Source organism: Panthera leo, chromosome C1, assembly GCF_018350215.1.
Source record: "Panthera leo isolate Ple1 chromosome C1, P.leo_Ple1_pat1.1, whole genome shotgun sequence".
NCBI classification, from domain to species: domain Eukaryota; kingdom Metazoa; phylum Chordata; class Mammalia; order Carnivora; family Felidae; genus Panthera; species Panthera leo.
Window position 1 is genome coordinate 157,575,774 of NC_056686.1, and position 144,179 is coordinate 157,719,952.

The 144,179-nt window shown below is 37.5% G+C and overlaps 5 protein-coding genes across 12 annotated transcripts in view; 4 read left to right on the forward strand and 1 right to left on the reverse strand.

Moving 5' to 3' along the window:
• The first annotated feature begins 1,583 nt into the window (after positions 1 to 1,583).
• Positions 1,584 to 42,364, forward strand: PPIG (peptidylprolyl isomerase G). 5 transcript variants are annotated; one of them, XM_042949052.1, is made up of 14 exons: positions 1,584 to 1,715; positions 3,460 to 3,519; positions 16,395 to 16,472; positions 16,564 to 16,638; positions 17,208 to 17,315; positions 17,923 to 17,967; positions 19,256 to 19,343; positions 24,398 to 24,427; positions 24,518 to 24,657; positions 35,099 to 35,312; positions 36,330 to 36,497; positions 38,156 to 38,243; positions 40,703 to 40,839; positions 41,028 to 42,364. In XM_042949052.1, exons 3-14 carry the CDS (start codon positions 16,412 to 16,414, stop codon positions 42,136 to 42,138), a joined length of 2,265 nt encoding a protein of 754 aa, XP_042804986.1. In that variant the 5' UTR covers positions 1,584 to 1,715; positions 3,460 to 3,519; positions 16,395 to 16,411; the 3' UTR covers positions 42,139 to 42,364. The 5 variants fall into 5 exon arrangements, with proteins under 5 accessions (XP_042804986.1, XP_042804983.1, XP_042804987.1 ...); XM_042949053.1 differs by lacking the exon at positions 1,584 to 1,715 and adding an exon at positions 1,743 to 2,105; XM_042949049.1 differs by lacking the exon at positions 3,460 to 3,519.
• A 6,006-nt stretch (positions 42,365 to 48,370) lies between these two features.
• CCDC173 (coiled-coil domain containing 173) lies at positions 48,371 to 79,350 on the reverse strand. Its single transcript, XM_042949054.1, has 9 exons — positions 79,204 to 79,350; positions 73,589 to 73,815; positions 69,873 to 70,046; positions 69,569 to 69,762; positions 61,586 to 61,742; positions 57,869 to 58,008; positions 55,345 to 55,537; positions 54,475 to 54,639; positions 48,371 to 48,823 (listed from the first exon to the last, which is right to left on the reverse strand). Exons 1-9 carry the CDS (start codon positions 79,250 to 79,252, stop codon positions 48,482 to 48,484), a joined length of 1,641 nt encoding a protein of 546 aa, XP_042804988.1. The 5' UTR covers positions 79,253 to 79,350; the 3' UTR covers positions 48,371 to 48,481.
• Positions 79,351 to 79,472: 122 nt separating this feature from the next.
• PHOSPHO2 (phosphatase, orphan 2) lies at positions 79,473 to 86,421 on the forward strand. Of its 3 annotated transcripts, XM_042949058.1 has the most exons (4): positions 79,473 to 79,687; positions 80,218 to 80,251; positions 85,398 to 85,447; positions 85,659 to 86,421. In XM_042949058.1, the coding sequence occupies exon 4, from the start codon at positions 85,685 to 85,687 to the stop codon at positions 86,408 to 86,410; it is 726 nt and encodes a 241-aa protein (XP_042804992.1). In that variant the 5' UTR covers positions 79,473 to 79,687; positions 80,218 to 80,251; positions 85,398 to 85,447; positions 85,659 to 85,684; the 3' UTR covers positions 86,411 to 86,421. The 3 variants fall into 3 exon arrangements, with proteins under 3 accessions (XP_042804992.1, XP_042804991.1, XP_042804993.1); XM_042949057.1 differs by lacking the exon at positions 85,398 to 85,447; XM_042949059.1 differs by lacking the exons at positions 79,473 to 79,687; positions 80,218 to 80,251; positions 85,398 to 85,447 and adding an exon at positions 79,708 to 80,164.
• Positions 86,422 to 98,116: 11,695 nt separating this feature from the next.
• Positions 98,117 to 120,021, forward strand: KLHL23 (kelch like family member 23). 2 transcript variants are annotated; one of them, XM_042949061.1, is made up of 4 exons: positions 98,117 to 98,159; positions 102,222 to 103,436; positions 107,463 to 107,615; positions 117,906 to 120,021. In XM_042949061.1, the coding sequence occupies exons 2-4, from the start codon at positions 102,224 to 102,226 to the stop codon at positions 118,214 to 118,216; spliced, it is 1,677 nt and encodes a 558-aa protein (XP_042804995.1). In that variant the 5' UTR covers positions 98,117 to 98,159; positions 102,222 to 102,223; the 3' UTR covers positions 118,217 to 120,021. The 2 variants fall into 2 exon arrangements, with proteins under 2 accessions (XP_042804995.1, XP_042804994.1); XM_042949060.1 differs by lacking the exon at positions 98,117 to 98,159 and adding an exon at positions 101,179 to 101,318.
• Positions 120,022 to 142,335: 22,314 nt separating this feature from the next.
• SSB (small RNA binding exonuclease protection factor La) overlaps positions 142,336 to 144,179 on the forward strand; it is a 9,156-nt gene continuing 7,312 nt past the window's right edge. The window contains exons 1-2 of the mRNA XM_042949062.1: positions 142,336 to 142,418; positions 144,110 to 144,179. The exon at positions 144,110 to 144,179 is cut by the window's right edge and continues 5 nt beyond it. Coding sequence (XP_042804996.1) covers positions 144,119 to 144,179 — 61 coding nt within the window. The 5' untranslated portion in view covers positions 142,336 to 142,418; positions 144,110 to 144,118. The remainder of the gene's footprint in view (positions 142,419 to 144,109) is intronic.

The following is a 144,179-nucleotide window of genomic DNA, read 5'->3' on the forward strand; positions in this document are numbered from 1 at the left end:
CCCTGATCGTGTTTTTTTTCTCTCTCTCTCTCAAAAATAAACAAACATTAAAAAAATAATAATAAAATAAAATCTTAAATAAAAGAATATTGTACAACCATTTCAGAAAACTCTTTGGCAGTATCTTCCAAAACTTATCCTATCCATACCCTAAGATCTAGCAATTCCATTCCTGGGTATATTTCCAACATATATATGAAATATATATGCTCGATATACTAGATACAAGAAAGTTCATAGAAACTTTATTCATAATCGCTAAAACCTGAAAACACAAATACCCATCTAAAGTAGAAGACATAAATAAATTGTGCAGTACCCATTGGGATGGTTAATTTTGTGTCAACCTGATTGGGCCAAAGGCTACCTAGATTAAACATTTAGTTACAGGTGTTATCAGCTAGGATGTTTCTGGATGAGATTAGCATTTGAATTGGTGAACTGCTGCTCTCCTGCAATAAACGCAATGCCTTAAAACAGGGGCAGATGCAGAGGGAGGTCGTCCTCTCAGTTTCACAGCTATTAAAATTGGTCAAGACCCTTACATGTACCACTTGCCCAACTGTAGCTGATAATTTACCTAACCTAAATGAGTGAAAAATGTAAATGATCGTAACTTACCCTTCTTTCTATACATTAACAAAATCTAAGTCCCTTTAGCTAGCTCCTTTTAAAACTCACTCACCCCATGTTCCCACAGGGATTGCCACCAGCCCTTCCCCCCAAATACCAGAGGCATTGCTTTTCAACCTAATCTAGGGACGCTTGCCTCTGAAAATAATTTTTAAAACAATATATGTCCTATTTTCTTTTTTTTTTTTAATGTTTTTATTTATTTTTGAGACAGAGAGAGACAGAGCATGAGCAGGGGAGGGGCAAAGAGAGGGAGACACAGAATCTGAAGCAGGCTCCAGGCTCCGAGCTGTCAGCCCAGAGCCTGACGGGCGGGCTCGAACTCACAGAATGTGAGATCATGACCTGAGCCGAAGTCGGACGCTTAACCGACTGAGCCACCCAGGCGCCCCAATATATGTCCTATTTTCCTAGAAAGTCCTGGATTTGGAGTTAAAGATTTGCTTCGGCATTTAGGAACAGTGTGTTTGGGGAGGAAGCACTTATCCTCCCTGAGCCTCGATTTCCTTATCTGTAAAACAAGCATTAATAACCTATAACATGGTGTTGCTGTGAGAACTTAAAAAAAGAAAGAACATCAATGCCCTATGTAATTTCCTTTATTCCTCAACTAGAGCTTTGTTCGTTTCTGTTGTTTTTTTTTTTCAACTTGTGTCATAGTGTTAACTGGAAGCTGAAGTAGAATCTCCCTAAAGACTGGGCTTACTTCCCAATACTCTTGACAGAGGATGAATGTTTACTAGATGAAGCATTTCAATTCACGAAGCACATGGCAATCTGACGGTTGCAAACATTCCCAATCAACTCACACGACAAAGATTAAGTTACCTATGAACTAGGTATTTGACAGGAACCAACATCCTGGAATTACCAGGGAGGGCCTACGTGACGCAAGCAAAGAGAACACCAGGAGATGCGGCCAACCAACGGTGACGTACTTCCGGCGCGACGCTTTCTCTCCACGCCAGGACTGGATTGTGGGGGAGGGAGGCGGTTAGTGGGCTTTAGCGCCTTTTCTGGCGGCGGTAGATTTGAAGCGCTTTTAAAGGACCGGACCCGAGAAGTGAAGACTACTGGAGCAGGTAGGTGGCGCGAGGCCCGTATTTTTTCGGTGGCGTCCTTTGCAGCAGTCCCGGAGTACGAGAGCGGGAAGGGCCCGAGGAGAGGGGCGGAGCCGACGCGTTAGGCCCGGGCGAGTCAACTACCTTCCCCTCGAGGTATCTGGGCTATCTGGTTCCCGAACTAGTCCCCCAAGAACCGTGGCGCTGGCTCCGCAGCTGTTGCAGCTGGACCAGGCCTCCAGCCGTGCCTCCGGGGCCTGGGAAACGGTCCTCCCCCTGCCAGCCCCCGCCCTCTCCACTTGGGCGCACACCTCCCTCCCTGACGCATTTTGCCGCACAAGCTGTAATATGGCGGCAGCAACGGCGGCCTGAACTCTAGGGAGCGAGGGTGATTTTTGATGCTTCAAAATCGTAAGTCTGATCGCTAATGCGGGGTAGGTGGGAGGTTTGGTGGGGAAGGGGTAACCTGATGTCCTGTCAGGTTAGGATTGGAGAGTGGCGGGCGAGGAACCTGGATCACAGGGGTTAAGATTAGACTGAAAACAGGCTTTCCTCCACTCCGACCTTTTCGTCTTACGGACGGCGGCTGTCGTGCATACTTAAGTGATACAGGCCTCTTAGTTAAGCATTTTACTTAAACTGAAATCCAGGCTCTTCGCTTTTCATCCCAGGGCTGTCTAAAGTTCGCCCACGTTTCCAAGGACCTGTGAGCAGCGCAGGCATTTTAGGAGAAGATAATTACTCTTTAGGAGGAAGGCGATGCCTTCAGAGCTCCATATGCCTTGGAAGTGTGCGAATTTGGCTCATCTTTAGTCTTTTAAGGAGCTAAGTCGAGCTCTGCGGGAATGGAGAACTCTCAGTCATTTTGGAAATGTTGTAAAAGCACCATTTTGTACATTAATCTAATTTATTCTCACAGCAGTACTTTCTGTTCAGAACCAAGCTTTTGCAGTAGTGATGACAAATACGTCCAAGAAACAAATGTTTTGGACGTTTGGGGGTCCGTTAACTTTTAGTGGCTAAAACCAGATGGAGCGGAAAGCATGTGTGCGTGTGTCCGTACGTAGTCCCATTTGGGAAAGAAGAAAAAAAAACGCCAGTAATTTGCGGATTCGTAAAGATGATGGGTGAGGGGGTGGGTGTGTGAACGTTTTTGAAATAGTGCTGTAAAATCCAGAAAAAGGCACAGATATCTAGAATGGCTGTTTTTCTCATAATATTTTTTTTTTGGTACCCGAAAAGTTACGGTTCTAGCATTTCCCCCCTTGTTATGTTAACCATTTTAGATGGGATTCTTTTATTATTATTATTTTTTTTAATTTTGTCTTTGTTTATTTTTGAAGGAGAGAGACAGTTTGAGTGGGGGAGGGGCAGAGAGAGAGAGAGAGAGAGAGAGAGGTAGGTAGAGGTAGAGGTAGACGTAGACGTAGACGTAGACACAGAATCTGAAGCAGGCTCCAGGCTCTGAGCCGTCAGCACAGAGCCCGAAGGGGGCTCGAACTCATAAATCTTGAGATCCTGACCTGAGCCTAAGTCGGTGCTCAACTGACTGAGCCACCCAGGCGCCCCTAGATGGGATTATTTCTGTCTTAATCAGTTCATTTTTACATCGTTTGACGTTTTCTTTTTTATTTAGGATTATAGGTGCCCTGAAATCCTAATGGGTCTTGTAGTAGGATTCTGTGGGGTTGTTTTGTTTTGTTTTGTTTTGGGGTTGTTGTTTTTTTAACTGTGTTTGCTTTTTAAGGTTTTTTTGTCTTTGCAGGCTGTTGTCAGGGTTGCCTCCCCCTGCTGTCAGGAGTGTACAAGTATGCAAGCTTCCTAGGTTAGAAAATTTGAATTTGTTTCTGGCTCAACCATCTTTCTGAACCTCAGTTTCTTCATCTGTAAAATACTTTGATTTCAGGCTTTCATCAGCTGTGGGCTTCAAAAATAAATAATCAGGTTTGTTAAAATTCTGTGTAAAATTGGCTTTCAGTAATAACTCAGTGGTTCTATGAGTGATACATTACATTTATTGTGACTTTTTAAAGATCTTTCATTTTTGGTACTTGTTATTGTGGTCTTGCAGTATCAGTGGTCTCTGGGTAAGGTTTTTGTCCTTTTGATACTTTGCGTATTTTATTTTTTGTTATTTTTTTTTTAATATTTATTTATTTTGAGGGATGGGACACAGCATGAGTTGGGGAGGGGCAGAGAGATAGGTGAGAGAGAATCCCAGGCAGGCTTCATGCCATCAGCACAGAGCCAGATGTGGGGCTTGAACTCACGAAATCGTGAGATCATTACCTGAGTCGAGAGCAAGACTTGGATGCTTAACCAACTGACCACCCAGGCGCCCCACATTTTGTGTATTTTAAATAAGATTTTCTGTCAGGCAACTTACATTCTACATGCAAAGAAAAATTGGTGGTGTGAACGAGCTCTAGTAGTTAACAGAACACCATCAACAATTAATTCTTCCAGTGTTGCTCTTTTAAGAAACAGACGTTGATGTTTTCCCCTTATTTTTTTTACTAATAGGATATTTCAATAGAATTATAATTTGTTACTTAGTTTTAGTGTTCTAAGGTATTAAGGTGTCTAACTTGTCATGTATTAGGAATCCATAGATAATTAATTCAAGTGATTTGAAAAGTTTGTTGCAGATCTGCTACAGTGTGTTATTGCACATTTTTGGCTTTAATATTAGCACCAAGCTTTAGTTTTTAGATTTAGGTGTCAGTGGTTTTGCCCTAGTTTAATTCATATGCTATCTCTGTAAAAACTCTTTTTTTTATTTCCGTGGGGCAAATCTTGCATCTTGAAGTTTACTGCAGGCAGTATTGTAAATACTCAGAAAACTTCTGTAACTGGGACTGTACTTTCAGTACCAGGCAGGAAATCTTTTGTGGTGGCTTAAAATGATCACCAACTTCTTTGTAAAATGTAACTACGTCATACTTACTTATAAATATAGGCATCAATTTTTTTAATATAAAATGTTATTTTTAAAACATGATTCCTTAAGTCATTGATTTTTTTTAAAATGAATGAAGCCTCTTTATGTATTAAGCTACTATTCATTGTATATAAACTTTAGTTTAAGATTTATTTGTAATTACGTCATTGCGTTATGGTCATAAGATAGAATTTAAAATTAAATAAGCTGTTATCTGGAATATCTGTGAATAAGCTAGTTTCTACAGTGAAGCTGTAAAGTACTTAACTAGAAAACTCTTGCTGTTTTCAACTTATGACCTTGAGCCAGTCACATCAGCTCTCTAGTCATGTCAAATCCATAAAATCAGATTGGACCAGAGTAAGGTTCCTTCAAACTTCTAAAGTCTGTAATTTATATAGGAATTACCAGATTGGCTAACATGTTGTTGTTATATGGTGTAGATATATTTCTGGAGGCAGTGGTATACATTTATCATTGTAAGAACTTAAATAATTGCAGGTACAGCATTAAGAATATTAGCAGAGATTTCCCAGTTAGTATATGCTTTTTTAGTTTGGTACTGACATAGCTGTACTATATTTTTATGCTCTCAGGTTGTATGTTTGGAAAGCGTATAATATCCTATTTAACACTGAACTTGGCAACATTACAGCTTTTCTCTTTTTATGTTTTCTAAAGAATTTCAGAAGTGCCTATACACTGTTAATCATATTTCTACCAGCACAGTGATTTGTGACTGTCAAAGACACTAAGGGAGGGGGCACTATGGAAGATCACAGGTGCCTTTCCTGATGCCTCAGAATATTAACTTGTTTGTACTTAGTTTGCTAGCACTATGGTACTCATAAATGTATTAAAATGTTTTTGAAGCAATCTATTTTCATTTCTCCTTTGATCTCTGAACTACACAGGGTAAAGAGGCTAGTCTGAATGTCAGATTGCCTTTTTTGAAAGTAATCTATGAGATCTGCTATACTTGTAATTAGTTTAATGCAATATGCTTTTAGAAGTGGAAATCTTGTGTGAAAATTGTTACCTGTGTTATTAAACTTAAGCAGGTAAGAACTTTCCATCTTTATTTCTTAGTTCTGAACTGAAGATGCTCCTTGTGGATTCTGTTTTTTAAAAAATAAAAGAAACATTTTATTAGTAAAATGCAGCTCTGTTAGGCAGATTGAGGGAATAAGTTCTGTTTCAGTATGGAATAGATTCAGGGGATGGTTACTGGTAAGCTCTGGGAGAATTTACTGACTACAGATAGATATTAGCTATACTCCATGTGAGAAGCAGTACATTTAGGGGGTACAGTACATTTGAAGCAGAACCTGGTTTTGCTCATGTCTTGATTAACTCATATTCTTTGCATTTGATAATGTAGTCCTGGGCCAGGCCCTATGCATGGTGTTGAAGATACAAGAGTTTTGAGTTCGAGGACTTTACAGACAAGTTTATGACAAGGAGAATAAGATTCAACAAAGGAGGATCATTTAAGTTTTAGAGAGTCAGGGTGAAGTTCCCAGGAAGGATACTCTGGGCTATTTGAATCTTGTAAGGACACAGGAATTAGCCAAGGGAATCAGAAAGGGCAAAGACCTGTTAATCTTATAGTTTTAAAAGATTTACTGTCTACCTTTTGAAGAGTTATTATTTTACTGACTCCCTTGTACTGTATGAAACTTACATTTTTTGAATGTCATAAAGTCACTGCATTATTTATTGCCTAATTGCAAATACCATGTCCTTTACCATATATATTTAGTGATTAGCTGCTTATGTCCTTGTCCTGCCCCTTTGCCCATCCTTCATGTTATGTTAAGATGGCTATCAAAATTGTTTTAGGTACGAAACTACAAGATTAAACTTTTTAACATATGAATTTGTAACTTCTCTGATATTTTTATGAACTATATTTGTTTCAGAAGTTTACACATCCTAGCATTTAATATTTTAAAATATTTACATGATATGTTATTGATATACAAAACTAAGATATTGTTGGTAAACACTTAAAACAACATTGTAATTCCCTCTGCTTAGAAAAAAGAATATACATAACATTTAAAAACTTATAGCTGCCAGGATTTTATCCATTTTTTATATGTTCTGATTTTTTTTCAGTAAGCCTGTCAACTTTATTGTTCAAAAGTATTTTCATTATGAAAAGAGTAGATGAGGTTTCTGAAGGAGTCAGGCAGGTGAAGTGACTTCAAGACGTCAAATAGATAATAAATGGTAACAGCTAATAGGCTATAGTTGGAGGCAGACCATGTTTATTGCTGTACAAGAATGGGACACGTTTTTGTTTTTCAAGAAAAATTAGTATCTGGATTTTATGGAAATAGCTGCAACTCTTTTGGGTTAAACAAATTTGCAACAAAGCAGGCTACTATTCTGAAAGCTTTCATTATATACTGTTAGGAAATTCATGAATTATTTTATTGAAAATTGCATAGACTTTGGGGCACCTGGGTGGCTCAGTCGGTTAAGCGTCTGACTTCAGCTCAGGTCACGATCTCACGGTCCACGAGTTCAAACCCCGCGTTGGGCTCTGGGCTGATGGCTCAGAGCCTGGAGCCTGCTTCCGATTCTGTGTCTCCCTCTCTCTCTGCCCCTCCCCCATTCATGCTCTGTCTCTCTCTGTCTCAAAAATAAATAAACGTTAAAAAAAAAAAAAATTAAAAAAAAAAAAAAAGAAAATTGCATAGACTTGATTTTTCCCTGAATTGTATTTTTGATACCTCTCAGCATTGTTTTCCCTTTATTTTTTCTTGAAAAAATGAAAAGTTAATCAGATGTTTGTCTCATGTTAGATTTTAAGTATTATTGAGTAACACCAGGAAATCATAATTCTAGAGGAAATACTATGTATTATATTTCTGATTAGGTAAAATCTGATTTCAGTAATATTAGAGATATAGTGTTTAGCCATCTTTTTTGTCATCATTGTTCTCATTAGGTATATTTGTTCTTCATTAGCTATAACAGAAGAGCATTTATGTACTCAATATCTGTAGTGCTTTTAATAGTTTGCTGGCTTTCATCTTTCTTGAATTTAAGGCATATTTGATTTGTTAGTTTAGGAAAACTAATTTTAATCTATTTCTAAGAATGAAAAGTATCCTTATATGATGTAACCTAAATATATAACCACTTACAGACATGTACATTATGACAACCTAATGTCCAACACAACTATTGAGTAAATTAAGAAATATTCATATGATAGACTATTACACTATGAAAATGCAATTTTTAAAAATATAACAGGGAACAAATGTTGAAGGAAAAAAGATACATGTACACACATTAACACATTTTCTTCATTCATTCATCAGTGGACACTTAGGTTGTTTCATGTCTTGGCTTTTGTAAATAATGCTGCATAATTTATAATCAGTGTCAATATTTTGGTGTAAATCTGATCTTCTTTCAGTTATGTTGAGATGTAATTGACATAGTATATAAGTTTAAAATGTACAGCATATGACTTACATATATTGGAAAATGATTACCACAGTAAGTTTTGTTAACATCTATCATCTGATATAGATGCAAGAAAAACCTTTTTTTTTCCTGTGATGAGAATTTTAAGGGTTAGTTCTCTTAGTAGCTTTCTAATATACCATATAGCAGTAAGTTAACTGTAGCCATCATGTTTTTCATTACATCCCCAGTATTACAACTGGAAGTTTGCATCTTTCTATCTTCATTCAGTTCCCCCACCCCCTTTCCCCCAGCTCTGGTAACTAGAAATCTGGTTTGTTTTTCCATGAGTTTGGGCAGGGTGTGTGTGTATGCATACATTTTTAAATTTACCTTTTTTTCCCTTAGAGTCTACATGTAAGTGAGATCCTACAGTGTTTGTCTTTCTCTGTCTGACTGACTTCATTTAGCTTAATGTATCTAGGTCCATCCACGTTGTTGCAAATTGCAAGATTTCCTTTTTTTTTTTTTAAATGGATGAATAGTATTCCATTGTATATGTACATTATATATATATATATATATATATATATATATTAATGTTTATTTTGAGAGAGAGAAAGAGAGTGCGCATGCACTGAGTGTGGAGGGACAGAGAGAGAGGGAGACACAGAATCTGATACCAACTCCAGGCTCTGAGCTGTCAGCACAGAGCCTGACGTGGAGCTTGAACTCACAGACTGCAAGATCATGACCTGAGCCAAAGTTGGATGCTTAACCAACTGAGCCACCTAGGCGCCCCTCATTTCCTTTTTTTGATGTACATCTGTTATGTGTAAAATTGGGATCTTTACTAACTTGCTTTTTTCACCTGATACATTATGTATATCCTCTCATTCATGAGTAGTCGTTGATAATTTTTCTCTTTCCACATACGTTCATGTGGTATAAAATTGGAAAGGTAGAGAAGGTTGGTTGAACAGTAAAAAAATCTTACCCATCTTCCCCAGCTACCTATTTCCTCTCCCACCAATAGCCTCTGTATTAGACAAGCAAACATATATATATTTTTTTACTTTTCTGAAAAATACACAAAGAAAGCATTCCAAACATATCTCTGTATTTTTTTTTTTTTTTAACGTTTATTTATTTTTGAGACAGAGAGAGACAGCGTGAACGGGGGAGGGTCAGAGAGAGGGAGACACAGAATCCGAAACAGGCTCCAGGCTCCAAGCTGTCAGCACAGAGCCCGACGCGGGGCTTGAACTCACGGACCGTGAGATCATGACCTGAGCCGAAGTCGGCCGCTCAACTGACTGAGCCACCCAGGCGCCCCTGTATTTTTTTTTTTTTAAGTCAACAAAATGTCTTGGAGAGAAAAGTACATAAACTGCTTCCTCATTCTTTTTTATAGCCTTGTACATTGTATGGATATAATATGATTTATGTAATCTACTCTCTGGACATTTAGATTTACAGCCTCTTAACTTCTGAAACAATGGCTGCCTTGAACAACTTTATATGAACTTTATTTTGCAAATGTGTGGGATATGTATAAAATAAATTTCTAAAGTGGGTTACTGAGTCAGAGTGTATTCAGTGCACTTGTAATATTGTATGTTGTCAAACTGGCAAAGGATTGTATCCATTTACCCCTTTACTATTGGCAACAAAGTACGAGAAGGTCAATATTGTTTATTTTTGTTAGTCTGGTAGGTGAAAGAAGTTATTTTAACCTGTAAGAAGATTTCCTATGGCTAGATGAATACCATTCATTTCATGAATCATTTATTTAACCAATTTTTTTTCTTTTCTATGTTTTATTTATTTTTGAGAGAGAGGGAAACACAGATTCTGAAGCAGGCTCCAGGCTCTGAGCTGTCAGCATAGAGCCCAACGAGGGGCTTGAACCCAGGAGTCCTGAGATCATGACCCGAGCCGAGGCTGAAGTTGGACGCTGAGCCACCCAGATGCCTCCCAATTTCTTTTTTTTTTAATGTTTATTTATTTAAAATTTTTTAATGTTTTTATTTATTTTTGAGACAGAGAGAGACAGAGCATGAGCAGGGGAGGGGCAGAGAGAGAGGGAGACACAGAATCCGAAGCAGGCTCCAGGCTCTGAGCTGTCAGCACAGAGCCTGATGTGAGGCTCGAACTCACGAACCAGGAGTGCATGACCTGAGTCAAAGTCAGACGCTTAACAGACTGAGCCACCCAGGCGCCCCAGTGTTTATTTATTTTAGAGAGTGCAGGAGTGTGCCTGAGTGTGGGAGGGGCAGAGAGAGAGAAGGATAGAGGATCCCAAGTGGGCTGTGTGCTGACAGCAGAGCACCTGACATGCCGGAACACACAAACCGTGAGATCATGACCTGAGCCAAAGTCGGACATCTAACCAACTGAGCCACTCAGGCGCCCCCTACCCATTTTGTATTACCGTACAACTTGTTTGTTTTTTATTTTACCATTGCAAAAAGCACTTCAATGACCACATATGAATTTTTTTTAAGGGAAAAGGTAGATTGGGGGGGGGGGGGGGTTTTGGTTTTTTTTTTAGTAAACATGGGCTTGAACTCACGACCCCAAGATCAAGAGTCGCGTGCACTTCTGACTGAGCCAGCCAGGTGCTCTGAATTTTTTTATACTTAGAATCCTTTTAACCATACAGTATTGGTATCTTTTTTCATTTAACATTTTTTCCATGTTATATTTTTAAAAATTGCATTTTCATAGGCAGTATAATAGTCTATCATATGAATATTTCTTAATTTATTCAACAGTTGTGCTGGACATTAGGTTGTTTTTAATTATTATTAAACCGAAATCAATAATATTTCATTTAAAATGGTTACCTTCACAGAGATGCCAAGATACTGATTACTAAAGTGTTAAAGGTTACAATGAATGTGAGTATATTCAAAGTTGTTGGTCTGTAATGCCAAGTTGCTTAGCAAAATCATTTGTGTAGTTTATATTTTTAATTTTACTTTTTTAAAATTATGTTTCCTTGTGTGGTTTTTGTGCTTTTAATTGTTTGCTGTGTGGACCCTGTGGTATTAGTTCCCAAAGGTGGGGGCAGAAGGACAGTGAGAGAGGTTTTTTGGTTGTCAGGTGTGCTGATACAAATAGGGCCACAGGTGATTAATATTCTTGCAGTGAGTTAGGATGGTCGTAGTCAGTGAAGAATTGTCCTAGTGCCCCCATTCCTAAGCACTGTTCTATAGTAAAAAGTTAACATGTTTGTTGAAAATATCTCCCCCTTTTTTAAAATTTTTTAAATTTTCTTCTGACAAATAGAAATAATAAATTTTTTTCATGAAGTCAAATCTATTTATCTTCATTATTTATTTCATTGTTCACGAACCTGAGAAATTATTTAATATCCAGCGTTTAGATAAATATTCACATGTATCATTCCTAGTTTCCATGGGGTGAGGGGCACACAGTTTTGTGAAAAAGAAAAGTAATTTCCCAAGATCTTCTAGAGTTAAATGCAAACAACAGTAATAATCATGGAAGTAAGACACTTAAAAAATACATGAATACTTTGAGTGGTCTTTTGAAGAGTTTCTTTTACAGGTCTCTATTGTAGAAAACTTGGAAAATGAAGAGGCTGAGAAAACCATATGTGACCCTTTCATTTAAGGATAGGCTGTTAGTATTATCGTGTATTTCCTACTGTTTTATTTTATTATACAGATATATTTTTTTATTTAAAAATTTTTTTATTTTAAATTGGGAAACTACATGAATATATTCTCACTGCAAAAATTCAAGTCTCACATTTAAAGCTAAAGACTACTGGGGTGCCTGGGTGGCTCAGTCGGTTGGGCGTCCGACTTCGGCTCAGGTCATGATCTCAGGGTTTGTGAGTTCGAGCCCCACGTCGGGCTCTGTGCTGACAGCTCAGAGCCTGGAGCCTGCTTCGGACTCTGTGTCTCCCTCTCTCTCTGCACCTCCCCCGCTCATGTTCTGTCTCTCCAGAAATAAACATTAAAAAAAGTAGTAAAGCTAAGGACTACCATTGACTTCCATTCCTACTCTTAGTCCCCTCTGATAGAGGACTGTCAATGTTGATATGTAACTCTTTATCTGTAGAAATAAGAGTATTATTTGAGGGTGTAGACAAAATACTTACATGCAACTTGCTTTCTTTTTCTTTTAAGCTAAGTAACAGGATTTTTGGATAGAGTATGTAGACTTTTTAAACTGCTAAGTAATATTTAATAGCGTTGTATACCAAAATTTATTTAGCTGTTCTCTCATTGTGGGACATTCTGGATGTTTCCTTTTGGGTGTTACAGTGTTGCAAGACAGCATTCTCACACATGCCTATCCTTTCATGTATATTCATTTATTTATTAAATACTGATTTCTTGCCATGGCCAAGCACTGTTTGAGGCAGTAGGAATTAAGAGAGCAAAATTGAAAAAGGTTTATCACATCACAGAGCTTATATTCTAGTAAGAAGAATAGGTATAAAAACTTGAATTTATCATAAAATATCAATTAGCAGTAAATACTTCGAAGAAAAATACGACAAGTAAGGGGATATAAAGTGTTGGAGGACAAGGGCTGCACCTTTGAATATACTGGTCAGTGATGGTTTCCATGTGGAGGGGATGCTTGAGCAGTGATTTAAGTGAAGTGAGGGAATGAACAAGGGGAAGATCTGGGGTAAGAGCATCCCACACAGAGGAAACAACAAGTGTGAAAGACCTGATGAAGGGCTAGGCCTTGGGATGTTTGAAGAACAGCTGGAACACATGTGTCTAAGGAGAAGAAGAATGTTAGATGAAGTCATGGAGGTCATTAGCTAAAATATTTACATCTGTGCTGTCTAGTGTAGCAGTAGCTATGAGCCACATGCAGTTATTGAGTTATTGAAACATGACTTTCTGAATTGATAAGCACTGGATTTCTAAGACTCACTACCCAAAAAAGAATGAAATAGCTCATTAATAACATTTTTATGTCAATTATATGTTGAAGTAGTATTTTGGACATAGTTGAATAAAATACATTATTTGACCTGTTTTTGTTTTTTTTTTTAATGTGGCTACTACAAATTTAAAACTTACGTATGTGACTCATGTTTCTATTGGACAGTGCTAGTTTAGGTTCTTGAAATGCATGGAAAGACATTTTGAATTTTTTTTTTTAAGTTTATTTTTAGAGGGACATAGCACGCGTCGGGAAGGGGCACAAAGAGAAGGAGGGGTAGAGAGAGAATCCCAAGCAAGCTCTGCATTGTCAGTGCAGTGCCCTATGCAGGGCTTGAACCCATGAAACTGTGAGATCATGACCTGAGCCAAAACCAGGAGTTGGACAGTTAACCCACTGAGCTACCCAAGCACCCCCATGGAAGGACATTTTTATTAAATGTGATAGATGTTAGAAAATATTAGGCAGGGGAATGAAGTGGTAAATGTACTTTTAAAGAATCATTCCACTTTGGTTATTCTAATGAGAATAGAAAATAGAGAACTAAGTAAAAGCAAGGAAAACCAATTAGGAGGCTATTGCAACATTCCAGATAAGAAATAATAATAATGGTAAAGATGGTGGGAGCATGTGGGATTTTTGGGGTTTTTTGGTTTTTTTTGGGTTTTTTTTAGAGGGCAAGTTGGGGAGAGGGGCAGAGAGAATCTTAAGGGCCTCAGCACGGAGCCCAACACAGGTCTCAATTCCACAATCCTGGGATCATGACTCGAGCTGAAATCAAGAGTCGATGCTCAATCCCCAGGTACTCCAGGATAATTTTTGAAGCTAAAATTCAGTCAGTGCCAAGCCGACTTCCTAATAGTTTGAATAATGGGCTGTGAAGGAAAGTGCAACCAAAGACGATGGACAGTAATAATATTTACTGAGTTCTGAGAGAACTGGGGATAAAGAAGTAAAGTTTTGTTCTAGATATATTATTTTTAATAAAGTAAACTTTTTATTGAAATGTAACATAGCATACCAAAAGCTACATAAAATGTAAGTGTAGCTCAATGTTTTCCCAAAGTGAATTCCCCTATGTAAACAGCCCTCAGAATAAACAAAACAAACACTATACTGGTAGCTCCCACTTGTGATCATAAAACTCCATAAATTAGTGGTGGTATTCATTGCAGTTTCGAGGTCCCAGAGCTATAGGATTTTTTACATTGTGCTCTAGAATTGAGAAACTTGGAAAATTATCAAAGGTGTGTCTAAAAGGTTAAGGGTGGGGCGTCTGGGTGGCTCAGTCGGTTAAGCATCAGACTTCAGGTCATGCATGATCTCATAGCTCGTGAGTTGGGGTCCCACATGCTTCTGATTCTGTGTCTCCCTTTCTCTGCCCCCAACCCCCAGCTCACATACACACACACACACACTCTCTCTCTCTCTCTCTCTCTCTTAAACATTTTAAAAAAAGTTAAAAAATAAAAGGCTAAGAGTAACTAGGGATTTTTCTGACCTGTCATAAATGATGCCTGGTTTTCCAACTGGGAGTTTGTTTTCAAGAATTCAGTACTGTATGTAGGAAATTAACTGTAATTATAAGCTATTTGGGGCAGTATTATCTATACCATAGTAATCATTTTGTAATAATAGAAATCTCCAACTGGGATATTGTGGTTAAACAAGTAGCTGTAGAAGTTTCTTTGGAGGAAAATAAATCATTAATATTTCTCTTCTCTTCCTCCACCCCCAAAAGTAGAGAAGAAGGCCTACAAAAATTATTTTGAAGATAAAGGATAATCAGGTACTAAGTAGTTTTTAAGATAAGATAGTTTCCTCAGATTTATGGATTCAACATACCCTCAATTTCAAGTGTGCAGGAATTGAAATTCTATACAAGTAAACACTTAATGCAACTAACTTGGCAAGATCCTAAAATTACTAAGTTTTTTTTGTTGTTTCATTGTTTTCAGGAAGTCTATGTAGCCTACTGGAGGATTGAAAGTTTAGATTTTTTGCTTTGTTTCATGTGAAACAAATTCTAATATCTATTTTACCTGTTAGAAATAAAATTGAGAAGTCATGAGAAAATGGTATTTTCCCCCTTTCCCATACAGTAATGCCAAAAGTGAATATGCAACACTTGGGTTGAATTTTAATGCAATATAATCTATCTTTTGTGTAATTTAATCCCCAATTTATGTGTTTGGGGTCCGTAAAATTGATAAGGGATGTTGGTAGATATATAAACCTACATATGTGATGAAATTTTGTAGAGCTAAATAACAGGCACAAAGATGAGTGCCAGTAAAACGGAAATGTGAATGGAATGAAGGATTATATCAACGTTGTTCTGCTTTTACGCTACAGTTGTGCTATTATACAACAGTTTTCTAAAATGTTATCATGGGAGGAAAATGGGTAAAGTACACACTGTATATTATTTCTTACAATCTACATTGAAGCTACCTAAAAATTGATAAAAGGAGGAATCTATTTAGGATGGAGGATATAGATTTTTCACAGCTTCACTGGACCTTTTGCAGAGCTACCAGCTTAGGATAATTTTCAGAAAAGCGTATACATTTCAATCTCTGTTCTGAGCCGATGAAACTGTCATTTTTATAGTCCATAATTTTGGATGCTGTTTAAACTAAGTACCTTTGTTTCTTCTGCTCTTCGCCTTAACCTGTCATTTCCCATCAGGAATCATGATTGAAACATCTAAGTCCTTCAGATAAATGCCTTAGCAAAAGAATGTTAAATAATAGCTATCTGCTATATAGATAAAAGTATTCACACAGAGTAGTATGTCACCTATTGGTGTTTTTTGTCTACACTAGTATATCACTATAGGCTCTTGCTCATGATCAGAAAATAGCCTCATATGTAATGTGCTTTTACTCAGGAAGGAAACCTACTATATATTTCTATCATTAAAATATCCCACTTTCTTCCTTGATAACTTATTTTTGGTATTTTTTAGGAATTTGAATGTTTTTCTTTTTTAAACACCATTGTAATCAAAACTTTTGTTTTTGTTTCCAAGGAGCAAAAGGGTTGGATCAGTCTGTCCTTGATTTTTCTCTATTTAATCTTGTGGAGTTCACTCATCATACAGACAATACAATTTTCTGTTTGAGTGGCAATGTATGTTCAGTTATTAAAATAAAAGTTTTATTATATTATGGCTAAGGCCTTTCTTTTATGTCTTTTCTATTTGCTTCACAAAATGCAATCTACTCCCCCCCCCCCCCAAGAAAGAATCTATATTTTCATGGAAGTAAATATCAAAATAAGTTCAACTAAATTTCCAGTTTATGCTCCAGAATTTTTTCCCCAGAAATTCATAAAAAATTTTTTTTGCTGTTTTGGTCTGTTTGCCTGAAACTGCATTTTATTCATAGATTGAAGTATTGGAGCCATGGGAATAAAGGTTCAGCGTCCTCGATGTTTTTTTGACATTGCCATTAATAATCAACCTGGTAAGAAAATTAGTATTCCTATATAACATTTATAAATGAATATTTAATATTTTAAATTGGTAAAGTATAAACCAGCTTCTTTCTTTTTCAGCTGGAAGAGTTGTCTTTGAATTATTTTCTGATGTGTGCCCCAAAACATGCGAGAACTTTCGTTGTCTTTGTACAGGTTTGTTGACATTTTCAGTTGCCCTGATGCTAGTCCCATTTGACTATGGTTTTAATTTTCTTATTTAACAGATTTTAGATTTCCCCATGCAGATTATGTACCATTGCCCAGGATGTGAAAGTAATTCTTAGAAATACTACTTAGTTGAGAGTGAGTGAGAGAGCACATAATTGGGGGAGAGGAGCAGAAGGAGAGGGAGAGGAAGAGAGAGAGAATCTTAAGCAGGCTCCATGCTCAGCACAGAGCTTGATGCAAGGCTCAATCCCATGACCCCCTGGGGTAATGACCTGAGCTGAAATCAAGTGTCGAATTCTCAACTGACTGAGTCACCTAGGTGCCCCTAGAAATACTACTTGCAATGGGCTTTTATCTGAGATTGATTTCTACATTTCTACACTCTCCAGAAAAACACTGGTGATTTTTAAATGAACTTAAAAAAAAATTCACAATCTACATAGTTCAAGAGAGGTATATTTTACAGGGAAAAGCTTTCCTCATTAATTTTTCTTTAATACTGCCTGCTTGATTTTTTTCCTACTAAATGGCTTACTAATTTTTCTTCTCTGTAGGTGAAAAGGGGACAGGGAAATCAACTCAGAAACCATTACATTATAAGAGTTGTCTCTTTCACAGAGTTGTCAAGGATTTTATGGTTCAAGGTGGTGACTTCAGTGAAGGTAAGACTTTGAATCCCACAAAAGAAAATCATAATACTTTGTTAGGTATCATAGACCTTAAAGTTAGACAAGTCTCTAGAAGTACTCACAGACAAAAAGAAGGAGGCACATAGGAGATTTTACTTTTGATGCATGAATTAATTTCATAAATGTGCTTCTGAATTAAAAAACACTATTCATCTCGTAGTAATTTGTCAGTGTGTGTGTTTGGTTTTGTCAAAACTAGTAATCCTTAACTATAATATAGTTTTTACCTATACTTTTAAATTGTAAAAACACTGAAATTGTATTTTTAAAGACATTTTGGGAAAAAATCTAATTTTTGTTCAAAGATCTACATAATCACTAGAATCTGAGTGTTCTTTTTTCCACAAATCTTAATAGAGACTTTGTCACATTCTTAACTCTTGTATCATAGAGAAAAGAAAGTAATTTGGGATCTTGTCAGTATTGACTTTAATATCTTTTATGATTTGCTGTGAACCTTTGAGTATTTTTAATTCAAAGTCATTTAAGCACCTACTTTGTAAGAAGCATTTTGTTTAGGTGGCGCCTTCAAAGAGATTACTGTCTTGGGAGTTCAAGAGTCCATGTTTCTCATTCTTAGGGAATGGACGAGGAGGGGAATCTATTTATGGAGGATTTTTTGAAGGTAAAGATGTTTACATTTAAATTGTATTTTTAATGTTTTCTGTATTTCCTTTTTCTCTATTGAATCAATAAGATTATTAAACAGTATACTAATATCCAACTGCAGTCAGTGAATCCAAAAGTTAATCTTTTTGTGAAAAAATTTATATGATAGACTTTTTATAGAGGTAGGATTTTTTGTGTGTTTAGAACATTAATACATCATATTATTTGAAGGGTTTCAATGATCTATAATAAAGTCTTAGAATTATAGTGCTAGATTGGGCACTTCCACAGCTTAACCTTAATCTTTATTAAAACAGATTTAGCAATATTTCATACTAACAGTACTCACATGTTTAGTGGGTCCATTTTTCTGTGCATTTTTTTTATTTGTTTATTTTTTAAGTTTATTTATTTTGAGAGAGAAAGAGAGTGAGCATGAGCAGGGGAAGGACAGGGAGAGAGTAAGAGAAAGAGAATCCCAAGCCAGCGTGGAGCCTGATGCAAGGGCTTGAACCCAGAAACCGTGAGATCATGACCTGAGCCGAAACCATAAGTCAGATGCTTAACCAACGGAGCCACCCAGGCTCCCCTTCTGTGCACTTAAAAAAAAAAAATCCCTTTGATATTTTAAACTTTGGATAATGTTTTTCTCAAATTAAAATTTTCTCTCTGGAATTTTTTATTAATGTGAAGATTATTTGAAAGACTATAAACATGAATGTGGAAATAATTTCGTATTTCATATTTTTCACTTCAGGAATTCAGTAAAATTTTATTTCACGTTCTACTTGGGTGGTTCTCATATTCGAATCCAAGATTGGAAAGCAAGCTACTCTTTGCAATAAATGATGCTGTGGCAGAGATTAAGTTAATGAGTGCCTCTCTGTGCTTAAAATAACCATATGTGCTTTTTTGTGCTCAGAAAAGAAACAGGAAGTGTAAAAGAATCCTATCTGGTTTCTTTCTCTTCCTTTTTTAGGAACGTTTTATTTTTTTGTTTGAATAAGCAAAGAAAATTGTGTTGTCTTTTCCAAAATGATATAAAAGACAAGTAAATGCAAATGGAAAGAAGGGGAGGGTGATAATAGTATTTGAATTTATAGCAAGGGATTGAAAATTAGATGTTTTAATCTAAAAAGGTGGAAGAAGGAATTGGTTAATATTTGATTCTTTCTTCTTTTAACCTTTTATCTAAATTTTGTCTGGTGCTACAGAGCACATATGAAAATAAGATATGAAGAGTGAAAATGAAATTTTTTGGAGTTTATGCCTATAATATAACTGAAAACTTCGCTTCTCTGTAGATGAGAGTTTTGCTGTTAAACACAACAAAGAATTTCTCTTGTCTATGGCCAACAGAGGGAAGGACACAAACGGTTCACAGTTCTTCATGTAAGTATTTATGCTGTGATCATTTAAAATATCCCTTTTTTGGTGTGTCATTTCTCATTGATTGCTAATAAATAGGAGAGGGATCCATAATGGGGAAAATTTTTGAAGGAAGGGGAACAGTGAATTGTTGGAGAGAGTAAAATTGTTAAAAGTGAAATTGAACTGTACTGCTTAAGTTTCCAAATGATGAAGACTTGTCAAAACGACACAGGAGCCAGACTGAAGGGGTAAGGTTCCCCCTGGCCAGATTAGGAAAATTTGAGCATCAAAATAAATAATGATAGTATCGGATTATTAAATAAAATAGAAATCCAGCAGCCCGTACAGGTATAAATAATAAATGAATAAATAACAAGGGAGAAGACAAAGCTGTTTCTTAGTAGAATGTCAGCTAATAAATTTAAAAGGAATGATAGAAAAGTCACCATTTTGTAGTCATCTCCATAATGACTGATTGAGGAAAGAATTATCTATTTAGAGCACAAATTTAATAATAAGAATATTTGCAGAGTATCTCTTTATAAATTACTTGTTTACAAAGAATGAAATGCAGTTGATTCTCATTATTCAAAGATTCTATATTTGTGAATTTGCGTACTTACTAAAAATTATTTATAGCTCCAAAGTGGGTACTGCTAATGCTTCCAATTCTGAACCCCAAAAAGTTTTGGGCAGGACTCTTCAACAGTGCATATTTTTTATCACGTCCTATCGGTACAGATTTGCTCTCCTCCTCAATAGACTCTCCTTGTCTCAGAAGAACTTAATCTGTAAGCACCATATGGCTTATTCCAGTGATTTACTATTCCATATTTGTAATTCCCGTCTTCAATAGTGAAAAACCTGGCTCCCATTATCTTCAGAATTTCTACCCATTTGCTGAATTCTATTTAAAAACTTGCTATTCTATTCTATGAAAAGTAACCTACTAACTAGAGTTGCTATTTACTTATAGTTATTTTTGTTTTTAGACCGAGGGTATGTAGTTAAAATACTGTGTTTAAAAGTGGCTCAGATTAGTGCCGTTTGGTGTGAATTTTGTGTGGTTTTGGTGTGAATTTTGTGTGGTTTTGTGGCTCAAAATATGTTAGGTTGATTTGTGTATGATTATATTTTGTTCTCTCACCATGATTAGTTTTTAGTTTTTTTTTTTTTTTTAAGTTTATAAAACGTGATTCAAAAAGAATACCTCTTAAGTATCGCTCCCACCTAACTTTTCACTCCATTGCCATTCCCCATTTTTTCATCCCATTCCCATCCATCCATATTAGTAACCAAACCTTATTAGTTTCTGGCTTATCTTCCTCTATTTCTTTTTACAAAAATAAGCACAGATACATATATATTTTTTTTATTTTCCTTTTTTTCTTACACAACAGATAGCATACTACATACAGTGTTTTTTGTTCTTTTCACTTAGCCATATATCCTGGAAATCACTCCATATCAGTTCATAGAGATCCTTTTCATTTATCTTGCAGCTGCATATTACTCTGGTGTGTGAATAGACTCTAGTTCATTCAACTAATTGCCTTTTTAAGGCAATTAATTGTCTTTCTGATTTTTTAAATGAAAACAATTTATATCATGTTGGTCGTAGAAAAATAAGAACACAGGTAAATAGAAGAAAAAATTCCTGTCCCCAGAATGTCTTTCTCTGCAATAAAAATGTAACCTAAATGTTGCATATACTCTATAAACAACTTTGGATACAATATAAATCTCTGCACATAGCTAAGTATTAATATTTTGATAGCTATACGTGAATCCATTGGTTGAATGTACTATGCTTTATTTGTCTAATTTTTTTTTAAGTTTATTTATTTATTCTGGGAGAGACCAAGAGAGTGAGCATGCAGGGGAGGGACAGAGAGAGGGAGAGAGAATCCCGAGCAGGCCTGCAGGATCAGTGCAGAGCCTGATGCAGGACTTGAACCTACAAAACCGTGAGATCATGACCTAAGCTGAAATCAAGAGTTGGATGCTTAACTGACTGAGCCACCGAGGACCCTCTTTATTTATCTAAATTTTGAACATTTGGCTTGCTTCCTGGTTTTCAAACTGCTGCAGTGAACATTGTTGTACCTATTGTTTGAAGCATTTTTAACTATTTTACATAAGTTGCTAGAAGTTTACTAGTGAAATGTTTACATATTTTTAAGTCTTTCTATATATATATATTGCTATATAATGTACTCTAGTATCAACAGTATAGTATGCAAGTTCCAGTGTCACCAGATCCTCAACAACACTGTTATCATTTGTTTGTTTTTAAATTAAAACCCTTCCCGTGCTATCCAAAACTTCTGTTAAGTTTATGTAATCCTTCACGTATATTCTCAGAATCTTCACTCTATGTGTTGATTTTCCCTTATCTCTCTTAATTTCTAGGTAACCCTTCTTTAACTTGTGTTTTGTTTTTATTGTTTTTAAAGGAGACAACTTCAGTTTTTTAATCTTAAACTTTTTTATTGTGGCAACATATGTGATATGAAATTTGCCATTTTAATCATTTTTAAATGTATAATTTAATGGTATTAATTATATTCACAATATTGTGCCACTGTCACCACTATTTCCAAAATGGTTTCATTGTCCCAGAAACCCATTTCTTTTTACCCTCAGCCCCTGGTAACCTCTATTCTGTTTTCTGTCTCCATGAATTTCCTATTCTAGATATACAAGCAGGGGCGCCCGGGTGGCTCAGTCGGTTGAGTGTCCAACTTCGGCTCAGGTCGTGATCTCACAGTTCGTGAGTTTGAGCCTCACGTTGGGCTCTGTGCTGACAGCTCAGAGCCTGCAGCCTGCTTCACATTCTGTGTCTCCCTCTCTGCCCCATCCCCACTCATGCTCAGTCTCTCTCTGTCTTAAAAATAAATAAAACATTAAAAAAATTTTTTTTAGATCCACAAGCAGAATCATGCAATATTTGTCTATGGTTAACTCTGTGAGGAACCATTAAACTGTTTTCCACAGTGGTTGCATCATTTTATATTCCTGTCAGCACTGTACAAGAGTGCTCGTTTTTCTGCTCCTCTTCAATACACTTTTTCACCAATTCGAGAATGACCATGAAAACGCAGAGTATTGGTTTAGGGGTTATAAATGAATTCTAGTGAGGAAGTGAATTTGTAAGTTACGGAATCTGTGAAGTGAGGTTTGACTAAATCTAGATACAAAATATATGTATACGTTGAATGTAACATGTAATACAAATACACATAGGGTATACACAATGGTTTTTACATCTCTAAATAGTTTAAGCAACTTCAGGTGAACATATCTGTTGTAGGAAGAAAACAGTAAGGGGTTAGTTTTACATGTAAGGTGAACTTATGAAAATACATGAACATGTTTGAATTTTTGTTAATTAGTATCATGTGGGCTTTAACTAAAGGTTAGCTTGGCTTGTGTTCCTTCTTCCAAATTTCTAGTGCCTTTTCAAAAACTTTTTTTAATGTTTATTTTTGAGAGAGACAGAGTGCAGGTGGGGGAGGGGCAGAGAGGGAGGGAGACACGGAGTCTGAAGCAGGCTCCAGGCTCTGAACTGTCAGCACAGAGCCCAGTGTGGGGCTCCCAACTGATGACTCAGGAGATCATGACCTGAGCTCAAGTCGGACGCTTAACCGACTGAGCCACCCAGGCACCCCATCTAATGCCTTGTTTGATAAGATTCTTTAACATAATAAATGATATACAGTGTCCATCTTCATTCTACACCAATACCAATCTTCTTAACTACAAAGATTTTAAGTTTGGTGTGGAGTAGAAAAAAAGATGTTACAAAATTACTTCATTTGCAGGACTTTTTGCTTATTTTGAATTTTGTCAAAAGTTTTAATCCAGATTTCTTCAATGTGAAGTTTGTTTGTATATCAGGGAAAATAAACTCGAAGGTCTTTGGATCTTCGGTAACATAAGCCAGTAAAGCCTGCTGGGACAAGAATCTAAACTGATAATCCATGTACTAAAAAGATAGGGATAGTCAGCCCGGCGTTCCAGAAGGTCTGAATTCTGGATTTTTGAGTGAAAGTATCCAAAACTTTTAATGTTGGCAACTAATTAAAATTTTTACAAACACTATATGGACCATTTCTGTTCTAGTCAACAGAACACATGTGAGGCCCATCTGAATATATACAGTAAGTCCCCTTTTATTCACGGGAAGTACGTTTCAAAGATTCCCCCCAGTGGATGCCTGAAACTTCATATAGTACTGAACTTTCTATATATTACATGTTTTCCTATATAGACATGCCTGTGATAAAGTTTAATTTACAATTTAGGGATAATAAGAGATTAACAACAATAGCAAAAAGAACAATACACTGTAACAAAAGTTATATGAATGTGGTCTCTATCGGAATCTCTTACTGTATTGTACTTACCCTTCTTATGATGTGAGATGATAAAATGCCTACCTGATGAGATGAAGTGAGGTGAATAACAGGCATTGTGGTGTAGTGTTAGGTTACTTTTGAACTGATAGTATGTCAGATGGAGGATCATCTGCTTCTAGACTGGACTGACCACAGGTTACCATAGGTGACTGAAAGTGTGGAAAACAAAACCACAGTTATGCAGTTGATCGGTGTTTTAACTGTTTAAAATGTTAAGGTTGAAAAAGCACTATTGTTAAACCCATAAACTAGTGGAATCTTTTGTTAAATTGTGGTCTGTTCATACAATAGAATTTATAAAAACCATAGAACATTCTACATGTTCAGTAAGAACCCAGGCACATGCAAGAAACGTGGATGAATGGAAATAACACCAAAATGTCAACTTTAGTTAACGTGTAAGTTCTCAACAATGAGTGGTATTACTTTCATGATCAGAATGAGTTTTTGAAAATACATTATGTAGAAGGCATCTTGAATTTTTTCTGTTCGACTTAAGGTTAATGTAATAAAATTCTATTATGTTAAAATAGCATGTGATTTCTTTGTATGCAGCTTTGTTTCCAATGCAGTTATTTTCTTTTCCTTTTTAGAGATGCTAACTTTGTTTTTCTCTGACTTTGTTTTTATTCTTCTGTCTGATGACTTCCAAAGAACAACGAAGCCAACTCCTCATTTAGATGGGTAAAGATTATTTTAATTTATTTTTTGACCACTTTAAATTAATGTTAAAATTAAAAGCTTTTATTTAATCATCTTTACTTTACTCTTTAGGCATCATGTTGTTTTTGGGCAAGTGATATCTGGCCAAGAAGTTGTAAGAGAGATAGAAAATCAGAAAACAGATGCAGCTAGCAAACCATTTGCTGAGGTGCGGATACTCAGTTGTGGAGAGCTAATTCCCAAATCTAAAGGTAAAAACAAGCACATATTTCTGATAATTCTTACGCATGCTAAACGATCAGAGACATTCTAAATTGTTGGTGTGAAATTCATACTAATGTGAATATATATATGAGGCATTTGTGTTTTCTGAGTGTCTTTTATCTTCACACTTTGTTCATTTACCACGGAGTCATCTAGTTTTCCCATTTAAAAAAAAAAATGAATGTTTATTTACCTTTGAGAGAGAGGGGGGGAGTCACAGTGTGAGCGGGGGAGGGGCGGAGAGAGAGGGAGACACAGATCCGAAGCAGGCTCCAGGCTCTGAGCTGTCAGTACAGAGCCCAACACAGGGCTTGAACTTACAAACCATAAGATCATGACCTGAGCCAAAGTCAGACGCTTAACCGACTGAGCCACCCAGGTGCCCCTCTAATTCTCCCTTCTTGTTAATTTGCTATAATTTATCCTTCTCCTTCCACTTTGTTTTGGGGTTTTGTTTTGTTTTGTTTTGTTTTTTAACTGTAGTTGTATAAATAGCATGGTAAATAAATACTCTTCTAGAGAAAGACACAGTGAGGGGACGATGACAATTGAAGAGAATAACATAAAGAAACTTCAGGGAATAATTATTTCCCTTTATGCACTACTGAGATTCAGAAGTATTTGGAATATTTGAGAAACTTCTTTACTTAGACCAGAACATTTGAAATTAACATGACCAATAGTTTGGTATGATATTATGGAACTTTGTTTACTTAATATTTTTTTGTTTGCTTAATGTTTTAAGTGTTTATATTATATATGTGAAATACGTAACTGCCATTATTTTTGACAAATATTGGGTCCTTCATTACCCTAAAATTAATGGGGTGAGATTACCTGTGTAGAAAACAATAAAATAATAAATGGACTGTATTCTTCCTATTCTTACTAGTCTAGGGAATAGTATCCATACTTAGTTTTTCACGTTTAACGAATGTGAGAGTCATCTATAATCTTTTCTTTTCTTTTTTTTTTTTTTTTTTTTTTAATTTATTTATTTTTGAGAGAGAGAGAGACAGACAATCCCAAGCAGGCTCCATACTGTCAAGCACAGATGCACGCGGAGCTCCATCGCACAACCAAACTGAGATCATGACCTGATCCAAAGTCACAAGTCTGACACTTAAGCAACTCAGCCACCTAGGTGCCCCTATAATCCATTCTGATCCTTACAATAACTCTGTACTAATTTCTCCCATTTTACAGATGAGGATAGTCAAGAAGATTAAGGTTTTTACCACAGCAGGGAACTAAGCTTCAAACCCAAGCTTGCTGGCTCCAGATTTAGAGCCTTTTCTGTTATGTATTGCTAACTCATTAAAGTCTTTAACATTCTTTTCAGAATTGCCCTAAGTAGAACATTCTGTTCTCAAGTTTTAGGTATACTGATTTCCTTTGTGTCATTTAGAAATAGGCACATTTGTTTTCTTTTAATTTAAAAACACCCAAACTAGTCATAGAAGCTTATTTTTAATTTTCTGTTTTCTGTATTCCACTTCGATTCTGATAATTTTCTTCTCTGTCATATTAAATATATATATACTTTGTAAACCATTGCAGGAATATGCTGCAGCTCATAATGGGACTGTTTATATAACTTGCTGGTATTCATAAGGCTGGCTGTCTATCTTTATGTACAAACAACATGTATAATATATGTTTTGTGTTTGTGAAGATCCAGTGAAGAATGAGATGTTACTGAGTATCTTACATTAAAAAAAACAAAAACAGTGTATTAATGTTTGCAAATTTTACACCCTGATACTAATACTTAATCCTTAAGACTGTTAGTATCATTGGAATATTTTCGTTTAAGGCATTATTTCTTCTCACATCATCTAGGAAATTTTTATCTTTTATTTTCTACTAAAAACTTGGGTTTTTTCTTGTACTTTATGTCTCTTGTGCCTCTTTAAGGTCTCTTGTGTTAGGATATATTCTCTGCTTATAAAAGTTAAGGATACTGTGGTATATATATTTAGAAAGAAATTGGGGTAATAAATGCACATTTTAAACCATAAGCATAGATTTTCTAATAAATTTGGTGTAAACATTCTTTTAGTAATAAAAGGTCAGTGTTTGAATTATTGCTGAAAGAATGAGAAAGTGAATGAGTGCACTCTTTGTATGTTATTATTTGTCTTCATAATGTATTTTCACATGTAGAAATAAATGCTAATTTTGCTGATGCCATTGTGACCAGACAGTTGTGCTGAAAGTTGATGTAGTGTCCTACTGTGTGTCCCTCAAACTCTTGCTAAGGAAGCATACCTTGCCCTTATCAGTTTTAGCAGGTGGGGAGGGAACATTTGGCCCTTTATTAGTGTCTGCCCAGGAGTTCATGTAAAGGTCAAGTGTGTTTTAAGCCATACTCCCATGCCTACCCTGTTCTGGTCTATACTGTGGAAATATGAAAAGATCTTTATATTTGAAGTCACAAAGTTTGGAACCTATTACCCTGCAGTCCTTTAATTACTATTCAGAACATTGGTCAGAATGGATTTTGTCATGCATCTATATAATCTTTTTTTAGGCAGAGCTGTGTCTCACATCCAATTTGTAAGTTTGATGGCCTCCTTACAGCTTTAAATTGGAAACAGTCAGAAAGCTTAATGCAACACTGTGGTGTTCATCATTATATTTAAAATCTTGTTTGAGAGATTTACACCCCAGTTTAAAAAGAAATAAATACAGAATCTTTTTTTTTCTTTTTCTAACTTCCTGAAAGAAAACAAAAAGACTTCTGAAGAATTCTGACTGTCTGGGCCCACCTGTATATGGTCTTGGTGAGTCTGGGCAATCTTCTTGGGCCTTTATCCCTTTTGCTGTTGCAGAATTGGAAATTCTGTTTTTTGTAGCTATTTGAATATACCTGAGAAGGTTCAGAGTTAAGAAAAAGAACCTTCCAACACATGTAGGAATGGAACACTGGAGGCTAATAAAAACTGCATTTCTGTAGAGGCTGTCAAGGGACAGAATGGAGGATGGAACATAGACCACCAAAGAATGAAACCACTACTTAAGTCAAGCTGCTTACTGATTTTTCAGGAGTTGGCATGACCTCAGGTTAAAAGAGAGGTCTGTACACACCTTGACCATGCAATAAGAGATGGGGCCATTGCTATATTACATAGAGTTTTATATTACAGAAACACAAGTGCTGAGTTACAGATGGATATACAATAGATAGTTGTATGAGTAGAAGTTTTGCCTGTATGTGGTAGGAAACATTGCCTGGCAATACACAAAAAAAACAGAATGGGGGAAACAGTCAGTGAATCTTGTACTCAGGAGATGGTAAAGAACACCAGAGATTCATTTATATAGTAAGAGGATCCCATTCATTGTTCTTAACCTGGAATTAGGAGCAGTGATGATGGAACTTGTGCTGGAAGATAGTGGGATGTTAAACTTAGAAACTATCTAGGAGATGAGACCAGTAATATGAAATGAAAATACCTAAAGGAGACCTATTTTAGGAATAGTTCTATTCTTTATCCTATTTGGTGATGCCCTAGAAATTGCCTTCAATATAAAGGTTTCATGTGAAATTCATTGATATAAAATCTGTAGATCTCAAATAAAATGAATAAGGCAGCATTTTTTTTTTTTTTTTTTTACCTGAAATCTTTACAAGTAAAATGTTCTGGAGTTTGTTTTACTTTATCATACTAGTAGAATCAGTACCTAATTAATAAGATTACACTGTGGGGCGCCTTGGTGGCTCAGTGGGTTAAGCGTCTGACTTCGGCTCGGGTCATGATCTTGCGGTTCGTTCGTGAGTTCAAGCCCCGCGTCAGGCTCTGTGCTGACAGCTCAGAGCCTGGAGCCTGTTTCAGATTCTGTGTCTCCCTCTCCCTCTCTCTCTCTCTCTCTCTCTCTCTCTCTCTCTGACCCTCCCCCGTTCATGCTCTGTCTCTATCTCAAAAATAAACGTTAAAAAAAAAAAAAAAAAAGATCACACTGTACCCTACCCCACCCTCCCAAAAGGTCAGTGAATAGGTTTAGGAAATTCTTTTACATAGTGATAAGCAAATCACATAATCTAAAAAACTATCCAGAAATGGCCCACAAGTTTAAAGTGTTATTCTTTGTTATTTGTTTTCATCCATTATGATTTTTAACTTGCATTGTGGTTTTGCTTTAGGTAGTGTTTCATTTTTACCTTAAGGATACTTAAATGTTTGTTACAGATACTTTGAAATAGATTTTGTGTGAGTGGTAAGGCAAGTAGTAGGGTTTTTTGTTTGTTTTTTTGGCAGTATCCCATTATTGTCATATTTGGAAGTTTTAAAATATCTACAGTTTTTAACATTTAATATATTAATTTGGTTGAAAATTTAGAGGCCAAAAAGGATAGTCAGTCAATGAAAAGTCTTCTTCCAATCTCTGCCCATCAATTTTCATTCCCACATTTTGTATATTGGTGTAAATGTATGTGAATTTTGGTCACATAGAATAAATTCTTAAAAGTGGAATTAATAGACTACAGGGGTCATGCATTTGTAATTTTGGTAGACACTGACAATGAATATAAGAAAATAAATTACCTTCTGGGGCACCTGGGTGGCTCATTCGGTTAATCGTCTGACTTTGGCTCAGGTCATGATCTCATGGTGTGTGAGTTTGAGCCCCATGTCAGGCTCTATGCAGACAACTCAGAATCTGGAGCCTGCTTTGGGTTCTGTGTCTCCCTCTCTCTCTCTGCCCTCTCCTGCTCATGCTATCTCTCTCTCTCTCTCTCTCTCTCTCTCAAAAAAAAAAATAAACATTAGAAAATAAATTACCCTTATATACTTTGCAAAGCCACGTATTGCCGAACTCTGTGTAATCTTTTTTTTTTTTTTTTTTTTTTTTTTAATGTTTGTTTATTTTTGAGTGAGGGAGACAGAGGGCAAGAAGGGGAGGGGCAGAGAGAGAGAGAGGGAGACACAGAATCCAAAGCAGACTCCAGGCTCTGAGCTGTCAGTACAGAGCCTGACATGGGACTTGACTCAATGAACCGTGAGATCATGACCTGAGCCGAAGTCAAGATGCTTAACCAACTAAGCCACCCAGGTGGCCCAACCAAACTTGTAATCTTTACCAGCCTTAATAGGTTAGGGTTTTGTTTTGTTTTGTTTTGTTTTTTTAAGTTTTATTTATCTTGAGAGAGAGAATAGGGCAGGGGCAGAGAGAGAAGTGGGGAAAGAGAATCCCAAGCAGGCTCTGTACTGTCAGTGCAGACCACAGTGTAGGGCTCAGTCTCACAAACTGAGATCATGACCTGAGCTGAAATTAAGAGTCAGTTGCTTAACCAGCTGAGCCACCCAGGCATCACTGATGTTAACGTCTTTTAATTTAAGAACCATTTATATGAACTGATTTCATTCCTTTATCCCTTATCTTTTACTCATTCTATTGTTTTTTCTTTTTGAAATTCCAAGTCACTTTCTGTTATTTCCTTTCTATTTGGAGAAATTCCTTTCGCCATTTGATTGATTGATATATTAGTTTTAGTGATTCAGCAACTCTGTACATTACTCAGTACTCATCGTGATAAGTGTACTCTTAATCCTTTTCACCTATTTCAGCCATCCTGTCCCACTCTGGTAACTATCAGTTTGTTCTCTATAGTCTTATAAGGGGTTTTTTGGTTTGTCTCTTTTTTCTTTGTTCGTTGTTTTGTTTCTTAAATTCCATGTGAGTGAAATTATATGGTATTTGTCTTTCACTGACTGTCTTACTTTACTTAGTATTAATATCCTCTAGATCCATCCATGTTGTTGCAGATGAAAAGTTTTCATTCTTTTTTTATGGCTGAGTAATATTCCATTGTGCATATACCACATCTTTATCCATTCATCTATCAGTGGGGGCAGCTTCCATAATTTCACTATGGTAAATAATGATGCAGTAAACAGGGGTGCATATATCTTTTTGAATTTGTGTTTTTATATTCTTTGGGTAAATACCCAGTAGTGGAATTACTGGATTATAGGGCAGTTCTATTTTTAGTTTTTTGAGGAACCTCCATACTGTTTTCCAGAGTGGCTGCACCAGTTTGCGTTCCCACATATTTATGTATTTCTTAACCATTTAACATGTGTAAAACTCTGCTGCTATTTTTATTAGTTTCTTATTCTTTTTTATGTATCATTGATGAAGTTTGAATTTTGCGCCCCTTTCCCCATTTTTCCCATAAGCCATGTGGTTTTTCTTGTGCAATTTTTCACATATAGCACAGTGATTTATAGGAATACATAGGTTGTATAACAGTGGAACTGACTGTAATTCTTCAAAGCCTTTCTACTTTACTCTTTTCCTTATTGACTATACTCTCTTCTAAATCCATATATATACAATTTATAGTCAGTTTCTTTTTTTTTATATATACATTTTTTAGTGTTTATTTTTGAGAGAGAGAAACAGAGTGCAAGCAGGAGATGGGCAGAGAGAGAGGGAGACAGAGAATCTGAAGTAGGCTCCAGGCTCTGAGCTGTTAGCACAGAGCCTGACATGGGGCTCAAACCCCCAAACTATGAGATCATGACCTCAGCCAAAATTGGACACTCAACCCAGGTGCCCCTATAGTCAGAGTTTTTAGAACACTTAGGACTTACATGTATATTTTCTGATGCTGTTTGCTATTGAGTTCACACTTCTTGGTCTTATTTTCTAAATAGATTGTAAACTCTGTGAGGGAAGGTGCATGTCTTATGAGTTTATTATGGAATTTCCCCATAAACTCTACTATTCTTTATCTTTGTATCCTGGCATCATGGTGGGTATAGATCTATATACTGTTCAGTTAAACATATGGTTGACCTGTGAACACACAGGTTTGAACTGCATGGTTCCACGTATCCATGGATTTTTTTTTTTAATATATAAATATAGTGCAGTACTGTAAATGTGTTTTCTTTCCTTACAGTTTTCTTAATATTTTTCTCTAGCTTATTTTAGGAATACAGTATATAATCCATTAACATACAAAATATGTTACTCGAACAGGCTGTTTGCAGTTAAGTTTTTGTGGAGTCAAAAATTACATGTGGATTTTTGACTGTACAGGGGTTTGGTCATCTGTACTTACTGATCTGAGAAGGATAAAGTTTCAGTCAGATTCTCAAAGTGCCTAAATCATATTTTTATTTTAGTTTTAACACAGATTTTGAGAATCCAGATACATTTTGTTAGAACTAATACTGATTTTGTCATGTCTCTATTTTTTGCCTTTTTACTCTTCTTTAACTTGCCATTTCTTTCTGTCATTTTCTCTCCTTTTCTGAGCAGATCATAGGAAAGGTACATGTAAACTAAATTTCACTTAAAAAGTAATATTGACAAACATCAGAAGAGGACACCTTTTTAACCTTAGAGCTTTCTAAGTTCTCTTCCAGGGCGTTTTTCCTAAAACACAGTTTATTTTCCTTGTATAGCAGATGTCATCTGGTATTCAGGCAGATTATATTACCATACAAATAGTTCCGGCATTTCGTATTGTTGTGATATCTTGCTTCGCTCAGATGTTTTCTTGAAAAGTCATATGTGAACTAAATAATGGTTATTTGAAATATATTCAGTACATTTGGTGGGGAGAATAGGCTTGTTTGTTAAATAAACCAACTGCAGTATATTTCTCATAGGAAAGAATCTCATTGCAAAATATAGGTTGGAGCTAGTAATCATGGTAATCAATTAAAGCATTACTGTATTTATATGGGATATTTTTATTTTGCTTGCCTATTATGTGCTCTTAAATTTTTATTTAGAGTTACTTATTATTAATTTATTCCTTCAGTTGTTTTAAGTTTGATTACCCGTGGCCACCCACCCATCTCTCAGGTTTGTAGTATATATAAGTAGATGTTTCAGTTTATACATGTTTAGATACCTATTCTGCCTCAACAGTAGTAGTCTTGGCTTCAGGTTAACAATTGAACTCATGAGACAAAACAGACTTCATTCAGCACTAAGTTTATTTTCCTTTAAGAAAGGATAATACCAAGGGCTCTTGGGTGGCTCAGTCAGTTTGGCAGCAAACTTTGGCTCATGTCATGATCTCACAGCTCATAGGTTTGGGCTCCACGTTGAGCAGTGTGCTGACAGCTCAGAGCCTGGAGCCTGCTTCAAAATCTGTGTCTCCCTCTTTCTTTGCCCCTCCCCTGCTTGCACTCTGTCTCTCAAACTTTTCAGACAATGAAAAGTTAAAAAGATACACCGGACAGGAAACAGAACAGTTTATACAGCAACAACATAGTGGAGATCTCATGATTTCCAGGCAGAGCTTGTGTATGTCCCAGGCATCTCACACTTGTTATTTTCATGATCCAGAGGAACATGGCTGTGTGATGAAACCATTACCTGGTGTCCCTTCACCTTTTATACCTTGTACCCATTCTCCAATGTGTTAGCATTCATTGGTACTGGAAAAATTATTTTGGCAGTGAACTGCAAGTGCTTGGTAAAGGACATAGTAATTTCAGACCAGTTGTCATTTATCTTGGAATTAGTACACTCCTATGAATTCTGAGTTAAGGGTTTCAAGAATGATATGGCACTTGTGCCTCAGGTGTTCCTGAGGCTAAAGGAAAAGTTATAAACCAGCAGTTAACCCTTTCAGTTAAGGTCTATAAACAACCAGTAGTCCAAAGATGTGTTTTCTTTGTCCTCTGATATTTTTTTATCATGGAAAATATTAACATATACAAAATGGTTGAAGTACTATAACCAAACAACAGTGTTCATTTACCCACCTTCAACAATTAAGTCATGGCCAACCTCATTTTACTTATATCCTGGTCATTTCTCCCTTTGTTATTTAAAAAAAAAATTTTTTTTTTAATGTTTGTTTATTTTTGAGAGAGAGCATGTGTGCACAAGCGAGCCGGTGAGGGGCAGAGAGAGAGGGAAACAGAATCCGAAGCAGGCTCCAGGCTGTGAGCTGTCAGCACAGAACTGACGCAGGGCTTGAACCCACAGACCGCGAGATCATGACCTGAGCTGAAGTTGTGTGCTTAACTGACTGAGCCGCCCACGAGCCCCTCCCTTTGGTACTTTAAAGCAAATTCTAGGCATAACATTTAATCAATAATTTTTTCATTATTTGATCCATAAAATTATTCTTTAAAAAAAATTGTGGTCATAGGTATACACATACACACGTACACCTATCTATATTTCTAAATATTCCTGACTGTTCAAATTTCTAATTATTTCATTAATGTTATTTTTTTTAATATTTGAATTTGAATCCAAGTAAGGTTCAGACATGGGGGTTGTAAGATTCTTTTAATTTTGTTTTTAATAGATTCCCTCTACCATCCCCTTTATGTTTCCTTGAGATTTTTTGTTGTACAAGCTAGGTCATTTATCCTGTAGTGTTTCCCATTATTGCACACAATGGATTATACTGATTGCATCTTTGTTATGTAATTTTTTTTATCCATTTCATATAACTTTGTAGTTAGAGGCAAATTCCTGCTTCATTTATTCTTTGGAAAACTTGTGATAAAGAGCATCTTCCTTTCATCTACTGTTTGTTTAGCCTGTGGCACAGTTTATATAAGGAAAAACAAGTAAATGCTTTATATTTTATTTACCAATATGAACTGATGGATTCTAATATGTTTGATGTGTTCCAGTTTATTATAGTTCTCCATATATTGAATATGTTGTCCCATCTTTGGCCTGATTTCACTTTAAGTCCACCGTGGTTTGAATTAGAATACCTTTAGAGGAGTCAAACTCTATTCGGTTTGTCTTATATTTACCCAGTTCTTGTTGTAGCACACCTGGTTAACCTCACTTATTTATGTTAAGGTGCCTAGTCCTTAAAGCATTGAGTTTGGGAATCCATTTCAATGAAAATAAAATTTCAATTTGAAATTACTTTTTGTAGAGACACCAAATCCTAGTTATTAACCATTGGTAAATGACTGCCCTCTATGCTGAGTCTGCTCTTCAACTAAGCTAAATTTCTTAATCATTAGAGGAATGCTCAGGCATTGAAACCAGCCAATGTCAGCGGAGTCATGTTTCTTATTTTCCACATTCGTGTGGAATATTTTTTTGTATGTGTTATTTCTCTTCTACAGTTCTATCTCTAATCTTGGTAATAAGATAAAAAGTAAAAAACCACAAGAAGATTAGAATCTTGGACTCTTAAATAATTCTATGCTTTTTAGAAACAATCCTTCAAATGTTTCCTAAGATTAGTGTTTTAGACCTGTTATTTTTCCAGTTCCTTAGTGTAGTAGATCAACTTTGATCTGTGAATCCAGAGACCTGTATTCTAACCCTAAATCTTGACTCCTTTCCTGTACCCCTCAGTTCAGATAGCTGGATGAGCTAAGTGTTAAGTACTGGACTTAGTGAGGATCTGCAGCAAATCTAAATTTCTGTCTAAAAAGTGTTGACCAAAAACCTTTTTGTTTTTTATTAAAGCTAAGAAAGAAGAAAAGAAAAGACATAAGTCATCATCATCATCATCCTCCTCATCTAGTGACTCAGATAGCTCAAGTGATTCTCAGTCCTCTTCCGATTCTTCTGATTCAGAAAGTGCTTCTGAAGAGAAATCAAAAAAAAGAAAAAAGAAACATAGGAAAAATTCCCGAAAACACAAGAAAGAAAAGAAGAAGCGAAAGAAAAGCAAGAAAAGGTTTTAACTTTACTTTTATAATACAGGCTTTCTATTCTTATTCCCTTCTGTTTGTAAGTAAATCTATTGGGATTTTGGATCGATTATATGGCAATATGAAAATAGTGAGAAATACTCCATACCATGAAGTAGAAGACCATTCTTTAAAAATATTTATTTATTACTTTTGAGAGAGACAGAGAGCAAGCAGGGGAGGGTCAGAGAGAGAGGGAGACAAGAATCCGAAGGAGGCTCTGAGCTGTCAGCACAGAGCCCAACGTAGAGCTTGAACCCATGAGCTGCAAGATCATGACCTGAGCTAAAGTTTGGATGCTTAGCCGACCGAGCCACGCACGTGCCCCAAGTGTAAGACCATTTTGATTCTATAGTCTATAGATTAAATTTAGGTACATTCATTTCCATTTTCAGTAAAACCATTCAATTCAGTTGTTTCTCTGAACTTAGTGAAATGATCTTTTGGGTTCATAGGTTTATGTTTTATAGGAGGAATAGAGGATTAGTGAGAATTGCAGGAAACCAGTGATTATTGTCTTTATTGTTTGTAACAATCTGTCTTGCTTTTTTAGTCCTTTCTTTTGTTGCTATGATAGCACAAGAGTAAAAGCAAATAATGTCAGTGCATTTACTTTCTTTTCTGTTTTGTCTGAAATAATCTATGTTTGTACTAAAACATGTCTTAATATGTCTTTTGCTTTTAAAGCAATTAATTTCTTTATCTACATTTTTAACTTTTAAATTTATCAGAGTACAGTGCCAATGGAGTTCCATATTTTAGAACCATTTTATTGGAAAATACTTTCTGAGAATGTGATAATGGAAACAGTTGGTTTGGGTTTTGGGTTGGTTTATCAGAGGAATGAAGGAGGATTTTTCCCTTTGTAATTGAATCTTTGCAGTTGGGGGCAGGATGGCATATGTATTGTGACTTCTTAAAAAGGAAAGAAATCCCAACAGTTGGAAATTTGGGACAAGTGCATAATAACCAAATGGAATTTGTTTTGTGTGTTTTCTGTTAAGCGCATCTAGCGAAAGTGAGACTGAAAATCTTGAAGCACAACCGCAGTCTACTGTCCGTCCAGAAGAGATCCCTCCTATACCTGAAAATCGATTCCTAATGAGAAAAAGTCCCCCTAAAGCGGATGAAAAAGAAAGGAAAAACAGAGAAAGGGAGAGAGAGAGAGAGTGGTACGTGAATGTGTATATCTTATAGAGTGCCCTGCACTCTTCATAATCGAACTTTTTTTTAAGTCTTACTTTAAACAGGATTTAATTGGTGACCTTGTCCCAACATTGAAATATTTTTAATAGGATAATGCTAACAAAGGTCCTTTTTGCTAATAACTACATAGCTGATAAGATAAACTGACTGAATAATTCAAACAGATTTTGAATAAAAAGTTACTTTTTAAAAAGTAAGCAGTGCAGATACCAAAAAGATGTGTACCAATTCCACTTCAATTCCATTTAAAACAAGCTTACTGTGTTATTTGAATATATTAAACTTTACTTTTAAAAAAGTAAGAACCTTTAATAGGGCAAAAAGGCTGTTTTCCATGTCTAATTTATAGTATTCTAGTAATGAAAATTGATATCATATAGAACTTCTTCGAAGATTTTTCTCCATAAATTCATGTAATTAGTATTAGTAGGCTTTTTGATTCTTTATAAATCATTTTAATAATTATGTGCAAAAACAGAAAAAAGATTGAGACCTTTTTCTTATTTATGACTAGAAATTTGTTGTTATAAAAGTAATAAAATTCAGAGTATCTCCCCTATACTTTCACACTACAGTAAAAATATAAAAATAAGTCTTAGTGTAAAAAAAAAAAGTTTTAGTTGTGTGAAACTTGAGATAATCTTGATGGATTGGATTGAGTTAATTTTTCCTCAAGTGTTAAGAAAGAATATTTTTAAGGAAACAAATATTGCTGAGAAAATGTTTGAACTACTTTACAGTCAACTTTTCAAAACATAACTTATATGTGTATTGTTTATGCTAATTAAATATTAACTCATTATTTTTTGAAAACAGTTTTCCCTTTTTGATGTAAACTGTGGTACTAAACCATGGTGTAAACGTTTTGTTAATTCACATCAGCTTGTGTCTGCTTACTTCTCATTAATTACTCTTCTCTGTAGTTCTTTTAACAGTGAACAAATGCTTAAGGGATTATAAGCTACTTTGGAATAAGATAGTTTTAAAATTGTTCTCTCAGTGGCATCCAACCAATGCTGAGCTATATGAACTCTTGTGTTGATTTTCCTTAACACTGTCAAGTTTTTTTTTTTTTTTTTTTTTTTAACGTTTATTTATTTTTGAGACAGAGAGAGACAGAGCATGAACGGGGGAGGGGCAGAGAGAGAGGGAGACACAGAATCGGAAGCAGGCTCCAGGCTCTGAGCCATCAGCCCAGAGCCCGACGCGGGGCTCGAACTCACGGACCGTGAGATCGTGACCTGAGCTGAAGTCGGACGCTTAACCGACTGAGCCACCCAGGCGTCCCCTGTCAAGTTTATTTCATCTTAAAAATGGTTATATAGCAGTGTTCCTCAGCACACAGCTGGCATTTGCGGGCAGAATAGTTAGTTCTTCATCCTCGTGCACTATAAGACTTTAGCATTCCTGACTCGTGGCTCTAAGTACCAGTAGCACTCTCTAGTCATTGACAGTTGAAAAATGCTCCCATACTTTTCCAGATACCTACTAGGAATTGATAACATTCCTGGTTGAGAACTACTGATTTTTAAGTTTTTAAATTAGTTTAGATCCATAAAGCCAAATTTTCTAGATTCATTTTTATAAAATTGTATGTTTTAATTTTTCCCTTGCTTCCTTCTAGTAATCCACCTAACTCCCAGCCTGCTTCATACCAGAGGCGACTTTTAGTTACTAGGTCTGGCAGGAAAATTAAAGGAAGAGGACCAAGGGTAGGTGATTCTTTTCCCAAAAATCTTGATAATATTGGCATTTATCATAATCTTCGAGTGTTTCTTAAATACTGTTTTGTACATAAGTAACTAAAATTTAGAGTAGATATGGATATTCAATTATATATTATCTTTTTATAGTAACTTCTTTATATTGGTATTTCTAAACTGAAAATGCATGGGATATTAGTAGATTTTACATGTACACAGTGTAAAATGAAGTCAGTGTTTTGTGCCCCCATGTTACTTCCTGACCACTGTATTGCTAATCTTGTTAAAAATTCATAAAAATTAACCTGGTTCTTATATCTCATTCTCTTTCTCTTTACTGGATTCTCCCTATCAGAATTTAAATATCTTGTGCTTTCAAAACTTTTTAGAAACCGAGCTATACTTGGTTTATTATTTCTTCACTTCCTACTCATTTCCTGCTTCCTAAACTGTTTCAGTTTGTCTTCTACTGTTCTGTTGAAAATAGCACTTGCTATATGGTCAGCTACATGTCACAAAATCCAGCGAGTCCTTTCAGTCTTTGTCTTACTTAATCTCCCTCCTTGTAATACTCTTGCCCTTTGCTTCCATCATATTTTCTTTCTGTCTCTGGCCAGTCTGTTTTGAATTTCCAATGCCAGTTCATACTTCAGTAGCTAGCCTTTAATAGTGTAGTATCATGGGTTCCAACTCTTTTCGTTGTGCACCTGCTCCTTGGTGGTCTCATCGCTCTCATGGCTTCAGTGGCTACCATATATTGATAATTCTCATTTGCTCTTCTGGTACCAGGGTTTATCTGACAGCTGGCGAGTTGCCTCACAGACACCTCAAACTCTGCATATATAATCCTGAGCATAAGCAGTTCCTCTTTAGGCGTAATTCTCCCTTAGGTTCGTGTTCCGGGTGACAGATACCACCTCCTGTGTAGTTACTTAAAGCCCAAGAATGATTTCATTTCTCTGCTGTCCATCACCAAATCCTGTCAGTTCAACCTTCTCAATACTTTGAAATCCATCTGTTTCTCTCAAGCTCTACTCCCACACCTTAATTTAGTTTACCTTTGTATATTCTCTGAACTGTAAGTGGCCTTCTAACTGTTCTCATGGCAGCTCTCAAACTTTCTTTTGTCTTAGGGTCTTGGACCCAAAGATTTTGTAATGTGGATTATATCTATCTATATTTACTGTTTTAGAAATTAAAACCAAGAACTATTAAAAATGTAGAAATGTATAAGCACACATATCATTAGCAATGAAAGCAAAGATACTAAAATGTCGGGTAGTCTGGAAAACTCCCCCGTACGATAATGAAAGAACGAAAGTGAAAAAGGCAAGTAACATGATTCACTGATGAAAATAGTTTTGACTTCACAGATCCCCTGAGTCTTGGGATCCCTAGATCACATTTGGAGAATCATTGATAACAATTCTTTATCTAAACAGCATCCAGAATAGTCATTTAAAAATGAAAATCTGATTATATCACTCCTTTGCCATTGATCTCAGGGTAAATCTGCAATTTTTACCATGGCCTATGAGACCTCACAAAATCTAGCCCTTGCTTACCTTATCAGTGCTCTCGAGTACTACTTTCCCTTACAGTTTTTATCTTCAGCCATACTGATCTATCTTGTGATCATTTCTAACAAATGCTATTTTTCCTGTCTCAGAACCTTCAAATATCATATTTTTCATGCTTCACATGTTCTTCCTTACCCATCCATTCTCATTTTTACTTCCTTTTCATTACCCTTGCCTTTGTAACTTCTCATACCTCATACATGTTAGTTTTCAGCTTTTTAAGTTATATTTAACTTTCTCTGTACTAAGCCAGATCTCTCTGTTACATATTCTGTGAGCACCTTGTACTTCTTTTACACTGATTCTAATTATAGCTGCATTTATGCTTATTAGTATCTGTGATTATATATCTGTCTGTGGGTTTCCTAGCCTTGTAGAATACAACTTCTAAAAGACCAAAATCCAGATATGTCTTGGCTCACTAAAGTTTCCTCAATACATGGTAGAGCAGTTGGCCATTCTAAGAGCTGAGTACATATTGGTGGAATAAATGAACATCAGTGCATTTACTCAGTTTTTCTCATAATATGGGAAATGTTTGCTTTGACACATCAAGAATATATATTTCCAAATTGGAACTTGGCAACTTGTAAGGGTTCTACTTGATAGTAGTATCACTTAAATAGGACAGTTCTACAGAGAGGACGTAAGTGGCTAGAGTTTGTGTGGCTAATGCTTTTTATTGGGAATTTACAGTGTGAGTGTCTGTTTAAAGTATTTTCACCTCAACTGGTTTCATACCTGAAAATTAGGAAATTTTAGTTATTATAGAGGGTATAAGAAATACCAGACATTTTACTTGAACCTAGAAATGTATATACTTCAGGTATTATTGCAGTGCTTTTATATTTTTATATGTTAATTTTTTTCCCTTTTTATTTTCTTAAGCGTTACCGAACTCCTTCTAGATCCAGATCAAGGGATCGTTTCAGACGTAGTGAGACTCCTCCACATTGGAGGCAAGAGATGCAGAGAGCACAAAGGATGAGGGTATCAAGTGGTGAAAGATGGATCAAAGGGGATAAGTAAGATTTAACTATATTATTTCAAATGTAGTGACAAGTATTTTTTTACTCTTATGCATAAAGTTTTACTTATAGCCATTTCATTTATTTCTGAATATTTAAAGGAAAATAGAATACCATTTTAGCTAATAATGGACACCATCCCTTTTCTAATAAAACTTCCAAAAAACTTTTTTTCTCATTTTTAGGAGTGAATTAAATGAACTAAAAGAAAATCAAAGAAGCCCAGTTAGAGTAAAAGAGAAAAAAATAACTGATCACAGGCATGTGTCTGAGAGTCCAAGCAGAAAAAATGAAAAGGAAAAGAAAGTTAAAGACCATAAATCTAACAGTAAGGAGAGAGACATCAGAAGAAATTCAGAAAAAGATGATAAATATAATAAAAACAAAGTGAAGAAACGGGCCAAATCTAAAAGTAGGAGTAAGAGCAAAGAGAAATCAAAGAGTAAAGAAAGAGACACAAAATATAATAGACATGAAGAAAAGAGGATGAGGTCAAGGAGTAAAGAAAGGGATCATGAGATTGTTAAAGAAAAAGAAAAGTGTGATTCTAAAGGAAAAGATCAGGAAAGAAGTAGAAGTAAAGAGAAATCTAAACAGTTAGAATCAAAAAGTAATGAGCATGATCATAATAAAAGTAAGGAAAAAGATAGACGTGCACAGTCTAGGAGTAGAGAACGTGATGTCACTAAAGGCAAACACAGTTACAATAGTAGAACAAGAGACCGAAGCAGAAGTAGGGACAGGAGCAGAAGAGTGCGATCTAGAAGCCATGACCGAGATCGCAGCAGGAGCAAGGAGTACCATAGATACAGGGAGCAAGAGTACAGGAGAAGAGGAAGGTCCCGAAGCCGAGAGAGAAGAGCAACACCAGGAAGATCGAGAAGTAAAGATAGGAGGAGGAGGAGGAGAGATTCACGGAGTTCAGAGAGAGAAGAAAGTCAAAGCAGAAACAAAGAAAAATATAGAAACCAAGAAAGTAAAAGTTCACACAGAAAAGAAAATTCTGAGGGTGAGAAGAGAATGTACTCTAAAAATCGTGATCATAATAGCTCAAATAATAATAGGGAAAAAAAGGCTGATAGAGATCAAAGTCCATTCTCAAAAATAAAACACAGTAGTCAGGACAATGAATTAAAGTTCTCCACATTGAAAAATAAGGAGGATGAGAAGACCAGGTCCTCAGTGGAAAAAGAAAACCAAAAATCAAAGAGTCAAGAAAATGACCACATACATGATAAAAATAAAAAATTTGATCATGAATCAAGCCCTGGAACAGATGAAGATAAAAGTGGATGAGTGAGTTGTGTAAACTTATTTCCATTCTGTCTGAAATTTTAAGTTTTAAAGACTTGCTGATGAATCTCCTTTATGTTGTTTCCCTCTTTTCATTGTTTTTGGGTTTTATGTTTGTCTTTTTTTTTTTTTTTTTTAATGTGGACTTTATTGAGTTGATCTTTTGATAATCTGCAACCTGGATAATTTGTACTGCTAAAGTTTTAATAAACTTGAAATGAGAAAAACATTTTGGTGTAATACTGTGTGCTGTGTTTAACTATTTCATGTATGCATTTTTGTGTTGCAACAATCAGCCAATAATAGCAAATACGCTTTTCTACATCCCAGTTTGTGTGATCAGCCAGTTCAAAACAAGGGTAACTGATTGTTGGAATACATTGTTACATAAGCTTGTGTTTCTCATGTTTAAAGTAACTTTAGAAGCCACTAGATAGAAGAAATCTTGTGTAGATTTTCTGACTGCATTTGTAATAGAGGCTTGCAGCAGCACAACAGCTTTTAATTACACAGAAAAGCAGGATCCTAATAACTTGAGATCTTAAGTCATCACTTTGGATTTTTTAGTGATTTGTGCTTTAAAATATTTATATTGCACTTCCTATGTTCTTCTTAATTTCATTCATAGCTTGATTCATACTAATATTTTTCCTACCAAGTTTTGTTTTACTGAACTGTCTACAAAAATAGTTGAGTACTTTTTTTCAGTTGATGTACTGATTGAGTTTGACTTGCTGTTATACAGCATTTGACAAGAACTTACCTTAGAAGATGAGATTGTAATTCTCAATTGTATGTTGCTTTTGATCTGAAGAGATGAAACTTTTGCTTTGGGGAACGTTGTTTTATTTTTATTATCATTACCCTTCTCTAAAATGAAGATACTTTACTCACTAAAATATACCACTTGTGCAGGTCTTTAAGTTAGACAGATTCTAAAAATTGTTAGTATTGACATATTAACTTCCAAGATTTCTCTTTTGGCCACTGATCTATATAGAGTTGAGTGATATCTCTGCATGGTTGTTGTTTTGGTTTTGTTTTTTTAACTTGAGCTGGCTTCTCTAAATCTCATAGCTGTGAGTTTCAAATGGCAAGAAAATGCATCTTTTCTATATATGTATCACAATAGGGTATAGCATGTTTATGACTCTGGTTTCTTTCTATTCAGATGGCTTTATACCATTATTGTTAACATTATTTTAGCTTGGCATGTGTAACATTGCCACATAGAGTAGAGTAGAAAGTTGCAAAATTTGATAGCTTACAGAGTTAAACAATAAAGATACCCAAAGTCCATTTAGAATTTTGTGTGTTGTATATTGCTATTTTTGTGATGTGTGGCCTTTTTTCTTGTATTTTCTCTTCTAAATAAAATATTGAACATCCAGCAAACACAAAACCTGCCTCATTTGAGAAGAAATTTCAGAATTCCAATTAATAGTAGCCTTTAGAGTGTTTTGTACTTTAATATTTGTCAATGTAGTGTCACCTCTTAACCAAGGTAGCTTCTTGGAAAACCCAGTAACTAACTCAGTGCTGTTTGTACTGAGCAAAACAGTGCTTAACATAATACTTTCCATATTGATTAATACAGTAATGACACATTTGGCATTGTGGTAGCTGTTTGTATAAAGAATAGTAGGTAATGATTATAAAATTGTTCGGACTATCTTGAAGCAAATTTCTACAGTGGAGTCCTTTTAAATTTATTTTCCTGATGATAATGGTAATAGATATTTATGATAATCTGGGGTGATTGATTCCTTAGAGACTTAGACCACAAACCCTACCTTAGTTAGGGATGATTCAGTCTTGAGTTCCAAGCTATATAATCTGTTACATATTTTAAACTAGTTATCTTAAAATTCAGTAAGTTGCATTTTTAAAATTTGTTATAAACTATTTGAGCTTCAAGAAAGATGGTGCTATTTAAGAAAGGATTTCTAATAACAACAAACCCATGCTAAGTAAAAATACTTAATGTTGTCTGATTCCAGAGCTTTATCTACTAAAAATTACAGACCAGTAACCATAAGGGGAAAAATTCAAATTTCTGAAAGTAATATTCTCCTGTTCTGATTATCAAAAGAGCAACTCTGTGCTAAGATCGATAGACGTTTAAAAACTCTTTTTACAGTAGAATAGATACGGTAAAGAAATTGAGATGAAAGATGACAATCAGATTTTATTTTCCGAATATAAAAAATATTTAGAAAATAATTAAACAGCATTAACTGTACCTCAAGTCTGCCTTTGCATCTGAATAGCACATAGCTCAAACAGTCCTTTTATTACATTTTTAATAGTTGTGGCACCTTTAGCTTTTACTTTGAATATACTCCTTCCTGGAAGCCGGCTCTTTCTTTCCTGTCAGATTGATTTTATAGTTATGTCTGAGCTTATGGTTTACCTCCAACTATCTTTAACTTCATATTCACTAAAGATATTTAATTGGTTTATTTTATTGTTTGGCAATATCTGAGAATTGTTTTTATGATTATATCATTCTATTTTGGGTTAACCATCTGCCACAGAAATTGACACTACAGAGAGATCAATGTTAATGTAAAGAATCTACTGGGTTCCATTAAAATATTTTTAAATTACTCTACAGTTAATGAGTTCATAGAGTATTGTACGTTCTGATAGAATTTCTTATTCAAAGCCTTCACAGAAGTTTCAAAAAATTTGCTAAATCTGTCTTTGCACAAGTGTGATACTGATTCATATTGGCTTTGCTGAATGGCCTTTGATTCTTGTACCCAGTGAAAGATATTAAACTGAAAAGTAAATATTTCTTAATATTATGGACAGGAACACATTGGGTTTCCAGTATTTTGAGTAGTGATATTAATGGACAATTCTGATTTGTTTTCAAGTTGGTATATGGAACAAGTTTTTTTTCTTTTTTTCTTTTTTAATTTTTTTAGTAGCTCATTGTGCTTTACTCCAGGTGGCAGGGTTTTTTCATCACACTTTGAACCTTTTATAGTAAATTTCTACAGAAACTTGTTCCCTTTACCTTCACTGGAAGGTACTTTAAATATATACCATATAGAGTTGGTTGTTATAAAGAAACACAAAATGGGTATTTTTCTGTCTTCTTTTGGTCATGTGTACTGTAATTATTCAATTTAGTATTCATACATTTACAGTTGAATAAACTCTCCAAGGATTGTAGATTTATAACCTTATTGTGAAAAGATATGTTTTGTTACAAATACTTGTTTTAAAAAGTAATAAACTCCAGGAAGTACAGCATTGGCTGACACCTGCCCATAGTGGGTTTCCCAACTGCCTTGAAAGGATTCAGACAAATGCAAATTCTGGCCTGTGGTGTGACACAAGATGTAAACATTGAAAAATCACATAAATTAAAAATCAGCAGGGTTGGAGAAGGGAGTTGTTGAGGGATGTTGTTTTTAGGTGTAGGAGGAAGTGGTGGGATTAATTTGTGTTTCTGCTTTTTTTTTTTTTTTTTAAAGCAAATTCCTGTGTTACCAAAAGCCTATGCTGTATATTTTGTTTCTCTTTTGTGTGTTTCTAGTACTTTGAAGGATTGATAAATGAATTGGGTATTTGTATGTGGAGATGTTAAAAGTTGTGGCTGCTCTCTTTGTGGAAGGGAAAAACTTAAATGAAGTTAATGCACTTCTTTTCCTAGCTCAGAAGTCACTGTGATGTATATTTTTTTAATGAAATTTAGGAATAAAGCTGTTGTCACATTGTATAATTAGTTTCAAAATGCTGCTTCTCTTATCATTAGTCTAGTAACTGTTAAAACTGTTTTCTGCAAACTGCATTTTACAGAATTTAAACTCTGAAACTATCAACTTTTATAGTTAAACATTGTATTAAATAAACTATAACAGTTTGTTTTGTATTTTTAAAATTACTGTTGTATTAGTTATTCAACCTTTATTTTTATTAAAAGTAAATAATGAAGATAAATCAACTAAAAAATACTTTTATTTTACCCATGGGGATATAGAATTTGTATTAGGAAAAACTGAGCAAAGAGTTTAACAATACTGAACGTCTTTAAGAATTTAATCAGCAGTGATGACTTCCAGAAGGTTTGGAGATAAATTCTAGTGTAAATGTTCAATCATAATGCTTCAGATTGCAATGTGTCTTTTGCCTCAGCAAACTTAAGGTTAGATTTGAAATTTGTATTACTATCTACTGGAATGCTACCATTTGCTTTTTAATTCCTCCAAATTTCTCAGCATTGGGAACACTGTATTATATCCTGTGCCTGCCAGTTTTAATATAACACTTAACATTGTAAAGCCATATAGATGTTAATTGACTCGTAAAACAAATTGTCTAGTTTTTGGTTTCTTGTTTAGTTTCATTTTTATTTAAATTAGATATATTTAGGGAAAATGCACCAACTTGAAAGTCACTGAAAATATATATGGTTAGATAAAAATGTTCTGACCATTCAGTGGTTTGTATGTGTTAACAGGTGATATTAAATTCTCAAATTCTGGAGTGTTTTTAAATGCTTTATTTAGCCAGGAGAATATGTAAAAATGTGAGTGCTTCATATGGACTGTGTAAATTAATTGTGTATTAAAATACTTTTAGTATCAATTTGCTTTTCCTATTTTCATTGCTCTCTAGGTTTCCTTCTTAAACATATTTCCCAACCTAATACTGTATTTCCTTTTTATTTTTAAGCACTGATTCATAGTTTTTATACCTCCTACCCCATACCCAAATTTCTTAGCCCCACATTTTAGCTATGGATTTCTTTTTCTTTTTTTTTTTAAGTTTATTTATTTTGAGAGAGAGAGAATATGAGTGTGGGAGGGGCAGAGAGAGAGGGTGAGAAAGAATCCCAAGCAGGCTCCATGCTGTCAGTGCAAAGACCAATGCAGGGCTCAATCCCACAAACCATGAGATCATGACCTGAGCGGAAATCAAGAGTTGGATGCTTAATTGAGCCACCCAGGCTCCCCTAGCTATGGATTTATCAAATTGGCAGGTTACAACAGTTGTGTTTCCACTGCTTGGAGTGCTTTATAACTCAATTATTTTCACTTAGTTGTTTTGTGATTAATTTTAAAAGTTTGCATAGCGCTTTTGTTTTTAATGTGCTTAACTCTAGTAGAAAGCCCAGCCCGATTGAAAGTAAAACAATCAAACTGTATATGTAAGGAAAAAAACTAGTAATGTCTTTGGTGTTCTGTGTTCTTCACTCAACTAAGTTGATTATAAAACACTTATGAAATTAACCATTTTGCAGAAACATGTTCTCTGTTTTATAATGTGAAGAGAGTTTCATCCAAAACTAATAATCACCCCTAAATAATGTACAGTACTCTCTAATACGGAATTTAAAGAAAAAGATACATGGCAGAGGTTTCCAGACTATTAGTTCATTGGGCCTTAGCATCTGGGTAATTTTAACGTGGTGGCAACCCTAGGCCAAAAGAAATACTAATTTAGTATCCATGTGAAAAAGGAAAATCATTTGTATTTCACTCAAGCACAGTTACGGATGGGATGTGTGAAACTTACTCTACAATTCAAGACTTCCAGTCAGATTGGATGCCATCATCCTCACAGTCACCTGTGTATCAAGTTGCTCATAATATGTTAATACTGCTCATAAGTAGTTAATACTACTTACAGAAGAATTATGTCAGGTAACTTGAAAACAGTAATTTGCACATGTCTAGCAAGATACTCTATAAACCACAAAGAAATCAAACTCCATAATCATGGTGTTAGTAATAACAGTAGTGTTTTTTGAAACTAAAAATTATGTACTGAAGCATAAATACATAAATTTCTGAAGAGAAAAATACTTCCAATGGAATATTCAATTATAAAAAAGGAACAAAGTACTGATAATGGTACAACATGGACAAAACCTGAAAATAGCTAAATGAAATAGGCTGGACACAAAAGGCCACAATGTGATTCCATTTATATAAAATACCCCAAAATAGGCAAATCCATAGAGACCAACCAGATCAGTGGTTGTCAGAAGCTAGGGAGAAGGAGAGGGAATGGGAAGTGACTGCTTATGGATAGATTTTGCAGTTGGAGCAATGAAATAATTGTCCTGGAACTAGATAATGGTAATGATTACACAATATTATGAATATACTTAATGCCACTGAGTACATATTTTTTAAAGGCTAAAATTACACATGTTGTTATGTGTATTATCAAAGGGATTTGGATTAAACTTTGGTAGTTAATCAATTAGACATAATTGCACTTAGATGAGCAGCTTTATTAACAAATCATAAGCATAAAATTCATTTATTTGTAGCTCATAATATTAGTTACACCTTAATATTCTCAATCAAAAATAAACCTTTTTCTACCATGTAAAACCTAGCCTTCCCTTAGACTTTTGAAAATTATATTTTGGTCCCGGAGAGTTACAAAAAGGGAGCTGGACTCCAATGACGTCATTTGCCTGATAACTGGGTCTTATTCCACCTCTGTCCACAAAAACAGGTCCATGGCCACCTCCATGTCCTTCCTGTACAGCTTTTACAAGAGGATAAATATATTTATTTGTTGATTCAGACTCAAGTTCAATTACTTCTCTGGCATAATCCTGAAATTCCTTCTCCTTTTCAGCCATAAGAGCTTCAGTAAGTCTGCAATACTCTAATTCGGCTTGTTTTTCTTGTTTTGCATTAAATTTATTTTTGGCCTATAAAGAAAGAAAATGCAATTTCATATTGGTGCAATTTTCTAAATATAGCATTTGAAGTTGTATATATACTTTTTTCTAAATTCATTGATACATGACAAGTTCTGACTTCACAACTACACCTGACTTTGAACAACATGGGGGTTAGGGACACCAACTCCTGGCACAGTGAAGAATTCATGTATAAATTTGACTCCCCCAAAATTTTACTAATAACTTACTGTTGATCAGAAGCCTAACTGATAATATAAAGTCAACATGTCATATGCATATATGTATTCAATGCTGCATTCTTAATACTTTTTTCTTAATTTTTATTTATTTTTTATTTTTTAATTTTTTTTTCCTTTTTCTTAATTTTTAAAAAAATTTCTATGTGGTTCATCTGCAAGTTTTTTCAAATGGTAGCAAATCTCAAAAAAAAAAAATCATGTATTTACTGAAAAAAATCCATGTATAAGTGGACCCCCACAGTACAAACCTGTGTTCAGGGGGCACTGGTATATACTCTATAATTTATTTCAGAAACTCCCATGCTTCTCACAGTAGTATGCTCAAAGTAGTGACTCAGTGAAAATAGCCTTATGCAATACCATATCTTTAAGCAAATAATATAGCAAAATAGTTAAAAGCATGAGCTTTAGGTAAAAATCAACTGAGGTTAGAATGCTGTTTCTACCGTTTAGAAAATGTACTTTGGCAGGTGTAGAAGACGTACCAATCACTGTCGGTGACTTATCAACTATTTTTTTTTTTTTTAATAATCTCTACACGCAACATAGGGCTCAAACTTACAACCCTGAGATCGAGTCACATGTTCTTCCAACAGAGCCAGCCAGCCACTCCTCCTCCCTCACCCCCCCCCCCATCCACTATTCTGAAGGAACTCCCTCAAACCCACTGTCCTAAATCAGTCCGATATACCATGTAATCCAGCCACATAAGATTAAATCAGCAGTGAATATCTGAACTAAATTAAAACAATTACATTTTCTTTTCCCAGGAATTTGAAGCTGGAATGAGTGGCATTTATCAATGTAGGTTGATTGATCTGGAACTGGGTGGAGTAAGTGCTCTCAGCAATTTACCAGAAGTCAAATTTATCAACATCTCAATTTTTTTTCTTTCAACTCTTATATTTGCAAAAGCATTGTTCTTTTCACTGTTTATATTTAAAAAAAATTTTTTTTAACATTTATTTATTTTTGAGACAGAGAGAGACAGAGCATGAACGGGGGAGGGGCAGAGAGAGAGGAAGACACAGAATCAGAAGCAGGCTCCAGGCTCTGAGCCATCAGCCCAGAGCCCGACGCCGGGCTCGAACCCATGTACCGCGAGATCGTGACCTGAGCTGAAGTCGGACGCTTAACCGACTGAGCCACCCAGGCGCCCCTCACTGTTTATATTTTAATGAAGTCTGAAAACTTTTTGTCCTAGCATTTTAAGAAATGCTGAGTTTGTCAAACGTTTTGTGATTTTTGTCTACTTATAAATATATTTAATGTTCATGAAAATATTTTTCTAAATCAGTAACCAACACTTCAGTATAAAATAGTAGCCCAAATGTGATATCCACCATAAATTGAAATTTTTTTTTATTTTTTTATTTTTTTAATATATGAAATTTACTGTCAAATTGGTTTCCATACAACACCCAGTGCTCATCCCAAAAGGTGCCCTCCTCAATACCCATCACCCACCCTGCCCTCCCTCCCACCCCCCATCAACCCTCAGTTTCATAAATTGAAATTTATAAGGAAATAGAGCAACCATAACAATATGAAATACCAAATTTTTATTAGTCCTACAATTCAAAATTAAGTCTTCTATGTTTAAAAAAAAAGGCTTTATGTGCTATTTGTTGAATTGGTGATACAATATACAATATCAAAAGTTTGAAAAGGTAGAAAATGATGTTCAAAAAGATTAAGAAAAAAAGCACAAAAACACTCTCATAAAAGGTAAAATGCTATAATTTGGGAACTTGCAGGGAAATTAGGATATGTTCGTTTGGCAGCAATTTGTATAAAGACATTAAGGAAGTACAGAAAGGAAGTGACAATGGAAGTGAAGGATTGCCATAATGGATCATAAGATTGATGCCTCAATTTTGATATGCATTAAGCATAAATAGATTTATAAAGAAACTTCAAAAATATTGTTTTACAATCCTAAAAATTATAACAGATGGGGCTAAAGTAATAAGCATATTTAGAGGATGCTAGAGAACTAATTATTTTGAATACTGGAAAATAAAGGGAAATTATCAAGCATTTATCCTGTCTTTAAAAAATGTACCTGAGGGATGCCAAATTGTTGATCCTGAAAAGTTCTTTGATGACTTGAGCATATGAGTAAGAAGAAATGAGAGAATATCAGTGTCTTGCCACCTCATGAACTAAGAGATCAAGCAATGATCATCAAAGGCTGTTCATGTCACAGAAAATGACAACAGTCATTAAGTGCCTTCTGATGGAATTAACACCACCTAAGAATTTTCACCAAAAGATTTGAACCTGAATCTGACCCAAACTAAATTGTATCTGAAATGCAGGGAACATAATAAACTACATCACTGGGATTCAACCATAAAAATCCAGACTGTAGTAATTCCAAAAGACAAGAAACTCTGTCAACTAGTAAAACCCCCCAACTAATAAATTGCAAGACAAACACAATAAAGACAAAAAGGCAGAACTTAAGACAAAAAAGAGAGGATAGGGGTGGAGGAGGAGTGTTCGATAAAAGAGATTTAAAAGACATATCAACCACATAGAATATACAGACCTTATTTGATCCTGATTAAAACAACAAACTAAGGGGCGCCTGGCTGGCTCAGTTGGTAGAGCATGCGACTCTTGATTTCAGGGTTGTGAATTTAAACCTCACGTGGGGTGTGGAGCATACTTAAAAAAAAATTAAACAAAACCAACAAACTAAAAAATATGAGACAATTTGAAGGAAATTTAAACACTGAATATTAATTGAGTTAGACATGATAATGAAATTATGATTGTGTAAATTTATAGAGTCCCTGAGTTTTAGAGATACATACTGAAATATATGTTGATGAAATGATATCTGGGATTTGCTTCAAAATAATTGGGCAGATCCTACTTCTGGCAATGGCTACATGAGGAAGTTAGCCATTTCGCCTCCACAAAAAACAAACTTATTATTAAAAATTATTAAAATCCCCATTTCCGAGCACTGTTAAGTGACAATGTATAGGCAACTACTTGACAAATGTGTTTTCATGAAAAACTGCTACTAAATCAGGTAAAAATTGCAAGTTTGTGGCATTCTTGTCTGGGGGCCATTGCTATCTCTTCAGCTCAGGTGGTGAAAACTTGCAGGTTTGCTGGACAATGATGGCAGATTTCATTTGGGTTGAGTAGCAAAGCAGCTAGAAATTTAAGGATGAGTTTCTGGAAGTGAGATGGGTAGAGAAGGACTGAAATAATAAACTCTATGAACATCCTTGACTAATTGGTAAACTACACATTCACACAGGAGACCCCAGTGAGCTTAGCAAAGATTAAAAGCCAGGGGAAACTGTGAATTTGCTGTTCTTAGAAATAACATCCTCAACCCATACACAACTTATATAGCAGGAGTAACAGCATTACTGGCTTAACGTAACTGAACTGAACTCCACCCACATTATTGGTTGACTATCAAACTGTCAATCTGCTGAAAGCCAAAAATAAAGAGAAAATTTTGAAACCAGCAAGAGAAAAATGATATATCACATTTAGGGGACCAACAATATGATTAATGGTAGATTTCTAATTATAAACAATGAAGGCCAGAAGACATTGGAATCATATATTCAAAGGGCTGGGGAAAAATGATATCCAGTAATTTTATACCCAATGAAATGAAAACAAAGTTATTTCCATAAATACATAAACTGAAATGGTTTATTGCTAACCCATCTATGCTGAATAGAACTGGCCAATAAACATGAAAAGATGCTCAACATCACTAATCATTAGGGAAATGCAAATGAGAACCACAAGTGAAATACCACTTCAAACCTATTTCAATGGCTATTATAAACAACAACAAAACCAACAAACCCAGAACACAACAAATGTTGAGAATTGGAGAAATTAGAACCCTTGAATATTGATGGTGGGAATTGTTAAATGGTTCAGCTTTAAGAAAACAGAATGGTGGTTCTTTAAAAAGTTAAACCTAGAATTATCATATGATCCAGGAATTCTATTTCTGTGTATATAGACAAAATAATTAAAAGCAGGACTCAACAGGTATTTGTATACCACAGAAGCATTATACACAATAGCCAAAAGATGGATACAACCCAAATGTCCACTGATGGATATATGTATAAAGAAAATGTACATACAATGGAATATTATCCATGGATGAATCTTGAGGGCATTATGCTAAGTAAAATAATACAGATACAAAAGGGCAAATATTGCATGATTCCACTAATATGAGGTACCTGGAATATTCAAACTCATAGAGACAGAAAGTAGAATAGTGGTTACCAGGGACTGGGAGGAAGGGGGAATGAAAAGTTACTGTTTAATGGTATAGAGTTTCAGCACAGAATGATGAAAAAGTTATGGAGATGGATAACGATGATAGTAAATGCACTTGATGGCCCTGAACTATACACTGAAAAATGGATAAAATAGCAAATTTTATGTATATTCTACCATATTTAAAAAATGTTAAAACCCAATGATACGAAAACAAACAATCCAGGGGCACCGGGTGGCTCAGTCGGTTAAACGTCTGACTCTTGGTTTTGACTCGGGTCATGATCTCAGTTTGTGAGTTTGAGCCCCACATCAGGCTCTGTACTGACAGTGCTGGGTCTGCTTAGGATTCCCTCTCCCTCTCTCTGCCCCTCCCTTGCTTGGGCTCTCACTCTCTCTCAAAAATAAGTAAACTTTAAAGAAAAACAAAAAAAGAAAACCCAATTGAATAACACACAAAAGATTTTAATAGACACTTCACAAAAGAAGGCACACAAATGGCTATGAAGGATGTATAAAGACCTTCAAAATCTTAGTCACTAGGGAAATGCAAAACAAAACCATGAGATATCACTACACTATAAGTAGTTAAAATTAAAGGATAATGATACTAAGTGTTGATGAGGATGTGGAACAACTTATCCTTGCATATGTTGCTGGTAGGAATGCAAAATGGTATAGCCATTTTGGAAAACAGTTAAGTCATAAATGATTGGATGCCAGGTCCTCTACACATATTCTAAAATCTCTGGTACCCCTATTCACCCCAACTCTGAAATCTATGAGATCTCAGTCAACATAATCTCTGGGTTACAGTTATAAAGAGGGGAAAAACTAAAAGAAGATAAGCATTATGACCTGCCATATGCATTTGCATTTTCTTTAATATTTACTAAAGCACAATAGACACTGAAGAAAAATATTTGTGCAAAAGACATAAACTTAGTATGGGAACTTCAGTACAGATAAAAACAGAAACTAACTCTTCACATTTTTTATATATTTTATTGTGTCATAATCATAATGATCACCTGATCTTATTTGATAAAATAAACCACCTGGGAAACAGAAAACTAGCATGAACTCTACATTACATATTTACTGCTAAGATAAGTATAAACATTTAAGAATAATTACCATTTGCTGAATATGAGCATCTCGAACTTTTTGATGTTCCTTATCAGCTTTGCGTTTTTTCTCCTTTTCATGCTCCTGGAAAATCTGATCTGCTTTCATGATAGCCAGCAATTGTTTTTTAGCCTCTAGTTTTCTCTGCCTTTCTTCTTCCTCTTTATTTTTCATCTAGATGTTAAAAGGTAAAGGGGAAAAAAAAGTTTTTATCAACCAGTTCTCTCTAATAAAGCACAGAGTTAGAAAGCTCCAAGCAGAAAGCCAGCCAGGAGCAACGCAAGAGTGGAAAATTTACATGCACCTGGACTGGTTCCCACAAGGTCAGTTTTCCTCTATTTCTCCAATAACAGGAAACACCGAAAACTTGAATAACATTGGTGGTTTAAAAAAATAAAATACAGAAACAGATGGCAAGAGCTTCTCAAGGTAAAGGAATATTTGTAGGTAAAAAATTAATTGCTACAATGTCTATAAACTATCCAAATGAAATGTTATGACAGTCAATTTTGTAGGAGATAAGGATTATCTGAAAGATCAAATACAGAAATGCAATAGAGTGATTTTTACTTGGTTTGTCTTAAAAACATTCAAATGTATATTAAGTGAATAACAATTTTTGCATTTCAGATGGTTCTGAAACAGAAGCATCTATCTTTGTATCTATCAATATCTTATTTGTAATTGATTATTGTGATATTCTGCTAGCAAGTAAACATAGTTTGATTTCAAGAATATAGGCAGGTAATTCATACATTGTTTTCCAAATCTTTGCTAGTTTTTTTTTGTCAGAGAGGCAGAGGGAGTGGAAACTACAATGGAAAGGGCTTACATTTGTTGTTGTTTTTTATTTTCATTTGTTATAATTTAATTGCTTACCACAACAGCTCTATATTCTTCAATTGCTTTTAATTCTGCCTTGTTTTTTTCATATTTTTCTCTTTCTCTTTTTTCCCGTTCAGCCTCAGCTTCTGCAGTATCTCTAGCAATAATCAAATCTTCATTGTCAAGTTTCTTTTTCATTAGTTCACTCAGGAAGTTATTTATTCTTTCTCTCCTTTCTTCCATTAGCCTATAACAAAATAACCAGTACTTGTTAAATCTTCATGAATAGATTTGTTTTGAAGCCAATATAATTTTATTAGAAATCATATATTTTATAGTCTTTTACAAGACTAAATGGAGCCCCATTGCTCTTTATATGTACTAATTATCTTAAGTGGAAACTAATTTTAATACTTTATTTTTAGAATAAAGTTTATTTTATTATTTTTTTAAGAATAAAAGTATTTTAGAAAAGATATTTTAAAAATCCAAAGGAAGGAATGTATGTAATATCTTGTGTGTGTGCATGTGTGTGTGTGTCCAGGAAATAAAGTGTTAAAATTCTCACAATGAAAATTTTTTCAAAAGTATCAGACACCCTTCTTACTTGAACACTGGAGGCTTAGGTTATAAAATAAATCAAAGGCATTTCTTTTTTTTTTTTTTTTAATTTTTAACGTTTATTCATTTTTTGATAGAGAAAGACAGAGTGTGAGTGGAGGAGGGGCAGGGAGAGAGGGAGATACAGAATCTGAAGCAGTATCCAGGCTCTGAACTGATAGCACAGAGCCCGACGCGGGGCTCGAACTCATGGACTGTGAGATCATGACCTGAGCCTAAGTTGGACACCCAACCGACCGAGCCACCCAGGCACCCCAACATTTCTTTAAATGAAATCTCAAAAATAACTAGTAAGAATTATCAAACTCTTGAAGAAATCCATCCTATTACTATATCCTGTTTACAATTTATTCATAGCACCTTATTGACTTCATCTATTCATATGAAGATAAACAACTCTCCTTTCATACTAGGAGATTCCTGAGGTCAGAGACGAGGTAAGTCTTCTAATTCAGAGCCAAGCATGGTGCCTGACACATTCAACAATAACTAGGTATTTGTTAAAGGAATAGGGGTATTTTCATATAAGATTGGGTGAAAAATACTTTTAAATTTAGATATGACAGATTTACTAAATAATTGCGTGAGTTTGCAAAGAAATGTGGGAGAAATGGTAAGAAAGAACACAGTGCATATCCCAAGGAAATTATAATCTAAAGTGGAGAAAAGACATTTATGCAAATAACTATACAAGGCAAAGGGTGATACGTGCCATGAGAGAGCTAGAAAGTGATATAGGCAGATGAGAAAAAAAGGTTTCGTGGAAAAAGTGACACTTCATCTAGGCTTTCAAAAACAATATTCTAAACACTTTTATTGATTGCCTACTATACTCCAGACTCTATTCCAGGTGCTGGGGACATAATAGTAAAAAAAACCTTAAAAATCTCTGCTCTCATAGAACTTTCATTATAGCTGGGGTAGACGGAGAGTAAACCAAGTAAGTAGTTAAAATAGTGCCATATTACACAATGAGGAAAAAGAAAGCAACCTAAACAGGTTACCTAAACAGGTAAGCAATGTGGAGAGTGGAGCTGTAATTTTAACTTAGGTAGTCATGGAAGGCCTCAATAAGAAGGCCTTATATGAAGGCCCTATATTTCAGAATAATGATCTGAATAATGATCAGAATAATGACCAGAATAATGATCTAAGGTGAGCATTCCTTAGAGAGGGTACAGGAGTTCAGTGTGAGTGATTAAGAGGCAACAAAGGAGAGGACAGTATGAGATGAAGTCTGAGTGATGAGGCTGAGGCAGCTGGGAATTAGGAGAGCCTCATGGGCCTTAATAAATACATGTGATGTAAAGCCATCAGAACAGTTTGCACAAGGGAAAAGTAGATCTAGACAGAAACAGGATGTACTGCAACTGGCCTCCTGCTCTCCCTCACCTCATCTCAAACTTCTAAGGTGAGCAGTGGTCTCCCTATCTGATGAACATTTCATTTTTAAAATCTCATTTAATCCCTCTATTGATCTAACACCAATGACTGCTGTCTTCTTATTGAAACTTTCCTTTCTTGTTTCTCTGGTTTTCTTCCAATCTCTGAAAACTATTCTTTGGTCTCCACATTATCTTCTTTCTCCATTTGACCCTTAAATATGGACTTCTCTAGGGACCTTCATTTTTTACCTACTCACCATAAGTAAGCTCATCTGTATCCACAGTTCTAACTACCACTTCTATATCAGTGGCTCACAAAGCCATCTCCAGCTCAAATCCCTCTCCCACAGCAGAGATTTCCACTATTTCCAACCATCTACCAGATTGATTTCCTTGATATTCCAAGGGAACCCTAACTCACATGCTGCAATTGATATCATCATGTCACTGAATGCCCTAGTCATATATAAAATAGTAAGACTTATTCTTAAAAATTACTCTCATATTCCAACTTCTGATTTATAATAATTTCAGATACTACTTAATTACATAAGTTATTTTTAAAAGCTTACCTGTGTGTTTCAGCTTCTTTTTCTTTCCCTATTTGCATAAGACGCTTTTTTGCTTTGATAAATTTTCTGATCTTTTCATCCTCCTCCTCTTGCTGCTGCCGTTCCACAGCCTTGATGATATTTTTATCATTCACATGTTCCTTGAGGGAAAAAAATATGTATTATCCTATCACAGAAATATGTTTCAACATATGAATATCTAACAAAAACTTGTCAAATGGCCACAGTTTCTGACTCAGTTATTTCTCTCTCAGGAACTTATCCCAAAGAAATAATCAGAGATGTGCATTAAGTTTTATGTACCATGTGCTTTATCTCAAAGTTACTTATAAGAGTGAAAAATTGTAAACAATCTCAATCTTTAATAATGAAGAAATGGGTAAGTAAATTACACTCTCAATGACATGGGAAGATACAAACAATATAATGGGCAAGTGGGGGGAAAGGAGAATATAAAATACTACATAGCAATTTCAGTTTTATACACATATACAGATGTAAGTTTGTAACGTATATATAACTGGAAGAAATGAATCAAATGTTAATAGTTATCTCTGTGGTATGAGATTATATAGGTTACTTTTCATCTTAATGCTTTTCTGTATTTCCTTTCAAATATTTCCTTAAAATATGTAATTAAAAATAATTTTATAATCAGAAAAAATACATTAAATATATACAATTTTCATTTAATGTTTAAATAGTTAATACAATCATATGGTACACAAAATAAAAATATTTAAAAGATACACAATGCAGGGGCACCTGGGTGACTCAGTCGGTTGAGTGACCAACTCTTGATTTCGGCTCAGGTCATGATCCAGGGTCGTGGAATCAAGCCCCATGTGGACCTCCGTGCTGAGCGAGGAGCTGGCTTAAGATTCTCTCTCTCTCTCTCTCTCTCTCTCTCTCTCTCTCTCTCTCTCTCCCTCCCTCTGACCCTCTCCCCCACTCGTACTCTCTCTAAAATAACAAACAAAAAAACAAAACAAACCCCAAGATACAAGTGTAAAGTGTTCTTCCTTCCCCATCCACTGTCTATTTGCCTGTATTCCTAATTCCCCTGCCAGACTCGATCACTGTGAAACTAGTGAAAAAGAACTGTACCAAAGTATGTTACTGTGAAATTTTAGAGCTGCAGACATAAAGACCCAGAAATCTTTCAGAAAGAGAGAGAGAAAAAAGTAAAACACAACGGATCACATAAATAGGCTGAAGACTCTAAATGACATCATACTTCTCAATAGCAATACTGGAAGCCAGATGATTATGAAACTATGAATATAAAATTCTGAATTCTGAACCAGAATTCTATATCTAGTCAAACTATAAAGCAAATGTGATTTTAAATGATAACCTTTTCAGATAAGAATTTTTTAAATTGACCTGTATACCCTTTGTTAGGAGGTTACTTGAAGATATATTTCAGCAAGATGGAGAAGTAAACCAAGAAAGAGGAAAGCATGTGATTCAGGATATGGGAGCCTCAGCCCAAGAAAGTAACCCAAGGAAGTGCCAGAATGACTTCTGGGCAGGAGGCCTAGAGGGCAAGCAGCCCAGAAGGAGAAGGATGGAGAACTCTGGATGGGGGAGCTCTAAAAAAAAAAAAAAAAAACAATAATGTAGATAATTTGATATTATTTAGATGAATATTTGAAAACTAACATCAATATACATTTGACGGAACTTATGGAACATGTGGGAAAAAACATGGTGTATGGCCATCAAAGCAAATAAATACACAATTATTTTAATCACAGAAAAACATTTATGCAAGCAAAGAAATATAATCATAGTATATACTGTTTGGCTCTTCAGAGAACAATATTTATATAATAATGATAATGATTTAGCTATTAATTGTAACACAATTATTATTTTTTTTAAATTTTTTTTTTAATGTTTATTTATTTTTGAGACAGAGAGACAGAGCATGAACGGGGGAGGGTCAGAGAGAGGGAGACACAGAATCCGAAACAGGCTCCAGGCTCTGAGCTGTCAGCACAGAGCCCGACACGGGGCTCGAACTCACAGACCATGAGATCGTGACCTGAGCCAAAGTCGGCCGCTTAACCGACTGAGCCACCCAGGCGCCCCGTAACACAATTATTTTAGAGGAAGGAGAGAATGGGAAGAGAACAGTGTTAGAAAAGAACTCAGTCCTTAACTACCAGGGCAGAGAGACAGAAAATGTCTAAAATTGATAAATCAGGATCTATATCTTTTTCTTTAATTTTTTTTTTAGCCATTATTCATTTTTGAGAGACAGAGAGAGACAGAGCATGAGCGGGGAAGGGGCAGAGAGAGAAGGAGACAAAGAATCCGAAGCAGGCTCCAGGCTCTGAGCTGTCAGCACAGAGCCCGACGCAGGGCTTGAACTCATGAACCGGGAGACCATGACCCGAGCCGAAGTCAGACACTCAACCGACTGAGCCACACAGGCACCCCAAGATCTATATCTTTAGAAGTTGATATATATTTTAAAAAAAGAGGGGGGGGCGCCTGGGTGGCTCAGTCGGTTAGTCGTCCGACTTTGGCTCAGGTCGTGATCTCATGGTTCGTGGGTTCAAGCCCCGCATCAGGCTCTGTGCTGATGGCTCAGAGCCTGGAGCCTGCTTCGGACTCTGTGTCTCCCTCTCTCTCTGCCCCTTCCCTGTCTCTCTCTGTCTCTCAATAATAAATCAACATTAAAAAAAAAAAAAAAAAGAACTTGGTATATATTTTTAAAATACACAGATTATTATTTTTTATTCTCATGTTGGTTAAAATACAGTGTAGTCTTGGCTTCAGGGGTAGAACCCAGGGATTCATCACTTATATAGGACACCCAGTGCTCATCCCAACAAGTGCCCTCCTTAATGCCCATCATCCACCTCTCCCACCCCCCTCATCCCCCACCCCCATCAACCCTCAGTTTGTTCTCTGTATTTAAGAGTCTCTTATGGTTTGCCTCCCTCTCTGTTTTTATCTTATTTTTCCTTCCCTTCCCCAAAGATCATCTGTTACGTTTCTCAAATTCCACATGTGACTGAAATCATGATATTTGTCTTTCCCCAACTGACTTATTTTGCTTAGCATAATACCCTCCAGTTACATCCATGCTTTTGCAAATGGCAAGATTTCTTTCTTTTTGATTACTGAGTAGTATTCCATTACTAAAATATACAGATTATTTGGAATATAATTTCATATCAGAACAAACAGCTAAAAGAACCTGGAAGTGGTTATTAACAAGAAGCAGAAGGGGTAAAGCAAAGAACGGCTACTCTTCTTTTAAGCCTTTTGGTAGTGTTTGATGTTTTAATTCTGTGAATGTAGTAAGAATAAAAACTAATTTTAAAGAAAAGAATGTAAAAAATTACAAAATAAAGTGAGTTGCAATAGGAACAAAATAACTATTACATTTATCAAGCACTAATTCTTAGCAGTGCCGCAGACACCAGACACATACCGCTCCACTCATTCCTCACAACTCTCATTTTGAGGATGAGAAAATGCATTCACTTGAAAGAAAGTCTCATTCTCTTTTCTCTTTCTTGTTCATTCATGAGAGCACATCCACATAATTTCATAGCAAATGTAGCCGCCCCAAAAATATACTTAAAAACCCAATTCAATAGCAACTTGTTTTCAACCCTATTATTTATAAAAAATACGTTAAAAGTTAGGCATTGGACATTATACATTTTTTTGAAGAGATATAGATTTTCAACTTACAAAAAACAGCCTTCTGCTTTCATTTATCTCTTCTTTTCTCTTTTCTAGTTTTTTCCTCATTTCTATTTCATGTAATGAATTCTGTCGCCTTATTTCCTCTGCATCCTTTTCTTCATGTTTTCTCCTTCTTTCTTCTTCTTCTTCATGTTCCTTTATTCTAAAGCAAAAGAATAACTATAATTGACAGCAAAGCAGAAAAATAGGTTATATTTTGAATACATGAGTGAGATTCTACCCTGGGATGATGTGAAGCTGTGGGGAAACTAGTGAATTTCTTTGAGGACAAGAAGGGAATATATAAAGAGCAGTGATGAAAGCCAAATCCAATCTTGCTAAGATTGCCAATATTTTCCTTTCTCTGAAATCTGTTTCATTGCTGACCAAAATTAAGTCCTACATAGATTCAAATGTTCCTTTAGAAAGAACCAGTTAATTGAATGACACTATAGTGGAATAGTGACATTATGTTACAGAAAAGTCCTTAATCCCTAGTGTTTCTCACTAGTCAGCACTAGACAATGGTACCTAACCTATGGGTCTAGCCTCTCAGGAAATGGGTTTCCTTACCCAACTAGCCACTTTGCTGACCATTCTTTCTCTAGTCCACATCCACTAGCTATAGTGCCTTCTGAGTGGTAAGCCACACAGGGCTTATGTGTGAGTTCTGCAGAGATCCTGGAACAGCTTCCTTACTGCGAGGCTGTGATCTGTGAGATTTAGCTCTAGCTCTACCTCTTTAACCCACCTTCCCAGACCTACCACAATCAGTACTTTATTGCAGACTCTGAGTGCCCCCATCTGGCAATTAATCCTCTGCATACTGACAAGGCTGTTCAGCCTAAGATGTCTAGTCTACTTGCTCATGCATTCTTGTCAGTCAATCAAGTGTGCAGGCTACTCTACCACCATTCTTTATCTGCTGTCTCTATTTTTTTTTTTTTTCTTCCTGAAAGGTAGGCACAGGGAAGATCAATAATACACTTAGACAAAAATATTGAGGAGTAAACCTTTCAAATGCACCTGATCCAAAAGAATATTTTCTTGGAATCTTATCACTCATCTTCAGAAGGGAAAATTCTGTTCCCCGTGCCGCGGAGGACTACACAGTTAAATAAGATGGTAAGTTCACTTTGGTATTATTAAGCCAATGGAGGACAGGAGATTCCCAGTTGATTCATCTGTACAGAGTAAGCAGCTTTGGAGCCACAATCATTTTCCTGAGGAGGAGCTAAGAAAAAAGTCATTGTTGTCTACAGCTAAACCAGGTTTACGATTGCCCTAAAAATATTAATTTTCAAAAATGTTTTATTGTTTAGTTCGTTAGAATTCTTAGAAGCAAAGAAGATTCTTTGAGCTGGTGAGAAGTCTACAGGTGAAGAATGGTGGAACAAAATTCCATACAGAAGGAAAAATATGTGGGAAGGCCCTGAGGCAAGCAAAAGTTTGACAGGTGCTCAAGGCCTGGAAGATCAGTATGACAGAAACACAGTAACTAAGGGGACGGAGTGGTAGGAAAGGAGGTTTAGAAGATGCAGCTACATCACACGAGGCTTAGCAGGAGATGGTCAAGTTTCCATTTTATTTGTTTGTTTATATTTTTGAGAGAGAGCATGAGTGAACGAGGCGCAGAGAGAGGGGAGAGAGAGAATCCCACCAGATGCAGGAAGGGATGGAGAGTGTGGATCCCGGAGTGGAGCTAGAGCTCACCCAAAAGGGGGACTTGAGCTTACCCGAAAGCAGGAGCTCACCACCTGTGAGATCATGACCTGAGCTGAAGTCTGATGCTTAACCTACTGAGCCACTGAGGCATCCCTCCATTTTATTTTAAATGAATGGAAAGCTATTGAAAAGTTTTAGGTAGGAGAACAATATGATCATTTTTTTAAAAGTTTATTTATTTATTTTGAGAGGGTCGGGGAGCCAAGAGAGAAGAAGAAAGAATCCCAAGCAGGCTCCATGCTGCCAGCACAGAGCCAGATGTGGGACTCAAACACACAAACTGTGAGATCATGACCTGAGTTAAAATCAAGAGTTGGACACTTAACCAACTGAGCCCCAGCTGCCACAAAATGATCAATTTTTAATAAAATCTCTCTGGATGATGAAAGAAGGGGTTAGGAAGAGAGAATAGTAGGCCAGTTAAGAGGTTGACACAATAATTCATGGGACATGAGGACTAAGATGACAGCAGTAACTTTAAGATTCATTTTGGAGAAAAATTTCAACATGAATTGCTGATAGATTTGATGTGGGAAATAAAGGAACATGAAGAATCAAGGTGTATTTCTAGGTTTCTCATTTGGACAACTGAGGGTTAGATAAGGGTGTCACTAGAATGTCCACTGTGGGGGTGGTGAATAAATACTTTCCTGCTAGACATTTTAAATTTGAGATATCTATGAGACATCAAAATGGAGGATGTCTTAAAAGGCAGTTGTATGTGAAGCTGGGACCCAAAGGAGTGGTCTGGACTGGAGTTATAAATTTGTAAGTTCTTAGATTTAGGGTGTGTTTTAATCCATAGGAATTTTAATCAGTAGGATGTGATCACTTAAGCCCTCCTTTCTTTTTGCTTTTTCCCTAGATGATCTTATCCAGGGGAAAGTCAAGCAAACTATCCTGTAATGATTTTCCCTTCTTCTGGGAAGTTGATGAGATTAATAGGAACTGAGTTGTTCTTAAGCAAGTTCTACAGGCCCCTTCCTAGAGAAAGGCTTACCTAGAAGGAAATAGAATTATATGCAGTATCTACAGATACTGTTAAATTTCTTTTCAATAATTATGTTTAAGGTTCTTGGTCAAAATCCCTCCATCTGGGGATTTTGGTGTCACTAGAGTCCCTCATTTGCCCCATCCTCATTATGCCCACTGGGCTGTGAGCCACAGGCAGATTCTTACACTGCTCAAAGCCCAAAAATGGAATAGAATGACTAGGTTTACAGCCTAGAGATTGCTCTAAAAATGTGTGAAAAATCTCACTTTCAGGCACAGGGCAGCAGCTGTACAGTGTGTTTTGGTTAACCATTACTAAGTAATTACCCCCAAACTTAGTGGACTAAAACAATAAATGTTTACTATCTCATACCATTTCTGAGATTCAGGAATCTGGGAGTGGCTTAGCTAGGTAGTTCTCCAGAGGTTGCAGTCAAGATGTTAGTTGGAGCAATAGTCATTTAAAGGCTTGACTCAGGCTGGAGAACCCATTTTTACATATCTCTTGACATGAGGCCTCAGCTCCTTGCTACATAGACCTCTCCATAGAGCTGCTTGAGTGTCCTTACATCATGGCATCCTCAGGAATGAGTGATCCAAGATAGGAAGGAGGAAGCCACAATGCCTTTATATGCTAATCTCTCTCAGAATGTCACACATCATCATTTCTACTCATTCTCTTCAATGGAAATGAGTTACTCTGTATAGCCTGCACTCGAGTGAGGAAGGAATTAGACTCCATCCTCTGAAGAGAGGAGTATCAAAGAATGTGTGTACATATTTTAAACCACCACCAGGTAATACCTGAATAGCACTTGGTAATACAATTAATAGGGCATTCAAAAGAGTCTTGCCTCTTGATATCCTCCAATTTCCTTTTTTTGGGTGTGTTAAAATATGGTCTTTGTTCAAAGTGGAAAGTCATTACAAATTTTGGCCTACAAGGCACACCATGACCTGGCCCTTGCCTCTTTCCAATCTCATCTTTAACATTGCCCTCTTTGCCCTCTTACTATAGTCATCTTGACTACTTGTAGTTACCCAAATACACCATACTCTAACTAACTTCTGGCCCTTCACCCATGTTATTTCCTCTCCTTAAAATACTTCTCCATTTCCTATTTGCATGACTTATTCCTACTCAGTTTTCATAATTCAGTATGAACTGAGATGTCTATTTTATATGCTTCCACACATCCTGTACATATATTCATCAAGATATCTACTATCATGCCGTAATTATTTGTTCCATGTTTATACCTCCTCCCCAGATTGTGAACTTTTTAAGAAAAAAGACAATTGCATTCATCTTCACAGTCTCAGTTACTAGAATAGTGGCTGGCAAGTGGAGATTGTCCGATAAATGTTTATAAAAATGAATGGATGACTGGATAAATGAATTTACTAATAAATGAGTAGCCTATCTTAAAAACAATTTTCCCCTGAATAGACTCTTATCATTCAAGAAAGCAGGAAGAAAACTTTCCTTCTTTTCTCTTTTTCTACCACATGGTCCTCTGTATCCACTCAGATCAATACCAGTGTTAGTATTCCAGTTCTATTGTTAGCTTAAAGAGGCTTTTTATGGGCTGATTACCATTCCTAACAGTATTTTAAGTGCCATGCATTCTGAGTTGTATAAAACTGATACATGAATCAACATTCAACAGAATATCACTGGTGATAATTTTGTGAATTCGTATACTTAAAAAACCATTTATAATAAATAGATTTGCATTTTCCTTTGTTGTTTTCAATTACAGAATTGAATGTTTCTTAATAAATTTAAGACATAAGACTTCTGGAACCAAATTGGGAACCCAAGCCCATGTGTCATATATCTTTCCCTCCTAACTCCCCACAAAGCAATCAGCAGAACAGAAGAAATTCTACACCACTACAAGAAACTGAATAAAGCCAAGTCTTAGCTATATGCTTGAGTTTCCAAGAGATTTCAACAAAAAAACAGGGCACTTGAGAATGCAATGAGGATAAGTAATACTTGGCCATCATCCACAAAGACAGAGTGTACCACGAAAAGGAAAGGAATTTATGCTGACCTCAGAACCTGGTCAACATCTCCTAGACTGCACTGAAGATAAACCAAAGAAACAACCCAAACAAGCATTAAACCTGCTGGAACTTCTAATCTATTGCCAAAGACCACATGGAAAGGAGATCCTGTGGCCTCAACACAGTCTACATGCAAAGGCTATAGGTGGATGGCCTGCGAAGTGTTAGTACTTGCCAGGTAGATTCCTGGAGATCAGTCTGCTACCTGCAACAGCCAACATAAGAGATATTTTTCAAAGGTGACTCACTGATCAAATATTTGCCTCCTTCTGCCAATGGCTCTGTCTCTAACTTGCATAAACCCTTGGATCTCTACACTGACAAAGAAAAACATTACAATAAGTCCAAAGCTTTCCCTTCTCTTTTTACTAGGGGCTCAAAGAACTGAAGAATACACACTTTGGCAACACATATATCCTGAGAATTGATATCTAAGTCACTCAGACTATAAGAAATAAATATATAGGCCTATAAGAATATATATATGTATATATATATACATGCATATACATACATATATATGTACATATATGTATACATGTATATTTACGTATATACACACACACACACAAAAAACCCAAAACCATAATAACAAAAAGAGACAGATCACATCAAAGTAAGTATATTCTAAATATGAACCTACACGAGAGAACAATGGAGTAAACAATTTATGGTAACAAAAACGAAAACAGATGAATATTTACACATGAAACAATAACCTGCCTCACTAGAAATAAAAACAAATATAAATTAAAAGATACTATTATTTGGTCCATTAAATTCTTTAAAAAGTACTGTCCAGAATTGATTATAACATAAAGAAAAGGGTATCAGATATCATTGATGATTACACACTTAAAATCCTTTTCAGAGGGCAATTTGGCAGTATCTCCCCACATGTAAAATCCAAGCTCAGTTCAAGAAATCTATCCTACATAAATACATCTTTGCACAAACATTACAAAATAAATATGGTCAGGGATGTTTATTTACCATAGCATTGTTAGAAATGGAGGAGGGGAAATCCAAATTTCCCTGATAACAATATAGTTAAATAAATAATGGTACATTCTTTGTGTACAATTTGATTATTTGAAAAGATGTGACAGATCCTTATATTATGGCAAAAAAGATATTCAAGGTATATTGTTGAGTGAAAAAATGAAGACACAGAAAAATACAGTGTATAATATCCATGGTAAAAAATATATAAACATACTTAAATATGTCATGCATATAAATATTAGTAACTATAATAAAACATTCTGAAGGGATAGTCACAAAACTTTAAATAATGGCTATTTGTGAAGAGGCAAATGGGGCTTAAAGAGACATTGAATAGGGTGTATATGAAGATAGGCTTTTTAATTTTACTCCAAATTTTGCTGTTTTGAATTTTAAACAGGTATATATTCATTTCTTATTTGCAAAATTAAAAAAAAATAACTTTGAAGAGTAGCAAATATATGCCCAAATGTTAACAGTACCTACTCTGGATTACAGAGTTTCTAGTGATTTTAATTTTCATTGTGTTTGATCATATATTAATGATATGGTTAAATACAAAAATTATTTTTTCTTTAGAAGTAGAATATTGTTTAAATTTTTTGATATATTTATGCACGTTTAAACTATAAAGAAACTGGTAAGCCTTACACCGGCGAAACAAGGTGGCTGATAGACAAGGAACAGACTATTCACTGAATCCCCTTCGTGCCTTTTCCTATTTGCATGTATCAAGTATTTGAAAAGTAAATAAAATTATGCACAAATACAATCCCCTCTCCTGATATATATATATATATATATATATATATATATATATATATATATATATAATAGCTACTTCTTTTCCTATTTGCATGTATCAAGTATTTGAAAAGTAAATAAGTATTTCCTATTTGCATGTATCAAGTATTTGAAAAGTAAATAAAATTATGCACAAATACAATCCCCTCTCCTGATATATATATATATATATATATATATAGTAGCTACTTCTTTAAAAAGTTCAGGTTTGGGGCACCTGGGTGGCTCAGTCGGGTAAGTGTCCGACTCTTGATTTTGGCTCAGGTCATGATCTCACGGTAAATGAGACTGAGCCCTGCATTGGGCTCTGTGCTGACAGTTATGAAGCCTGCTTAGGATTCTCTCTCCCTGTCTCTCCGTCCCCCCTCTGTCATGCACACATGCATGCTCTCTCTCAAAATAAACATAAAAAATAAAAAAGTTCAGGTTTGATTTCTATTTACTGACATAGCAAGAGCTCATGATACTGGTAACTGAAAAAATATACAATGATACTGTTGATCCAATTTCATTTTATAAAATAAGAGTATATATTCTCAGAAAAAAAAGTCTGTATCAGTCACTCGATTGTCAGGGGCTGAGGGCAAGGAAAAGAACTTAGTTCAAAGGGGCATTAGGGAAATTTTGGGATGATGGAAGTATTCTGTATCTTGATTTAGGGTTGGTTATACAGCTATCTGCTTTCTAAAAGGTGAATTTTATTAGTAAATGTAAATTATAGTTAAATGAATCTGACTCCCTCTACCACTACCACCAAAAAATGTCTGTATGGCTATATACCAATATACCAAAACGATACAGATTATTGTGGTAGATTAGATTACCGCTCAAAAAGATTCACTCTCTCACTTCCCACTTCCATAGGAGTCTATTTCTCTGTTCCATGGTTGTTTGGCTTGGCCATGTGATTTGCTTTAGACTTACAGGAGACTAAGTGTATTTCCTTGACTTTTGCCTTTGAGTTTAGCCATGTACTTGCAAGCTCGGGCTCATTCCTTTACATCCCTGTCAATACCATGAGAAAAATTTCCCTGTACCTCAAAAATGAATACACATGGAACAGATCAGAGCTATAGTCATAGCAACAAGCAAGCCCAGACAGTCCTGTAGTTTGAAGAAAAGCTGTGCAGCCAAGCTCAACCAACCTATGGATGCGTGAGAAAGAAATGTTTACTGTTGAATGCCACTAGATTGTGTGGTTGTTTGTTATGCAGCATCATTGTGACAATAGTAACATATTATCTCTGGGTAAGAGAGTAATAGTGATTTTTTAACTTTCTTTGTAGTTTTTCTACTTACTAAGTATTACAGCATTATACTTTTATAATCAGAAAAAAAAGTTTTTATGAGAAAAATAAGATACAAAAAAGGTAATTTCTATATACATACTGTTTTAAATGATCATTGGCAAGAGCCACTCTATCTCTGCGTCGTTTTTCTGCTTTTTCTTGTTCTTCTTTAAAAGCTTTTTCAATGCTGAGTTTTAATTGTTCTTCCCATTTTTTATCTGATTTTATTTTATTCTTTTGGGATTCAATCTGTGCATCACGTTCTTTCATAACTCTACTAAGAAGAAGTCCTGACTACAAAAAAAAAAAAAAAAATTGTGGCATTTTAAGGAAATAAAGTCTAATTATTTATGTAAAGAGATATGTTAAATATATAGAGAAATGCAAGAAAACCCAAGTAGTACATGAAACTTTTTCACTCTTTCTGTCTGGTAAAATTGATATTGCTTTGCATATTCAATAGCCTTTTTCCTTTCTCCTTGTTTGTATATTGCTTCCTCCACATCAAGATTTTGTCTTTCTGCCTCTATTTCTTCATCACGCTTCTTTTTGGCTTCAAGTTTCTGTTCTTTCATCCCCTGTAATAAGAAAAAAACAGTCTTCTGTCTTCATTTTTCAATTTAATTTTACAAAATTTCACATTGCATATAATGAAATATGAGTCTTTCATTATGAGTCTTTGTTACATTTGCATATATCATTAATAAAAAAATATGTTACACTTAGAAGCTAATATTTTAATTAAGCTTTTCGGTAGCTAACACGTTTACATGGTTCAAAACACCAAAACATTTTTGTAAAAAATTTTTTAAAGTTCATTTATTTATTTTGAGAGAGGCAGAGACAGTGGGAGTTGGTGAGGGGCAGAGAGAGAGGGAGAAAGAGAATCCCAAGCAGACTCCACATTCCTAGCACAGAGCCCAGTGCAGGACTCAAACCTGCAAAATCGCAAGATCAAAACCAAGAGTCAGACGCTTAACTGACTGAGCCATCCAGGTGTCCCCAAACCCCCAAATATTACAAAGGTATACAGTGAAGCTCTCCCTCCAATCCTAACTTCCATCAGCAATCTCTAAGACAATCACTATTGGTTTCTTAGTTTGCTTCCAAAGTTTCTTTTTTTTTTTTAAGTTTATTTTGAGAGAGACAGAGACAGTGCCAGTGAGGGAGGGGTAGAGAGGGGGGCGGAGAGAAAGAGACTCCCAAGCAGGCTCCGCACTGTCAGTGCAGAGCCTGACACAGGGCTCAAATTCAGGAAACCTCAAGATCATGACCTGAGCCAAAACCAAGAGTTGGACACTTAACCAATGGACCCACCCAGGTACCTCCAAAGTTTCTTTCTATATTTACTAAAAATATATATATATATATTTACTATATATATATATATATATATATATTTACTATATATATATATTTATTTACTATATATATATATTTATTTACTATATATATATATTTACTATATATATATATTTACCATATATATATATTTACTATATATATATATATTTACCATATATATATATTTACTATATATATATATTTACCATATATATATATTTACTATATATATATATATTTACTATATATATATTTACTATATATATATATATATTTACTATATATATATATTTACTATATATATATATATATATAACATTTTTTTCCTTTAAATAATTACTTCTATCCAATGCATCATGTCAGATGAGGTCTTTCTTCTTCTTTATGAGTCATACTTTTGATAACCTTAAGGAAACCTTATTTACCCTAAAATCCTGAAGATATTCTATGATTTATTTCAAAAGTTTTACTGTTTTACTTTTCACATTTAGGTCTTTAATCCAGCTGAAATTCATTTTTGTATATTCTATATGGTAAGGATATAATCCCATTTTTTCATATGCCAATTATCTCAGTATCAGTTATTGAATTCCCAATCCTTTCCCTTCTGATTTGAATGACATTTCTGTCACATGTCAAGTTCCCATATATAACATGTGACAGTTTCTAGGCTCTCTCTTCTGATCTATTATTTTATCAATCTCTGTGCCTACAAAAAAAAAAAAAAAAACCAGCTTTTACTACTACATTTCTACCACATTTACTATATTTCTTCTTATTCTTTAACATCTGTAGAGGTGTAAAGTATTATATGGCATATTCCACTCCAGAGACTTCTTCAAAATCAAGGTTTTTAGAGTATAATTTACACACCCTCTTTTAGTATACAGTTTTACAAATGCATCGTCACTTATAGAACAGTGCCATCGTCCTCCCCAAAAATACCCTCACGCCCTGTTATAGCAACCACTACCCATGTCTGCACCTGCTGGCAACCACTGATCTGTTTTCTTTCCCTACAGATTTGCCTTTTTCAGAATGTAATATATGTAATACGTGATATCAGTCGTGATTTAATTCTTCCCTCTTCGAGAAAAAAGAGACTAAATTATGAATCTTGTTTCTAAAGCAAGGTACCAAAAGCTTTTTGTGCCCCTTCCCACAGTTGGGAGAAAATATTTTTGAATCAAATATCTAATAAAGGACTTGTATTCAGAATATATTTTAAAAATTACCTAAACAAAATAATAATAAGAAAACAAACCCAGTTTAAACACGGGCAAAAGATTTGAATAAACACTTCTCCAAAGAAAACATGAAAATAAGTTCATAAAAAGATGTTCAACATCATTGTAATTAGAGAAATTCAAATTAAAACTATAGTAAGATACTACTTCACACCTATTAGAATGTCTATAATTAAAAAGACTGACCACAGCAAGTTGCCAAGAATGTGGAGAAAATAGAACACTTACACACTTCTTACGAGAGTGTAAAATTATAACTACTTTCAAAAACAGTTTGGAGGGGCGCCTGGGTGGCTCGGTCGGTTAAGCGTCCGACTTCGGCTCAGGTCATGATGTCACGGTCAGGGAGTTCGAGCCCCGCGTCGGGCTCTGTGCTGACAGCTCAGAGCCTGGAGCCTGTTTCAGATTCTGTGTCTCCCTCTCTCTGACCCTCCCCTGTTCATGCTCTGTCTCTCTCTGTCTCAAAAATAAATAAACGTTAAAAAAAAAAATAAAAAAAAAACAGTTTGGACATTTCTTACAAACTTAAATATGCAGCCATCATATTATTCAGCCATTCTACCAAGATATTTACCCAAGAGAAGTGAAAGTATATGTCCACAAATAGATTTACACATGAATGTTCATATACAGCTTTATTTATAATAGCCAAAAACTGGAAACAGCTCAAATGCCAACATTTGGTTGATGTCAAACCATCGACAATTGAATAGATAAATAAATTGTGGTCCATTCATATAATAGAATACTACTACTCAGCAATAAAAATGAACAATTGGTACACACAACAACATGAAAGAATTCTGAAAGGATTTCAAAAAATTATGCTGAGCAAAATTTAAAATAGAAAATAGTGCAGGGGCACCTGGCTGGTCAGTCGGTGGAGCATGCAACTCTTGATCTCAGGGTTGGAGTGCAAGACCCACGCTGGGTATAGATTACTTAAAAATAAAATCTTGAAAAAAAGAAAGAAAGCAGATCAGCTGCCTGGAGACAGGGGCAGGAAGGAGTGAGAAGGTGTAAATCAAGTATGGGGAAACTTGTTTTGGTGAGGAGTATGTTCATTATCTTAATTATAATGATGGTTTCAGGGGTGTGTAAATATGTCAAAACTTAGCAAATTGTACAACTTTAAATATGTCTATTTTATTGTTTGTCACTTCTAAATAAAGATGTTGAAAATGTGCTTCAAAGCATTTTTGTGATTTTTTTAAATGTTTATTTTTGAGAGAGGGAGACAAAGAGAGAGAGTGCAAGTGCATACGCACGAGTGGGGGAGGGTCAGAGAGAAAGTGGGGATAGAGGATCCCAAGCAGGCTCCGCCCTGACAGCAGAGAGCTCGATGCAGGGCTTGAACTCATGAACTGCGAGATCATCACCTGAGCCAAAGTTGGACACTCAACTGACTGAGCCACCCAGGTGCCTAGCATTTTTTATAATATTTTACACATAAAAAATATGTATAAAATGTACAAAGAAACAAGAGTGAGTCGTCAGTACATATGTATTCCTGGGTGATTAATACTTACTGCGTATGCATTAGTCCAATGTTTTACCACTTCTTGGGATCGGAAATGCATTTCTTTCTTTGCCTTTCTTTCTGCACGAAGGCATGCTGCTTCTCTTGTCAAACTGTCAAGGCTATCTCGAATCCTTTTCCACTCATTGTGTGGAATTATGGTAACCTGCCGGAGATCGACCTTGCTAGGTAGAAGAGGTGGATAGAGGACTTGATCTTCTTCAGAGTTCTTTATTTCTAATAAATTTTAAAAAATAAACATTAAAGACTTTCAAGAGTTTAAATATTTTTTTCTCAGACATTTCTATATTGTCATGATACCGGAAATTCTTTAAATAATAATTTTATTCTTATTATTTCAAGGAAAGCTGGGATTAAGTAGAAAGTATAGAAGAACTTGAAATCAGAAGACAGATTTGAGTATTTGCTTGGTCATTTCCTTACTCTGTAAACTTAGGCAAGTCATTTAAATTCTTGGAGCCTTAGTATCAAATCTTTAAAAGTTGAGATCAATAATACCTACCCCAACAGGTTGTTATTAAAGCTTTTTTAAAAAAATGACCAAGCAGCAGTCTATAAATGGATAATTTGGGGGATAATTTGGAAGAAAATCTTTTGGAGTTGTAGACATTGTGATTGACTCTATTCAATCCCTTCCTAATTGAGTAGTGGCAATGTAATTTTGAGAACTGAATACAGTCTCAGGGTGGGCCTCACTAGTTAAACAATACTTGTATCTCCCTTGGCAACAGTTATTTCTGTAATAAGCAAACAAAAGGAAAAGAGATTTGAGACTTTTATTTTTTTTATTATTATTTTTTTAATTTAAATGTTTTTATTTATTTTTGAGACAGAGAGAGACAGAGCATGAGCAGGGGAGGGGCAGAGAGAGAAGGAGATACAGAATCTGAAGCAGGCTCCAGGCTCTGAGCTGTCAGTACAGAGCCCGACGCGGGGCTTGAACCCACGGACTGTGAGATCATGACCTGAGCTGAAGTCGGACACTTAACCTACTGAGCCACCCAGGCCCCGCTATTTGAGACTTTTAGAAAAGTTCTTCCTGTTCTTCTGGGAGAGACATCTGAGAGTGACTCTCCAGCTAGATATGAACAAGGAAGCATGAAGACCAGATAAGCAGCATCCTATGACCACAAAAGGAAGTAGCCTTATGATAAAGCTGTTACTGTGAACCACAAAGAAAAAACAAAGGGGGAAAAGGGGGCAATGAGGATCTCATTATGATGTTAGATCAATTAGACCTGAAGCCTGGAGTTCCTGTTATATGAGCAAATAAATGTCCTTAGTTTTAAACATGATTGAGTTGGGTATTCTATATATGAATTAAAAAGCATCCTAAATGAACATACCACGTATGAACTATGTAAATCTAGACAAAATTACTTTTTTTAATGTTTATTTATTGTTGAGAAAGAGTGCGAGCAAGGGAGGGACAGAGAGAGCGAGGGAGACAGATGATCCAAAGCAGGCTCCACACTGATAGCAGCAAGCCCAAAGCAGGGCTTGAACTCACGAGCCATGAGATCAAGACCTGAGCCAAATTCAGTCACTCAACCGAGTGAGCCACCAAGGTGTCCCTGTAGACAAAAGTATTTAACTCTCTAATTCCTTAATTGCAAAATGGAGATATTAATAGGACCTATGGTATATGAATGATGTGAGAATTAAATGAACTTGTGTGTGCAAATAATTTAGAATAATGTGTGGCACACAAAATGTTCTCGATAAGCATTAGCTATTAATATGTTTACTATTATTATTAGAAGGTGAAATGAAACAAAAGTACAGAGAAAAGCAAAAGCAAGAAATCACATAGCTCCAGAAAGAGATGAAGATACTGAGAGAAAAGCTGCCAGGATCAATTAGAGTCTTCTTGGGGTTTGAATTAAAGTTGATGGGATTGAGAAATTGGTTGCTGAAGTAAAGTGTGAATTTAGAACCACAGGTACCATCTTGCCTACCACATACCAAGTCCCCACCTAGAGAATAAAGCTAAGCAAAGCTGATAGATAGAATAGTGTCCTGGATCAAGTTATATCTAAATTCAGCTATATGTAGGTCTATGTGTAGGTCAGCTATGTGTAGGGTAGGTCTGCTAGCAATGAATTTGATATTTTTGTTTACCTGGAAATATATATATATTTTTAAAAGTTTATTTGTTTTTGAGAGAGAGAGAGAAAGCACAAGTTGGGGAGGGACAGAGAGAGAGGGAGAGAGAGAGAGAATCCCAAGCAGGTTCTGCACTGTCAGAGCAGAGCTCGATGTGGGGCTCAAACCCACAAACTGTGAGATCATGACCTGAGACAAAGCCTGATGCTTAACTGACTGAGCCACCCAGGCTCCCCTACATGGAAATATTTTAACAGTTTTCATGGATAAAAAATCTTTAAGTCTTCTTCAGTTAATACCTTGAATATGTCAACCGTCTGTCTTCTGGCTTCCATAGCTTCTTAGCAGAAATCAGCTAGTAATCTTATTGAGGCCGACTTTTATGTGTTGCATTTGTTCTCTCTTGCTGCTTTCAAGATTGTCTTTCCCTTTGTCTTTTGACAGTTTGATCATGATGTGTCTGGTTCTGGATCTGTTTGAGTTTATCCATTTTAGAGGATCAATGAGCTCTTGAATGTATAGATTAATGTTTTTCATCAAATTTGTGAAGTTTACAGCCATTACTTCTTCTACCCCTTTCTCTCCTCCTCTCCTTCTGAGACTCAAATTATATACATCTTGGTATACTTGTTGGTGTCCTATATTTCTCTGAGGATCTGCTCATTTCTATTCATTCTTTTTTTCTTTCTATTCCTTAGACTGGACAATCTCAATCAATATAGGATCAAGTTCTTTGAGTTTTTTCTTTTGCAAGCTCAAATCTGCTTTTGAGCCCTGCTAGTGAATTTTTCATTGAAACTATTGTGCTTTTCAACTCCAAAGTTTCTATTTGGTTTCTCTTTATAATTTCTATCTCTTTATTTATATGCTCTATATTGTGAGACAACATTCTTAATACTTTCCTGTAGTTCCTTTGACATTTAGTTCTTTGAACACATTCACAGTAACTGTAAATTTACAAAAGAAACTGTTTAGTAAGTCTAACATGTGGGCTTCCTCAGGAACAGTTCCTATTCAAACTTTTTTCTTATTTTTTAGCATGCTTTGTCATTTTTGTCGAAAGTTGTAAATTTTAAATAACATGTGGCAACTCTAGATATCAGATTCCCCACACACCCAAAGTTTGTTTTTATTGCTGTTGTGGTTTGTTTAGTGATTTTCCTGAACTAAATCTGTAAAGTCTGTATTCTTTGCTGTATGTGGTTTTTGGAATCTCAGCTTGGTTAGCTTAAATGTCAGCTAATAATTGGACAGAGTTTCCTTAAATTAAGCTTTTTTTAAAATGTTTTTTTTTTTATTTTTAAGAGAGACAGAGACAGAATGCGAGTGGGTTAGGGGCAGAGAGAGAGGGAGACACAGAATCCACAGTAGGCTCCAGGCTCCAAGCCGTTAGCACAGAGCCCAGTGCAGGGATGGAACCCACAAACTGTGAGATCATGACCTGAGCTGAAGTTGGATGCTTAACCAACTGAGCCACCCAGGTGCCCCAGAAGTTTCCTTAAATTAAATTTAATTTCCTTAAATAAATCTCCCAGCCTTTGCCAAGAAACTCTCTGTGAGTGCTGGAGCATGACTTCAATGCTCAGGCAGGTAGTTTACAACTCTGTCTTAGCCTTTACTTTTTTCTTGCATTGAGCCTCAAATTTAGCTAGAGGTGAAAGCTAAATTCTCAGGTGTTTCCTGGGCATGTGTATAGCACTATGCATGCATTTGTCCTTCTGGACTCCCAGGAATATGTAGGGAGCTTCTCAAAGCCCTTTATGGACACCTCATTTCCCAGGTGTTCTTTTTAAGTTTTTGGTCAGCTTGTTTGCAACCAACAGTGATCACTACTTCAGGCAGTTGTGATGTTTAAAAAATTGTCAATGATTGTTTTAACAAACATTCCCAGTGAGCTCTGAGTCAGGTAAAATAAAATTAAGCATTTTCAGTAGGATTTTCCAGGGAACTGTGAGACAGGTAAAATAATAGTTATCTAAAAAAAGGCTGTGGAGAGAATCCAATCCTTTCCTTCCCCCTCCACAGGTTACCAAGCCACTGGCATTCACTGTGGTTGCAGTGGTTTTCTAGACTTCCATGGGGCTAGGAAAAAAGTATGGGACAAGAGCAAGTTAAAATGCCAAAAAACTTACTGTTGTTACCAAGATTCAGCTATTTTTCCTGATAAAACACTCTTCAATTGTTACAAGCCTTTGGTTAATCTCCTGAGTTCTAAAGAAAAAAAATTTTGGTTTTGACGATTTTTGTCAGTGTTGTTTTTAAAAATAAAATTTTTTAAAGTGGGCTTTACACCCAACATGGGGCTTGAACTCACTACCCCAAGATCTAGTCATATGCTCTTCTGACTGAGCCAACCAGGTGCCCCGGGGTTCTTTTCGATTTAATAGAGAAGAGGATTTTTGGAGATCCTTATTCCACCATTCTGGCTGATGTCATTCCATTAAATCTTTAGATAATTATTTGTTTTACAGATAGTTGTCTACATATCTGAACCCCTCTCCTACTTCACACACTTCTAAATGTAAATTATAATTTAGCAGTGAGGCTCAGATGCCAACTTGTGGACCAAGTGACACAAAACATTTTTTAAAACCTATCACATAAATCTAAGTCTTTTATAGTACTGTGTATGTAAGAAAGTATGTGAGAGTAATAGTTGTTGTTGTTGTTGTTTTTTCACTATATGTCACATAGTTACTGTCTCTCTCCTACATGTCAGGACTTCATAAGTCCTTCACTGCATAAATACCCTGTAGTGTCCACTGGAGGGATAATGGCTGGCTCTCACTCTGCATCTGGCAGAACGAGGCTCTACTGCTACAAAAGCTCAGGTGATGACATGAACTCAGTCCAAACTCCCAAGGTTCTGGTGGTCATCATTGCAACATTAATTGGGAATTTACATACTTAAGAAAGCAGAATCATTCGAATTGTTAAAGAGTTCTTTAGATGTCCCCCTAGGCTACTTGTATTCAAAAATCAAACTTTTATAACAAGTCACCTAGATTATAATACCTAAGTAGCATTATTTTTTACACTCCTTCACTTTAGAGATGAGGAAATTGAGACATTTCCATTAACGACTTTCCTAACAGCACTCAGTAGGTTCACAGCAGGGTCAAGATTCTAATGAGGTCATTGATACTTCCAAAAGATATTCCAATTCACTCAATGAATAACAAAAGTTTAAGGGAATTCAGCAAATACCAGACACTTGGAACTGCAACTACACAGCTCACGGCTCAGACCAGCTGGTCAAGTGGGAGTCTCTAACTTCTCTTTCCTCCGCTCCTGTTTGTAAACTTTTCTCACCTACCCAATCATATGAAGACAAAACTGTTCATTTACCCAGAGCCCAACGATACCCATGGGGATGCTTTGGATTTGGTGGAGCCCATTTCAAAAAGTAACCTAAACTCTGATTTGGCACCCTTGCCTCTTACCGTGTGCCTGGAGGCCAGAGCAATCCCTGTGCCTGGAGAGGCGAGTTTAGCTCACCTGTGTTTTCCTTCGCCTGTCCAGAGCGCCTTCCGAACCGCACCAGCATCTCTGACGACGTGCCCTCGGCGCTATCTGGCTTTCCAAGCTACTCCGAGGCGGGGAGTGTAGGAGTCCTGCTGGTCTAGTGTTAGCCAAACTGCGCGGTTGCTTAGCAACGCCGCCGGAAGTGACGGGGGCGCCACCGAGGAACGGTGAACGCACTGCAGTCCGCCTTGGGGCTAGCGAACCCCGGATGCGCCTGCGCAGGAAGTCGAGGCTCAGCGTGCGGGTGGGGTGCCCCTCGCGGGCAGGCACAGGAACAAGGTCGGAGGGCAGAGTCCGCGGAAGCGGCTCGGAGGCCAGGACGGCTGCCGACGTCTGGGTTGGCGAGGAGCCCTGGGGACCCGGCCCGGCCGGGTGCTCCCAGCCTCATCCAACGCGATCCTCACAGGAGATGACCCCCAACGAGGTGCCTGCACCTACGTTCGGGGCGAGCCGGCAGGTGTGTGGGAGAGCGAGGCCTATGCTTGGTGTGTGCGGCCCACCGATCTCCTCGCGGGTGGAAGGTGGAGGGCAAAGGTCTCCCTTCCAGAAAAACCCAGAGATTAATTGACAGAAAATCTGTTTGTAAAGACTTTGGCTTCTAAGCCATGATCCGAGCTAGATGAAGCTTATATTTAAAAAAATTAAAAAAAAAAAAAAAAAAGGAATGTTAAAACTTGGATGTTGTGCCGGAACATTGATATTAGGATCTTTAAGATCCTTCAAATTGCTTAGTAAATACAGTATAGTAAATTGAATGCATTTGTGGGACCAGCCAGACCACTAAGGGCACAAAAATCTGTTAAGAGTGGATGCAGGCTTGTTTTCAGAAGACCCTTTTCTGACACATCGAGGTACAAATGATCTCATTATAAGCTAGTTGGCTAGGACACCTACACATTAGGCACCAAACTAGAGTCACTCAAAGTGAAAGGAGGTAAGATTTTAATCATTAAGGTTCTAACACATAGTTGTACTGTTTTTCTTCAGGTTTTCTATCAGAGGTACCACCATAATAATGCTGGTAAGTATGAAAAGATTAATAAAATATTTGTTGACAGAAACTAGCTTTTGCACATACAGCGTTGGTGGCGTTGGTGGTTTTTTTGGAAGCATAGTTGTAAAAATGTCAAGAACTCGGAAGAGTGAGAGATTTTATCCTACTTGCGCGCTAACAACTTAGCCTGCGACAGTTTTGTAGAAGACATAGACCCCTAGAGCACAGATGAATTACTTACAGCGGTGGCAGTAGCCAGAATATTAGCACTGTTGCCCCACTTGCCACAGGGTGATGCAAAGAGGCAGAAGTCGCCTGCACTTGGAGTGTGTTGCATTACAGGACTGGAACCCTGAGCTTAGGGAACCATAATGTTTATTATAGTGAACATTAAGCATGCCTTTCAAGGCTGTTCAGTATATATACATTTTTGACAGCACAGCCCAGAGCATAGAGTGCTGAATGCCTTGCTTGTAAGGCATCTAGAAACAGTAGAGACCCATAGAGGATTGCCTCCCAACAAAAATTCTCTCGAATTTTAACTCAATAAGTTATAGAAAGTATTGAATCATATAAAATTTAGTGTCAGTAATTTGCCTGTTTGACATGATAGTCTGATATCATTTGACTTCCTACACCTGGTTCAACTAACTCATGGATATTTACAGCTAAGTCTATCTAGAGTTAGTTACTTATCTGCTGACCTCCACTCTTTTGTTGTTGTTGTTATGAAATTAAGGTATTATTTGCACTCTGATCTGAAACAGTTTAAATTATTCTGGGGAAAAAATTATTACAAAACCAGTGTAGAAAAAGAATGCACTGAAGTTGAGGCACCCATGATCTTACCATTGTACACATAGGCTTTTTTAACTTTTTTAAACAAAAATGGGACTATACTACTGTATACACTGTTTAGTGACTTGTTTAATTTGAACTGAACATCTTAGCTTTTACTGGCTAAATAAATACTCCATTATCTGGCTATCATATCTTATTTAAACAGTCCCCAATTCTCAGATATCTATGTAGTTTCCAGTTTTCATTATTGTTAAAGACACATAGGCTATTGTTAATCACTGGAAACATTGCAGATATACCAAATATATCCTGTTCATGCTTTTGGAGAGAATAATCAATAACTGCCTTTGGAATTTTAACAAATTGTATTCAAAATAGATTCATATTCTTTTTTTAAAATTTTTTAGTGTTTATTATTTTTGAGAGACAGACAGAACACAAGTGGGGAGGGGCAGAGAGAGAGGGAGACACAGAATCTGAAGCAGGCTCCAGGGCTCGAATCCACGAACCTTGAGATCATGACCTGAACGAAGTCAGATGCTTAACTGACTGAACCACCCAGGAGCCCCAAAATAGATTCACATTCTTAAAACTAAATTTTGGTGCACATCCTTAAGTTTTGGAGACATTTCTATTAAAGTATAGCACTAATCTTTGAAAGTTTATTGACAACAGAATGTGGTACTTGTCTATTATTTAACAAGTAAAAAGAAATGATGAAATCTGGAAATCTCAGCATAATCAGCCTAACAATTGTGTTTATATCCACTGGATAAAAATCTATATTCACATAACATTTCCTGTTTTATATTTAAGGTTTTTGTTTAATCAAAATTTTGTTTCTCCTATTTCTAATAGGTGACTTTCTGATATAAGAGAAAACAGCATAGTTAGAAAACATAAATTTAGGGGCGCCTGGGTGGCTCAGTCGGTTAAGCGTCCGACTTCAGCTCAGGTCATGATCTCGCGGTTCGTGAGTTCGAGCCCCGCATCAGGCTCTGTGCTGATGGCTCAGAGCCTGGAGCCTGTTTCAGGTTCTGTGTCTTCCTCTCTCTGTGACCCTCCCCCGTTCATGCTCTGTCTCTCTCTGTCTCAAAAATAAATAAAAACGTTAAAAAAAATTTTTTTTTTAAAAGAAAACATAAATTTAAAAATACCTTAAATACTTTTATTAATTTTAGGAGTTAAGAAGTCTCTGTTTTTTGCTCCAAACCAGAAGACTTTGTTCCCTGCATATAGAGTAGGGGTACTGTTGGTTAGAAACTGGCTGGTGTTTAAAACTGAAGATTGTCATGACTATTTAACCTAAGCTCTATTCTGAACTAAAATTAATTGTCTTGGAAATACTAAGTCAAGTAAGTATTTTTAATAAAAGTTTATGTTGAGTGGTGACAAGAAACTAATAGAGGGGCTCCTGGATGGCTCAGTCAGTTAAGTGTCTGACTTTAGCTCAGGTCATGATCTCACAGTTCGTGGGTTCAAGCCCTGTGTCAGGCCCTGCACTGACAGTGCAAAGCCTGCTTAGGATTCTGTCTCTCCCTCTCTCTGCCCCTCTCTGATTTGTGCTTTCTCTTTCTCTCAGAATAAATAAATAAACTTAAAAAAAAAAAAAACTAATAGAAAAAGATCTGAAATTAAGAAAAGTACACCTTCAGGTAGAAATTAATAGTCAACAGCAGAACTATCTTAACTTCAAGTTTATGATATATCTTATTACTTTGAGGTTAATAGTTCAGGAATTTAGGTTACTTGTGGCTGATTAAATCTAGGGTTGAGACAGTTTTCAACCAATGAGTTACATTTGAATATTTTTAAAAATTATAAACTCAGAATGCTTGAAAAGCATGTTTAATTTAAAGTGTGCCTGGAGTGTAGTACTAATGTGTTTGTCCACTCTGCCTTATTGCTGTTTATTATGTTGTTTCTGTGAGAGAGTGAATTCTGCACTTAAATCCCTGGCAGCCAATCAGAGATACCTGGATTAGATATTTAGAGATACAAGGATCCAGAGTATCAGAATATTATATACTGTCTAAATTTAAACACAACAGGAGGTACCCTTCTAGGTTAGTTGTTCTCCAGATATCCTAAATTGAGAGACAGAATACTTACTCCTGTTTGAGCCAACAAGCTCTATTCTCAATTTTACCTACTAGATATCTATTGTTATAAGCCAGAGAATATATGTGGTTAAATGCCATGTTTTCCATTAAAAAAAGATTTTTTTTTAAGTTTTTATTTATTTTGAGAGAGAGAGCAAGCAGGGTAGGGGCAGAGAGGGAAGGGAGAGAGACAATCCCAAGCAGGCTCCACACTGCCAGCACAGAGCCTGATGGCGGGGCTCAAACTCACCAACCATAAGATCATGACCCGAGCCTAAATCAAGAATTGGGCACTTAATTGACCGAGCCACTCAGGTGCCCGCATGTTTTCCGTTTTTAATTTATCTCTTCTTTTTCTTATTGCTGGGGTTCTTCACTTTTCTTTTTAGGATTTCTTTTCTTTTTTTTTTTTTATTTTTTTATTTTTTAAACTTTTACTTATTTTTGAGACAGAGAGAGACAGAACAGGGGAGGATCAGAGAGAGAGGGAGACACAGAATCTGAAGCAGGCTCCAGGCTCCGAGCTGTCAGCACAGAGCCCGACACGGGGCTCGAACTCACAAACCTTGAGATCGTGACCTGAGCCGAAGTCAGACGCTTAACCGACTGAGCCACCCAGGTGCCCCTCTTTTTAGGATTTCTTGTTAAAACCTCAGAATGGTCACAGATGTGGTATTAGGGTTAGTGTGTACTTTGAGACTAATGAATGTTTTCATGTAATTAAGCATCTTTTTGTCAAAATGATCTATCTAGTATTTATTTTTAAACTGATTGATAAGAGGGGTCCCTGGCTGGCTCCATCAGAGGAGCATGTGACTCTTGATCTTGGGGTCATGAGGTTGAGCCCCATGTTGGATGTAGAGATTACAAAAAAATAATCTGAAAAATTAAATTTGAAAAATTAAAAAACAGTGGGGCCTGGGTGGCTCAGTCGGTTAAGTGTCCGACTTTTGCTCAGGTCATGATCTTACAGTCAGTGATTTCGAGTCCCCCACTCACACTCTGTCTCTTTCTCTCTCAAAAATAAATGAACGTTAAAAAATTTTTTTTAAAAAAGAATTTTTTTAATGTTTATTAATTTTTGAGAGAGAGAGAGAGAGACAGAGTGTAAGCAGGAGAGGGGCAGAGAGAGACAGGCAGAGAGAGAGGGAGACACCAAATCTGAAGCAGGCTCCAGGCTCCAGGCTCCGAGCTGTCAGCACAGAGCCCCCTGTGGGGCTCGAAGTCATGACCTGTGAGATCATGACCCAAGCCAAAGTCACCCAACCGACTGAGCCACCCATGTGCCGCAACATTAAAAAAATTCTTTAAAAAATATTTAAAATTTGTAAAAATAAACTGATTAATTTTACATTAGAGTATGGTACTTTGAGCATGAACTAGAGTGTCAAGCAGACCTGAGTCCAAATTCTAGTTCTTCCACTTAACTAATACTTAACCAACTTAACTAACACTTAAGCTTCAGTTTGTATGTCTCTAAGATGAGGTTAATTTCTACTTAATAGGGTGATGAAATTAAGTGAGAGGATGAAATTGTGAAGTTCTTAGTCCAGGGCCTGGTGTATTGTGGTATCTTTAAAAATATTAGTTACACTGAAAAATTTGTTGTTGTTGTTTACACTAATTGTAGCTTCTCTTGGGTATTCTTTATAACTGTCTTTTTTACATAATTTTTATACATACTGTCTGTTGACCAGTTTAGTTTTTCCTTTTCTCTTGAGATTTATAATTAATGACCTTCAGTGTCATTTAATGAAAACAGAGAATTAAGTAATTGTCATATCATAAGCAATGTGATTTTTCACATATACCCAGATTATTTGGTACTCTGGAACTAAACTATCTAAAGACAATATAAATAAATGTGAAAATTGTTAACAAAAGTTACTTCTAGTCTGGAAGAATGGAATTGACTCCCAAGTTTAAGTAATTTGTTTATAATTCAAGTACAGCATCAAGCAACCATTTAGTTATAACACTGGCATTGATGACTTCAAGCTAAATACGGTTTTTAGGAAAATTATTCACATTTTTGCAAGATTTCATAGTAAGTTAAATTTGGTCAGAACTTTTGTCAGTATACAGAGAATTTATATTATACATGACGTGTTAACATGAGGATTACTGTAAATATTTCAAACTAATTTGTGATTGATAATTTAAAGACAATAAGAGTGATTAGCCTACTTATTTTCTGTCTTAAAATTTTTCTAAATTAGACTGTAAGAGAGTAATTATTTCATTATTCCTCTCATTGGCTTACTCTGTAGTTTAATTCTGAGTGCTCAAAGAAGCATCCCCACAGAAACACAATAATACTGTGAGTATCCTTTTAGATAATCTGTTTCCATTTACCTAAAATACATATGAACTTTACTTCTTAGGGAAAAGTGCTTAAATGATGGTCTCAAAATGCGTAATCATTTTAACTTGTTTGTTAGAACCTGTGTGTTAGCAGATTAACAGTAATGTTTGTTAATAGCTAAATATGTAAATAGTATGTTTAGGAAATAATATTTCTTCTTTTTCAGGATAACCCAAATTTGCTTTTGGAACCATGAAAATTTTGCTCGTTTTTGACTTTGACAATACAATCATAGATGATAATAGTGACACCTGGATTGTACAGTGTGCTCCAGAGAAAAAGCTTCCTATTGAACTACAAGATTCTTATGAAAAAGGATTTTGGACAGAATTTATGGGCAGAGTCTTTAAGTATTTGGGAGATGAAGGTGTAAGAGAAGATGAAATGAAAAGAGCAGTGACATCAATGCCGTTCACTCTGGGGATGGTGGAACTTTTGAACTTTATAAGGAAGAACAAGGATAAATTTGACTGCATCATTATTTCAGATTCAAATTCAGTCTTCATAGATTGGGTTTTAGAAGCTACCAGTTTTCATGATGTATTTGATAAAGTGTTTACAAATCCAGCAGCTTTTGATAGCAATGGTCATCTCACTGTGGAAAATTACCATGCTCATTCTTGCAGTAGGTGCCCAAAAAATCTTTGCAAAAACGTAGTTTTGGTAGAATTTATAGATAAACAGTCACAGCAGGGAGTGAATTATACACGAATTGTTTATATAGGTGATGGTGGAAATGATGTCTGTCCAGTAACTTTTTTAAAGAAGAGTGATGTTGCCATGCCACGGAAAGGATATACTTTACAGAAAACTCTTTCCAGGATGTCTCAAAATCTTGAACCCATGGAATCTTCTGTTGTAGTTTGGTCTTCAGGTGTTGAAATAATTTCTCACTTACAATTTCTAATAAAGGAGTAATATGCCAACAACTGAAATGTGTATCAGTTAAGGTTGGGTACAGGAGCATAAAACTAAAACCTCAAATACCAGTGGCTTTAAAAGATTGTTTTTCCCTCTCACTTAAAAAAATTTCAGAGGTAAGTATCACAAGGCTGCTGTGGTGCTCTACCAACCTCAGCATTTGGCTCCTATCTCATGTTTCAAGATCGCTGTTCGAGCTCTGTCCCTTGCATCAACACTAGCCAGCAAGAAGGAGGGCAGTGAGTGAGAAGTTTGTACCCTTAATTTTCTTTGGCCGGAACTTAGTCACAGTGCTCCAGCCTAACTGCGAGAAAGGATGACAAATGTAACTTTTATTCCGGATGACCATGTGCCTGGGGAAAATTGGGGAAAAGAGAAGTACAGAATTGAGGTAGGTGTAATTGGTGTCTCTACTACTGATGGTTGATAGGTAGATTGTATTTTTAAATTTATTTCCAGAGGGAATAGTCATATATTTTACTTTATTAGATACTTACTTCAAAAGCATGTCCAGTAGTTACAGAACTTAAAAATAAGCCTGATACCTTATTCCTATAAGAATAAAAGGCTCCTCAGCTCAGGTCATGATCTCACGGTCCGTGAGGGCTGTGAGTTCGAGCCCCGCATCGGGCTCTGTGCTGACAGCTCAGAGCCTGGAGCCTGTTTCAGATTCTGTGTCTCCCTCTCTCTGACCCTCCCCTGTTCATGCTCTGTCTCTCTCTGTCTCAAAAATAAATAAATGTTAAAAAAAAAAAAAAAAAAAAAAAAGAATAAAAGGCTCCTGGGGCCCCTGGGTGGCTCAGTCAGTTGAGCGTCTGACTTCAGCTCAGGCCATGATCTCACGGTTTGTGAGTTCGAGCCCTGCATTAGGCTCTGTGCTGACAGCTCAGAGCCTGGAGCCTGCTTCCAATTCTGTGTCTTCCTCTGTCCCTCTCCCCGCATGCTCTGTCTCTTTCTTTCAAAAATAAATAAACGTTAAAAAAAATAATAAAAGGCTCCCAAATGTATATAATGTCTTACTCCCAATTCAGTATTTTAAAGATAGGGATGCAGTATCTGTTGCCCAAGTTTTCATCAATCTCAGATTTTCTTTTGAAATGAGATAAATTGGGGCGCCTGGGTGGCTTGGTCGGTTAAGCGTCCGACTTCGGCTCAGGTCATGATCTCACGGTCTGTGAGTTTGAGCCCCGCGTCGGGCTATGTGCTGACAGCTCAGAGCCTGGAGCCTGTTTTAGATTCTGTGTCTCCCTCTCTCTCTGCCCCTCCCCTGTTCACGCTCTGTCTCTCTCTGTCTCAAAAATAAATAAACGTTAAAAAAATTTAAAAAAAAAATGAAATAAATTAACGTTCTTCATATATTTTAAATTTATATCAGCATCACAGACTATAACTCCAGTATGCTGGTTTGGTCACTATGTTATTTCTATTTAGCAATTCAGTCTTTGTAGAGAGAGGCATGGGTAGTAGGCAGAGAGAAAGAGAGAGAGAGAGAATCCCAAGCAGCCTCCACTGTCAGCGCAGAACCTGATGCTGGGCTTGATCTCAAGACTATGAGATCATGACCTGAGCTGAAATCAAGAGTCAGACGCTTAACTGACTGAGCCACCCAGACACCCTGTCATTTTTATTTTTTAATTGAAGTTAACTTGATAGTGTGTTGCATTAGTTTCAAGTGTACAACATAGTGGACAAGTTTATATGTCACATATTTATAAATCAGGCTGTGCTCACCACAAGTGTAACTCCCACCTGTCCCCATGCAAGGCTTTTACAATACTGTTGACTATATTCCCTATACTGAGTATAGGGAATATATATATATTCCCTTGTGACTCATCCTTGTGACTTACTCATTCCGTAACTAGAAGCCTGTATCTCCCACTCCTCTTCATCCATTTTCCCTTCCCCACCATGCCCCCGTGGCAACCATGAGTTTGTTCTCTATATTTATGGGATATTAAAGGGTCTGTTTCTGCTTTGTTTTATTTTTCAAATTCCACATGTAAGTGAAATCATATGGTATATGTCTTTCTTTATCTGACTTATTTCACTTAGCATAATACCCTCTAGGTCCATCCATGTTGTTGCAAATGGTAAGCTCTCATTCTCTTTTTTATGGCTGAGTGATATTACAGTATGTGTACACATCACATCTTTTTTTTTTTAATGTTTATTATTTATTTTTGAGAGAGAAACAGAGTGCAAGCAGGGCAGAGGCAGAGAGAGAGGGAGACACAGAATCCAAAGCAGGCTCCACGCTCCGAGCTGTCAGCACAGAGCCCAACACGGGGCTTGAACCCATGAACTATGAGATCATGACCTGAGCCAAAGTCGGACACTTATCTGACTGAGCCACCCAGGTGCCCCAATGTCTTCTTTGTCCATTCATCTGTTGGTGGATACTTAGGTTGCTTCCATATCTTGGCTATTATAAATAATGCTTCAATAAACATAGGGGTGCATATATCTTTTCAAATAATGTTATTGTTTTCTTTGGGTAAATACCCAGTAAGTGGAATGAATTACTGGATCATATAGTATTTATATTTTTCTTTTTAAAATAAACCTCCATACTGTTTTCCATGGTGGCTGTACCAGTTTCTATTCCCACCAGCAGTGCATGTGTGTTCCTTTTTCCCCACATCCTCACCAACACTTATTATTTCATGTCTTTCTGTTACTAGCCATTCTGACAGGTGTAAGGTGGTATTTGCTTATAGTTTTGATTTGCATTTCCCTGATGATTAGTGATGTTCAGCATCTTTTCATGTGTCTCTTAGCCATCTGTATGTCTTCTTTGGAAAAATGTCTCTGCAGGTCCTCTACCCATTTTTTTTTTCTGCCCATTTTTTAAAAATTAGATTGTTTCTTTGGTGTTGAATCGTGTAAGTTATTTATATATGTTGGAAATTAACCCCTTATTAGATATATCATTTGCAAGTATCTTCTCCCATTCAGTAGGTTGCCTTTTTGTTTTGTTGATGGTTCTCTTTGCTGTGCAAAAGCTTTTTATTTCTGTGTAGTCCTAGTAGTTTATTTTAGCTTTTGTTTCCTTTGCCTGAGGAGATATATCCAGAAAAATGTTGTGAAGACCTATGTCAAAGCAATTCCTGCCTGAGCTTTCTTCTGGGAGTTTTATGGTTTCAAGTCTCACATTTAGGTCTTTAATCCATTTTGAATTTTTTTTGTGTGTGTATGGTATAAAAAAGTGGTCTGGTGTATTATTTTGCATGTAGCTGCCCAATTTTCCTAGCACCATTTATTAAAGAGACTATGGTGTTTTCTCCATTGTATAATTTTTGCTCTTTTATTGAAGATTAATTGGGGACATAATTCTATGTTTATTTCTGGACTCTATTCTGTTCCACTGATCTATATGTCTGTTTTTGTACCAGTACCATTTGATTATTATAGTTTTGTGGTAGATCTTGAAATCTGGAATTGTGATACTTCCAGCTTTGTTCTTTCTCAAGATTAGCAATGCAGACTTGAGTGATACAGTATATAATAGTATGAATACTCAGCATTTATGAGACTGTTTCATATGAGGATATTAGCAAAACATCAGCTGCACTGAAAGTTTTGTAATTCTATGCTGATTTCTAGGCTCTCATGTTTTAGGCATAAATTTCCATTATGTAATAATAGCAAAATTGTCTTTTCATTATGGAGGGCACCAGAAATAGAGATTTTTCAATATAATTTAATGGGAAAATTGGTACCATCTATTTTTTTCTAGGTTGAAAAAGTAAATCTTTGCTTTGCTTTAAATTAATAAGTTAGATTATGTCTAAGCACATTTACTTGTAAGTAATTGAGTAAAGAAATGAAATGAGATTATCTAGGATATTTAGAGCTCCCAGGGGCTTGGCAGAAGCAAATCTAAATTCCCTCAAAAGGAAATTAATATCCTAAATATGGTACATAGACTCTAAGGTGGCCTCCCATGATCCCTGTATCCCAGTAGTCCGTGTGTGTGTGTGTGTGTGTGTGTGTGTGTGTGTGTGTGTCTTTGTGGAGGAGGTGATCTATGATTTGCTTCTAATCAGTGGAATACCACAAAAATGATGCAATGTGTGTGATAATGTGGCATGATGATATTATATCAGATTGTGATGCCCATCTTGTTAAGAAATTCTCCCCTTTGATTTTAAAGAAGCAAGCTGCCATGTTGTGAACAGGACATCAGAGAGGGCCACCTGGCAAGCAATTGAAGGTGGCCTCTAGCCAAGAGCAAGAAGTAAGCCCCTGGTCCAGTAGTCTGCAGGGAACTGCATGATGCAATTATGTGAGCTTGGAAGTGGATCCTTTCCTAGTGGAACCTCAGCTGAGATCACAGCTCAGGGTGACACCTTGATTTGGTTTTGTGAGACCCTGGAACAGAGCATTTTGTGGAGCTGTTTGGACTCATGACCCATAGATCGTATGAGATAATAAATATATTTTATTTAAGATGTTAAATTTGTGGTAATACTGTCATGCGGTCATAGAAAATTAACGCAGTAGGCCTCAAAATAAATCTGTAAATAGTTTTGCAAGTACCTTGTGGGGTATACAATGAAAAGTAGCCATACCAAAAGACAAGAACGAACACCAGCAGAAGCTTCCATTTAAACAGATCTGCAGGACCTCTAGATGTTAGCATGTTCACACACAAACTATAGAGTGTTTTGGCAAAGAGTTAAAAATTACACAATATGGAAATACTAGAACTGAAAATTACTATGACTGAAGTTAGAGTCTTGGTGGATGAATTGACAACAGAACAGGCATATCTGAAGAGAGAATTAGTGAGCAAGCACAAGTTAGAAGAAAATATCCAGAATGGTGCAGAGAGAGACAAAACAATGAAAATACAGAAGAGAAGTTAAGAGATATGGAAGATAAATAAGGTCTAACCTAGGAAATTGGTGTCCTAGAAAGAGAGGAGAAAGAAAATGAAATATGCAGTATTTTAAGAGATAATGATGGAGAACTTAAAAAAATTTTTGAAAAGATAATGATGGAGAACTTTACAAAGTTGATAACCAACATCAAATTAAATTAAAAAGTATTTATGAACGCCAAACAGGATAAATAAAAGGAAAAACCACATGGAATCACACTGTAAAACTACTGACAATCAAAGATGGAAAAAGCATAAAATGATCAGAGAAAAAAATTGACATTGAAAGGAGCAACAATCAAACTAATAGCTGGCATTATTTCTTTCTTAAATGTTTGATACAACTCAAAATCAAAGCCATCCAGGCCTGGAGTTTTCTTTGTTGGCAGTTTTTTGACTACTAATCCAGTTTCTTTAATAGATAGAGGACTATTCAGCTTATATAGTTTTTCTTGAGTAAACTTTGGTAGTTTGTTGACTATATCTATTGCTTCATAGCAAATTACCTCAAAATTTAACAGCTTAAAAATAAGCATTATCTCAGTTTCTCTGGGTCAGGAATTCAGGAGCACTCAACTGGGTTGTTGAGTATCTTTAATGGGTCAAGATGTTGGCTAAGGGTGTAGTCAGGGAAGTTGGACTAAGGCTGTAGGATCTGCTTGCAAGGTGGCTTTTGGCAGGAGGCTGCAGTTCCTCGTTGCTTGTTATCAGGAAGTCTCAATTTATTACTGGTTGCTGGCAAGAGGCCTCAATTTCAAACCACTTGGGCCTTTCCAAAGAACTGCTTGAGTGTCCTAAAGACATGGCTTCCTGCCAAGTGAGTGACCCAAGAGAGAGGGCAGAGAGGAAACCACAATGCCTTTTTTGACCTAGTCTGAAAAATCAAACACCATCACTTCTACCTTATTCTATGTATTAAAACAAAACACTAAGTTAAGCGCACACTCAAAGGGAGGGGGATCAGACTCCACCTTTGAAGGGGGAGTTAAAGAATGTTCGATATACTTTAAAACCACCATAATGTCTCTCAATGACTTTGTCCATTTCATGTAAGTTGTGAAATTTAGGGACATACAGTATTTCATAATATTCCGTTATTGGCCCTTTAGAACACATGTGTATCTACTGTCTAGATTTTACCATTAACCTTTTACTCGGCTTGTTTTATCACATATCCATCCCTCTATCTAGCCATCTTTTTTTTTATTTTGCCTTTTTAACATAAACACTGTTCTTCCCCCTTTGATTTTTTGTTCCCCATTGTATCAAACCTGTGCTATCTGGATCTGATTGGAACTCAAACTATACTCACTAGATGCCAGTGGCATCTCTCCCAACAACTTGTGATACCCAAAATGTCTCTAAACATTGCCAAATATCTCCTGAGGAATTAAATAATTCTTGTTAGAGAACTACTTACTTTATGCTTAAAAGGCAGTATCTTTTATTTGTGGAGCAAGTGAGGTTATAGCAATTGTACATACTAAATATTGTTACTCTTTTATTTATTTTTGAAATTTTTTAAAATTTTTATTTGTTTTGAGAGAGCGTAGGGGAGGTGCAGAGAGAGAGAGAGAGAGAGAGGGAAGGGAGACAGAGAATCTGAAGCAGGCTCTGAGCTGTCAGCCTAGAACCTGACACAGGGTTTGAACTGTGAGATCATGACCTGAGCTGAAGTTGGACACTTAACCAACTAAGCCATCCAGGCTCCCCAGAAACAAAATATTAATATAGGTATTTCCTAACACAGAAATTCTTAGAAACGCCCAATGTTTATGGAAAATGTTACTTGGTAAAAAAAATTAGTTTGTCTTATGTATTTAAATAAGACTTCATTTGTGTATCTAAAAAACTAGTAAATCATATTTATAATTAAACTAAATATTATTTACCTCGTAAGATTTTTATAATCAGTGCAAAATGGAAAACTTGCTCATTCACATATTTTTCTACCACTCTAGTCATTTTCCGGATTGTGTTACATACCAAAACCACAATGCATTTCACAACCTGGTCCAAACAATATTTTATTATCCTCAGTTCAATATGAAAGATATTCTTTCAGATATCCATGAACAACTTAGCCCTCTCACACTTAAATCCAGAAAATGCTATTACACAATTTTGGAGGCTAAAACTACTTCATTCAACAAAAATTATTTTGGCACTTACTGTGTGCAAACAAAAACCTGTGGAAGTATAGGTTAAATTTCTTACAAAATAAGATACCCTTCCACAAATTTACAATTTGATTGAAAAGGTGGGACATATACATATATAATTCATAATACCAAAGTATGATTCATAAAGCAACTTAATAGTCAGCATAAACTAAAAGTACTTAGGTCAAGGAAGGACTAACTGACCATGTATCACTTTGTTTTGCACTCATTGGCTAATTCTGATGTAAGAAAAGCTTTATGAAAGAGGTACCGTGGTCCACACCTTAAAAAATGGAAAGGAGGTGCGCCTGGCTGGCTCATTCTGTAGAGCATGAGACTCTTGATCTTCAGGGTCATGAGTTCGAGCCCCACGTTGGGCATAGAGATTACTTTTTAAAAATCAAACGAGGGCACCCGGGTGGCTCAGTCAGTTAAGCGTCCAACTTCGGCTCAGCTTATGATCTGGTTTGTGAGTTTGAGCCCCACATCTGGCTCTGCGCTGACAGCTCAGAGCCTGGATCCTGCTTCAAATTCTGTGTCTCCTCTCTCTCTCTCTCTCTCTCTCTCTCTCTCTCTCTCTCTCTCTCTGCCTTTCCCCCGCTCATGCTCTCTCTCTCTCTCAAAAATAAGTAAACATTAAAAAAAATTTAAAAAGTGAAACCTTTCAGACCATGCTGCAGGAGGACAGTGTCTACAGAATAAGTCATTTATGGAATTTCCTAAAGAACTATGGGCCCTTGAGCAAGTTTTTAAACAAAATTCTGGAAGTCTTCCCTTTAATCCATTCATGTTTTCATTTCTACAACAAATATTTATTGAGCACGTGTTACATGCAGACATTGTTCTAGGATTACAGAAACGAACTGGAGATATAACTATGAACAAAACAGGCAAAAATCAGTGCTTTTCTGGAGCTTATATACTAGTGGGAGAAATCACACAATAATCTGATAAATAAGCAAATAAATATAATATATAGTATATGGTAATAGGTACTATGGATTAAAATAAAGCAGATAAGGGGAATAAGGAATAGCACGTGGAATAGGGAGACAATTTTAAATAGGTTGGTAGAAGAAGGCCTCACTGGGAAGTTGATATTTGAGTAAAAACCTGATGGAAGTGAGCAAGCAGGTCACATGGTGGTAACTGGGAAAATCAGTTGTAGGCAAAAGAAATAGCTACTAGTGAGGCCCTGAAGCAATGCTGTTCCTAGTGAAGGCAGAAGGCACAGCTGGGCATGGGGGTCCAGGAGGCCGGTATAAGTAATTAGGCTTTTACTAAATGAGACAGAGAGTCTTTGGAGAGCTTTAATCTCTGATTTACGTAAGAGTATCAGTCTGTCTTGGTTTACTTGAGCCAATACTCTTACTTTTTTTTTTTTTTTTTTGGTTATAAGAATTGGGTTTCTGTTGCTTGTAATTGAAAATTTTTCTAGTTTATTTTTCTGTCTTGTCTTAATTGTATCTGGCATTTAGCTTTAACTGTGGCACCCAAAAACATATTCCCAGTAAGCTGCTATCTTGTAAGTGACCCTCTCCCACACAGTAGTAGACTAGTTCCTGTTTTGAAGCGAGACCAGTGGTCTTTCATAAGTTTTTTGCACAAGTACCCCCCAAACAACTGAAAACTTCCACATTTTCAGATTGATATTCTGATTTCAGATTGAAAAGTTTTCATCATAAGCTTAAATATTTGCCAAGGTTGTCATTTCTAACATATTGTAAAGAATGACTTTTTTTTTTAATTTTTTTTTTAATTTTTTATTTTTGAGACAGGGAGAGACAGAGCATGAACAGGGGAGGGTCAGAGAGAGGGAGACACAGAATCTGAAACAGGCCTCAGGCTCTGAGCTGTCAGCACAGAGCCCGCCACGGGGCTCGAACTCACGGACCGCGAGATCATGACCTGAGCCGAAGTCAGACGCTTAACCGACTGAGCCACCCAGGCACCCCAAGAATGACTTTTAAAAAAAAAAAGATTTTATTTTTATGTAATCTCTACAACCAACATGGGGCTCAGATCCACAACCCCGAGATCAAGTCACATGCTGTACCTACTAAGCCAGCCAGGCTCCCCAAGAATGACTTTTTAATAGGTGGTTACATAACTTTTAAATCTATTTAATAAAAACTGCCTATATTAATTTGAAATTTACCATCATTCATTTAAAAATACATAAACAGAGGCCCCTGGGAGGCTCAAGTCGATTAAGAGTCTGACTTCAGCGTCCGACTTCAGCCAGGTCACGATCTCGCGGTCCGTGAGTTCGAGCCCCGCGTCAGGCTCTGGGCTGATGGCTCGGAGCCTGGAGCCTGTTTCCGATTCTGTGTCTCCCTCTCTCTCTGCCCCTCCCCCGTTCATGCTCTGTCTCTCTCTGTCCCAAAAATAAATAAAAAACGTTGGGAAAAAAAAAAAAATTAAAAAAAAAAAAAAAAAAAAAAAAAAAAAAAAAAAAAAGAGTCTGACTTCAGCTCAGGTCATGATCTCATGGTTCATTGGTTTGAGTCCCACATTGGGCTCTGTGCTGATAGCTCAGAGCCTGGAGCCTGCCTCGGATTCTGTGTCTCCCTCTCTCTCTGCCCCTCCCCAACTCACGCTCTGTCTCTGTCTCTCAAAAATAAATAAACATTAAAACATTTTTTTAATTTAAAAATACATAAATAAGTTCTTTAACAGTGAAAATTTGTTTTCTTTTTCTTTTTAAATCTGAGTATAGTTGACACACAATGTTGCGTTAGTTTCAGGTGTACAACATAGTGATTGGACAGGTTTATACAAATGTATACATTATGCTATGCTCACCACAAATGTAGCTACCATCTGTCACCACACAACCCTATTACAATACCATTGACTGTATTCCCTGTACCTTTTATTCAACAGTGGGAAATTTTTAATCTCATTCTTTTTTTCTTCTTGAGGCCATATTTCTGTTCCACTTTCCCCAGAAAAATATTGTCCTACTGAAAATAAAGGCAGTCCTCATTTTACACAGTGGTGCAGGACCTAACAATGTGCCAGATTACCGGGCAAAGTAATATTAATAATTAGTGGGAAAAATTTTAATTGTGACCTTAAAATATTCTTTTGTAAGAACATTAAAAACTGTTTTACTGTCAGTTACAAATATATAGGAAAATGAAAAACATAGTAAGATCAGTATTTACTTAGTACAGTGCAATTAGAAATATTGAGAATTAAAGTATTTCTTTGTAGAAAATATTATCTTGAGTAGTTTCAACAGTTCTTGCTTTCTTTTGTCATATAACTTAGAATACAGAGAGACCATCTTTCTATGCCCTAGTGAATTGTCATACTTTTTTCTAAGTTTGGATCAGTTTCGAACATTTTATCCTTTGCCTTGTCAGCATTATGAAGAATCTCCACGAGTTCCTGTAATATGAAGTTTTTTGCCAACATCACTTCTTCTGGGACATCCTCATTCCTTTTGTCAACAACTGCTTTCCTCACTTAAGTCCCTAAGTTTGCCTGCAGCAATTTCCACTGACTGTATATCTAGACTCTCTCGGATGGTGGCAGTGTTAACATACCCTTGGTCAGCTGTTTCTTCTAGTACTTCATTATGTTCTATTCAAATTTCACGTGTGGCATTATCCTTTTCAACTATTTGCTGAGTTTTCATTTTTATTAGCCAATGTCCTCTTTCAGTGATCTATTTTTGTAAAATAATACATTTGTCACTGGCAGATAACGAGGTAAAACAACCACAGGCTTTGCCGTCTGTGTGTCTTTGCTGCTTGAACTGAATAACAGATGCACAGTGACCAATCACCAACGACTTTGAAAGAAGAAATATGATTGGTCACTGATAATGATGCTCATCTGTTATTCATGTAGTGATTTGTAGATTGAGGAGCTGGGGGCGAAATTTGTATTTTGTGCAGTTACAGTTAATATACCATAGTGATTGAAATTTGAACCCTGTTTAGGGGATTGGTGTTATTTAAGCATGATAAGTGAAATTCCTGCATGTTGGGTCCATTCAAATAAAGAATTATCTGTATATTTTTATACTTGAAAAATTTTTTTTATTAATCACCTCTTAAATTTGCAACAAAAACGTACATAAATTAAAATTTAAACTATTTTATGTCCTGGATTCTTAAGTAGAAAAAAAATTATGGGCTGTTTAACATTACAATTATTATAATTGATCAAACAACATAAATGTGTTTAAATTAAAAGTAAAAATTTCAAAAATTATTTCAGTCTGATGAATTGGGCTATTTTCTTTTCATTAGACCATATACCATTGGCTAAGTATTGCTTACTGTTGGAATGAGACAGAGTTTAGAATCAATGACATTCTTGTTTTTCATTTCTACAGATAAAATCCCTGAGAAAATGTGTTCACACAGACAAACAGATGGAAATGAGAGGAATTTTATTATAGCAGTGCCACTCATTTTGTGGATTCTTTCCAAGTTATTTGTCAAAAATGCTCTTTGACATTTGCTAAAAACAAGGAATTTGAAAACTTCTGACTTGCAAAAGTAGTTGTTACCCAGTCATTAGAATGTTCACTCTCTTATTTTCCAGGAGGCATACCAAAAAGGCTTTGCCAGATTTATCAGCTTCTGGGCAGCCAGTTACACACCTGTGTTGATTGTGTAGGTACAACTCCTAAGGACACTGTTCACATTGCACTCTACTTGAGGGGAATGAGCTGGAATCGGTCAGTGCACAACTTTCACAGCTGTATGTGGTGGCCTTATAAATTATACCTACTATTTACTTAGCAACTTATTTAATCCAGTATGTAAATGAAGTATGCAAAATTTCCTGTATATATCCATCATTTATACACATTGATAATGATATCACAATTAGCATATCAAACATTTAATGACATAGCAGTATTTAGTGGAAAGATGTACTAATATGGTAAAAACAAATAAAATAGTTATTTTTAGAAACCAAAAGTCTTTTAGAAAGTGAAGTGTGATGTCAAAAGGCATCCAACTCCATGCCAAGCTCAATATCTGCCAAGAGTCATTTATATCTCATCTCCATGGTGGCTCTTTATTTCCTTAAGACTTGAATTCACAGATGGCACATTTGTTTCCTCGAACAGTGTCATTAATTTATTTAATTTATGAATGCTAATTATATGTTTCTGAGTGCATCAGATCTATTAGCATTGCAGTGGTCTCTTTGATAAAGCATGTGGTAAAGAGGAACTGCTCTGGCAGTACCCTACAGGACCTGTTCTTCCCTTGGCAAGTTGAGGCAGTCTAACATATACTAAGATACACTGTGTTTGGCCTTTTTTAAAAATGAGATATAATTGACATGTAACTGACATACACTGTTAAGCAGTAATTCATAACCAATAAATATCAGGCAATGGAAGCCAGAGTTTAGTTGGCCTATACAGCAATCTGAATAACTGCACAAATGACAATACAGTGAATTCTATTATTCAAGAATCATTTATCACATGACATTATGATTCTGGAAGCCCCTACTCCTTGCCTGGGTGGCTCAGTCGGTTGGGTGTCAGACTTTGGCTCCTGTTTTGAACTTGCAATTCATGAGTTTGAGCCCCTTGCAGCTGTACTGACAGCTCAGAGCCTGGAGCCTGCTTCAGATGCTGTGTCTCCCTCACTCTGCCCCTCCCCCCCCTCTGAAAAATAAATAAACATTAAAAAATGTAGAAGCCCCTACTCTTAGTTAGGTGGAGTCTGTAATATTTTCTATGCATCAAACTTGGCATCATAGCCACAAACTTCAGGACAAATATGGAAAGAATGCCCCCTCTTCAATCAGTCACAATAACACCAAGAATAACATCACTATCAGTTGTGAAGGACAAGCTGTCTATAATTACAATATTTATAATTTATAAATTGTAATTTATAATTACAATGTTTATAATTACTATAAAGTTCATAATTTTTTGAAGAAATGTTTACAATTACGAATTTCCAAATTAAGGTTTTGATGGAGAATTAAGTGTAAATACCCTTTCATTATAATAGCTTTCATATGTAACATTTTTATGCCACATCCTATGCACGCTCACATTTGTAATTTTATTTTATCCTTCCAATAATGTTATGTTGAGAAAATATTGGTATTTTCTGTCTTACATATCAGAAAACTAAGGATCAGAGAAATTTTGGTACTTCCTGAAGGCTGTACGTTATAAAAGTGGCAGAGATGAAACTTGAGCCTGAAACAAAAATCTCATATACTTTTCCTCTCTACCAAACTGTTTACCTGAGGTTGAAATAGTGAACCTTTTGTTTTTCTTCCATTTTGGGTCCAACATCCATTCTTCTAACTTTGCAAAAGAATCACCTGATGCCCTTGTTAGAATACAGATTCCTAGGTCTCCACCCCAGAGACCTGGTGGTGTTTGTGGGATGCTGCATAACTATGATCCCACATAATTCAGTTGAGACTGACCTGCAGAATTAAACTAAAACCACCCAAATGAGAACAAGCAGATGCTACTTATTCAGATTTTGCTATAGCAACAGAGTAAACCCCCATTACTTGCCTTTGGGAGAGGCTCAAAGGCAGGCAGGGGAGTGGGAAAGCTTTATAAAACTAAAAAAAAGGGGGAAGGTATGTTCGGATTGGAGGTTTTTGGCCTGGGAAAGCTAGAGGCAGGCTGCTAGAAGCAAGGGGTGTTTTATGTGATTGGTTTGGGGAGCAGTTGGCTTTCTCTGGTTGCTCCTGAGTTGGAAGTCCAGCAAAAAGAGGGAACTTGGCAGTCCTTGAGGATGTCCTAACTGTTCTGGTCCAGATGCAGAGGTTATGGTTTGGCTTCCTGAGCTTCTTACGTGGTTCAGAGTTGTGTTGTCATACATAGTTTGGCCATTGTCCATTTGTATATTCTGTCTCTCAGACCATACTTTGAGAAACACACTGGGCCTCTGATGTTCATTTAATCCTGGTCCCTTTCCTCCCTTACATGGCTAGACTGTCAGCTCCCTAAGAGCTCTAATTACCAGTGCCTAGCCCTATCAGACACTCAAAAAAAAACTTGCAAATGAATGGATGGATGCCGTCTGTGTAGCACATGGACGTCTTTATATGATTGGACTTGCTGTCATCAGGAAGAAAGACTGGAGGCTGCTTCTTCGGCTACTCTGCTCTAAATATGTGAACTTGAATCCTTGACCCTGGCTGCTCTCAGTTTATCTTAAAGCTTCCAGGTTAGTCTGTAGTGTGCAAATCAGCCCCAGGGGCTCCCTCCTGAGTTGAGTGCTCCGCTGGGGGCGGGATGATGTTGGTGGGAAAGCGACACTTATTCTGGCATTCTGAAGGCAACCTCAGCCCCAGACCTTTAAGGTTTGCTGCGCACTTTCCCCTCCATCTCTCCCTCTAGGGCCTGGCCTGTGAGAGCTACTGAAGGAGGGGGAAAGGGCATCCCTCTCTCAGCCTCCAGATGTGGACTTCAGAGTGTCTAGAGAAAAACGCTCGGGGGTGTGTGCTGTGTGTGAGGCTCAGACCTAAGGAAGGAGCAGAAAGCTAGTCGCGCAGGCGGTCTCCTCGGAGCTGACTTCCCACCTGCTGCAGGGGGGAACGGCCGGGAAGGGGCTGCAGCCGCGTGCCCGGCCGCCCCGCCCCTGCTCGCAGCGCGGCCCCGCCACCGGGGAGTTCCCGCGAGTGGCCCCGCGCCCAGGCCGCGCGGGGGGCTGTTGGGCTGGAGGCGGGGAGCAGCCAGGGCACCAAAATAGGAGCCGCTTGTGGGCTGGAGCTGCACTAGCAGGCACCCTCCGCCGCGCTTCTTCCAAAGATGGTCAGAGGGTCCGAAGGCGCCCCAGCCCCCGCTCGCCGCTAGCCCGTCGGCCCGCACCGTGCCCGGGAGCCGCCGCCGGAGGTAGGTGCGCTGCGGCGCCGCCGCCCGGGGCCAGCCCGAGGGGAGCGAGCGGGGCCGAGCGCGGGAGAGCGAGGCCGCGCCGCCTCCCGAGCCCGCCCGCGGCAGGGGCGCGGAGACAATGGCCGCGCGGGCGCCGGGCCGGGCCGAGCGCGGGGCCGCCCGCGTGCCCTCCCCACACCTGTGCTGCGTCCCGGGGCGGAGGGGACGCGGGCACCGGCCCGGCGGGCGGCGCGCGGCGCCCTCGAGTCGAGTCCCCGCGCCAGGCCCGGGGCGGGGCGGTCTCCGGGCGGGAACGCGGGCCCGGGGCCCAGGCGCGGGGCGCGCGGAAACCCCTGCGGCAGGCGCGGGGGAGGGGGCGCAGGGATGGAGGGACAGCAGCCCGGCAGCTTTCTTTTCGCTCCTTTCTTAAGCCGAAAGGTACAAGGTTTCCCTTTTCCAAGATTTCTTCATTTCTAGTCATATTTCGATCGCCCCCTTTTTGGCATCTCGAGACGACTCCCAAGGGAGACGGAGCTAGTGAAAAAGGTTGAATTGGGGCCGAGCCAAGACGGCCAAAGTCCGGTCTCTATTGGGGTGACCCGCCCGGACACTCGGTTTGCCAAGCGTGGGTTCTCTCTCTCCGACCGCCAACTAGGGTCGGATTTCGGAGACTGGGTGAATGGGGTAGCAAATCAATATTTTTTATTTAAAGGACTACTGAAAATCCTAGGGGCCTCATTTCAGGCTCAAAGTGACCCCGAATTTAGATTGACCATCACATAAATGACGAAATAGTGTATCCACATTTTGCATTTGTTACTTAGTCTAGCTTTAGAGTATCATCATAAGGATTGGCATATTTAGCATTGATTATTTTCAGTAATATGCAAAATTGAAAACACATTTATTTCATGTTTATTGCAGCCATGGCTCTCAAAGGACAAGAAGATTATATTTACCATTTCAAGGATACGACGCATCCAGTGGATTTTCTGGATGCATTCAGAACATTTTACTTGGATGGATTATTTACTGATATTACCCTTCAGTGTCCTTCAGGCATAATCTTCCATTGTCACCGAGCTGTTTTAGCTGCTTGCAGCAATTATTTTAAGGCAATGTTCACAGCTGACATGAAAGAAAAATTTAAAAATAAAATAAAAATCTCTGGCATCCACCATGATATTTTGGAAGGCCTTGTGAATTATGCATACACTTCCCAGATTGAAATAACTAAAAGAAATGTTCAAAGCCTGCTTGAAGCAGCCGATCTGCTGCAGTTCCTTTCAGTAAAGAAAGCTTGTGAGCAGTTTTTGGTAAGGCACTTGGATATTGATAATTGTATTGGAATGCACTCCTTTGCAGAATTTCACGTGTGTCCAGAACTAGAGAAGGAATCTCGAAGAATTCTGTGTTCAAGGTTTAAGGAAGTGTGGCAACAAGAAGAATTTTTGGAAATCAGCCTTGAAAAGTTTCTCTTTATATTGTCCAGAAAGAATCTCAGTGTTTGGAAAGAAGAAGCTATCATAGAGCCTGTTATTAAGTGGACTGCTCATGATGTAGAAAATCGAATTGAATGCCTGTATAATCTACTAAGCTATGTGAACATAGATATAGATCCAGTGTATTTAAAAACAGCTTTAGGTCTTCAAAGAAGCTGCCTCCTAACCGAAAATAAGATACGATCTCTAATATATAATGCTTTGAATCCCCTGCATAAAGAGATTTCTCAGAGGTCCACAGCCACAATGTACATCATTGGAGGCTATTACTGGCATCCTTTATCAGAGGTTCATATATGGGATCCTCTGACAAATGTTTGGATTCAGGGAGCAGAAATACCAGACTATACTAGGGAGAGCTATGGTGTTACATGTTTGGGACCCAACATTTATGTAACTGGGGGTTATAGGACGGATAATATAGAAGCTCTTGACACAGTGTGGATCTATAACAGTGAAAGCGATGAATGGACAGAAGGTTTGCCAATGCTCAATGCCAGGTATTACCACTGTGCAGTCACGTTGGGTGGCTGTGTCTATGCTTTAGGTGGTTACAGAAAAGGGGCTCCTGCAGAAGAGGCTGAGTTCTATGACCCATTAAAAGAGAAATGGATTCCTATTGCAAACATGATTAAAGGTAAGTACAGATTACATTTATTCTCTATTTTTAAGTGTTTTTTTTTTTTTTAAGTTTATTTTGAGAGAGACAGAGACACTGCAAGTCGGGGAGAGGCAGAGAAGGAGAGAGAGAGAATCCCAAGCAGACTCTCCACTGTCCGCACAGAGCCTAATGGGGGGCTTGAACTCATGACACTGAGATCATGACCTGAGCTGAAACCAAGAGTCGGATGCTTAATCGACTGAGCCACCCAGGGGCCCCAATATTTTTTAAGGGCTTGAAGTTAAGACCAGTGATCTAAATTATCGTGCAAATAACTTTAAAAGAACTTTTCACTTTTGGAATGCTACCTAGGAACTATAATAGATTATACAAGTAATTGTGGACAGAATGTTCCAAGTAAAAGCATGGTATAACAGTCCCCAACTTGTTTGAGGTTATGTGATCAGAATATGCTACTCAGACTAGAAAAAAAACATTTATATAAGAAAACAATATAACTCATTCTACTTACTCTTCAGCCTGTTTCAAGCCTAGGTCTTGCTTCAGGTCTTAAGAATATATATTTAAGTCAAAGTCTAAATGAAGGGAGAAAGCTGGGTAGTTTTATTAGTTTATACTTAATTTTTTTTTTTTTTTTTTGCTTGCTTACTCTTGAAATTGAATCCTTTTCAATCCTGCTTTTAAATATTCAGCTTTCTCCCTCTCATTATGTGGTCATCTCTCTTTTAAAGGGTCTTTCATTAAAACTTTGAAAGGTTTGGTCCCTGTAGAGTGTAACAAATTACATTCTCTCAAAAACTGGAGACAGATAGCCCCTTCTTTTCGTGATTCAAGTCTTGTTTCATAGAGTAGAAGATAAGGCAGATCCCATACCCTCCCTCATGTGGTCCACACAGCCAGGTGCACTATTGGGTCTCAATGTCTGTCTGATAAACACTGTATTTTCTGCTGTGTCCAGTACTATATTAGCCTTGCTCTCCTTCCCTCCCACTGGCAGAAAAGTTAAGCTGGAATCTTAATTACATTTATTCATTTGTGCTGGAGAGTTGCACAAAAACAACTGGTAGGTTGTTACTAAATTTGTGTCATTTTATCCCAAATGTTCCTTCCCAGGGCTTTCTGTTTCTTTTTTAACACTAGGGAGGGTGTGGGAATCTGACCTGGTCTGGGAATCTGACCTGGTGTGATCGTTGGATGACAAGCAGGAAGCCTGAGAGGCCGGATGGTCTTGTGATCAGGCACGTTGCTTCTGAAGCCAAACTGCGGTCCAAATCCCAACTTTCCACTTACTTGCTGGTGTGCTCAGGCAAATTGTTTAATCTCCCTATGCCTCGGTTTTATGGTCTGTACAGTGGGGGTGACAACATTATATAGCTTAGGGTTTTGAGAGGATTAAATGAATTTATGCACGTGAAGTGTGTAGAACAGTCTCTGGAGCAAAGTAAACACTCAGTAAGTGTTAGGTACTCTTGTCATTATTCGTTGTTCATTATTGTCATAATAAAGGTCATTATAGAAGAACATGTCAACTTTGATAGAACAAAAATATCTTTCATATTAGGGGCGACTGGGTGGCTCAGTCGGTTAAGTGTCCCACTCACCATTGGTGAGGTAGAGCCTCGCGTCGGGCTCTGCGCTGACAGCATGAAGCCTGCTTGAGGTTGTCTCCCTCCCTCTCTCTCTGCCCCTCCCCTGCTCGCTCTCTTTCTCTCTCTCTCAAAATAAAAAAATAAACTTTAAAAAGGTGTCTTTCATATTAAATCATGCCCATTCTCCTGCATGCCCGAAGGTTCTGTCGCAGTAGGTGATAGAGCGGGAGAAGGGGGAATAAGGCCCACTACTGTTGCTGCTCTGGTTTTGTGGTTTTGGACTCTGCCTGAGCTTGACCGCTGATTCCTGGTCTTCTCCCCAGGATGTTCCTGAAGGTTGTCATGACTCCTTTCCTACTAAAGAGACAAAGAAAGTTCAAATATTTTAGCAGCTATTGTCAACGTGGAAAAGTTTCTGCCAATGAGATAATGAGATAACAGTTCCAGTGCTTTCCTAGTGAAGAGCATATTTCTGTGAGGATGAAAGTTTATTACTTTACTGCAATTTTGTTAAATCATGTTAAAAAATTTTTTTTGATGTTTATTTTTGAGAGAGAGAGACACACACATGTACACACACACACACACACACACACACACACACACACACACACAGAGTCCCCAGTGCCCCTGGGAGAGGGGCAGCGAGAGAGGGAGACACAGAATTCGAAGCAGGCTCCAGGCTCTGAACTGTCAGCACAGAGCCCAATGCAGGGCTCAAGCTCACCTACTGTGAGATCATGGCCTGAGCCATAGTCAGACGCTCAACTGACTGAGCCACCCAGGCACCCCTGTTAAATCATGTGTGAAACATGCTTGCTGAAAAGAAAATGCTTCAATGGTGCGTCCACTGTGAAAGAAAGCCATTATCTGTTTTTTGCCTTCACCTTGAGTAGAATGGGAGACCCTCATGCACGGAAGCCCCCCATCCCAACCAGCTGGGCTTGAAATTTCAAAGTTTTATTTATACTTTGACATTGAAGTTTTGATTCCTGATTGTAACTAATTGTCCCTGGGAAGGGTAACACTGTGTCAGTCATGCGCAGCTTTGGCCAGTGCTGATTTTGAGTTTTAAGTTTCTCATTTTTCTAAGTTGCAAGAGTAACGTTACTTTTCCCAGTTTGTTTTGTTTTGTAGTCATGAAGTGAACTGGCAGCTTCCCCTGGTGATCAGAATGTAAATTGGGTAGAGTCAAATTTCAAATTCATTTCCTTTTTTGGTTTAGGGATGTACAGAGAAGAAATAAATACTTGGCTGAAGTTTAGGAGCTCCTGACTTTTTTTCCCTCTCTTATCGTAACTGCCCTGCTTATAAACTCACTTTTGTGTTGGAGTAGAAATACACAAGGAGATTGAACTGCACCCAGCACGTACCAGTGGTAAATAAAAGTTGTTTGAAAGACTAAACTGATGTATTCAACTAATCTGATGTCTTCCTTCCCTGCCGAACTCATTTCTTCCTCCTCATTTTCCTAGGGCATCAGGGTGTCCTGGTTTTCTGAGCTTAGGACCTCAGAATCAGTTTTGTTTGTTTCTGGCACAGTCAGTCATCAAGGCTTATCTGTGCGTCTTGTCTCCATACCCAAAGCCCCTCCTAAATCAGGCCCTCAGTACTTTGTACCTGGGCCAATACCTAGATCTTTCTGACTCTGTCTTCTGCATTTGTAGTCTCTCCCTTCCTCTGCTTAAAAATCTTAAAAATCCTGCTGAATGAAGTCCACATTTCTTAGTTGAGTGCCAGGATCCTTTGTGATGTGGCTTCAACTTACGATGTCGGCTTTAATTCCCACACGACAGCCCCAGGTTTGCCACGGGCCCTTCCGTGTGCTGGCATCAATCCGGGCCTCTAGACATTGCCCACTAAGCCTCTGCGCTTGCCTTGCCCTCTGCTTAGGATGGCTTCCTCTCACCTCTACCTGCCACAGTCCTACCTACCGGGGTCCAGGTCAGAGTCGGCCACCTGCTATCTGACTTCCCTCCTCAAAGCAATGTCTCCTTGCTCTGAACGTTCACGGTGTTTCTGTACCCTGTGTTCTAACTATTGGTGTAAGTGTCTCACCCTCTTTTAAAAGAATGCAAGGAGGGGCGCCTGGGTGGCTCAGTCAGTTAAGCGGCCGACTTCAGCTCAGGTCATGATCTTGCGGTCCGTGAGGGCTGTGAGTTCGAGCCCCGTGTCGGACTCTGTGCTGACAGCTCAGAGCCTGGAGCCTGTTTCAGATTCTGTGTCTCCCTCTCTCTGACCCTCCCCTGTTCATGCTCTGTCTCCCTCTGTCTCAAAAATAAATAAATGTTAAAAAAAAAATTAAAAAAAAAAATAAAAGAGTGCAAGGAGCCTCTCTTGTTCATTCTTCTATCCCTCATAGCACCTAGCACAGGACCTTGCATCTACTATCAGTAATAACAGAAACAATAAACTGAGCCTAGTATTCAGTGTGATTTTAATTAACACACAGGCGTGGGAAATGCAACTGCCTGCGTCTTACATGAAGTTATCTACGTCATCGGCGGCCACTGCGGCTACAGAGGAAGTTGCACCTATGATAAGGTCCAGAGCTACAATTCAGATATCAATGAATGGAGCCTCATCACCTCCAGCCCACATCCAGGTAATAAAATACTGTTTCAAATAGTACATGTTGTACAGCTAAAAATGGCCTGGAAATAGAAAATGCTAGATTTATAGCAGACTGCACATGGGTGTAATTAAAAGGCTCAAAATATTCATATGCCCATCCAGCCATAATCACAGGTAGTTCCAATTAGGTCACATCTACAAATGCTTTCCCCGATGTCTTTACGGAATACATTTTAAGCCTGTGTGGTTAAAAGTGGTAGTTTCTTTTTAAAATTTTCTAGATTCTTTTTATTTAAAAAATTTTTTTAATGTTTATTCATTTTTGAGAAACACAGACATGGTGTGAGTGGGAAGGGGCAGAGAGAGAGACACACACACACAGAATCCAAAGCAGGCTCCAGGCTCTGAGCTGTCAACACAGAGCCCGATGTGGGGTCAAACTCATGAACCGTGAGATCATGACCTGAGCCGAAGTCAGATACTCAACTGACTGAGCCACCCAGGTGCCCCCAAATTTTCTAGATTCTTTTGTTGTATTTCCTATTCCTCTATTGTGTGCTTTCTTTCATTTATATGCATTATATAAAACACAGTTTTTATAGACAGTTAAAAAGCACTAGTCTGTCAAATAGTCGGGAAGATTACTCATTGATTCAGTTCAACAGGAGATGGTTTCTTCTTTTTAGCATGTTCTGTTTGGGCGCCAGTAATTATTAAGCACTCACTCCTATGATGTACAGAACCCCATGCTGGCCTTACTTTGACAGTCATGAAGGGGACATGTGGTCCATCCACAAGGAATGGCCAGCCTTCTGCCTTCTGTGCCTTTGTTCTTTGACGTGTCTCTTTGATATATGTTTAAGATTTTTCCTTAGGTAAGATTCATATCACCGTATCACTATACTACTTTGGATGATTTTCCATATAGCATAAGGTTTCTATGTGAGTCACTGGTGAGCATAATTGGAAATTCCCAAGCTTGAATCATCTGAGAGTGATAGCAGTTGTTAACCTTCTTGAACACTTTCTGTAGGTCAGCTACTGATTAAGCACCTTACATGTCGTATTATCTTAAATTCTATCTATAACCTTACGAGTAGGTATTGTTCACCCCCATTTTATGTATTTAGAAATGGAGGCTAGAAAGGATAAGGTCACACAGTTTGGAAGTGGCAGACCAGGATTCATTTAAGCAGTCTGATTGTATAATCTGTGCTATAGCCACGAAACAGTCTGTCTCTTCTGAAGGGACCAGGCTCTCCTGCTTTTGACCAGTTTCATCTGGCAGTTGAGGTGAAGCGCACTGAATCTGGTGCTGCATATCCATATGTCCTGGGCTTTGCATAAGAAGAGACTTCGGCCACAGGCTGGCCTGGCTCTGAAGACATGGAACAGGTAGCCTATCTCCTAGTAGCCCAGATGTAATTATCGCAGACTCCCCACCACTTTCTGTTATGGTCAGCGAAATTATAATGGAAAGTAGTAATACCGGCTTGTATGGAGTAATAGCTAACTTTTAGTTAGTAAGTATGCATCAGGCACTAACTATTCTAATAATTTCTTATGTCTTAATCTATTTAAACCTTACAGCAATCCTGTGAGCGAGGTACTACTATTATCTCATTTTGCAGGCCACTGAGGCACAGACATGGTAAATGAATTGCCTAAGGTCCGCTAGCTAGTGCTTGTTAGAGATGAGGTTCAAAACCAGGCAATCTGGCTGGGAGGCCATGTTCTTAACAATTGCACTCTTATCTCATTTGATCTTCATGTTAACCTAATCAGTTAGATATTACTTTGACATCTTTACAAAGAAAATCCAATATATGAAAACTCAGATTAACAAATTAGAGGGCAGTTGTTTACATTACAAATTTAATATAGATTTCATAAAGGGTTCCTTTAAAAATAAATGTCCTATAACATATTTAAGTAGCATATGGCTTGTTAACTGCTTGAAAGGGAGTCTAAAAGATGTAAGCGAAAGCATGAAAATCCATGGCCAACTGAAAAATCAGTCAGAAATAAATATTAAATTAGAGTACAAATCAATGGGATCATATAATTCTGTTTGTAAAGTTTTGCTTTATATTGGACTTTTTTGTGACAATGTAAGAAACAAAGGTAGCAAATTAACATGCTGCCTGGTATGTTCTTTTTGGGGTACAGTGTTTAAAATATTTTTAACTGACTTGCCACCAATATTTAAAATTCGGTAGTTCTTAAATAAAAATCATGATTCCTGGCCTTTAGAAAAATTATAATGACCTCAGACCACATTCCTTTCTGTCAGCAATCACTGGAGCCAAGTAGTGGCTGTTCCCTTTTAGATGGCACTTTTTTTTTTTTTTTAATTCATTATCTCAGTGCTGCATGCTTTTTTTTTTTAATATGAAATTTATTGTCAAATTGGTTTCCATACAACACCCAGTGCTCATCCCAACAGGTGCCCTCCTCAATACCCATCACTCACCCTTCCCTCCCTCCCACCCCCATCAGCCCTCAGTTCGTTCTCAGTTTTTAAGAGTCTCTTATGCTTTAGCTCTCTCCCTCTCTGACTTTTTTTTTCCTTCCCCTCCCCCATAGTCTTCTGTTAAGTTTTTCAGGATCCACATAAGAGTGAAAACATATGGTATCTGTCTTTCTCTGTATGACTTATTTCACTTAGCATAACACTCTCCCATTCCATCCACGTTGCTACAAAGAGCCATATTTCATTCTTTCTCATTGTCAAGTAGTATTCCATTGTATATATAAACCACAGCTTCTTTATCCATTCATCAGTTGATGGACATTTAGGCTCTTTCCATAATTTGGCTATTGTTGAAAGTGCTGCTATAAACATTGGGGTACAAGTGCCCCTATGCATCAGCACTCCTGTATCCCTTGGGTAAATTCCTAGCAGTGCTATTGCTGGGTCCTAGGTAGATCTATTTTTAATTTTTTGAGGAACCTCCACACTGTTTTCCAGAGTGACTGCACCAGTTTGCATTCCCACCAACAGTGCAAGAGGGTTCCTGTTTCTCCACATCCTCTCCAGCATCTGTAGCCTCCCGATTTGTTCATTTTAGCCACTCTGACTGGTGTGAGGTGATATCTGAGTGTGGTTTTGATTTGTATTTCCCTGATGAGGAGCAACATTGAGCATCTTTTCATGTGCCTATTGGCCATCCGGATGTCTTCTTTAGAGAAGTGTCTATTCATGTTTTCTGCCCATTTCTTCACTGGGTTATTTGTTTTTCAGGTGTGGAGTTTGGTGAGCTCTTTATAGATTTTGGATACTAGCCCTTTGTCCGATATGTCATTTGCAAATGTCTTTTCCTATTCGTGGTTGCCTTTTAGTTTGGTTGACTGTTTTCTTTGCAGTGCAGAAGATTTTTATTTTGTGAAATCCCGATAGTTCATTTTTGCTTTTAATTCCCTTGCCTTTGGAGATGTATCAAGAAATTGCTGCGGCTGAGGTCAGAGAGGTTTTTTCCTACTTTCTCCTCTAGGGTTTTGATGGTTTCCTGTCTCACATTCAGGTCCTTTATCCATTTTGAGTTTATTTTTGTGAATGGTGTAAGAAAGTGGTCTAGTTTCATTCTTCTGCATGTTGCTGTCCAGTTCTCCCGGCACTATTTGTTAAAGAGACTGTCTTTTTTCCATTGGATATTCTTTCCTGCTTTGTCAAAGATTAGTTGGCCATACTTTTGTGGGTCCAATTCTGGAGTCCCTGTTTTATTCCATTGGTCTATGTGTCTGTTTTTGTGCCAATACCATGCTGTCTTGATGATTACAGCTTTGTAGTAGAGGCTAAAGTCTGGGATCATGATGCCTCCCGTTTTGGTCTTCTTCAAGATTACTTTGGCTATTCAGTCTCCCAACAAGTAAGAGTCCAGGATCAGATGGCTTCCCTGGGGAATTCTACCAGACATTTAAAGCAGAGATAATGCCTATCCTTCTCAAGCCATTCCAAAAAATAGAAAGGGAAGGAAAACTTCCAGACTCATTCTATGAAGCCAGCATTACTTTGATTCTTAAACCAGACAGAGACCCAGCAAAAAAAGAGAACTACAGGCCAATATCCCTGATGAATATGGATGCAAAAATTCTCAATAAGATACTAGCAAATTGAATTCAACAGCATATAAAAAGAATTATTCACCATGATCAAGTGGGATTCATTCCTGGGCTGCAGGGCTGGTTCACCATTCGCAAATCAATCAATGTGATACATCACATTAATAAAAGAAAAGATAAGAACCATATGATCCTGTCAATCGATGCAGAAAAAGCATTTGACAAAATTCAGCATCCTTTCTTAATAAAAACCCTCAAGAAAGTCGGGATAGAAGGAACATACTTAAACATCATAGAAGCCATTTATGAAAAGCCCACAGCTAATATCATCCTCAATGGGGAAAAACTGAGAGCTGTCCCCCTGAGATCAGAAACACGACAGAGATGTCCACTGTCACTGCTGTTGTTTAACATAGTGTTGGAAGTTCTAGCGTCTGCAATCAGACAACAAAAGGAAATCAAAGGCATCAAAATTGGCAGAGATGAAGTCAAGCTTTCACTCTTTGCAGATGACATGATATTATACATGGAAAACCAGATAGACTCCACCAAAAGTCTACTAGAACTGATACATGAATTCAGCAAAGTTGTAGGATACAAAAGCAATGTACAGAAATCAGTTGCGTTCTTATACACTAATAGTGAAGCAACAGAAAGACAAATAAACTGATCCCATTCACAATCACACCAAGAAGCATAAAATACCTAGGAATAAACCTAACCAAAGTTGTAAAAGATCTGTATGCCGAAAACTATAGAAAGCTTATGAAGGAAATTGAAGAAGATATAAAGAAATGGAAAAACATTCCATGCTCATGGATTGGAAGAATAAAGTTAAAATGTCAATACTACCCAAACTTATCTACACATTCAATACAATCCCAAACAAAATTGCACCAGCATTCTTCTAGAAGCTATAACAAGCAATCCTAAAATTTGTATAGATGGCACTTCTGTGCTCCATGTCACCAGTCTCTCCCATTCCTATCACATCATGGACCTGGCATCCGTGCCGTTGCTCTTCTTACTCCCAGCCTGCTTCATTCAACTGGTCTGTTAGCTCCTTCGCCCTTGAAGGCATAGGGCCTGCCTCTGCTGAACTGTGGCGAGGTGTGCCTCTTACACACTTTCAGAGCGCCTCCTGAGGAACATAAAATGTCAGTTTCAAGTCTGCCTTACAGATCTGTAGCTTAGACCACAAAAGAAATCATGACTACTCTTATTTTTAAAAGGTACTATAAATGTTATCTTTTTTTTTTTTCTTAATGCCTTTGAGGTCGGTGGTTTTCGTTTTTGTTGTTGTTGTTGTTGTTGTTGTTGTTTGCTTTATTTTTTTAATGTTTATTTATTTTATTAAAAATTTTTTTAACATTTATTTTTCATAGAGAAAGAGACAGAGTGTGAGCTGGGGAGGGTCAGAGAGAGAGGGAGATACAGAATCCAAAGCATGCTCCAGGTTCTGAGCTGTCAGCACAGAGCCTGATGAGGGGCTTGAACTCACAAACTGTGAGATCATGACCTGAGCTGAAGTTGGATGCCCAACTGACTGAGCCACCCAGGCCCCCCTCATGTTTATTTATTTTAGAGAGAGAGCGCAAGTCGGGGAGAGGCAGAGACAGAGGGAGACACAGAATCTGAAGCAGGCCCCAAGCTCTGAGCCATCAGCACAAAGCCCAGTGTGGGGCTGGAACCCACGAACTGTGAGATCATGACCTGAGCCAAAGTCAGATGCTTAACCAACTGAGCCACCCAGGCGCCCCCCCCCCCTTTTTTTTAACGTTTGTTTATTTTAGAGACAGAGTGCAAGCAGGGGAGGGGCAGAGAGAGAGGGAGACATTTTTTTTTAATTCTCTAATGTTTATTTTTGAGAGAGAGAGAAAGAGAGAGAGAGAGAGAACAAGTGGAGGAGGGGCAGAGAGAGAGGGAGACAGAATCTGAAGCAGGCTCCAATCTCTGAGCTGTCAGCACAGAGCCTGACATGGGGCTCGAACTCAACGGACTGCAAGATCATGACTGAGCCAAAGTCAGATGCTTAACCCACTGTGCCACCCAGGTGCCCCAAGGGTGGTGGTTTTGTTTAGTTAAAAAACAGGGGACTCCAATTCCATTAAATTAAAGATAACATTTATTGAGACCTTACCTCAGGAAGGGTACCATTCAAGTTATTATGTAAGACACAAAGATGGTTAAGAGTGAGTCTCTACTGCTATAGGAGCTCAGAATTTAGAAGGAAATATACATACATAACAGGAATATAAGACAGTTGTAGAAATAAGTGCCATTAAAATTGAAGGTAGAAAGAGCTTGAGAATAAGGGGAATCTGAAAATCTTAGAAGGCTTCCAGGAGTTCACTGTTATGATTTAGTCCTTAAAGAATGGATACAATTAAGGTATTTTTTGAGGGAGGAAGTTAATGATGGGAGGCAGAGGGGCAAGTTCCAGGTATATTCCAGTACCTGGGAGTGGATGTATATGATGGGATGTGAGAGGGTAGAATGAGAGAGTGGATGGGAGAGTTCAGTGGAGGAGTGTACCATAGAGGGCTTTGAATGGCAGTTAGGAGAATTTGAAAAATGGTGAACTAACAAAGGTTTTAGAGCCTTTCAGAATAGATTAGGAGAAGACCAGAAGTCTGCTGAAACTGTTATAATAACCCAGGTGAGAAATGCTGAAAGCCTGAAGCATTAGGAGGTGAAAACAGGTAGATATGAGGAATATTATGGATTCACCATGGGAAGGAGGAGGTGGTGGGAACAGAAGAGAGGAGCTGAGTTGGAACTTAGTTTTGTAGTTAACTGTGAAGGACTGGTTGGATCACCCAGAAGAGCTGTCCAGCAGGCAATGGGAAGTGTGGGTCTGCGGCCCAGGAGGAAGAGTGAGGCTGACTTTAGAGATCTGGGTGTCATTTGCTTGGAGGTGATGACTGTGGGTGTGGAGATGGTTGAGGTGCCCTGTAAGGGTGGGACTAAGTACAACTAAGGACAGAGTCTTGGGAAACAGCACTAGTTAAGGGATGAGCTGGGAAAGAAGAGTGTGGGAAGAACAGGGAAGAAGCAGGATGTGATAAAGAAAAAAACCTATGGAGAGCCTTGTCAAGTGGGGAGAGAGTTCTTTCTGGCTCCGCCATTTATTCACATGACTGCTCTTGGGCAGTGGCTTAAGCTCTTGACTTTTACTTTCTAGTAAAATAAAGAGGTTAAATTACATAAGCTTTACAGGTCTTTTCAGTGAGAACAATCTTAGGAAAAAGTTCTAAATCATTTCAGTGTATACTGAATACCTGAAAATATCATGGTTGTCTCAGAGCCCCTACATGGCTTTATTCATATCATTCATGGAATACTAAATACAGACTGCTATGGATTTATAGTGAATAGTTGTGTGTAAACTTTTTGAGCCATGACAGATGGTACCATTCTTATACTTAGTTTGAAATTGTTCACTCGTTTATTGGTCCAACAGAGGTTTGCTGAGTGTTTCCCACATGTTGTGTATAGTGTTAGGTATAGTTATGGATAGTGCTGGGAGCTCAATAAACAAGGCACAGTTCCTCAGGCTCAGTAGCTTCGTAGAGTGACCAACAGAGAAAAAGGCTGTTACAGCTGAGGAAGAAAAAGTTTCCATCAGCAATAACAGAGCATTATGTTGTATTTGGGTAACGGGAAAAAACCCAAGAATCACCTTATCTTAAACATTTTCCTGCTATAGGAAGATAGAGATACTTAAAAAAAATTTTTTTTAAGTTTATTTATTTTCATGGGGCACCTAGGTGGCTCTGTTGGTTGGGCGTTCGATTTCAGCTCAGGTCATGATCTCACAGCTTGTGAGTTTGAGCCCCACACATCAGGCTCTGTGCTGACAGCTCAGAGCCTAGAGCCTGCTTCAGATTCTGTGTCTCTCTCTCTGCCCCTCCCCTGCTCGTGCTCTGTCTCTCTCTCCTTCAAATATAAATAAACGTTTTTTAAAAATTAAAGTTCATTTATTTTGAGAGGGAGAGAGAGAGCACAAGGAGGGGAGGGGCAGAGAGAAAGAGAGAGGAAGAGAGAATCCCAAGCAGGTTTTACACTGTCAGCTCAAGAGCCTGATGCGGGGCCCAAACCCATGAACCGTGATATAATGACCAGAGCCAAAATCAGGAGTCGGTCGCCCAAATGACTGAGCCAGCCAAGGGCCCCTTGTGATACTGTTCTTCACATAAGAACGACAAATTGAGGATTTTTTTGAAATTTAAGAAAGGCCTAGTGAACTCATTGTTGAATCACTTAACACCAATGGATAAGATTTCTGAGTCATCATTAATTTTCATGACCATTTAATGGAATGATTTCTCTAATTTCACAAGTACTGAAACAATTAAATTCTATAAAAAATTCTGCATGTATATAACTAGAAAGTAACAAATGGGGTTTTTACAGGTGGAAGAATTCTTATTTTCCTGGATGTCAGATACTTGAGAACAACAAAGCACAAATGTCCATCTTCTGAGATTTTTCTTGGCCTTCACAACCTAGATAGCAGAAACTTTACTGATAAGAATGTACTTGCATCCTTAAAGGGGAAATCACATTTTTGATTGTACATTCTCTTTCTAAAGAAGGGTTGATAAGCTTTTTTATTTTTTGTTTTATTTAATTTTTTTTATATGTTTTTATTTATTTTTGAGAGAAAGAGAGAGCGTGCGCGGGGAAGGGACAGAGAGAGAGAGGGAGACACAGAATCTGAAGCAGGCTTCAGGTTCTGACCTGTCAGCACAGAGCCCGACACGGGTCTCGAACTCATGAACCTCGAGATCATGACCTGAGCTGAAGTCAGACACTTAATCGACTGAGCCCCCAGGCACCCCATAAGCTTTTTTAGCGTATAATGGGAGTGCATATTTGGGTACAGAGGGTACAAAGTACAATTCATTCATTGATCCAACAACCTTTTATTGAGTCCTTAAAAGGTTCCAAACACTTGCCATTCTCCAGCTGGGATGGAGTAGTGGGCAGGACACAGGTCCTATGCTGACCGAGGGTCGAGGGACAGTAAAGAAGAGACATCAGATAATGAGAAGTGCTGTGGAGAGCATTAAAACAGGGTGATGTGGTGGAAATGCCTGACTGGCTACTTCAGGTTGGGCGGTCAGAGGAGGGCCCTCCAAGGAGATGATCATAAGATGAGACCTAGATGACAAGAAGGAGGCAGCTGTGCAAAGACTTGGGAAAAGAAGAGTTTCTAGACGTACGGAACAGCTCAGTGACAGCAAACTGACGTTAGTGCTCCTGACTAACGTCAGGAGCTGGAAGTATTGAAGTGTAATCCTCTGGTTGCTATTCCCAGAGAATGAACTCACAGGCCAGTAGTGGTGCTAGAAATAGGGATGTGGAAGAAGCCTGGGACTCAGCATGCCTGTGACTAGGGTGAGGGAGGAGAGACGCTCGCTTGAGGCACAGAACTGGAGTCCCTCCGCGAGTGAGAGCAGAGCGGCCTTGTGTTTTGCGCTCTAGGCCCCTCGCTGGCCTCACCCGAGTCACAGTCCTGGGAAGGGAGAGGACGTGAGGTTGCAAAAGAGCCTGATGCCTTGAAGAGCCAGCAGGTTTGCATGTGGAGGGGGAGACACATAAAATGGGAAAAATTAAAACAGCACAGAAGGCTTGCCCACCTAGAGGCAGACTCTCAGCCCAGGATCCAGCCCTCACACAGCAGCACTCTGCCTTTGAGCGTCTTTCACGGGGTTCTTAAGATGATAGACTGTAGTTCCCCACTAATCTGGTTGTGCTTCTCTAACTCCTGGTGTCCTTAACTTGACGAGCGCTGTGAGAGAGGCAAGCAGAGTCATCCATGCGGCACCCGTGGCTGCAGAGGCTACAGATGATAGGGATGGTGGTAGGGATGGCCGCTAAGACCTAGAGGAACCTGCACTAGTTACCTCGTGCGTCTTTGTGTCAACGTCGGAGAGACCCTACAACTGCTACACGTGGATGTAGAATGAAAGGTGTCTGTGCTGGGGAACTCTCAGAAGGGTCTGAGGATGAGCTCTTCCCTGGCATCTTGCAAAGTCAGATTAAGGATTACCTGACAGAGAATGGCTGGACAGGTAATCTGAATCAGGTGATCGGGGATGGATTTCATGGCTCAGTGTTGTGGTAGAGGAATCAAAATGTCAAGACTACTCTACTTTTGTCTGCGGCCTTGTAAGGGATCATTATATCATCACCCTAAGGAATCTCTTTTGTTCATTATCCTAATAAAAATTTGCTTTTTTCTTTTTAATAGAGTATGGATTGTGCTCAGTTCCATTTGAAAATAAGCTCTATCTAGTTGGTGGACAAACTACAATCACGGAATGCTATGACCCTGAACAAAATGAATGGAGAGAAATCGCTCCCATGATGGAAAGGAGGATGGAGTGTGGTGCTGTCATCATGAATGGATGTATTTATGTCACTGGGGGATATTCCTACTCAAAAGGAACTTATCTTCAGAGCATTGAGAAATATGATCCAGATCTTAATAAGTGGGAAATAGTGGGCAATCTTCCAAGTGCTATGCGGTCCCATGGGTGTGTTTGTGTGTATAATGTCTGACTGAATCCATAGAAATGACCAAGTAATCACTGTGTAGTGGGAGAAAAAAAAAGAATTCAGGGTTTGGAGTCCCTTACTTATTATTGTGTCCGGGCACATAATGGGTAAATTCCCATGCCTAACCCCCACTCTTCACTTTAGTACAGTGATTAATGGTCAAGAAAAATCCTATGTATATTTACAGTTGAATCAGTAAGGTTAACACCCTATAATCTCTGCTTTTCAAAGGTAATATGGAATGTTGGACACTTGGTAGAAGGTAAAATACCTTTATAGTGAAATTTTCTCCTGGTAGCATCAACACTGGTGTAGGTCAGAATCATTCTGTGGAATGAAATGTCTCCTATGACCCTGTAATGTACTAGTGTCTATTAAGGTTCTGTTTAGCTAGCAAGGAATTTGAAATTCAAGGAGGGAATCTTCTCTACCTCTACAAAATCAACATTTTAAAACAACTTTTTTTTTTTCACCATTAGACTTATTTAGAATGTGGACTGACTTTGAGTTTTCTTTTCTTTTTAGTGTGTATAATTTATTGTTCTTCTTTAGTTACTGACAGCAAGAAGTATACAAGATCCTGTGCAAGAGATTATTACTGTTGAGAGTTTACAAACTAAATTTAAAAGAATGGCACATCTGAAAAATTGCAGAGAAAATAGTCAAATATTTGCTGATGCTGAGAGCTATTTTTAATTTTCAGCTTTGATGTAAATTGCTAGTTTAGGTGTCTTTAGTTCAAGCATGCTATGAAATCCTCTTTATTCTTAAGTATAGGTATATATCTGCATAAAAAATTGAATTTTAGAGCCAGAAAGCATGTAGAACAGTTGTGACATAGTAAAAAAATACATTGATGAGAAGAAATTTGCATTCATTTCCCAGCTGTGCCACTAACTAGATTTTTGTAACTTGAATCGAGTCACTTAACCTCTCCTCAATTAGCGCTTCATGACCCATGCACTTTGGGTCATAGATGTGCCTAGATGTGGAGCCCCATATCCCTTGGGGCAGCCAGAGGTAGCCTGGGTGGCTGAAGCTTCTGGGCAGAAACGTCTTTGCCCACTTTCCCCAGTGTGCCTACAGTATTACTTTCTGTGTGTGCCAAAACTTGAGAAAAGTTAGGAAGCATTCCTGAAGTTATCTGAACTTTTAGTGATCTGTTAGACCATCTATCCACACTCTTCATCCTTTTAAAAAGACAGTAATTATTTTTAACTTTAAATGTGGAAGTTGAAAACTGCCTAGTGCTTCTGATTTTTTTTTCTTTTTTTTTATAGAAAGAGACCGTTTAATGCATTCATTTCAGATGGCATTTTAAATAGACACAACCTTTTGGGAATGCAATATGCTACTACATAGAGGGAGCCCCCAAAAATGACCGTATCTTTGTCCCATAAATTCTACTCCTAGATTTTAACCTAAAGAATAATATAAAAACAAAACAAAAAAGGTAAATGCATGAGGATGTTTATGTCTGCATTATTTATAACAGCAAAGAATTGGAAATAATCTACATGTTAAGGAAGAAAGTGGGCTAAGAAAACAGTGAAGTATTATACTCCCACTACAATAATTATTTGGAAGACTGTAAACACGTGGATGTGTCTGTGATATGGTAAGTAACATAAGCACAATACAAAAGAGAATGTGCACTATGTGACTTTGTAAAATCTTTTCGCATGTAAAAGGTAATATGCAAACTGAAATCCATTGTGTTAGTGTGGGGGGAATGTGGAATGATTTTTAATTTATTTAAGTGTTTTTCCTTAATATGACTTTGTGTTTTCAATAAAAATAAGTAAATCACAATATATGTGGTAGAATTGCTGGAATTTTGGGTGAGTGAGTCAAAGGATAGTCAGAATTAGTGAAACCACAGAATTATAGACTATTCCAATCTGAAATTGAATTATAGATTATTTGATTGCTTTCAAGAACACTTAGCTGGACCAGTAATGTGATGCCCTGTAGCGCTTTGGAGATCTGTTTTATGGAATAGATGAAAACAATTTAAATCACCTTCCCCTGCTTTTAGCTTATCTAAGTCCTATAAAACCCTGATTCAAGTCCAACCTCTGGGAATTCTTTCCTGACTGCTTCAGCCACAGTAAAACTCGCACTGTCACATTTAAAGAATTTATCATTTATATATATGTAGTATGTATCCTTTCGAGATCATGGATCACATATGATTATTTTAATTTTTTCAAGGCCTAGCATTTCATATGTATATCCAGTGTACTTTTTTAACAAAGATGATGGTATCTGTTACTTTTATGGAAAAGCATTCCACAGGTGCTTGAAAGACCTTGAAAATAGTTTGTGACTTGAAGCATTTAATTTGCTGCTCCTATTTTCTATCAAATTCTGTTTTTGGTATTGCTTTGTGCACACAAGAAAGGATTAAGGAAGGTAAGGTAAACATTTATGTCAGAATTATCCCAAGTTCCAAATCACTATAGTGTGAATGAAAAGTATCGTACTATAATTAAATGCAAGCCATTGGTTTGGGAGGGCCAGCACTGTTTTGCAAAATAATTAAAATTGTGGAGATGATTTTAAGTAGATGATTTTGAGGTTAATACTTAAGAGGACTCTAAGTATCCAAATTTTAAAGTTAATGTTTCTCACAAGTCATATTTTTAGTTTTGAGCTGCAACGAAATAGGGTCAACATCAAGAGTACTTGCTTAAAGGCACATTAGCCTTTTTCCCCCTCATTCACATACATAAATGCTGGTGTTAAGGAATGAATGTTTGTGTCTCCCCAAATTCATAGGCTGAAGCCCTTATCCCCAGTGTGACTGTAGAGGTAGGGCTTTATGGAAGTAATTAAGGTTAAGGAGGTTATAAGCGTAGGGCTCTGATCAGATAGGATTCGTTTCCTTGTAAGAGTTACCAAAGAGCTTTCTCTTTCCCTGCCTGAGTGAGGATACAGCAAGCAGCATCTGCAAACCAGAAAGAGAGTTCTTACTAGAAGCCGACTGTACTGGCATCCTGATCTCAGACTTCCAGCCTCCACAAACGTAAGAAACATTACTATTGTTTAAGCCACCCAATGTGGTGTTTCGTTATGGCAACCTGAGCTGGCTAATGTAGCCTGCAAAGGAGATGGTGCTTTATATGATGCAGTTAGGTGCTGAATCAGCCAGGAGTAGACAGGCTGTTCCCTAGACAATCCCCCTGCCTTTCTCATACCCCTCCACCCAAAGCACCCAGAAACCCCCATTTTATTAGTATGAAAGTGTCTGAAACTCTAGAAATACAGTTTCATTTTTCTTAGATGATAGTAGATGTAGCTAGGGGTTTCATCTGTCTAGTTCTTGCCATGACTGCATCTGTACTGATGCCCTAACTCCCTCCTTATGGGGACACCTATACTTCGGCCATCATAGCATCTCATCCCCAGCCATGGTGATGAGTCCAGAGCTGTGGTTGGCCAAGTTCCCAACTGAGCTGGTTTGAGTGGATATAACTAATACACAGAAGACAGCAAGTCGGGTTGGGGGGGTGACACTGGTGTCTTGGTTCTAGGCCTTCTTGATGCAGCTCCGTGTCTGTCTTTTCCACACTTTGATTATGTGAACCAGTAGGTCCTTTTTTTGTTTTGATTTGGGTTTCTGTCTACTGCAACCAGTAGAGCTCTAATATCAAGCAAATGGTGAAATATAAATATTTTTTTTGGATAATGCGTTAGTGTTCTATTGCTGCAGGAACAGTAACAAATCACCACAAACTTAGTTGCTTAACACAGGACAAATTTGCTTTACAGTTCTGCAGGGTATAAGTCTGACATGTGTGTCACTATATCAGTTTTGGTCACCTTAATTCCATCTGCCATTTTTGCCATGTACCCTAACATATCCACAAGTTCTGGGCATTGGGACATGAATGTCTTTAGGGGGCCATTACCCTGCCTGCCACAGATGGTAATATATTAAGTCTTATCCTGACTTTTGGAATTCCATGTGGTTGAATATGTCTTATTTCCTCAGAGGAGGTTCTAATAGAAGGAAAAAGAAATCATGATGAGTCTCAGGGACCCCTGGAGGACTGGAAGGTAACAGTAGATGAAAAAAAGAGAAGTTGATAATAGGGTCATTTGCCATTGGACCATTCTTTAAAGGACTAGCCTTTCTACCCTGGAAACAATATATAAATATTTATTATTTTTGAGAGAGAGAGCACATGCATGGAGCAGGTGAGGGGCAGAGAGCGAGGGAGACAGAGGATCTGTGCTGAAAGCAGAGAGCCTGATGCAGGGCTCAAACTCCTGAGCTGCGAGATCATGACCTGACCTCAACCGACAGCCACCCAGGCACCCTAAGCCTGAAAATAATATATAATGCAAGAAAAATCACTGTAATTATGTTAAAGATGCGGATTGCCAACCTTGTAACCATTCTTTACTGGTAAGGAAAAGCTCCATATTTTTTTGTCTATTAAGAAAACATGTACCTTGAATCTTAATTAGTCTAACCCAATCATGGCTCTCCCATCTTCCTTGTCAGTGTTTGGTTTAGGAATATGTGTGTGAAGCATTTCAAACCTCTAAGACATGAGAAGTCTGCTTGGGGTTGTTACAGAAAAAACATAGGAGATAGATAGGAGGACTCTACATGGTAAATCTCTTTCTTGAGGTTAATATACAAAGTTTTCTTAACAATTAGGTCACTATTATTAAATATCAGTATATATAAGAAAACCACAAAATACTTCATAATATCAAGTGTTTCATAGTTTTTTAGCTATAGCAGTGATGGTTGAACAGCTAAGAAATAGAGCAGTGTAAGACAAAAATATTTTTTATAAAATTACAAAATACCAATACTGATAGTAAATCTTCATCAATTATCACAATAGTTAAGAACATGACTTAGCAATACTTCACAATTGAAGGGCTCAGTATGAAATTAATACCATTGTCAAGAAATTAAACAGGAATTTTAATTTGTATTGAAGGTAATAAATAGAGTGTTACCTAAAAATATATAGTAGTCTAGTCCTAAAATCCAAATCTGAAGTCCAATGGTATTTTGAAATTGTGAATCATAAACTTAACTCTTACTTCAGCCCTCCGATTTAAAAGATAATATTCTTGGGGCGCCTGGGTGGCGCAGTCGGTTAAGCGTCCGACTTCAGCCAGGTCACGATCTCGCGGTCCGTGAGTTCGAGCCCCGCGTCAGGCTCTGGGCTGATGAACGGCTCGGAGCCTGGAGCCTGTTTCCGATTCTGTGTCTCCCTCTCTCTCTGCCCCTCCCCCGTTCATGCTATGTCTCTCTCTGTCCCAAAAATAAATTAAAAAATGTTGAAAAAAAAAATTAAAAAAATAAATAAATAAAAATAAAAGATAATATTCTTTTGGGGGGTTCACTGGAGTGGTGTTCAGCACCTTGCTCAAACCCTCAGTGAATATTCTAGATTCTAATTAGCCACAATTTAGGGGTGTTCTATGCTGGTTTAGGAATGATCAATGTAAACTATGTCCAGTTGTATATATAAGATTGCCAATATTTTTTTCATGTTTATTTATTTATCTTTGAGAGAGAGCATGAGTGTGGGAGGGGCAAAGAAAGAAGGAGAGAGAATCCCAAGCAGGCACTGCACTGTCAGCACAGAGCCTGATGTGGAACTCGAACTCACAAACCGTGAGATCATGACTTGAGCCGAAATCAAGAGTCAGTCACCTAACTGAGCCCTAAGATTGCCAATATTTCAACTTCTGCCTTTGAAATTCAAACCAAACCACAAGCTCTTACCTCTGTATACTGACAAGTGCCTATAGAAGTTCTTGGTGGGGAATCTGAAATACCATCGCTGTTTACTTCAGCCTTAATAGGGAGAAATGGAGCCGATTGTCCCCACCCCCACCCCACCCCCACCTACACACACACCTTACCACCATTGTTCACCAACATAAGACTGTGTGGGCACATGTAATCTGTGAACCCTCTTAGCAATGCCAGCCAGACACTGAAACTTGCTAAATGCATCTTTCAGCATTTCTTTCCTGGACAGATGGATACACAAAGGCGGCACTTATGTTTCCCGGATGTGTGTTTCTGCAGCCCCTCTTCTACCCTTTAGCTCTTTCCTTCTCACACCTTCCTCACTGAGGAAATGAGACAAGCCTTGTCCCAGACAACAGACTCTAGGGCCTGTGCATATAGGCAGACATGGAGATAAGAGCTTCACTAGTTTGTGTGTGTGTTTTTTTAACCTTTTTTTAAACTGTCAAATATAATACAAATCCAGAAAGCCACATGAAACAAATGAACAGATTAGTGAGTTGTTAAAAGGCAAACCTTCTTGTAACTGGCATCCATGTCAGGAGAGAGGACTGGCCAACCACCCTAGACACCCTCCAGAGGCACCTCACAAACACACCCCCCACTGCTATGAATAACCTCTGTCCTCACCATAGTGATTATTTTTCTTCTTCTACTGGCTATTAACACCTGTATTACTAGTTTCCTGTGGCTGCTATTAAAAAATCATCTCAAACTGGATGGCTTGAGACAACAGAAATTTATTCCCTCAAAGTTCTAGAGGCCAGAAGTCCAAAATAAGGGCTGTGCAGGGCTGCTGTCTCTCTGGGGTATCTAGGGGAGAATCGTTTGATTCCAGCTTCTAGTGGCTGTCAGCATTCCATCACTTGCAGCCACAAACGATCCAATCTCTGCCTTGCTGGTTGGATGGTCTCTTCCTCTTCTGTCTGTGTCAAATCTCCCTCTACCTAACTTATGAGGACACTTGTGATTGGATTTAGGGCCACCTGGATGATCCTAGAGGATTTCCTCCTCTCAAAATCCTTAATGTAATTACATCTGCAAAGACCCTTTTTCCAATTAAGGTGATGCTGACTGGTCCATAGGATGTGGACATATTTTTGGAGGGGTCACCATTCCACTTAGTACACCATCCAAGTGTAAATTCCTACAACACTGTATTTTGCTTTGCCTTTATTTTGTCTTTCAGGTTTCTTAACTGATAGGTTCCCCATCCATCTCTCTCTCTCTTTAACACCTTAAAATTTATTTGCTGAAGAAGTTGGATCATTTATTTTGCTTTCCCAAAGCTGGGGTTATACTGATTGAATGCGTGTTGTGTAGTTTAGCATGTTTCTTTGTCCTCTGTGTTTCCTGTAAGTTGGTAGTTAAATCTAGAAGCTCAGTCAAGTTCAGGTCTGATTCTTTTGTCAAAACTGCTTTGTAGGGGGTGCCTGGGTGGCTCAGTTGGTTGAGCGTCTGACTTCGGTTCAGGTCATGATCTCGCAGTTTGTGAGTTGGAGCCCCTGCATCGGGCTCTGTGCTGACAGCACAGAGCCTGGAGCCTGCTTCGGCTTCTGTGTCTCCCTCTCTGCCCCGCCCCTGCTCATAGTCTGTCTGTCTCTCTCTCAAAAATAAATAAACATTAAAATAAAAATTAAAAAAAAAACCATTACTTTGTAGGTGGTGGTGTGTTTGTCAAAGGACACAGAATCACCTCTTTCTGATGTTAGCAGTCATAGGTACTGTGTGATGAGAAAAGCACCATTTGGAGTGGCTGCCTATGCCTCTTGCAGTATGACAGCCCTGCTCACACCTGGAGTCTGGATATTCATTTGTTTGTTTATGGAATTTTATTTTTATTGAAATATAATTGACACACAATATCGTATTAGTTTCTGGTGTACATCGTAGTGATTTGACGTTTTTCTACATCAGGAAATGAGCCTACAATAAGCCTAGTCGCCATCTGTCATCATACAAAGTTATTACAATGTTATTGACTCTATTCCCTATAGTTTACATCACATGCCAGAGTCTGGATGTTTAAATAAGGACCTACACTTAGGATTCCCGCCCAGGCTCCTGCTTTGCTTTTCTCTGGGCACCTTTTAAAAATAACCACTTACAGTGGAGCCTGGAAAAAGTTAGTGGCCTCTGCCCCGACCACCTTATAAGTAATAAGGGCTTGCTACCCTGCTCTCTATCTCCCGCTCGTTCCTGCCCTGGGACAGAAGACTGCCTCTGCCTGGCTCATTGTGCACATCCCCACTCCCTCCACCACCAGTTTCTGGCATTTGTAACAAATGTTGTGACTTTTCTTCTTTTGTGTGAATATATGGAAACTGTGGCTTCATCATAATGACCCTGGAGTTTTCACTTCCCCCAAATGGGAGTTCTGATGCAGAGGAAGCTACCTGCTGACCCCGTGGTGGTGGCTTCTGCCTCCTCATTCAGCATATTCTGCGTATTCTTAATACACCAGGCAAGGGCCCCCTAAAACAGATACTTAATACATAGGTCTTTAATTCATTAGAGACTGCCAAATGGTGATTTCCATGCCATTATCTTTTTGGATGTATTTGTTGAAATACTTCTGTAAAGAGAAACTTTCCTTCATTTACTATTTGTTTACCCAGAGGTATAAGAAAGGTGGGATAAATGCTTGGTTCCTACCTTAATGTACCAGTTTGCAAAATAAACAACCTTCAAAGGTAATTTATTAGAATTATTGGATTTTTTAAATCATGATTAGCGAATGGATTTAAACATATTTGTCACCTTTCAGTCCATTGTAATCTTATTGAAGTTCAATTTATTCCATCTTGAGCCAGTGAAAGGCTCTACAAATGGCTTTCCAATTCCTTTTGGCACAGTCCCAATAGTCTTTGATACCTTCTTTGCTACCCAGTGTAACGATATACTCCTGGCTCATTGTCTACATCTCCTGCCTCCAATCTGGAATCTGACATTTATACAAAGAGCCCTGGTTTCTTTTACTGAAAAATGATATTCCAACACCATAGTCTGCACGCTAGGGATGTTTATTGCTACTAGGTAGGTCATTGTTTCTAGCTCTAAAATTAAAATATATAATAATAACAACAACAACAACACACAAGACAGGAGAGGGGTAATTAAAGTTTTCTAAGGTCCTAGCATTGTCAAGGAAGTGCTAAAAGCACCATATGGGGTTTACCTAACCTCTTCTAACAGCTGTAGCCCCGTTTTCCCCCAGAAAGTGTTCTGGTTCTCAGAGTTACCTGGGATACTAGAATTAGAATATCACATTACAGTTCATTTTCTTTATCCCACATCTTACACACACATGCACCATTCTCAGAATAACAGTATTTTCCCCCCTCAAAATAACAGTATTAACATGCAGGCTGGGAATGCATTTTCAGTCATTTGGGGCTTCTTCAAAGTCCACACAGGAAGTAAATGCAGAGATAAGGTTGAAACTGACTCACTACCACCTGGGACTTTGTGGGGTTTAGACAGAAGGAAAGGATAGTAAGGGATTCCAGCCACGAACTCTAAACGTGTGTAAAAAGTAGGAACATTTTAGAGGATTTTGGTCTTCATAATTTAAAAAAAAAATTTTTTTTTTTTTAAGTAATCTCTATACCCAACGTGGGGTTTGAAATTACAACTCCCAGATCAAGAGTCACATGCTCTATGAGCTAAGCCAGCCAGGCACACTCAAGTTCTTCATAATTTTGAAGATCTTTGAAACAGTCTTTGTTAGACCTTTCTTCTGCTTTTTCACCCTCCAATTTCTAGCAGAAGGCGTTTATGCTTAGGAACTCAGCCAACAGCTTATGGGGGAACTCTTCCAGGTAACAATTCTCCCTTGTCAATATGTAAAATTATTTTCAACTATTTTAAAAGTTTACTAATTTATTTTGAGAGAGAGGGTGTAAGCAGGGTAGGGCAGAGAGAAAGGGAGAGAGAGAATCTCAAGCCAGCTCCAGGCCCAGCACAGAGCCCAAAGTGGGACTTGATCTCATGGCCAAGAGATTATGACCTGAGCCAAAATCAGGAGTTGGACACTTAACTGACTGAGCCACCCAGGCACCCCTCAACTGTTTTAAGAAAATGTAGACACCCAAAGTTGACTTAAAAATTTATGTATTCTCTTTTTTACCTCTGCTTTTAAAAGACGTGAGGAAGGCAAAGTGAAGGAGTCCATAACATTTGTCTCCTCGAACAAGAAGAAGTTTATCTAAGGTTTGTGTCAGGAACTGCACAGTTTAGAATCCCCGTGTATCCAAGCATTTATGTAGCCACACCCAAGTCACAGCCCACACCTGGTTTTGAAATTATTGGAAAGTTTAAACCAAAATTGCACCCAATGTAAATTATCATTACTATTCTTACAGCTTCAGTCTTCAGGTGCATTTTGTGGCTTTAGATTTCCTATTTGAGTTTTTCATCTTGTACACCTGTAATATTTTGAAAAGTAGTTTTAACTAGGCATCTCTCCATAGTGACATCCTCTTCTGAACCTCTGTGTTTTTATTGTTTAAGTTATAAATAAAGATGTTCTTGGCCATTACAAAGGATGAGCTGAAGCTTTGAAATGTTTTTTTAATGAGGAAGCTCAAGGTTTTATGAGAAAATATAACAAAACATCCTTGAAAGTAGCACAGCATCCTGTCTCATAAATCCAGGATTGCAAACTTTCTCAACAGGCTCTTTTCTTTTCTTCCCCTTCCCTGTCTATAAAAAACATTTAGAAGAGTTTAAGATGTGGGAACGGACAGCACCCAACCCACTTCTCCAGTGGTACATTTCTGAGGGCAACCAAGAAAAATGTATCAAAATTGCAAATGAAAGATCCTGTTGAACTGGAAGAGAACACTTCTCATCTCCTGATGTGCCCTTCCAGACAGAAGCAGCTCTGCTAGTTTAATATCCTTGTATTATCCTGCTTCTCCCTAGCGAAGGAGGGATGGCTTTCCTAATTTTTAAACTTATAAAGAATAAACTGGCGGGGCGCCTGTCTGGCTCAGTCAGAAGAACACACATCTCTTGATCTCGGGGCTGTTAGTTCAAGGCCCAAGTTGGGTGTAGAGATGACTAAATAAATAAATAAACTAAAAAAAAAAAAAAAAGAATAAACCGGGAAGGCTCCACTTAACCTCTCTTCTTCCTAAACCTATGCAGGGAGGCCTATAGTCCATCAACATTGCCTTGAATAAATGGAAAGAGATTGGGAATTAGAAGCCCCCTTATCTACAAATGTAAGCCGCATTCTTCAAACATCAGTTTTTATCAGCAATAAAAGTCATATTTTGATCACCTGCCTAATTCTTTGTCTAATTTCCCAATTGGCTCAAAAGTTGGGTGGGGATGAGGAGTGTTATTTATTGTTCTAAAATCCAAACACACATCTAAGAATTTATCCTACACATACAATTATGTATGTGTGAAATGACACATGTACAAAATTATTCATTGCTTCACTGTTTGTGAACGGCAAAAGACTGAAAACAAACTGAATGTCCTTGTAGAATTATTTAAATATATTAAGACACTGCTGCACAATGGAGTACTATATAGTCATAAAATTTGAGGAAGCTCCAAACAGAGATTAAGTAAAAACAAACAAAAAAACCCCACAAAACAAAAACAATGTACAGAGCTGTGAATATAGTGTGCTATCAGTTCTGTAAGAAAAGGAAAAATGCATAAATATTTGCTGGTGCATTCATAGATTATTTCAAGAAGGATATACAAGAAACTAATGATTTTATTTACTTATTTTGCTTCAGGGGAAAGAAACATGGTAGCTAGGTGCATTTTATATTTGTTGCTCCTTAAAGTCACAGAAATAATGGGTGAGTGAAAATCCAAGGCAGAAATCATATGTCTTAAAGTCTTATGAAGTAGGTATACCTCTGAAATCATATTTGTTTGTAGATGGGTTATAAATTAATCAGTCATAAAAATAAATCAGTTATTCACTCAATCAAAATGCATTCACACTTAGTCATCTAAATTGAAGTGATTGCTGTGATTGGACTTTAAAAGAAAATACTTAATTCACATTTGCATAAATCCACATATAATTGAGTACCTAAATGGAATTTTCAAATAAATAGAATAAAAGCATAGGTATATGAATTGTTGCACTATATGGTAAGTTTCATCATGAAAAGCTATCTCAGTCTCACATATTCAGAAACTACTCATGGAGAGCCTCCTCTGTGCTACGTCCTGCTCTAAACTCTGAAAACAAAGGGGAGCAAGACACTGTCCCTGTTCTTAGTAGTGTTTCCCCTAACAGGGCATAGAGACCATAAACAAATAAACAAGCAGACAATTTTAAAAAGTGATAATGCTAGAATCAAACCTATAAATACAGAGAACAAACTGGTGATTGTCAGAGGGAAGGGGGTGGGGGGCATGAGCAAAATGGGTGAGGGCGAGTGGGAGGTATAGGCTTCCAGCTATGGAATGAATAGATCATGGGAATAAAAAGTACAACATAGGGAATATAGTTAATGATATTGTAATAGCCTATGGTGACAGATAGTAGCTACATTTATGGTGAGTTTAGCACAATGTATAAACTTGTCCAATCACTATGTTATACACCTGAAACTAATGTAACGTTGCATATCAACTATATTCAATGAAAAAAAATTTAAGGGATAGTACTAAAAGAAAATAAACACAGCTAAGAAGATAGAGTTGATAAACTGGGAGAGGAAACAGGATTATTTTTCCAATTTGGGGTGGGGGGTGATAAACACATGTAGTATGCCTCTCTGTGCCAGGCACCCAATGCGCATGAAGTAGTAAACACAGAAGACACCATTGCTGCTCTCAGAAAGCTAACATTCCGTTGTGGACTGACAATAAATAATCAAATCTATATTTAAATTTGCAGAATCAAATTTATCACGATAACCCAAACCATATAAGCTTCAGGCCCCACAAAACCTGTATGTACCTGTAATAAGGTACCAGATGGGTTGGCATAAAAAACAGACACATAGACCAATGGGATAGAATCAAAAGCCCATGCTACTCTTGATCTCAGGATTGTGAGTTCAAGCCCCAGGTTGGTTGGGCATATACATTACTTTAAAAAAAAAAAAAAAAGTCAAAAGCCCAGAAATAAAACCAAGCAAATATTTGGCAGGGAGCCAAGCAAACTCAATAGAGAAAAGACAGGCTCTTCAATAAATGGTACTGGGGAAATTGGATATTCCACATGTAAAACAATGAAACTAGACCCCTCTCTTAGACCACTCACAAAAATTAACTTGAAATGGATTAAAGATTTAAATGTAGGGGCACCTGGGTAGCTCAGTTGGTTAAACATTCTACTTTGACTCGTCATGATCTCCTCGTTCATGAGTTCGAGCCCTGCGTCGGGCTCTATGCTGACAGCTCAGAGCCTGGAGCCTGCTTCAGATTCTGTGTCTGTCTCTCTGCCCCTCCTCCACTCACACTTTCTCTCCCTCTCCCTCTCTCTCTCTCTCTCTCTTTTGAAAATAAATAAACATTAAAAAGATTTTTAAAAATTAAATGTAATACCTGAAATCATAAAACTCCCAGAAGAAAACAAAGGAAAAAAGCTCTCTGACATTGATCTTGGCAACAATTTTTTGGATATGACACCAAAAGCATAAACAACAACAAAAAAATAAACAAGTTGGACTACATGAAACTAGAAAGCTTCTGCACAGCAAAAGAAACAATAACAAAATGAAAAGACAACCTACAGAATGAGAAAAATATTTTCAAACCATATATCTGATAAGGAATTAATATCCAAAAAATACAAGGAGCCCATACAACTCAATAGCAAAAAAAAAAAAAAAAAAGGAAACAATCCAATTTAAAAATGGGCAAAGAACCTGAATACATGCTTGTCTAAAGAAGATACATGAATGGCCAACAGATACCTGAAAAGATGCTCAGCATCAATAATCACTGGGGAAATGCAAATCCAAGCCATAATGAGATATCACCTCATGCCTGTTTGAATGGCTAGCATCAAACAGACAAGAGATAATAAGGGCTGGTGAGGATGTGGGGGAAAATGGAACCCTGGTGCACTGTTGGTGGGATTGTAGATTGGTATAGCCACTGTGGAAAACAGTATGGAAGTTCCTCAAAACAATAAAAATAAACTGCAATATGGTCCAGCAAGCCCACTTCCAATCCCAAAAGAAATGAAAACACTGTGTCAAAGAGATATCTGCACCCCAATATTCATAGCAGCATTATTTACAAGAGCCAAGACATAGAAACAACCTAAGTGTCCATCATGAGATGAATGGATATAGAAAATGTAGTATATACATTATTCAGCCATAAAAAAGAAGGAAATCCTGCAACATGGATAGAACTTGGGGGCATTAAGCTAAATGAAACAAATCAGATGGAGAAAAACAAATACTATATGATCTCATCGTATGTGGAATCTAAAAAAACAAACAACCCCCCTCTCCCCCGGCCAAAAACCAAACTCATAGGAAAAGAGATCAGATTTGTGGTAACCAGAGATGGGGGGCAGGAGTGGGCGGATTGTTGGATGAAGGCGGTCAAAAGTTACAAATTTCCAGTTATAAGTTAAATAAGTACTAGGGGTATAATGTACAACATGATGTCTATTGTTAGCACTGCTGAATGATATGTTGGAAAGTTGCTAAGAGTAAATACTAAGAGTTCTTACCACAAGGGGAAAAAAACATGTTTTTCTTCTATTTTGTATCTGCATGAGATGATGGGTGTTAATTAAACTTCTTTGGCAATCATTTCATGATATATATAAGTCAAATCATTATGCTGTGTACCTTAAACCTTTTCAGTGATGTTTGTCAATTATGTCTCAATAAAACAGAAAAAAAAAAAAAAGATACCAGGTGGTGATCAATGTTATGTAAAACAAATCAGGATAAAGTAGATGGAGTGGGGTCATTGTGAGGGAATACTGTTTATATAGGGTGGTCAGCAAAGGCCGCTGATAAGATATTTGTGCTTGAGGTCTGAAGAAAACCCAAACCTTGGAAACAGCAAATGCAAATGTCCTGAGGCATGTATACTGAGAGATCTTATGTATATTTGTTATCCAAAAGGATTTAGCCTACGCTTAGTTAATTCTTTTAGAATATTTTACATTTACAGAATCAAGGAACAATTACACTAATAAACATATATACTCATTAAGCAATCAATTCATAAGAAATGCAGAGGGTGAATTTTCATGAAAACAGTTTCATTTTCTGCAAACCAATCTGCAATTTAGTACTGTACAAAGTTTATAGGCTGACTCACATGTTCACACTTGGTCCTCCACAATGATACTCCTAAAATCCTAAAATGATTAATTAAGTTCTCTTTATTTCTGGTATCTTTCTAGTATCTGACTCTAAGAACCAGAACAAATTTCTTTACATCTTCTGTGGGTCTTCCAAAGTTTACTTTATCCAGAGACAAAGGAGAAAGAATCCTTCAAGTTGGTAGCTCTTAGCTCTGTTTTTAGAGTAAACATAACCGTTTAATGAAAACAGACAATGTGCGTGCACTGAGTGTTATTTTAAGGGAATCAACAGAGAAGGGAGGGATGGGGGAAAACCAGAAGAGATCAAAGGTTATTAAACAACCCGGAATTAATAATAATAAGCTTTTGAAAAAGTTTCAAGCCAGTGTATCCTGTTTTTTTCCTGTCTACCTTCAATAAAGAAATGGTCATTAGAGAGAGGATGAATTTAACTAGACTCCAAGCTTTCCTGAATCAGAAGGGAGAGCCTCTTTTGTTTACTTTTGTGTCCTCAGGGACAAGCACATGGTAGGCTCACTATGTATATTCGTGGAATTAATAATTAATGTTAAACTGAGCAGTAGCAACCATAGTTTTCCTACACTTCCTGGTGACACTTGGATTCAATCTTATATTTGGGTTTCTTATTATTTTTCCAAGCCCTGCCCACAAAAAACCTTAAGAAGATGAAATGGAGAACTTTCAGCCCTGACCCTGTAGTCACAGAAAATGGGAGAATACCTGACTGCGGGCCTCACAAGAATTTCAAGGCCCAGAACATGTAAGTTGGGCCTAGATGGCTTAGCTCACTGAGCCTCAGAACGATCACCTTCCATGGTAGTCTAAGCTGCTTCTGAGCTGCTGTAGTTGGGAACATAGAAAGCAGGGAGTCTGTCATTTTATGTTCCTTTGACCTGGGGGATATTCCATTCTGCAGAATTGCCAAGAGATGCAAACTTTGGGTGCACTCTGAGAGATAGAAAGGAGGCAATGGAAGCCACATTCATCCTCCTGCATCTATATCTTATTTATATCCTTTGCTCTGCCTGTTGGCTCATTTAGAACTAAATCAAAGTAATATCAACTTGAAGAAAAGCCTTGTCTTTATTCTCTCCATTCCCCAAACTTAGACCAAATCCCATGGTCTAGTTTTGAGCTCTAGCTCTGTGTTTACAGGGAGCATATTTAATTATCTAATAAAAGATGACAATTTATGCAGAGTATTATTTTAAGAGAAACTAGAAATATATGCTCCAGCCCTCGAAGAGGTGACTTTATAGTAAGGGAGGCAAAAAATATAAAAACTATTCCCTCAAAAGCAATGTCAAAGCTACAGGTTCTGGGGCACCTGGGTGGCTCAGTTGGTTAAACGTCTGACTTCAGCTTAGGTCGTGATCTCACGATTCATGGGTCTGAGCCCTGCATTGGGCTCTTTGCTGTCAGTGCAGAGCCTGCTTCAGATCCTCTGTCTCCCTCTCTCTCTGCCCCTCCCCCATCTGCTCAAGTGCGCGCGTGCGCTCTCTCTCTCTCTCTCTCTCAAAAGTAAATAAACATTAAAAAAAAAGCTACAGCTTCTAAGAACTATAATGAACCACACGACATTCACTCAATTTGATGTAATAGTGTAGAAATGTGCCTCTTCAAATTATATTTTTTTTACAGAATTTTAAAACATAGTAAAAGATTATCCAGTATGGAATTATTTAATGTATTTAAACTAGACCTCTTGTATGAGTATACCACAATACCATACACTTCTCCTCCTGACTCCAATATTTCTTTGTGGTTGGGGTAGAAGTCCACAGTACTCAAGCTGTCAATGGTGTCTGCAATGGCTCCTCAGTCACCTTGACTTGGATGTGGTAGGAGGAGTCTCATGGAAACAAGGCCCAGAGCCTCTTGGCCTTTCAGGGATAGGAGGGTGGAGGGATAGTGTGTACTCTGCACTGGGAACAAGCATCATCGAGCTATGAAAGCTCCGGGCTTTACTGAGTGAACCCTAGTGTGTTGGTTTAGTTATGATGTAGTATCCTTCAAGAGATGTCAGAAACACTTATGTGTGGGCTCTGATAAGGTACAAGGGCCAGAACAAAGATTTCAAGTCTTAATTCATATACAAGAACAATAAGAAGTGTTATAATTGGGGACGTGTGGTGTACTATGGCAGCATAGATGAGGGACAACTTCTCCCAAGAAATAGTATCGGCTAATGAATGCAGAAGGAATGATGGACTAATCGCCATTTTTCCATCTGAATGAAATAATGGATCTAGTCAATGATCATCAACAGCTGCTAAAATCATTAGGTGAGAAGCTGATGGGGAACTTTATGATTCTGGATCAGACAATACTTGGGCTCAGTGATTAATTTTTTTTAAGTTTATTTTTGAGAGAGAGAGAGAGAGAGAGAGAGAGAATGAACATGATCTGGGGAGGGGCAGAGAGAGAGAGAATGAACATGATCTGGGGAGGGGCAGAGAGAGAGAGAGGAAGACATAGAATCCTAAGCAGGTTCCAGGCTCCAAGCTGTCAGTACAGAAACCAACGCTGGGCTGGAACCCACAAACCGTGAGATCATGACCTGAGCTGAAGTTGGACCCTCAACTGATTAGCCACCCAGGTGCCCCCCAATGATTAATTTTAATATTCCAAAAAGGAGACTAATAGACCATACATGTCTCCTAATGTGATGCAATAAAAGCACAGTATCACCTATGGAATGTTCCTCCCAAAGTTTATAGCCAGAATCTTATCAAGCCTCTAGACCTAATTTTCAATTTATAGGAAATGCAGGGAACAGAGGAACATTTTAAATAACACCCAGGATACAATCAGCCAAACCTAGAATGTAGCAAATTCTATAGGGAAATGATTTGATTTCATCAACAAATAAATGGTGAGGAAAACTAAAGAAAAGAACATATAGATTAAAATAATTTTAAGAGGCATACCAACAATGCAATAGGTGAATAGCACTTGGATCCTGTTTGAATAAAGAAACTGAAAATATATTTATGAGGCAAAGAAATTTGAGTACTGACTGCCTATTGATGATATTGAATAATTTTTATTAAATTTACTTTTTGAGTATGATAATGGTAAAGATGGCTATTTTTAAGTCCTTATTCTTAAAGATACACATATAAGACTTTGTGGATGAAATCATTATGCCTGCCATTTGCTCTAAAATAGTCTGCTGACGGTTTTGGGGAAGTGGGTAGCATACAGATAAAGCAAAAGTGATCATATGGTGATAAATGTAGAAACTGGATGGTGGGTATTTGGGGAGTTATTATACTATACTTTCTACTTTTGGAGCATTCTTGAAAATTTCTGTGATAAAAATGAAAACAAACAACACAACAACAACAAAAAAAACTTGCAACCCTCTTAGCTCTCTCCTTGTGAATTATTTTTCAAAGCCTACCAATGGTTTATCAGCAACACCTTTGCAAAACAATACTTCATCTATGGATTTCTTTCACTGAAGTCCCATGATTCTCTCAAAATTCCCCATGGTTGTTCTGAGTTAATTTATTACTTCATTTCTGTTTTTGAATGAGTAAGAGAGAACTTTTTCCCTGGGATTTTTCTACTAACTGCCCAGTTATGCTCCCCAATGTGGGGATTAGACCAGTCCTCTCAGTGGGAGGTGCCCCCAAAGCATGATTTCAGCTTGTGTGTTAAGAGAAGATCCCCCAGACCTTCCTATGCTTCCCCCAGACCTGTCTTCATAAAGCTTTCCTGGGAGACCTCTGCATGATAGGGAATTTCTTAAAGTAGTCTTGCTTCTGGAATGATTTTCTACCACTTTGCTGCCCAAGTTGTATGGGTCAGGATTTCCTCCACAATGCCACCTACCCCATCTCAGCTGGTTTTGCTTCTTTTCTCTCCTTCATTAATGAAGTTTCTAAGGTCTTTTCAATATATGCCTGTCATCCATCCATGAGAGAGTGCTTCATGTTGTAATTTAATTGCTGTTGTTATCATTGCAGTGAGTAGGCTCACTTTTGTATTTTGAGCAGAGTCATATCTGAATTTATGGGGCGTGATGCTAAATGAAATTTGGGGGACTCACTTTAAGAAAAAGAATACCAAATTATGTAGGAAAATGAGTATCTCTTTAAATGAAATGATAAATCACAATAAAGACAAATACCACAAAATCCAGAAAAAATAACATTTTAAATTAGTTAACTGCCAGAAACATTTCTTTAATACTTTCCCCTACACTTTTGGCTTCATAGGTTTTGATCAATCTATAACAATATATAACAATAATTATATATATAATATATATAATTATATATATAATATATAACAATAATTTTGTAACATTTTCTACAGAAAGAGTATTTTCTGTAGAAAATGGTACAAAGATAATTCAGTCTTTCCTCTAGAATAATTAGAATTTCTCTAGGATGCTTTTTATTATTGGTTACTTAGAAAGGCATTGCTATTGGTGATGCTTTGTAAATATTTAAGAGTATTATCAAATTTAGGGACACCTGGGAATCTCAGTCGGTTGAGCATCTAACTCTTGATTTCAGCTCAGGTTGTGATCTCGTGGTCATGAGATTAAGCCCTGAGTTGGGCTCTGTGCTGACAGTGGAGCCTGATTGGGATTCTCTCTCTTTCTCTCTCTGCCCATCCCCCATGTGTGCTCTTGCCCACCCTCAAAATAAATAAACATTTTTTAAAAAGAGTATTATCAAATTTAGGAAAACTGTCATTTTTTTCACATATTGATTGTAAGATTTCAGGGTGTATAAATGTTACTTGATGGCACTCATTACAATGGTATAATTTTAGATCATATTTGTTGTCATTATTTTTAAGTGATCAAAAAAATTTAATTTTGGGGGCACCCAGGTGGCCCAGTCAGTTAAGCCTTCAATTCTGGATATGGGCTCAGGTCATGATCTCACAGTCCTGAGATTTAGCCCTGAGTCAGTCCCCGAGCTCCGTGTGGAGCCTGCATAAGATTCTCTCTCTCTCTCTCTCTCTCTCTCTCTCTCTCTCTCTCTTTCTCTCTCTCTCTGCCCCTCCCCCGCTCACACGCACTTTCTCTCTTTAAAAAAAAATTTTGGGGGGGGCACCTGGATGGCACAGTGGTTAAGTGTCCAACTTTTTAATTTTTTTTATGTTTATTAATTTTTGAGAGACAGAGCGTGAGTGGGGGAGGGGCAGAGAGAGAGAAGGACACACAGAATCTGAAGCTCCATGCTCCGAGCTGTCAGCACAGAGCCCTACTGGGCACTGGAACCCACTGACCACGAGATCATGACCCCAGCCACAGTCAGACGCTTAATTGACTGAGCCACCCAGCCGGCCCTAAGCGTCCAACTCTTGATCTTCATTCAGGCCATGATCTCACAGTTTGTGAGTTCAAGCCCGCGCTGGGCTCAGAGTTGATGCCCCGGAGCCTGCTTGGGATTCTGTCTCTCCTCTCTACCCCTCCTCTGCTTGTGTGCTCTCTCTCTCAAAATAAATAAATGAATATTTTTAAAAATTAAAAAACATTTTACAATGTGTTATGATTTTCTCCTCTTCATTAATTGGATTGTAAATAATCCAAAAGGCTTATTCCTTTCTTTTTTGGAATTTATTCTTCTTCCTAATCAATTGCTGCTATTGAGATGATCTAAAAATTTTTTGGTATAATTTGCTTCTTGAAGTCAAAATTATGCCCACTACCATTCTCTTTATCACTTTATCTTCATACTCCATTAATTTTATGAATTTTTCTCAGTTCTTTATTAGATAACTCTGTGCTGACAGCTCAGAGCCTGGAGTCTGCTTCAGATTCTGTGTCTCCCTCTCTTTCTGTCCCTCTCTTGCTCACGCTCTCTCTCTCAAAAATAAATATATATTAAACATTTTTTTAATAAATAAATAACTCTGAAACCTGTAATTTCCTCACGTTTTACTGAAATGTTCTAAAACATCTGTTCAAATTATAGATATAATGGCTTATTCTCAATTCAACTGCTTCTTAAACAGATAAGAAAAATGCCCATATCGCTTTAACACTATCAGACATTAGGCGAAATGGGATAGAGGGAAATTTGAAATGGAAAGAACACCAGTTTTAAATTTTTAAAATGTTTTATTTATTTTTGAGAGAGAGAGAGCAGGGCACGGGCAGGGGACAGCACAGGCAGGGGAGGGGCAGACAGAGAGACACAGAATCTGAAGACAGGCTCCAGGCTCTGAGCTGTCAGCAAACAGCCCAATGCAGGGCTCAAACTCAGGAACCCTGAGATCCTGACCTGAGCTGAGGCCGGACGCTCGACCGACTGAGCCACCCAGGCGCCCTGAAAGAATACCAGTTTTAATGATCTTGGTTAAAATATTTTACTTCTGCAAATTTAACAAAAACACTATCTCATGAACATGTTACTAGGATTCCTCCCAGGCTTTGGAAAGAGCTTATGTAACTGAGGGGCTCTGAAGCTTAAACTTCATTAGCTTCACTGTAAATCCACCTCTGATCTTGAGAAATCAGTATAAATATCCTCTTCCTTCCCTTGGACAAAGTGTGTTCCTGTGTTTTGTGTGCTGGATCTTCTGTTTGCTCCTCCAGATCCAGTCTCCACGGGGGAGGCGATGCATTCTGGTTGGGTCCAGCTAAAGGAGAGTACTGGTAACAGATTGGAGCAAAGGGGCAACATCCTCTGACCTTTATTTCCCTGGCTCCTTCCCTGATGTGTTGGCATGAGTTGGATGCCTCTTGTGAGGGCCCTCTCCAAACAGTCCTCTTTGTCACCACTTCCTTGTTTTATTCAGTCAGCCCTTGGGATGGTAAAAGAACCTTCATTGTTACTAGTCCCAGGATACTGCCTTATCCCTCAGAGTTTATTTATGCCCTGCCTACAATTTTGTAGAAAGTGGTTTATTAAACTCTTGAAATTACCCAAGTTGAGTATATCACTTTTTCCTGCTGGGACTCTGATACAGTTTGTAACATCAGCCTTGTACAGGCAACAAATTTTTGTTGTTTAACACTATCTTAACCACTTTGAAGTGTACAGTTCAATGGCATTAAACACATTCATATTGCGAAGCCATCACCACCATCTATCTCCATAATTCTTTCATCATGTAAAACTGAAACTCCGTACCCATTAAACAGTAACTCTCCATTCTCCCCTCCTCCATTCCCTGGCAACCACTATTAAGCTTCCTGTCTTTATGACTTTGACTACTCTAAGTACCTCATTTAAGTGGAATCCTATAATATTTGTGTTTTTATGAGTGGCTTATTTCACTTAGCACAATGTCCTCGGGTTCATCCATGCTGTAGCATACGACAGAATACCCTTCCTTTTTAAGGCTAAATTCCATTGTATGTGTTGAATGCCACTGTAAGTGGCATTTTAGATTTCTTCTAAAAGTTTTTTTTTTTCTTTAACTCAGCATTGTGTGTATGAATTTCATCTATGTCAATGTAGGTACCAAGAGATGGTCTTTTAGTATATTATCCTATAAAGTTAAGCTATGAAAGAGGTGGATATTAGCAAGAAAGTCTTCACGGTGCTTTTTCTGAAAAAATGAAGCTTGCAGCTGTGTAGCCAGGAAGCTTGGCCTCTGGAAGAGAGAGGGAAGGGGAGGGAGCGGGTAGGGAGAGAAAGGGAAGAACAGAGACAGAAGCGGGAGGGGAGGGGAGAGAGAGACTAAAGGACTAGGGACCCAATAGGAACACTAAATAAATGTCCCGCAGTAAACGTGGTTTCTCGAAGTAGACTGTACCTGCAGTTCTACCCAGACACTATAGGGCATAAAGGAGCAGTTACATTTGTTTAGGTGCCACTGTTTCTAGGCAGAGTCTGGTCTTTTTATTCCTAGTGCTAAGCTCCATACCAGGACATTAGTAGGTATGTAATAAAACAGTTTGCTGAATGGATGAGTGAGAGTACTTTGACACATATTTGATGTGTTTTGTTAAATACCTAAATTCTCACTGACTTGATCAAAAAAGAAAATTAACTTTTTAATTAAGTCTGGCAGAAAGTAGAGACTAGATAAGTACTGAACTTGATGAGTGAATAAAAGAGAACCTGATTAATTTGAATTAAAATTACCTGAGTATACCTAATTTTTTTCTCATCGTCTTGATGCAATGTCTGGATTGAATCTGTAACTGCATTTTTCCCCCCAAATAAATATATTTGATCTATTTTGGGACTGCCAAAAAGCCCTGAGATCACTTAGGGATCTCAAATTTTCAAGAAAACTGAGGGGAAAATAAAGATTACTTCACAAGAAAAAAACTCCGTTAGTGACTATATTATCGTGCAAAAAGTATACTAATAGAAAAGAGTTCTAGCAGAGGTAATAGATTTCTGCATTAGATGGCATCTTGGTCTTCTAAAATTACGTTTTTTGTTTTAAATTAACGTCACCTGCTCCTCCTACTATATGCCAAGCAGTTCCCAGTAAGGAACATGTTGTATCACGTTTAATGCTCACAACTGTATGAAGTAGGTAATATTTATCATTGGCCCCACTTGATACATGAGGAACAGAGAAGCTGAGTAAATTCCCCAACGAAAAAGTCTGTAAACAAGGAGAGGCATTACTTGAGCGCAGGCAATCGGATTCCAGATTCCCAGCTCCTAAACGCTCTACTCTGTTGTTTTCTCAACCTTAAGATTCCTGAATCCCTGATTTTTAAAAATTTCACTTGCCATTTTTTTGAGAACTATCACAACGCGATAAAGTTTAGATATATATACGGATCAAGTAAAACAAATTTTTTGAGAAGTATAATCTGAAAAAAAAAAAAGCCAAAACTTCATACGCATGAAGCGCCGAAGTAAGTACCGGAGATACAAACCCGGTCTAGAAATACTTAATATATATTTACCCTAACACTCTCCACCACCCTGCAGGACACTTCAAACCAATCTCCTTGGTGAGGGGGCGGGACTTCGCGGGCCGTGGGAGCCCACGGCCGGCGCGCATACTCCTTACGCGGCGCTGGCTCCAGCCGCCCGAAGCTCCGCCCACTTGGGCCGCGAGGGCTGCCGGGAAGGCCCCCATCTTCCTTACGCGCGGTAGGCCAGCCGGCGGCGCTGGGAAGTGGAGACGTTGTTGTCGCTGTTAGTGTTTTTGTGGCGTGGCTCTGTGGGACCGGGACCTTAAAGGTGAGCAACTCAGGGTGGCAAAAGAGAAGTACAAAAGGATATGCTTTGCGTGGCTGCGGCGCATTCCCTTTCCTTTCTGCCTCACGCCGGGTGCGTCCACTACTTTGGTCCGCATGTTCCGGGCGAGCGCCGCGTGGGCCGCAGCCCGAGGCGGCGCGCTGGGCTGGCCGCGGAGCGGCGCGGGCCCCGGCGAGGTGCAGAGCTGGCCCGAGAGGAATGCAGGAACCGGGGTTTCCCGCACGTGCTGGGGTCGGAGCGGGCCAGTGGTTGCTTTGGGACTGGACTCAGGCGGGTTCTTTGGATGGAGGCTGCCGGCATTCCCACTGCGTCTTCGACTTCCTATCTTCTCCGTGTTTCGGTGTCGCCGAAGGTGGACGTTTCGGGCAGTGTTTTCAGTTTCTGAGGTGGTTGGCTGTGGTGAATCGCCGGAGGCGCCCTTGGATCCCGTGGGACCAACTGGAGGTCGGGGAATGGGGGCCGCAGGTGTTCCTCTAGCGTCACCTCTCTAGGGTCTTTAGTATCCCTCGTTCACTCACGTCAAGGATTCTGTGCGAAGTGAGAAAGTGTAGGTAATATTTCACTTCTAGTTGTACATTATCTTGTGAAACGGAAGTTTCAAAATTGGGTAGGCCAAAGAAGTCTTGTAACGACGGAACAGTTCTTTTCTGTTTCATCCTTTGCTTTGTAAGGGACCCTAGATCATGGTAATAATTTAGGAATGTAGGTTGTGGTCGGCAAACAATGCATAAGATCGAGCAAATTTTGTAGTGGAATGGCACCATACAAATACCTATTATAGGAGCTTCCAGTGTGCATCCAGATTACTGCATAGCAGTTACAGTGTGAAAAGCGATAACTTGAAGAAGTGTACCAAAGATAGTTCACTAGAGTCAGCTAGTGGCATCTATCCTTATGAGTTCTTGCAAATATATTTTTGTAAATGTGGATGACTGGGTGGTTTAATAGAGCACTGGAGGCAAGTCATTTGAAGTCAGAAAAGTTGGTTTGTGCTCCCTAGCAAACCAGCCTCACAACCTTTTTCCTTCAATGCCAACGTCAGGGAAGTGAAACAGGAAACTGGCTGTAAGGCTAACCAATATATTGGTGAATTCGGGGGCATACCCCCAGCTTAACATTATTTTAGTGCCCCCAGATTCTTAAATTATCACGTGTTCCTTAACATACAGATTTTAATCTAACCCTGATGGTAATATTTGATTTTTTCAAGTATCATTATGATACTTAATCTTCGCTGAAAAGTTTTTGGTAAGTCAGCTGTGAGTAATTTTAAAAGACGTGCAACCCACGCCAAACAAATAGAACTGAGATGGATCGAAATATACTGACAGATGGTGATCTGCTTAAAGCTGGAAATGGTTGGTAAGTAGTTGAATGGAGTTTTTGCCCAGTGCTTTCTTGATCAGCTAAGTGAAGATAACTACTTGCTTTGTTATAGAGATGGAAACGTGATTTACTGAAAGGGTTGCAGATTATCTATCCTTTTCAATGTTCCATCATTTATTCCAACATTCTTTTGTTGAAATTTGAGAATTGAGTAGAGAAATTGAAACTGAAATTAAAAATTGTTGATTTTTTAGAAAATAATTGATAACTTTAAAACATTCTTCTAGTCTTGAGTGGTATGTAAAAAAAATAATAACCTCTTTATGCCAATTTGGGAAAATTTGCAGATAGCCACAATGGCTGAAAATGGTGATAATGAAAAAATGGCTGCTCTCGAGGCCAAAATCTGTCATCAAA

Excerpts from the sequence above, each read along its gene's own strand:
- PPIG (XM_042949052.1), top strand. The coding sequence starts at position 16,412 with ATGGGAATAAAGGTTCAGCGTCCTCGATGTTTTTTTGACATTGCCATT. Across the intron at positions 16,473-16,563 it reads TGCCATTAATAATCAACCTG|CTGGAAGAGTTGTCTTTGAA; the intron begins GTAAGAAAATTA and ends TTTCTTTTTCAG. Across the intron at positions 24,428-24,517 it reads CCAACTCCTCATTTAGATGG|GCATCATGTTGTTTTTGGGC; the intron begins GTAAAGATTATT and ends TTTACTCTTTAG.
- CCDC173 (XM_042949054.1), bottom strand. The coding sequence starts at position 79,252 with ATGCTGGTGCGGTTCGGAAGGCGCTCTGGACAGGCGAAGGAAAACACA. Across the intron at positions 69,763-69,872 it reads AAAGAGTGAAAAAGTTTCAT|TCAGGACTTCTTCTTAGTAG; the intron begins GTACTACTTGGG and ends TTTTTTTTGTAG. Across the intron at positions 58,009-61,585 it reads AAAGCAGAAGGCTGTTTTTT|GAACATGTGAATGATAAAAA; the intron begins GTAAGTTGAAAA and ends TTTTCCCTCAAG.
- PHOSPHO2 (XM_042949058.1), top strand. The coding sequence starts at position 85,685 with ATGAAAATTTTGCTCGTTTTTGACTTTGACAATACAATCATAGATGAT.
- KLHL23 (XM_042949061.1), top strand. The coding sequence starts at position 102,224 with ATGGCTCTCAAAGGACAAGAAGATTATATTTACCATTTCAAGGATACG. Across the intron at positions 103,437-107,462 it reads TATTGCAAACATGATTAAAG|GCGTGGGAAATGCAACTGCC; the intron begins GTAAGTACAGAT and ends ATTAACACACAG. Across the intron at positions 107,616-117,905 it reads CACCTCCAGCCCACATCCAG|AGTATGGATTGTGCTCAGTT; the intron begins GTAATAAAATAC and ends TCTTTTTAATAG.